This window comes from Fundulus heteroclitus, chromosome 1 (assembly GCF_011125445.2).
Source record: "Fundulus heteroclitus isolate FHET01 chromosome 1, MU-UCD_Fhet_4.1, whole genome shotgun sequence".
In the NCBI taxonomy this organism is placed as follows: domain Eukaryota; kingdom Metazoa; phylum Chordata; class Actinopteri; order Cyprinodontiformes; family Fundulidae; genus Fundulus; species Fundulus heteroclitus.
The window spans coordinates 21,092,976-21,235,215 of NC_046361.1; the positions used below are offsets into that span (position 1 = coordinate 21,092,976).

Below are 142,240 nucleotides of genomic sequence, written 5' to 3' on the forward strand. Positions count from 1 at the left end.
AAGCTCATTTCAGCCGCTTGTTGTCGGGTTCTGGATCTTTCAGTCCTGGTCCATAACTCATGACTGTTGGTGAGGGTCACAATGTAGATCCAGAGAAAATGACACACTCACCTTCTATCCATCCCCTGCTCCATCCTACCGGCACGCATGACCCAAACACCAAGGTACTTCAACTCCTCTGCCCTCTCCTGCTCCTGCTCCTGTTCTAATCTAGCATGAGTTTCAGAGCGAGAACGTCTTTTGAAGCTGTAGCTCATCTGTGTCACAGATTAAAGCATTGTGCGTTCGGATGACCTGCTGCTACTTTTCTGTCATCTGATCATTCTTTGCAAACACGACAGCTGGCTGCGCATGAAAATCCCAGCAGATCAGCAGTTTCCGAAGGATTCAGATCTCCCCCCCTTTTTATGGCACGTTCAAAGTCTCTTAAATCCTCTTCCTCCCTAATTCTGATGCCCAGCTACTGAGAAGGCGCACCCAATCAAGTGGCCTTTGAGTGCACTTTGCATAAAAAAGGCCTCATGCCCGAGCGTTGCATTCTCCACTTTGATCAGCAGGGGGCTGTCAGCTTCTCTCCAATGGAGACAAGGTGTTGCATAACAGCCTACAACTAAGTTTGGCCTTGTATCTTTTAAATATGAGGGTTAATATTTTTAATGTGACTTGTGAGGCAAAGGTCATCTATGTTGGGAATATACCTGTTAATGCAAAACGTCTCTCCTCATACGGGACGAAAGCCACAGAAACACAAAGACTGTTGATAGCACACATAGAAAGAGTAAATTTCAAAATGTGAGTTCACGTGCATTAATGGCTTAAAAAGGAAGTGTGTAACGAATAGGAAACTCCAACGGTTTAAGTGAAAAATATGTAGAGAAGCCGTCCTCGCATCACGTAAGGATCTGGACTCTGCAGTGTGCACACAGACTGCATCCGTCTTGCTATGGGAGCAATTACCACTGAGGCCCTCTGGCTGAGTAACAGTCAGGAGAGTTTTTGTTGTCGCAGCAAATGGATTTTCATCAGAAAACAGAAGCCAGATTCTTTCTCCCGTTACAACGAACAAACCTGTATTATTCTGGTAGGTGGGGGGGGGGTCTTCAGCCGTGTTTTTTTGCAGACACATAGCCTTAGTGATTCAGTCACAACACTTCTTTCTTTTTTTTCTTTTTTTTTCTTTTTTTTTGGGCAGCAAGCAAGGTTTTCTGTCACACAACAGACGGGCAGCTCAGAGCTGTGGACAGGCAGAGTCTGCGAGGGAGCCAAGAAGATGAGAGAAAGAGCAGAATAACTCAACAAACTGAGAGCAGAGGGGAGCAAGGTTGGCTTCTGTCTGTTTCTTTCTCTTAATCCGTAAATCTTCTATAATCAGGATGAGAGGGAGAGAGCACGTTGCCTGACTTAGGGCAGCAGAGTCTATGTTGGGACCGGGCTGGTGAGGCAACCTAAGTGGCCGGCAGGAGAAAAATGGAGGGAGGAGGCTGAAGCGGAGCTCAGGTTGGGGAACCTCACCGTAACCGGTCGATGCTGTGCACAAGCGGCAAGAGCAGAGAGAAGATGGTTTGACCACCATGAGGACAAAATAAAACCTTCACCAAGGAGCAGAAGAGGACTGAGCCATGGCGGGATTCTTTTGGGTGAGATCTCAAAGTTTTACTGAAGTTTCGATTTTCGCTTGGTCTAGGCAGCATTTTGCATTGGAAGAGCCACAGAGAGCGTTCGTATTTACAATGCGGGAGAAGGAGACAGGTGAGCTTTTGTTGCTCAGCGGGAAGTTCAGGCCACAGAGGAAGAGTTAAAGAAGGATGGGGATTTTTTTTATCTCCAACCTTCTGGACATAAACTGTTGAAATAAAAGCACGTCCTTGTGAGATTTTACGGACACTGAGAAGTTCTACCTAGAGTCTAGAGTCGAGGCCAGAGATGCTCTTCTTAACGCCAGCGGAGGAAATCTCTATCCTGCACAAAAGTCAGACAGACGAGTCAAAACTTTCATTCATTCGTTTGAAAAAAAAATGCCTGCTGTGTTTTCAAGTTTATCAATGAAGCACTGAGTCAGCAAGACTTTGCATGTCTTTACTTTCCATCAGAATACTCAACTGCCTTCATCGAATGCTTGTGATGTGTGTCGTTTCAGGTAGAAAACCGATGACTTGTGCAAATGAAATCAAGAATTCTCATGTCTTGTTCTGCAGAGCTGTGTGACTCTGTTAAGGAACGATGACAGATGCTGTCTCTGAACTGGCCCCCCCATTGCTTCCAGCCCCATATGGCCTTTTTTCATCCCAGTCCACCCTTTCCCGCTATGCCTTCATTCACATCGTTTTCACACATGAATTTCCTCGGGTCCACATTATTCCCTCCATTCTTGCTTCTGCTGTCGTGTTTAAGCTCAGAACTCTCTGGATCTGTACTTTGACTGGCAGGGTCCTCCTAAACTCATCAACCCCTGGGCTTGTTTACATTCAGGAAGAAATGCTTTTCATTCCCATTGCGTGGAAAATAGACAGGCACATTAGACTATATTTGGTGTAAATCAGAGCCTTACAGATCAGCCGCTGTGACAGGAGGGCTAAAGTGAGGTAAAGCTCCTCATCCTCTTTAGCCATCATATCTTCGGGTCAACAGATCTATTTAACATAGTAGGTGTGAGCCTTGCGGTGTGGGGCGCCTATTCTGGGCACAAGAGCAAATCAACACCAAATACCAGGATGCAGCGAGCAGAATGAATATTACTATTACACGATGCAGTTTGTATGGAGGCTGCAACACATTTCACATTACCTGAGATGTTCAGAAACTGCTGGCTCCTTTAAATTGGGACTAAAATTTGGTTTACTGCTCTCTATTATGTCTAACCATCCTGTTTATTGTCATTTGCATGTAAATACTTCGTCCTTTTAATGATGTAGTAGTAGTGTTGTAGTTTTACTGTCGTTCCTCTTGATTTATTTAATATTTTTTTATAGTTATTGCCTCTGTCACTGGTTCCTAATATGGCATCACATTTTTTTCTTTGGTATCACAGGGACCGATGTGTAAAAGGCCTTATAATTATAATCTCACCCAATCCTACTTTTAGGTTGCATACATATTACTTTAGCAGCCATTACATAATAGATGAAGACACAAAATCCCACATTAACAAATAATTTACTAGACATACCTGGCAGGTGTGACACTTATTGCCACCACTGCCAACTGTATAAAATAAATGTAATTGAAGCTTTTGTCTCATTTATCCTTTGACCAAAGATAGTAAGAGATTTCAGGTCACACTACAGAACTTCCTGTCATGTCTATAAGTGAATTTCTGCTGCAGGAACCTTTTCAGGAATCCTCCCCTCTGTTTCCACTGCAGGAATCAGGGTCAAATTAGAGAAAACAAAGATAGAAATCAGTCCAAAAACAGCCCTGCCAGGGAGGAAGGACGTTTTGATGGACTAAAGTTGGAGCTTCGTAGAGGGAGGATGCTAAGAATTTCATATTGGTTAAATTTCCTCTGCTGGTCATGTGTTCTGTTAGCTTTAACTGACATAATAAGAGTTTTGTTTGCAAACACAGGATTTAACCCGCTTAACGAACATCTGTGTTTTGCATTTGCATTAAGATACATTGATTAAAAAAATAAATACCACAACCATAGATAACATGTTTATTTAAAGCAACCATCAATTTCCACTTTCTGGGGAATAAATATAAAGTGATGTGGAGACCCATTTCTCCTAAACACTCCCCAGAATGGATAAGACATGTGAACATGCTAATTAAGGGATTTGGCAGGCTACTTGCCCAAACCTGTCCATATCTAAAAGTCAGAAAGACAGCCACAAAGCGAAGACGGGTTAAAAAGTTTAAATCAACTAGGACTGTGAAAAAGAAGCCAAATTAATCACAAACAGAGAGCATAAGAGAGCAGGATAATAACAACCTGTAAGTGAAACCCCAGATATTCTGCTACAGCTCTAAGAGAAAAACATCATTTAGGACTTCTTGCATGCCCTCTTCCTTTTTGTTAGATTGCTCATGTTTGATAAATGTTGTGTTTTTGTTTTAATGTAGTAAAAAAAAAGAAGAAGCTTATATAGACTTTTCTTTTAAGGTATGTGTGGTCTGTCCTGGCCCCTGACCCCCAGGTGTGAACCCCGACTGAAGGGGCCACGATGGCGGCTGCGTCCGATGACCCACACCTGGGTCCTGGCCCGTCGGATGACGAAGAGATCCTCCTCGATGATTCTGACTCGGGGAGCGTGCTCTCTGACGACTCGGTGCTCCCCGAGTACAACCGAGAAACGATCTATAAGGAGCCAGCTAAAACGCTGTACGAGGCCTGCGCAAGGAACGATCCCACATCCCTGCGCAGCATACTGGAGAGAGGGGTCACCAAGGAGGAGGCTATGGAGTTAGACATCAATGGCAGGGTGAATAAATGAGCAAATGTACTACTTTTGCAATGATATGTCAAAAGATAAATGTTTTATTCATCTTTTTTTTTGTCCTGCACCAGAACGGACTGATGCTGGCTGTGTCCAGAGGTTTTATAGACATCGTCACGCTCCTGCACAGATGTCCACTGATAGACATCAACCATCAAGACAACGATGGCAACACTGCCCTCATGATCGCCGCACAGGCCGGTACGTGTAAAATTCCCAAAACACCCGACTCTAACCCACGTCACCGGAGGGGACAAACACAATCGTCCTTTTGTCTCTCCTCGTAGGATTCATCACCATCCTCAACTACATCCTGAACTATTATTCTGGCGTGGAGACTGAGATCAGAGACCCCCGCGGCTTCACAGCCCTCATCAAGGCAGGTCTACAGGGCCGGGAGGAATGTGTGTCTGCCCTGCTGATGCACGGTAAGTTTAAAAATGTGATCAATTCAGACTGTGACCGCGAGCAACGCCTGAACTGGATGAGCAGAAAGTCCAAATTGACTTTAATTAAGCAGGCTGAATAAAAACAAAGAAATCTTCTCGCTATAATCGATAGGAGAGTCAAAATACGCACTCTATGATAAAAGACAGCTAAATTTTTAATTCTATATTTAATGGGACACATAGGTTGAACAAGTTTATCTGATCTGGGACCTAACAGCACCCTTTCTAGGCTGCAGGGATTAGATCAGTCTGATCTGTACAGACACATTTAGGATAGGACAGTAATACATTTCCATCCGCATTCTATTTTAAAATAAATACATTAATTAGAAGTTTTGCATGGGGAATAGTAATCCAAAAACTTCCTTTAAATTATAAAAAATGCACAGCAAATCCCGGACATTTTTGATCCCCCATCGTTCATGTGGAGGCTTGTTCCGGTTTTAAAAATAAGCTTAGGACTGTCTTCATGTATGATATTAAGATAAATTAACCATATGGTGGAGCTCGGATGAACTTTAGTAATGTAGATTGTTGCTTTTGTGTGCAATTTCTTGCAAAAGTATTTATCCTCTTGGACTTTTTTGCTTTTTTTCACCACAAACCTGAAGGCATTTTGTTGGTATTTATGATGACAGGCCAATGCAAAGCAACAAAGTGGACCAAAAATAGTTTAACTTTTTTTTTCTCAAGTGAAAATTTGAAAAGTGTGGCGTGCCATTCTGTTTTTATTTTTTTCCCCTTCAGTAAAATCCAGTGCAGCTATTTACCTTCAGAAGTCACATAACTGATCAGTAGAGATCATCTGTGTGATTGATGATATCGTCATGTCATTATGTGAAGGCCTCAGAGGGTTGTTAGAGAACATTAGTGGAAAAAAACAGTTTCATGAAGACCACACAGAAAGTTGTTTAAAAGCAGGTTTGGGATATAAAACAATATCCAAAGCTTCTAGCATTTTTAATGCATTGTTCAATGCATCCTCCAAAAATAGAAAAAAGCAGGACACAACTCCAAAATAATTCCAGTTTTAAGTTTGCAACAAAAAGCCACGGAGGGAACACTGCAAACATGCAGAAGACTGTGCTCTGTCAAAAAATTTTACCCTGAACACACCACGGTGAAACAAGGTGGCCCAAAGAAAAGCTTCAAACATGCAGCCAGAGCGATATTGGAATGGTTTTGGATCAAAGTCAGCGCTCACAGAAGCTCTCAATTTAATCCGACTGAGCTGAAGCTATTCTGGGAGGAAGAGAAGGCAAAAATTTCAGACTGTAGATGGGCAGAGCCTGCAGAGAAGTAGCCTTTATATGTTTTGCATCAGTAATTACACCAAAAGGTGGCTAATTATTAGCTCAAGGGGGACTGAATACAAACGGAAACTGCACCTTTCAGGGTTTTTCGTTTAAAAAAAAACACGCAAAATCATGTATCATTTTTCTTCTGCTTCACATTTATGCACTACTTTACTTTTGTGTATCACAAAGTGTTTTTATAAAGTGAAAAAAGTGGGCGTAGATGCCTCTGTATCTGAAGTTTACAACAGCCTGCACGTCAAAACCAACCACATGGTGGTGTTGTTACACTGATAAAAGCTGTCTAGTTTTAATGCATCCTCTAGACCCGTTTTCATGTTTTTTTTCCAACACCTTTCCCATGTTTTCCATCCTTTTCGCTGTACAGGTGCAGACATGCACGCTGTGGACCTGGTCCAAGGCAGAGGTCTTAAGGACTGGGTCCTTCGGACTGGACGCTTTGAGACCCTGAACAGGATACGCCGCCTGCAGGCTCACTCAGTTGCCGAGCAGTTCTGTGAAAGGTACAAGCCTGAGTGGCCTGAACTGAAGCAACTGGTAGAAAAGGCCACTGCCCCCAAAACCACCAGTCAGAAGCTGAGGCAGCGCTTGAAAGACAGCCTCACCTTCAGCTTCCCACACGACCCCCAAGACAACGGGGTCATGGACCACATGGTTCGGATAACCACGGGCATTCACAGCCCCCTGGTTGCCACCGGCACCCGGCCGCTCTGTCCCACCAGTCCCCCTGAGATCGGCAAGAGAAGGTTCGCCGTGCCGGAGCTGCTTGAAAAGCACAGCAGTAAGGAGCTGGAGGAGAGCACCGTGTCGCACAGGAACGGATCCATCGCCTCGGCGACTCCGACGGTTCTGTCCGCCACCTCTGTTTCTCTGACATCCTGCTGCCAGGAGGCAGAGCGCAGGGAGAGCGTGGTGTCAGGCAGCGTGAGAAGCTTCATCCCCCGCAGCATGGCACACAGGAACAGCATATTCCCCTCGGGCTGCATTCCTAAGATTGAAGTGACAAAGTCTGGGGAGCCCACACCAAAAAAGGAGAAAAAGAAGAAGAGGCAGAAGGGTTACCTGGAGCCGCCCGTCTGGAAGTACAAGGAGGCCAAGGAGGAGAAAAAGAGAGAGAAGAAGAGACAAGAACAGGAAAAAGAGCATGAGAAGAAATCCAAGGGGTCCAAAAAGTCCTCCAGCAAACGTTGAGTCAGGCAGATAAAATTTCACTGTGATGTGGCCATGCAGGAAATAAATAAAACAGTGGGATAACACTGACTCGGATTTCTGTAACATGACAGAAAGTCACTGCGAAACACCTCTCAGAGGGAGCATCTGACAAAACTCAGGAACGGATCCGAACTTTGGCTCCGAATGAAACTGGGACCCACTAGATATGTTTAGGGGTCGTACAAGCCTTCGTTTGGTGAAAAGCTTTATGGTATCCGAATGCAATACAAACAGCCTATAGCCTGTACTGTAAAACAGACGTATACAATCAAATGCCTTCAGAGAAAATGAATTAGTGTCACAGTTATCTAACCATTGTGTCAAGAGGACCAGAAGAGACCAAAATTATTCTTTACTGTCCCCATTTTCATTTTCCTTTGTCGTTCCTAAACTTTATGCCAATCAGACACAAAATCACGACCCCTGGCAGCTTAAGTGAACTGATTATCTTTCCGTCACGGTACCTGTTACTGGTTGGGAAATATTAGCCGAGAAGATTTTTTTTTTTTTCCAGGTCGCCGATGTCATAGAAACGTGGAAAATGGACCAGAATTAGAATCTGGGTGACTTTGACAAGGGCCAAATGGTGGTAGCTGGATTAGAGCGTCCCCAAAAAGGCAGCTCTTGAGATGTGTTACCGATCTGCAGCCACATGGGCTGGCCCATGTGGTCTGATCCAACAGACGACCTACTGTAGCTCACATTGTAGATGTTAATGCTGGTTCTGATAGAAAAGTGTCAGAATACAGAGTAAATGACAGACTGTAGAGTTTGGGGCTGCTTAGTATGGAGTCAGACCTGTCGGACCCCATGATGTCTACCATCAAAGATGATCATGTGAGCACAAGAAGTGGACCTCAGAGGAAAAGAGGAAGACAACATGTTCTTTTCCACCATGTAGATGCCTGGGTGCATGTGTGTGCTGCCTACCTGAGGAGCGCATGGAACCAGGATGCACTATGGGAGGAAGGCCAGTGAGTGGAGGCTGTGTGATGGTTTGGCCAATGTTCTGCTGGGGAACCTTGGATCCTGACGTCCATGAGGATGTCACTTTGACACCTTTTCCCAACAAGCTTGAGGTGCTGAACCTTAGAGATGTACTGGAGAAAAAAAGACCAATCCTTGTTGGGCAGAACGGATCTGCAGGGTACCACAGCACAGCTTTGTGAGTCTGGAGGAGTTCATGCCTCGATGAGCTGTATTGGCTGCCAAAGGGGGATCAGCACAACACTCAGCAGGTGACCATATTGTTACGCCTGAACGGTGTTTACTCCCTGATTTTCCCCTCTGCAGCATGTAGCATCTGCCAGATGCCTTTATAGTGTTTTCACTTGTTTCTGATGCTCCAGAAACAAAATCACAACAGAAAGGTTTAAAGCTGAAAAGTCGTATCTCTGCACGTTTGGCTTGTGGCGAAAAAGGGACTTACATACTTACTTACTTACTTACTTACATCTGCAACAGTTTATTTGTGTTTTCTTAGGCACAGTGAGGAGAACAACAGAACTTTTGAGTGCAAAATTACTTTTTGACTAAAACAAAAACCAAAGAAGGACCTTCTGTCATTCAATGGAACTACGAGAGGAACTACCTGTACCAAATGTTACTCAGGGCTATTGATTTATGGGCATTTCAAAATCAGATTGTTTCTTGGAATATAGCTTACACTGAAAAAGGGTTAATATTCTATGTTTGTATCCAGTTTGCTACCTAAAACAACACAATTATTAATGCACTGTAATGCAGTTACAGCAGACTATATTTATCTGTAACACATAAATCTGTTTAGGCAGTATCTTCTTTGAAACCAGACATTTTGGAGCTCTCGGGTTTTTGCAAGTGTAAGGTGTGTTTGTATGAAAGCTTGTAATAAAGGTACTTGATATTTGTTACAGTGAGTACAGTTTTTTGTGGCTTCATGTTTTAGGTTGCACAGGCATATTAAAATATGTTCAATCACAGTCATTTCCATAAACCGCTTAGCCTCCCAATTTATCAAACAAAATCGGCCTGAAGGAAAGATTATTGACCTTTCTATTGAATTATCTGTGTTGCACTTTTAAAGAAAGATCAGCAAATTTCTGTATATTTCTCAGGATACAGATTTATTCAGAGTCAAACCATGATAAATACTTAAACTGAAGAAAATATTCTTAATCAACAAGATCTAATCGTCAAGAAATCAGGAATTAATCAAACTACTATTTGACTGCTAAAGATTAATTTAGCAAAAAACACACAAATGACAAATATTAATGCTAACCAGCTAAGACAAACAATACAAACTTCACTGCAGATTAGTAACTAACAGGCAAAGGTTTTAAAATAAGTGCATAAAAGTGTAAGATGTTCATAAAATTGATTCAAATCTAAAATTTATTAAGAGCTTATGAGATGAAAGGGAAAAAGAAAGTATGAAAACTTTGTCAGTGTCTCAGAAGCTTTGATAAAAGAGAGACAGAGCCGAGGTTCAGAACTGGCCTTCATCCGCCATCTTCCAGCTCTACATTCTCCAACAACAGAACCGAAAAGGAGCACCGTACTCTGATGTCGCTGTTCTGCCATTTCTTTCAAAATCTTACAGGAATGTTTGACAAAAACGGGCAAACATACGACGGCAAAACAAAACAAAAACATATTTACAGCACCCGGATCTGAAATGGTTGATCGGTCCTCCTCGGCCAGTCCTGGTTGAAGGAACCCGGCGGTTGTTTTTGTGTCCCCCGCGGCAAAGCGCTGCAGAGGCGTCAATTCGTGGAGAGGAGATGCCAAGAGGGGCTGGTCAGCCAATCAGAAATTGAGTTGGAGTAACACAAGAGCTACATTTCATTTGACAATCAGATTGACTTTTTTTTCCCTAAAACTCCCTCTTTGGACTCAGAGAGATATCTCAAAGTTGTCAATAAGCTATCACTTTAGCCATAAAATCTCATGACTGAGGCGGTTTCCACATTCAGCCATTTCATTAAATAAAAGGCAGATTCACGATCAACTTCTGACACCATCAGCAATTCGTATTGAAAGTAACATTTTTTTTGCACTGATATGCAATGGCAGGCATTGACGCAAAACCTACTGATCATTACAACACAGCACGGTCACATGGTTCCCATATTTTTGAAATGCAGAGCATTTTCCCTGCAGGAATAGGACGCTGTGTTAAATGGACATACGGCTCTACGGGGACATTTTGAAGGAACCCGGAGGAAACGCTGTTCCTGAAGGTAAAAGGTTAAATCGGAGAAAGCCAGGCTTCACTACAGCGCTAACAACATAATCAAACAACATTAGAACAATATTTAGTCAAAACTAGAAATAGGATCTTTTTTTCTGCTGTACATGAGGCTGATTAGTCTGATAACCTTATTTCCTCTTTTAAAATAACGACACTTTGAGCTTCTTAAGACTCTGCAGTGGCATGGAGTGGCTTTTGAACCCTGGCTGCCAGTAATCTGTTAATCCACACAGGATTATCATTACACAACAATCACCTTTTATCAGTGATAAAATTAGATCAATCAAGGCAAGCTCCTACGTGTTTAAGCTCATATTTAAGTTGTTGTGATTAAATGAAGCTGTATTTCATCACAAAGCTTCTAATGTGAGTGGCAGATAGAAAAACAGAAGCAAAATTTGGGGTTTTTTTCTGGCATTGTGTAAAACAATGTCTTTTTTTTTTATTTTCAGCGCTGTAGCTCACTTCCTCTCATAAGAGGGGAACCTGATGACCTTTGGTCAGCCCTAAAATAAATCCCTTCAGAAGGCAACACATTGTAATTTAAGCATTTCTTCACTGGGCTACATTTCAAACCCACTTATGAAACTAAGATGGGCTTGAATTTCGCCAAGATTTTCACCTTGGTGAAAAAGGCATGTGAGGATATAAACAAATTGCCTAAGTATTGCCAAATCCAAACAGACTTTCTCTCTTTGCGTTGAATAACTGAAAGGACTCCCAAGTTATTTTATTTACCCCAAGGAATGGTGCAACAAATGGAAGCTGTCAAGATTGCGCTGCTCTTCAAATTACAGAGATTAATGTCTTAAGAAAAATAGGTCCCAAAAGTGCAAAGAACAATTTGCTCTTTTTGCAACTTGACAGCTGATGTGAGAGCTTCCAGCTGGTGTCTGCAGCCCTAGGCCAAACTGGAGAGATAACAGAGCCTGTGAACAGGGAGGGGAGTTTATATTACAGACATGAAGACATCTGTATGAGGCCTTCCTGAATAAAAATGTCCCACAGTGGGCTCTCTTTGGCATCTGTTTCTCATGGATCTACGTTAGCTGCCACAATCGCTGAACACACTCACAGATGTACGTCCAATGTCTTTCCAAAGTACTGCATGAAAAATATGTATTGCCTAACATGCATTTTTTTCCACTCTTTTGATAGCTTGTTATTTCATTAAATGAATTATTTAAAATCTACTGATGTGGAATGACGAGCATTAAATCAAAAACTCAGAAGAAGACAAGTACTGGGATTAACCAGATGTGTTTTTGTTTCACATTTACCGATCTGATACACAAGCATTCTAATATATATATATATATATATATATATATATATATATATATATATATATATATATATATATATATATATATATATATATATATTAGAGCCATAGTAATCCAGAGTTACTATGGCCGTCTTGGCTCTTCTCCTTGCTCTCCGTGCTCCACCTATCAGGCTGATCATCTCTTGCTAGGTTTGCAGCGCTGCCTTGTAGTTTTCCTTTCAGACGATGGATTGAACAAAAGCTTTGGGTCTTGGACATAAACAAACCGTTTAACTTCCCCACTATCTTATCCCTGGCCTGCTTATTGGTTTTCATTTTGTTGTTTTCGTTTATCTCTGTGATGCTTTTAGTATATTGCTCTTTAACAAACATCTAAGACCCTCAGAATGCAGAAACTCCCCCCTGAAGTGGTAGACCACATAAAATCACAGATACCAAGCAGCACTGACCATTTTCTGCAGAGTCACTAGATACCGACCCCCAGACGTCATGTGGCTTTCAGATTAGCTGAGGAACAGTGCGTAAAGATTTTTTTTTTCAGGGAATGGCTTTTGATAGCCGAGCAGCTGCATTGAAATCCTACATCACGGAGTGCAATCCAAAGCGTTGGATGTGGTGGTGCAAAGCACGGCGCAACAGGCCTTTAGAGCAACGGAGATGTGTGAAGTTTGGCGTTTGCCGAGAGAATGGCGCTTCCCTCTCTGCATTATGTCCTACGGAAATTTGGGGTCTTTTTTTTTGCAGGAGATGTGTATGGCCCCTTGGCCCCGGTGAAAAGATTCAATTTCTTCTGTAACCCCCAGTCGGTCGAGGCAGATGACCGTTCATACTGAGCCCGGTTCTGACGGAGGTTTTCCTTCCCGTTAATGGGGAGTTTTTCTTCCCACTGTCACTTCATGCTTGCTCAGTATGAGGGATTGCTGCAAAGCCATGTACAATGCAGATGACTCTTCCTGTGGCTCTACGTCTCTCCAGGAGTGAATGCTGCTTGTCGGGACTTTGATGCAATCAACTGGTTCCCTTATATAGGAAAATTTTGACCAATTTGTATAATCTGACCCAATCTGTATGATATGATTGAACTTGACTTTGTAAAGTGCCTTGAGATGACATGTTTCATGAATTGGCGCTATATAAATAAAATTGAATTGAATTGAATTGAATCAGAATACAAAGACATTTTGGACAACTTCCTGCTTCAAACTTTGCTGGAACATCTGGGAGACTGTGCCTTCCTGTCTCACCATGCCGCTGCACCAGTGCACAAAGCAAAGGCCCCTAAAGGCTTGGATAGGCGACTTGAGTAGTTCTGACACCGAAGCGACAGAACACGTTTTGGATGAATTAGAGCCAAAACTACCAGCCAGGCCTTCCAACATTAGCGTCGCACTACAAAATAGCCTTCTGAAAGAAATGTTATACATTTTTTAATTTTGTTATCCTGTAAAAACACTCCCAAGCCTTTTGGAAAGGGTTTCCAGAAGAGTTTGAGCTTTTATTAAATGCAAAGGGTGGGATCATAAGAAGGGGAGTCACTAAGTAGACAACTTGCAATCTGTACTGATTCTACTTTAAAAAATATTGACTTCTGATTAATATTTTTTACCCAAAAATCCGCTGCATTCTCCTCAGAATGGAAATAGTTTGTTTTTACGTGAATTTTGGCTGCTTGTATTGCTCGCTTGCTCTCCAGCACCTCAGCAGGTTAAGGTTCATTCAGAATAAACGCTTTAAGTGTTTCTCACAAAGCTCACATTAAGGACTGACATGTCGCCTCGCTTAAGTTTTCGGCGCAGCTCATTTTGACGTGCATTCCTCTTACTGCAGCAAAAAAACACACACACACACAAGTCCGCCGGGGGAAGAGGAAAATGAGAGGTTTAGCAAGCAACAGGAAAACCGCTAAGAGAACACATTCCAGGCGCGCAGAGTCTGGACGGAACAATAAGGGGTGGGACAAAAAAAAACTCCAATGCCTACGACTATTTAAAAATCTCTAATCTCGCCTTTTCATCGGGAACACGGACGACAGCTGAAGGGATCCTACTTAATGGGAAGCGAGCCTCTTGTGTAGCCAGTCAAAGCGGAAGGAGTCTGGGGCCGAAATCGACGTTCCTGTCGCGGCTTTTATCAGCGCAGATTTGGACCCAGATGAGATAGACCTCATCCAGCGCGCCGAGGGCTCAAGACACCCATCAGCTCCGACGTGCCTTTTTTCCCCTCTCTTTCTTTTATCCTAATTGATCTTTCCTCAACTACTTTCAGGGTTTGTTTTGGGTTGTTTTTTTTTTTGTTTTTTCGGTGTGCGCGGTGAAGTGAGCGGGTTTAAAGCAGAAGCGCTGCGGGGAAACTTTTGTTATTCTTCTGAAACTGCGGCTGGTTCGTCATCGAGGCAGCGGATAGGATGTGAGATCTCTGGCCGCCTCCTGCAGCCGGGCTTTCCCACTCTTGGCGGACAGATTTCAGTCTCAGAATGGCCCCAGATTTACCTCCAACGCTGCTTTAAAATGTCTCATTTCGAGCTGCCTGTGGTTTGGTCGACGCGTGGCCTTTTGCATCTGTCAAGTTAAAGGTGGAGCAGCAAGAAGGTAACAATTGGACTTATTTATTTATTTATTTATCTATTTTTGAATTCCTAACTTTGAACTGTTCACTAATAGCCCAAGTTGGCGCTGCCATGTGACAAAAGCCATGCAATGAACCCAAAATCGCTTTGCAGAGCGCCCCACATGTTTCCAGATGTGGACAGGTGTAAACCCTTTTCTCCAGAACTAAGTTGTTGCTTTTCCCAAGTATCAACATTGAGATTTCTACAAATATAACCTAACGTCCAGTCCTTCATATAGAAACTCTTACGTTTTTAGATAATAAAAAAAAACAATATGTAATCCAGTTAAAAATACATTTATAGGGAATGATATTGCTGCAATGTAGCAATAAGTAATTAATGGAGATATTTGCATTATTGTTAGTTCTTTCAGGCATTTTAAGGCGGATGATCAGTTAGTTTAATATTCCCAGCAAAGAGTAATTCTGATTTTCACTGATTTCTCAGTTCCAATTCTAAGCCGTTGGGCTTCATTGGGTCACAATATTATTATTAAACTTTTGAATTTTTATGAACTGGCGAGTTTTCCTTGCAGACTGAAAAGGAGGAAGCCCATTTAGTTAACACCCTAACTTTTTTCATGCATCTGGTATAAATAGCCAGTTGTAACAGCATGCCCCTTTACTTTTCCACAATCCATCATGTCACAAACTTTAATATTTTTATAGTTTTTTATTGTGATAGACCAACTCAAAGTAGTGTTTAGTTGTGAAGTTTTTTGTTTTTATACAAATAAACATCCGACAATGCTGTGCGTATTAGTATTCAGCCCTCTAGAGTCACTGCTTAGTAAAGCTAACTTGTGCTGCAGTTGCAGCTTTTGTGGTACATCTCTACAAGCTATGCACATCTTAAAACTGCATTATACGTCCGTGCAAAATGTCTCAAGCTCAGTCAGATTAGATGGAGAACATCTGCGAACAGCATTGCTCTGATCGTGCCATTGGCTGCCATGGACCACTTGATCACTTCTCTGATTTGCTCTACCTGCGGTTTAGGTGGACGTCCATGCCTTGGTAGATTAATTGTTGTGCCAACCCCTTTTCATGTTGAGAAGGCAGACTGAACAGCGCTCTGTGAAAGGCTTAAAAGTTGAAATATTGTTTTATAACCTAACCATGCTTTAAGACTCTTCGCAACTTTATCCCTGACCTGTCTGCTGTGTTCCTTGGTCTTCATGATGCTGATTGTTCTCCAATGTTCTCTAACAAGCCTCTAAAACCTTCACGGAACAGGATTGGATTTATACCGTGATTAAATTGCATGATGGTGGAATCTGTTTACTAGTCAGGGGACCTTGGAGGGCACATGGAAAACATGGACTTTATTTAGGCATGTTGGAGTTAAAGAGCTATGAGTACAAATATGTATTTCTGTTGCTACATCCAAAGGTTACCTTAACCAATCACCATAGTTACGGGTAAAACCCAATCTAGGCTCATATTTTGGGTATTTGCCCATGGATTCAGTCTGCACCTTCAAACAAGGACGTTCTGGTTTCTCCTGCTTTTCACTTCTGCCTCTCTCAGTGATCTTTTAACCTAACACAAACATGCCAGGAGCGATTTGACCTCCCAGACTGCAGGGGCATCTTTCCATGTGACCGCTGGATTGGCTTCCTCATCAGGTGCATGTTGTCCACACTCACACCCGAGACTTATGTTCATTGTCTTCTTGTCTTGCCTTTCCCTTTATTGTTGCCCTTCTTTTGTCGATACAACAGCATTTGTGCGTGCCGCGGAGTCTGAAGGATTTTCCATTTCCTTTCTCAGACAAACCTTTATTGCATGTTAATCTGTTTGGGTTGTCTGCTTTTGGACCTGAAGGGTGTTTCACACCTGTACTTGGTTGACTTGGGTCCGAAACAGTTGCGGAGTTTGTCAGCTTTTACCTTTTTCATGTGGTTCAGTTTCTTCTCACACACAGACAACTCTTAAGCAAACCAAAAACCCGTCAGTTCCAATCAGGCAAGAACATTCAGTCTGTTTATTGGTCCGATGTATCCGCGGAAGGCAAACCAAGTTTATTACCTTGTTGCATGGCATACGTGGCTATTAAAAGGCTTTTTTGGCACCACCTCTTGTAAACGTGCTCGGTACTGTTGTTTTGTTCCGCATTCCAAGTGCGACCGCTGCTTTCTCATCTACACAAATGAACCGCACCAAGAAGGGCAAAGAAGCAGAATTAAGTTTAAACCAACTCAAAATCTCAGGTTTGAAAAGCACACCAAAGCTCATTGTAAACACTTTTATTGCAGCACAGCGACCTGTATTCGCTGGAAAAACCTTTAATCCAGAGAGAGAGAGCGTCTGTGTGGGATGAGGCCCAGCGCCGGGGTGGAGAAAGACGGATATGTCGTGCCATGCCCAACACATCCCACCACTGTAACCACGCAGTCACACAGATGGAATGAGAGATCTGCCTCCCCGAGGCAGAGCCATGCAGATGAGAGGAAGAGATGACAATGGATGTTTTCCCCTGGGTCACGTGGGTGTAGCTTTGGACAGAAATGGAGACAAACAAGAGCGAGCTCGGAAAGGAAGGCCGCTAAGTATAAAGTCCTGCGATGGGGGAAGTGATTTCTCCTCTCTCCCAACCGTTTAAGGGATACGTTAGGTCTTCAAGTGGGCTCCTTATGTCCGAATAGGTCCAGCTTGTGTGTGAGAGTTGTGTTCATGCTAACCGCCAGAATCACATTTCTGGTTGACGTTAGATGACAAATAAAGCTGCGTGATTCAGGAAGTACTATCTGTTGGGTAATACAACATGCTGCTGGTTGTGATTTTAGCATGCTCCGCACATCGAGTTCATCTCCTGATCTTTAACCCGGACAGAAGCAGCGTCTTGAGAAAGGTGTTTACCAGATTGTTTGAATTTAGAACAGGTCTGACAGATGATTTCTCACTTTGCTGCACAAAAACATTACTCCTCTTATGCCTGTCTTTCTCTGAAGGACAGACTGAGCCGCAGTAGCTGCAGGAAAGATGTGCAATTTACGGGAAATAAAAGCAACTTTTTGTCTAGTTTATGTTCTGTCACATCTCACACTATCTACTGAAATGACTCATGCAACACGATGGCTTCCTGTAGTTTGCGCTTAGATGTATTTAAATAGATGTGCTTAAACTGAAGGAGGATCTTCAAAGCCTTGTGCTGTTACAGGTTTTACTGCCAGATGTTTGAAGGCTGCAGACCAATGCAATTCTTTCTTTACATTTTATGACATTTCAACAGGAATCTTCGGTGTGTGTTAACAGGATTTGATTTGACCAAAAACTCGCTGTTGTGAGGCTACTTTGTAGAAGGAAAAGGAGCCATGTTTCTTAAATGCTTTTTGTTTTTTTCAAATAAAGTCTGAAAACTGTGGCTTGAATGCATTTGTATTCAGCCTCTCAGAGTCAAAACTTTTCTGAATCACGTTTGACTATAATCACAGCTGCAAGTACTTTGGGGCATTACCCTCCAGCTTCCTTCTAGTATTTAGCAAGTACACCGCAAAGTTCAGTTTTAGTGTCATCAGATCAAAACACCTTGTGGTACGCGTTTGCTGCGTTTCCTGCATGGTTTGCAGCAAATTGTAATTGGGATCTCATATGGCTTCCTATCAACCACTGCTTCCATCTTGCCAATCCTCTGCAAAATCGATATTTTTTTAGACCGTACATCAAATAATTGTCCTATCAGCAGATTCTGCCACAAGATCTGGGGATCTGTGCAGCTCCTCCAGAGTTACCCAAGGGCCACTTGACTGCTACCCTGATTAATGCTGCTGTTCATTGTCGTGCTTGTCTGTTCTGGTGGACAGCCATGTATTAGCAGGTTTTTAGCATTACCGTGCTCTTCCCATTTATGGATGATGGAGTTAACTGTGCTTTGAGATGTGCAAAGGCAGTATGTTGTTTTTAAAACCTAACCCGGCTCTAAACTTTATTCACAACTTTACGATGAGTTGTAGAAAAGACCTAACTCGGCTGGATTGTTCAATAAAACAGCTTTGTTTATACTGAGCTTTAAATACACTCATGGTAACTTTACTTAGTAATGCCGTCGTCCTGCAAAACCCAGATTATTAGGCCACACAACTACTAGTTGCCCTATCAACAGATTCTCTCTAATGATCTGTGCATCTCTGCAGCTCCTCTAGAGTTACCAGAGAGCCTCTTGGCTGCTACTCCGATCAACGCTGTTATTGTCATGTTTGTCCAGCTCAGGTTAGTCTGGGTAAATCCATTTAAGATAAACTGCATGGGCCGGTCAACTGTGTGCTACGTTTATACCGTTCACTCATATTTTGGTTTATGGTGTTTTATTTGCTTTTCGGTGCAACAAAGTCATAGTTTCTTGCTTATTTTTGTTCTCTGTTGCATTTAGATCAGTGATGTAGGCTTATACAAGCAGCACGGACTCATGAAAAAGCATGAAATCCGTGAAAAAGATAATACTTGTAATTTTGGTTTTAAAAGCGAAATTGGCCACTGAAGTTATTTGTAATACACAAACAGCAATAACGTGTTTGATGCCAAGCTTCAGCAAATATGTTTCAAAACCTATCCCCGTCCATGTTGTTGCCCGTGCACCATATAGTGAAAAAAATCTTAAAGAAGACAGCAACTATACCCACAAAATGCTTCACAGAAAAGTTCCTTTAAAACACCGATTATCTTGACAGGACTCCAACTTTTGTTGTTAAAATTGTTTAACTTTCTTCTTGCAAATAATTAAAAAAAGAACTTGCTTGTCCTGTTTGTTTGATTTAAGCATGCTGTGTGTGTGTAGCTCCACCATTCCTCTTTCTGTACCCGCCTAATCCTGCTAAAGGTCAGCACAATGCTGCCACTCATATCCCAGTGGTCAGTGGGTCAAACAGCAGGGTGCAGCCACCCACAAACGTATCAAAGGAGTTTTTAAATTTGGCATTAAACCTAACATGCATGTTTTTGGACAGTGAGGAAACCCGCGTATGTGCACAGAAAAAAAAAAACGTGCAAACTAGAGACAGAAAGGTCCTGGAGCCCCACCTTGCTAACAAAACTACCACAAAGGTGGGTTTGTGTATCTTGGCAGGTGTTAAAATAATCTCTGTATGTGGGCCTTTATAGACTTGTGTTTGAGATTAAAAAAGGTCAAGTTCAAACACATTATTACTAAATGAATGCTACCTAAAGTGGAGGCGCCTGGAAACCAGTGAACTTTTCTTCTGTTCTCCTTTAGAGAGGTTTTTGTAACCCCCTTTTTTGCCAGATTTACAAACACAGGGTTAAACATTTAGTACATAAACATACAAATTATTCTTGTGGTTGGAGAACTCACTGATGTCGACACAAGACAGCCTGTAATGTGAGGCTTTGCAGTCAGTCGGAATGACTTATTTGTTTTGCACAAGTCCGTCTAACTTAACTCAATGGTCGGGCTTTTGGAATGTGGGAAGAAGCCGGAGTGCCACGTATGCACAACGAGAACATGCACTCCGTGCCACAGGGTGGGATTTGAACCCAGGACCTTCTTGCTGCATGGTCGCTGTGCAGCCCATGTGCAGGTGCACATGTAATTTATTCATTTATCAATCGGTCCAGTAAACCAAACCACAAACCCCTGTTTCGCTCATCAAAATGCACTTGGCCAAATATTTAAGATCACCAACCCGCTGGAAAGTGAGCCTCCACCCCAGTCTTTACAGCCTTTAACCCAGGGGGGTCCAAAGTGCGGCCGAGGGCCCATTTGAGGCCCTTGGACAGGTATTGTTGGGAATTTAATTCAAGAATGATCCAAATTTGTACATTCAGCACAAGCTGATACAGATTACGCCTTTTTTCTTTTCAACTGGGCCAAAATTAGAACTGATCTTCATATTGAAAAAAATTTCATTTATTAAAGTATGCATAATGCGTTAGGACCTTATCAGTATTTTTTATTTTTTTTCCCAGTGTCCTGTCTAGCAATGTGGCAATAAAAATTGATATCTTAATGCCAAATAGAGCTCGACAGATTTTACTTTCACAAGTGGAGCAAACAGCTTTCGCCATAATGCTTATCAGTATTTTTTAACTCAAAATGAGACTATGGTGCACTCGAATCTGCTTTTAATCAATTTATAAAAATTGGCTAAATACAGCAAACGTTTTCATATAAAAGAGTGACCTAAATCCTGTTCTTATTTCTGATAATAGATCAAATCATTTTATATTATCATCACGAAAGAATGAAAGAATTTGTACGGCAAATGTGTAAAACTATTTTTGAGTTTAGGATCTACATTCTTCTGCCTTTCTTATAAAAAATCAGACTGCTTTATATGCTTAATAAAAGTATTGGATGCTTATCATTTTGTTGAGCAGGATAAAGAAAATCACAATATAATTCTTTGGTATTCTTATTTTTTTTTAATGTTTGCATTGGACTATCACTATTCCAACTACCACTACTTTATTATTTATATAGAACACTTTAAAACAACAAAGTGCTGCCACATAATCTCTGTAAAAAAAAAAAAAAACATTGACGTTTTGCCACGTTTGCAGGTTATCACAGGTCCCAAGCAAAGAGGCAGACTGTGGCAAGAGCAGAGTTTTAATAAACAAATGACAGAATTATCTACAGGGAATTGCTGAATCCAGCAACAAACAATGAAAAACCAGGAGCTCAGATGCTGAGGCAGGGGTGGAAACTGAAAAAAGCAACCAGGCGAGCAACCCAGAGGATATATGAAACATCTGTGGCAGAATGAGAGCAGGAAAACTAATGCCTAGTCCACACGTAGCCGGATATGTGGGAAAACAAGTACATTTTTATTAGTTAGGCATTTCATCCACACGTAAATACGTGTGTGTGTGTGGTCATTCATACTTCTAATTAAATGCAACCCCATCTGTCCTCTGAACGGTTCATGACCCCGAAGCGACCCGCATGCGCAGAAGTTGTGTAGTCTGAGCCAGGGAAATGACATAATAGTCGGTTAAAACGCAATATGACAGCTAAGACTGCAGACGCTATGGAATCCATCACATACGTATCCGTTTTAGCACCACATGGAAATATTAAGCTTTTATTTAAAAAAATTTTTGCATATGGGCAAATAGATCAGATTAGGGTCCCATTTGCCTGCTGTGTGAACGCATCCTAATTAACAAAACTTAACTGAGAGTCAACAGGATAGGGAAAAAGCTTGAAACCATCATAATCTATTAAACCAAAATGCACGAGGACACGAAAACTAATACTCGTAAAATAAAAACCCAAACGAATGGACCTATATGGCAAAACCCTACTGTCAAATGTAAACAACTAAATATGGAAAGACATTTTCTAACAAAAATAACCTCCGAAAGACATTTTCTAACAAAAATAACCTCAGAAATAATTAGAAAGCTACTGACTTTTAGACTTAGACAACTTTATTTGTCATTTTGTATGCACAGAGTGCGTACAGAACGAAATTTCGTATGCATACAGCTTGAAAATTACAGTAAATTACAGGATAAAGTGCAGCAGTGATTTAACAATAAACAATTGAAATGTAAACAATGCAGGAGAAAGAGACGGTGTTCGATCACAGTGTACAGGTGAGTATTTTTTAAAAACCATTTGTATGTGCAGAAATGATTGTGCAAAGGGTATTTGTGCAAGAATGCATTTTTTAGAAACTGAGAGTTCGGCAGCATTTGTAATGCTAGATAAGGATGCAATGATGCAATGATGCGTCATGCAAAGCCCCTAAAGGGACATTGAAGAGAATTGTTTTGATTACTTTCTCCTGCGCAACTGGTTTATAGTTGGTAGAGCTCCTCTTATTATGTTAAAATACATGTTTTTTTCCCCCAGTTTTAATAAATGTTTTATTCCAAACTCTAGTGTGTGTGTGTGTGTGTGTGTGTGTGTGTGTGTGTGTGTGTGTGTGTCTCGTTTGCGTGACTCCCAGCACCGCGGCCCTAAACAATGAGCAGGCCTTGGTCTCGCCGGCCAGCCGGGTGGGGCCACTCAATGGCAGGAAGCATAGCCATCAATATTTACTCTGCCAGCAGGCTAGCTGTGGAGTCGACAGGCCTGGAGCCCGCGTAGCACAGCGCCGCAAGCAGTCCAAGAAAACACAAACACACTCAAGTGCCTTTTCTGCCCGCTTCCCCTTAAGCCCCTTTTTTCCCACCCATCGCAATTATAACACAGTCAGACAGGCTGGATCCTCTGGTTGTTGTTTTTGACCTCATAGCTTCCTTTAGGGCCCCGACTTCAGCCACAGCGCAGCTCCTCATGGACACAACTATTAAGTTACCATCTGTGAACTGAAACCAAGAAGCAGAGGAGATGTCTTGGTTTCCTGGAACTCTTTTTTTTTTTCTAAGTAAAGAAAAAAAAAACACTTCTGCTAACATTGTTTCTCTTGTATTCTCTTTCCATTTCACAGTGATGGGAAGATCAGCTCTGCTCACGGTTCTGTTAGCAGGAGTTTTTCTCTTGACTTCCACCATTCATGCAGGTGAGTTAAAGTTAAACGTCTTTTTTTTTTTTTTATCCTCCATGAATATCCAGCATTAGCTCTCTGTAATCCACTGAAACAAAACCGCCTGTGTCCAACCAACAAGCTCAGACTAGATTCATGAGCACAGTCAACCTAAATGGGGCAGAAGAAGATTTTCTCAAACCACTTCAAGAGGGAAGTGACATATATGCTAGACTGCCTGTCTTTTAGACAAAAATTGCCTCTGGCAGTTTAAACAATGTCACATTCCTGCAGAGCTTTCCTGCTGGGGGCAAGTTTTATAAAGAGGGCATTTGTGCCATTCTGTGCACTCTATAGAAGCCTTTTAATTAGAATATCATCGAGGACTTAATTTACCTCAGTAATTCAATTTGAAAACTTAAACTCATATAAAGTGCTAATTAATTCCCGAGGGATATATCTCAAATGTTTGTTCCAGTCTGTTTTCATTAGCTGTAGCAACTAATGAAAATGTACTTTTTTACCTTAAAGTGTGTAGTGTAGATTAGGGGTCTATTTGTGGTCCCTGGATCAATTGTGTGTGTGCCCTCCCAACTAATATTCAAGAATGATTTGGCCAAGCACAGGAAATTGGTCCAGGTGGAGATTTTTATTCTCACTTAAGCACTTTTTGTTATACTTTTTGGGTAAAATGGTCCTACCATGCTGACAGTGATAAATACATTATGTATTCAGAAAAAGGCGGTGAAAGATGTTATCTCTGCGAGAGCTGCAGGCCTGTATGAACTCTGACCAATTCTGTCATTCGCACCGAATGGCAGGGTTTGGTCAGAGGATTTGTCCTGCTCTCACACCCCACTGTCCATGAAGTTCCTGGGGTAATCACCTTATCTATTGGTTGTCCCACATGTCAATCATTCTGATGCACTCACATAACACCAGTGTGTGTGCACGTTTCCTTGTTTCCACTTGCTGGCTGTGCATGGGCACTTCTAGTGTTTATGTATCTGGTTAGCTTAGCGGTTAGCTTTGGTGTTAGCCGTTCATTATAGCTCCACTGCTCTCACCGTAGACTTTAAACATGGCTGAGAGTCACAAGAAGCGAACTGCATTCATGTTTATGAGAAGAAGATGAAGGCCGCAGTAGATAGTAATAAGACCAGAATGGATTTTGGAGATTTTTTTCATGCGATCCCCCTGAGGAGCGGAAGAGCAGATAAGACGGTCTTGTACATGCGCAATTATTCAAAAAGGGACATGGGGAAAATCTACCTTTAAGACAGTATTATTAAGACAAGTTAAGATCTTCTTACAACTGAAAAAGTTAGGTACAATACAAGGTATTTGTCTTTTATTACCCACACTTTTTAAAGCTTCTTCTAAGACCACATCTATCCAGTTACTTTTACTCAAATACAGACTTTGATGCACTAAAATCTCTTTAATTAATTTATTAAAATTGGCTACATATAGCAAGAGCTTTCAAAGAAATACCCAAATCCTGTTTTCATTGCTAAGAATAGACAAAAAAAATTGTTACAAATATTTTCAAAATTTAATTGAACTCAAAACTATTTTGCAAACTGGATAACCATGTTTTAAGACGACAAATTTGCAAAAAAAAAAAAAAAAACTTTTGAAATTTTGGAGCTACAATGATTTACACATCCCTATCCTACAGAAAATCTAATACTTTTAATACAATATTTTACGTGCATATCTTGTGAAGCAGGTAAGAAAATCTAAGTCATAATGTAATTTTTGGGTAATTTTAGCTTTATGTATATAAAGTATACAAAGGTTTGGACCACCTGGTGTAGATACTGTTCAGTACATACTTTTCAGTAGGCCCAGATTTATGTATTAAAAAGTTTTTTAACATATGAGAAACTTAATTTGGTGTTATAGTTGTTAGACATGATCATCAAAATAAACAGAAACAACCACTTGAAACACATCATCGGCGTGCATGAACCTTTATCATGTATCATGTAGCCCCTTTTTCCTTTTAAAGCCCCAGGATTTAAAGCCACAGCCTTTGTTTTACCCCAGTGAATGAAAGCCTGTAGCTTTTGAATTTCACTTTTAAATAGCATTACTAAAAAAAAGTTGTTTTCTTAACATATTTTCTCTCTGTTATAACCGCTCTTTTCCCCCAAAGGAAGCCATTTCCGGCTACTAGTGAAAGACTGATTTTTTTCCCCCTCCAGGTCATTAATTTTCTTACCTCACTGTTGTCTGAGAAGACTTCAGTTTTTCTTTAAGCATTGTTTTGTTCTTGTGCCTCAGAGAACCAGGATGACGGTGAAGAAGATAAGCTGCTGTGCGCCTGTGAGAACACCAAAGGCACATGCACCAACGGCACATGCCGAGGAGACTACTGCTTCTACACCTGGGTGAAGGGAAAGGAGGAACGGGGGTGTTTCTCCAGAAAACACTATAGGGAGCAGTGTTCAGGCTCCTTCCGAGGCTTTTTTGTCCAATGCTGCACAGAGGACAAGTGCAACGCCATCATCACGCCACCTCCGGATATTAGTCAGTACCCAAAAGTCATTGTTTTGCAATATTTATGTGGCATAGCCTTAAATTACTCAGCCAGTAATCTGAATGATTAGCTTGCTTAAGATAACCTCAGTCAACTTCCATGTTTTAGTGACAGGTCTTTAGCTTGGTCTTCGATTGTAGTTGGTTCCCCCTGGTGGTCACTTACTGCAAATTTGTCCTTCAAGGGATTTTTATTCACCAGTCTGATTATACAGGTGTATGCCAGTGAGTTAGAATATCATTGAAAAGTTACAATTATCTCGTTTGTAAAAGGGAAGCTCATATATACGGCACCTAGAAAGTATTCACAGCATTTCACCTTTCTTCCACATTTTGTTATGTTACAGCCTGATTCCAAATTATTTCCTTCAAAAGTCAACACACACAACAACCCAAAATGTACATGTACATGCCCTCAGTATTTGGTCAGGGCTCCTTTTGCATGGATCACTGCATCAGTGCAGTGCAGCATGAATGCGATGAGCCTGTGGCTCTGCTTCAGTGTTCAAGAAGCCCAGATTGCCGAAGTAAGTGTCCGGTTCGGCCTTTAGCTCGTCTGCATTTCTGGTTCTGGGGTCTCTTATCTTCTTCTTTATAGTAGTCCACACATTGTCTGTGGGGTTTATGTCAGGCCTGTTTGTTATCCGGTTTAACATAGTGGTACCGTGCTCATTAAAGCGGCTTTTGGTACTTTTGGCAGTGTCGACAGATTCCAAGTCCTGCTGGAAAATGAAGCCAGCGTCTTGATCAAGCTTTTCAGCTGAGGGAAGTAAGACGTGCCCTAAAATTTCCTGGTAGACAGCTGTGCTGACTTTGGACTTGATAAAACGCAGCGGACAAGCACCAGCAGATGACATGGTTGCCCAAATCATCATTGACTTTGGTAATTTCCCGCTGGACCTTAAGCAACTTGGATTCTCTCCTCCAGACTCTGGATCACTGCTTTACCAAATGATACATTCACGTGCATCTGAAAAGAGGATTTAAGAGCACCGAGTAACAGTCCGGTCCTTTTTCTTTGAGATGCTTCTGGTGTTGTCACTGGTGTCAGGAGCAGCTTTAGTCAAACAATGTAGCAGGTATTGCTGATGTGTGAAGAATCGCAGAAAGGCTGTTATTATCCCTGTCGCTTGAGCACATTTTTTATCTTTTTATCTTTTCCTTTTGACTAAACCTTGCTAGTATGTTCTTGGATACGGTATCCTGTTTGGCTTATCTGTTTTGTGGATGCTGACTGTCTGCTGGGCAACTATGAAGACAACGGACTTCTCCATGATTGTAGAGCCTGGTGGCATTCATGCCACGTGGCATCGCTGCTGAATTCATTCAAACGATAACCTTAAACACCAATATTCTGTTTATATGCGCCAACATTTCTGCATTAAAAAATCCTTCTTTATTAATCTTTTGTAATGTTCTGATTCTCAGAGAAACTCAGTTTTAAGCTGTAAGACACAGACATAAAAATCAACAGACATAAAAGCTGGAAATATGTCAGTCTGTGTGTGTAATTATGCATGAGATCAAATAACTTTTGAGTTAAATTCTATTTTACTGAGATGCACACTTATCCGGTCTAGAGTTTTTCATCGTTATTAAGAAAGAATGCAAAAAAAAACCTGTATATTAAAACACTGACATGTAGGGTAGGTGTAGGTGTAGGCCTCTCTGAATGTGTGTGTGTGTGTGTGTGTGTGTGTGTGTGATTGGGCACGACTGAATTATTTCTGTCTATTTAGACGGGGAACCAACAACAACGCCGCCCCCAGAGTCCCCGCGTCCTGAGCTGTGGATCGCCGTGTCTCTCCTGCTCGCGCTCACGTTTGTAAGCATGTGCGGCTTTCTGCTGTTCCTGCGATTTCGCCGTGCCCCCTGCAAACTGAAAGACCCCGAAGACCACGGCCTCATGGTCAAAGTCCCCGCTGGAAGTGACCCCACATACGGCGTAAGGAGCACCTGATGGTTTCTAGTCAGACGGAGGACAAACACTCGTTTTACATCCCTAAATATATCTGCGTCTCTTTCGTCTCCAGGATATCTTCGATGAGTTTTGCACATCAGGAAGTGGAACAGGACTTCCGTATCTGGTCCAAAGGACAATGGCGAGACAAATCTCACTCGTTGAGTGTGTTGGTCAGTTTTATTTCAGGGGTTGTTTTTTTTTTTTTTTTTTTTTTACCCTCGCTCCTTTGCGGTTTCACTTTTAATTGTTTTACTTATAGCTGAGTAACTCTGCCCTTCTTCGTCCAGGTAAAGGCAGATATGGCGAGGTATGGAGGGGGACATGGATGGGGGAGAGTGTGGCTGTCAAGATTTTCTCCTCCAGGGACGAGCAGTCCTGGTTCAGAGAGACGGAGATCTACAATACGGTGCAGCTGCGCCATGAGAACATCCTGGGTATGGCAGCTGAGGAGAAAATAGCTCCTGGGGGTCATGTTGTGCTTACAGGAAAACATTGTGTCGTTTTAATGACGAGTGTCTCGTTTCACTAAATTACCCAATGGACGTCTCTTCATTATTTTCATAAAACAACAACAAACGTCTGCGTGAACACATTTATTTATTTTTAATAAGTGAAATAGATATTTTTCACTTTTTTTATTTCATTTCTACACATTTTTTAAATGTATTTTCATTAAATTTTTCTTATGCATGGCACTATTTTATTCTTTGTGTTTTATATGTCTATGCATAGATAAAATAAACTAATAAATGTATTCATTTAAATATTAATTTGTTTTGTTTATTTGTTTGTATCTGTACAGTAGTTGTTTTTTTTTCACATTTTATTTTATTTCTCACTGTGATTACATTTCCTTTTTTTAATGACTAGTCGGGCTGTTTTTTTCAGTACGTTTTACAGTGAAACTGATGCAGAGCAAGCTTGGCTGCTATCAACCGTGGTTTTATTCACATTTACACATAAAATAAAGACATTTTAAATAATTATTATTTAATTTAAACATAGCGTTAAATTATTTTTATGGCCTCTTGTCTTGTTATGTTTTTTCACATCGTCTCCAGAAAGCTGGATTCTATCCCACTAAATGTGAGACTATTAAAAAGACCCACAAGTGCTTCCAGATTCCTTTTCCTTACATCTCACCTTCTGTCTTTCAGGTTTCATAGCCTCCGACATGACATCCAAAAACTCCAGCACCCAGCTGTGGCTCGTCACTCACTTCCATGAGCTGGGGTCGCTCTACGATTTCCTGCAGTACAGCAGCCTGGAGCCAGAGAGCTGTTTGAGGATGTGCCTCTCGGTGGCCTGCGGCTTGGTCCACCTCCACACCGAGATCGTCAGCTCCCAGGAGAAGCCGGCGATCGCCCACCGAGACCTCAAGAGCAGAAACATCCTGGTGAAGAGGAACGGGCAGTGCTGCATCGCTGATCTAGGTAAAATGGACACTGAAGGGACGAGACCAAGCTACAATCGTCATGCAATGAATTACGTCTGCTTTCTAGTTTGTACTGTTCGCCTTCATTCATCCAGGCCGGTGAATAAAACTATCAGGTCTGTATTTTATGTTCGTCCTCTCTTCAGGTCTGGCTGTGATCCACTGTCAGACTGAAGACTACCTGGATATGGGCAACAACCCTCGCGTGGGGACGAAGCGCTACATGGCCCCTGAAGTGCTGGATGAGACGATCCGTGTCGATGTCTTTGAGTCTTATAAGCAAACAGACATCTGGGCCCTTGGCCTGGTCTTCTGGGAAATAACCCGCAGGACTATTGTCAACGGTAAGCTGGCAGTAAGATGCAGAGCCCCGCATAGGTATTCATGCCTGTTGTATTTTTCCATATTTCATTTTCTTGTTCCATGTTACCAGTTTTATGCATTTTATTGGGGTTTTCATTTGATAGACTGGGCTGGACTTTAAAAGGGGTGAACAGGTCTGTATTTAATGGATATTTAGCTCCTGCATCAGAGGAGGTGTCTTAATTTGTTTGCTTTTGATATGTAAATATTCAAAAGTTTCGTAGCCTTTACCTCTGAACCCAGCCCCAAGAATTTAACACCTTGAAACAGCAACCTTTGAGCACTGAAAAAAGGGGAACAAAAGTAAGAAAAATTTTCTAGAAATTATTGTTTTGTCCTTTAATCTGGGCAGATAAATAAGTATTTTTACTCCTAAAATAACAGAATAAGATAAACTTCACTTGAAATAAATGATGGAGATGAGTTGTTCCTATTTTAAGTGCAAAAATCTTATTCCATTGACAGATAATCTTATTTACCTGCTCAAATCAAGGGTAAATACACTTTCAAGAAAAGTTCAACTTACTTTTAGTCCCCTTTTTGCAGCGAGCCATTGCTCAACACATCCTTCTGATTTAGTGTATTTTAACACTGCAAAAAGGGAACTAAAAGTAAGTAAAGCTTTCTTGAAATTAGTCTATTTTTCATTGATTTGAGCAGGTAAATAGGACTATTTGCCAATGGGATTAGTAATTCTAGCCCTAAAATAAGTAATTACATATTCTGTACTTGAAAAATTATGATGGAGATGAATTGTTCCTACTTTAAGTGCAAAAATCTTAATCCATTGGCAAATAATCTTATTTTCCTGCTCAAATCAAGAAAAAATGCACTCATTTCAAGAAAAATTAACTTACTTTCAGTTACCTTTATGCAGTGAATGTACTGTATGTCCCTCACTGCATTTCATCCCCACCTAGAGGCCTGACATAGTTACTGTTACATTTTGGGTATATTTATTTATTTATTTATTTCACATTTGGGTGATGATGACATTTGCAGAAATGATGGCGTTTATAAGAATCTTTTTACAAAGGGACAACAGAAAAGCTTCCTATAGAAAATCACTATTTCCTGTGGACACGGCCTAAAAATCTCCTATTCAGCACTCTTCACCCTGATGTCCCTAAATAAAACGCAATGCAGACAATTGCTTCAGAACTCATCTAAGTAGTAAAAACACACCATTTAGTGTCATTTTATATAAACTAACAAATCTTAGAGGCTTGTTCAAGAACATTAGTAAACAAAGAGCGTCATAAATATCAGGGGACACACCAGGCAGGTCAGGGATAACATGCAACGTCTATCTGTAGCAGTCATTGGGCTAGAAGCATGGATTAAACTTCCCCCACAATATTTTGTTACAGGCAACGTAAGAATGGGTGGAAGAATTTAACTAAAATTTAACCACAGCAGCTGCATCAGATCACTTCATTTTCTATACTTTTGTTCCTCCTTTCTCAGGCACACCAGTGGAATAAAAGCTTTACACCCTTTAATCGTCCTCACTGCAGAAACTACACAAATATCTCATGAATGATCTGCAGCCCGGCACCAACGTTCAGATCTAAATCAAATGGAGAATATGTGGCAAGACTTGATCATGTCTAACTGGGCGTGGGATGTTGTGCAAAGAGGAAATGTAAAAAAAAAAAAAAATCTCAGTCTCTACAGCTGCGAAGCAGGTGGAGACATACATCAAAATATGGGAGTGTTGACTTAGTGGTGCAAAAAAAAAAAATGCATGTCACACTTTTCAGATTTTTATTTGGAAAAATGACCATACTTTGTCTCAATGTATCACTTTAAACCTCATTACAATACACAGAGGCTTGTGATTGCAATGCGAAAACAACACAGGGGTGTGATTACTTTTGCAAGGCACCACAGTAAATTTGTTAGTTTTCGTTTGCAGCCAAATGTAAACAGGTTATGAATTATTTGTTTTAAAACTCTGACTCCACACACACACACACACATATTGAAAACTAAAAATCCGTCTTTTCTTTCCCTGTTTTTGTTGCGGAAGAAGAAAAAGAAAACCTGTCTCTCATCAGTTCAGTGTTTCCTTTGCCGTCTGTGTCTGTCTCTACTATCCTCTCTCATGATTAGCACTCCAGTAATTATAAACAGACTTATCTGGTGTCAGCACTCGCTTTTACATGCTCCAGACGCCCATGCACACAAGTTGCAGTCGCAAACACACTCCCACGTGCAAACGATTGAACACTCCCACACACTCCTACACACACACACACACACACACACACAAATACACACTCATATGAAAACAATGTGCAGATGAATACACATGTGGGGGGAAGGTCATCATGTAGTCACCGGGGAGCTGCTATCTCTCCTGCTGTTGTGTTTAGTCAAACATAGTTTACAAAAACTCCCAACGCAGCTTATCTTCAACTTCAAGAGTGCTATTCCAGGGCTTGTATGAGGGGGGAAATTTATGTCCTGGAAATTTATGTGGGGATAAATCGATGAGAAAGGAGATCTGACACTCGATGCTCAACTTTGGCAGGGAGAGTATTTACTCTGTCCTGGTTGTTATTTTTCACAAGTGTGACAACGTCTGTGCTGTTTATTCCTTTTCCATCTTTAAAGGGATCGTGGAAGACTACCGGCCTCCCTTCTTTGACTTGGTGCCCTCGGATCCCAGCTTTGAGGAGATGAAGAAGGTGGTGTGTGTGGACCAGCAGAGGCCCAGCTTGCACAACAGACTCCACTCCCACCCAGTAAGTCCTCCCAGCGCACACAACTTTCCACTCAGATATCTTTGAGGATCGTTTTACTGGAGCAAGATCCCCCGTGTTATGACTGGTAATCTTTTTATATAAATGGGGCTAAATTAAAAAAGGACTTTCTTGTTATTTTCATCCGGGTGGTGTGAGCAAAAAGATTATAAACGTATCTGTTCTGTGCTGGAAAAAAGGAGTCTTTTTTTTTTTTTTTTACCTGCCTGAATAAAAAGTGAAATTCACAGACTGGACTGAAAATAACATCCAATAAAAAAACGGCCTTTTAGAAAGCCTGGAGAACTATTGCAATTTCAAAATATTGCGCCCTTTCGATAATCTCTTTTGCTTAAGCGACATTCAAGAATAGCACAGATTTGGCCTACAAGCGGAGCAGTAAATGCAGATCAATGTAGAGATTTAAATTGGTAAATTGGCTTTTCTAGCTAAGCCACCACTGAAAGAGCTCCAGAGCCATTCATGCAGACTGACGGGTAGGCGATTTGGGGTTGAGTGCCTTGCCCAGGGATAAATTGACATGCAGCCACAGAGGAAATTGGAAACAAACACACAACCTTCTGATTGCAAGGCAGCTAATCTTATCAATGAGCAACGGTTGTTTCCCAAAAATGTAAATGTTAGGGGGGAAACCAAATCCATTGTATTTTTTTCAGCCACACGTTTTGCTTTAATCTTAATTTGTTAGCAAGCAGAACCAAAGACATTCAGCAGCGTTTTACTCTAAAGCAGATTTGGACGCACCCATTCATTAAACGTGGCTGAAAACAGCAGGCGCCGCTGATGAGGGAGTGACTCACGTCCTGTTCTTGTTGCTGAGAACAGACGGGGAAAAATTATAGAACAACAAAGTAGAAAAGTATGGACCCAAAAATATTTGGGAAGGTTGCTCCCTTATTTGTATAAGACAAAAATCCACGACTCCAAGATCTCTTGGATCTTTCAGATCTCTTTCTTTGTGTCATTAAAACTTTGCATTTTTTTAGTTTATTGTTCACAATAAAATACTTTTTAGTTAAAAAATATATATATTTTTGTGGCCTGAGATGACTTTCAGCTTGGCAGTTGTGGCCTACATGGATAAGATTCAGGCACCGCTTATCCGCAGTTCGTGCTGGAAGTTGAAACCTTGCCTCAGTTTCAAGTCTCCAGCCTCCTTTCCTCTTCTGAAAATCTTCGACCAACATCCCCATCCTTACTGAGAAAAGCCGTCCCAGCTGCATCGGCAGGGGAGTTTTGCATAAAAGAAGTACTATTTAAACTTTTTAGTCTCATCTGAACACTGTGTTTTCTCAGTGGCTTGCTGCAATCTGCAGTAAGGCTTTTTTTTTTTCGTGTGTGCTTTCTTGCCACTCTATTAGTTTTCCTGTAAACAGATTTTACCACCTTAGCTGTGGTTCTCTGCAGCTGCTCCAAAGTTGCCATTCGCCACTTGGCTACTTCTCTGGTTAGTGCCCCCCCCCATGTCAGTTTAGGTGGAGAGCCATCATTTAGTGGCTCTGCAGTCACTAATTAGGTGACTAGTGGAGGCACATTGTTGCATTGCAATAGAGATAGAATAGTATCCCCAATTGTGTGATTTTTAGCTGTTAAAATTTTCAAAAGTCAGGTATCAGTTTCTTTCCAGTTCCCAATTATTTGCTGCTCTGTGCTGTTGTATGACATACAATCTCAATAAAACACATTGAGGTTTGTAGTCGCAGGGTATGAACACTTTTGCAAAGCACCGTGTGTTTTACATTGTTACCAGCAAGCCTGGCTCTTTTTGAAGGAAAATGAAAACGGCTCCATACAGCATTGCTTTAATTACACCTTTGTGTGCACAGATCCTGTCAACCATCGTCAAGATCATGAAGGAGTGTTGGTACCAGAACCCGACGGCCCGCCTCACAGCCTTGCGAGTGAAAAAGACTCTCTCCAAACTGGACGTCGAAAGCGACTTCGGCGTAGAGAAGCTCAAGCGCGACATCTAAGTTAGAACGCAAAGAAATATCACGGAAAAAAAACCAACAGCAAATGTCGAACGTCACCAGCATCATAAGGAGCTCACCCCAGAACCGTATGAGTGTGTAAACATCTGCACTTAACTGCAGCCAAGTTTTTGTTTTTTTTGCAATAGCTAAACTATTACAGTTCTCCAAGCAAGAGGTGACAAGTCACAGGGGGAAGTTTTTTTACTCATCATTACAGGATGGGAAATCATTGCCTGATCACTCTTTCTGTTTTAAACCGGTTTTTCCACAATGGCTTAATCATAGACAGCACAAAAGCTTAGCTTTATCGACTATAAATTACACGGCATGTAAGAAGCCAGAAGCTCTCATCGAAGCAGATTGCCTTTTTTTGTAAACATGTTCAACTTAAGTTAAAGGTGCATTTATTACAGGCAGCAAAGACAGACTGAAGTATTTAGTTGTACATATTCTAAAGGCATTGAAGCATGTAAGGATTCAATGGCTATTTACAATATGGATAATTGTAAATATATTTCGAGAGATGTTATTTTCTATTTTAAAGCACATTTTATATCACTTTTTTATGTTTTTTTTTAGACGTAAATTGTACCACCACAATCACTATTGTCAAGAGGGCAAATCACATAATGAAATGTTCTATTGTAGATCTTGAATAAAGGTTTGTATTTTGGAAATAAACTACTGCTTGTTCTTTTTGACCAGCAGAGGGCATCAAAGAGTAACCATGCAAGCTTTTATGTTGGCTTTCCTTGGTCTAACTAAGAAACGTTTGAGGTTTAGTTGTTTATTTAAATGCGTTTCATTTGTATCACCTTATCTTGAAAATATCACACAACCTAAAACACAACAGATTTTTAAAAGCACCACAAGCACTGCAGTTAGGAACATTTATTTAGACATTCTCCTCTGCCACGAAAATTTCTCTTTTTTTATTGCAAACCTGCATGAAATTCATTACTACATTTATAAATACCGCTTTTAATTAAGAAAAAGTGTATTTTATGAAAATAATAATTAATTAATATCAAATCTGAAAATGACCAATTCGTTAGGGATGAATGAAAATGTTTAAGCCTAGGTGATGATTTCTGTTAGAAAACTGTTCCTTGATCTTACTTGAAAAAACAACTTTTAAAAGAGAAAGATTAATTTCTCTGACTCTAAGTCTAATTTGCTCTCGTAAATATATAGATATTTTCAGTTTGTATTTCTTTAAGGTTTCATCTTTATCTATAATAAGTCTACAGCTGATTGAGTCTTTGTTGTTTTTTTTTTTTTTTTGCTTAACTTTTTTTTTTATTTAAAGCAAAAAGTGGTGGCCTCTGATAGTAACTGTGCACAAAGTGGATTTACAAAAGCAACAGGTTCCAGTCGCAAAGCAGCAATCCAAATCATTGTAAAATTCTGCAGAAACTAGAGGATTTTGCATCGGATGTAATTAAGATATTGATGTTTTCTGCGTAACATCTGCAAGTCTTTGTTTCTGACCCCAGACGTACTCAAACCATTTCTCCTGTATCTTTGGGTTTTGTTGTCTGGTCGATGTTAAACAAACCTCAGTGAGATAATACTCCCAGTCTGTCTGAGGGTTATTTTTAACTCTGCAGGAGGAGGACTGTTAGATATCAGAGGGTCCATACTCTCCATGGTAATGTGCAGAAACCTGTCTCGCTCCGTTGCTATTAGGTCCACTCTTGATTTGCTGGTTTTCACACTGGGATCATTGTCAGTGATTCCGTAGAGAGCTGGGAATATCTTTATGCGCCGAAGAATTGTGGAGATAAAACCCTGAAAGGCCTGAAAATGGAGGGAGACTAGATGAGACCATTCAGACAGAATGAGGCAGAAGGACACAGTGAACAACAAAATTATTTGTACAAGTTCCTCCTCTTTTGTCATGTTACAATCTAAAAACGTCAGCTTACCTCATCTGGATTTTAGGTAATAGACCATAAAGTAATGCATGGTTATAACGTGGAAATCATCCACGGATTACATTGTTTTTACAAAAAAAAAAAAAAGTTGAAACCTGTGACCTGCATTTTTGTTTTGCCTCCCTGAGTCAATGGCTGCATCTGAAACGGTCTAATTGGTAAGTGCGTCAGCGTTCGCCATGATAAGTGCTGTCCAGACAGTGCAGTCAGTAAGGAAGGAGGTAGGTAGGAAAGGAGCCTTTATGCTTTCTATCCTTGTTCCTTTAGCATAGGGAGCTTGTGATGTCTCTTACTGGCACTAAGGAGCTATAAGGCATCCCACAATCCTTTACCTGAGATGACACATAAGCGCAGTCATGGAAATTAACGACAATGTCCAAAGAGAAAAGTTCTCTTTCTGAAAGCTGTAGGCCCAGACTTAACTAGCATCATCCAGGATCCATCGTTTCCGTCGCGTAATGTCATATGAGTCAAAGGCTGTCCGAAATCGGCACAGCAGTCCGAAGCTCCTTTACTCCCCACGATAGAGTTCTTACTTTTGACCTCATTAAAAGTCAAGAAACAGGAGCTAGGGGATATAATTACAACATTTGAGCAGCCATTGCACCGTGGAACCGTTTTTCTGCTGCAATTACACACGCAGGTCACGGAGGGAAATGTCTGTACCAAGTTTGATCAGAATTTTTTTCCCTATAGCTCAGGTTCAGTCAGATTGGATAGTGAGCTGGACTTTTAAGAGGAGACACTAAGACTTGGATGTGCTTTCGTCTGAACCATTTCATAGTAAAGATAGCGATATGTTTAGGGTAACTGCCCTATAGGAAGCTGGGCTTCCCATTATCTATTTTCGCATCAACTCTCGCTGGTTACTTTAGCTCCACAGATGAAAATAAAGCCCACAGCATGATGCTGACTCCACCATGTCGCAGCCTGGTGACCATGTGTTCATTGTGATGTGCAGTGTGCTGTTTCCCACCACACAAAGACAATAAAGGTGGTCTGATTGGATTCATTTGATGAGAGTACCCTCTGTGTGGCCTGTGTCTCTTACACAAATTGAAGGTCTCGTCTGACTGGAGCCCCTTGTCTGATTTGATGATTTCTGAAGGCAGTTGGTTGCAATGGATTTTTTCCAAGGGTATTAGAGTAAAGGAGCTGACTATAAATGCACGCCGCACTGTTAAGTTCTTTCTCCTTAAGACATTTCGGTAGCCATGTATAGTTTTCTTTCATTTAACATGTACGTGTTGCTTTGCGAAGCTCTATCACGTTACACCCCCAAAGAAATCATCGACGTCCATGGTCGTAACATGATAAAATATGGAAAGATTCCAGGAGTGTTGATACTTTTGCAAGGCGCTGTAAAGCTGCTAGGGTTGCAGCTAAAGGACAGGTAGTGAAAGAGACAAATGTGCATCCACAAAAGCACCTGCCTAACGCCTTTTCAGCGCGATGCATTCACAGACAGATGTGGATGCATGAATCTGTGGCGTGCAGGCGGGCATAGGAAGAAGAAGCCTGAATGAAACGAGGCCAAACATCTCAGGGCTATGGCTTGTGATTTCAGATTAGCTTGAAGAGAAGAAACGGAATCACTCTTTTTTGTTTCCTTATTCAAACTAAATGTGAAAAGATCAGATGGTAAGAGATTAGAACCCTGCAGAACCTCAAACAAACTGAGAGATTTCATTCATAGCTGCGCACCGGTTTGTGCATCTACTTCCAACAAGCTTATCAGCACAGGAAGACCTGCTAAATGTTACAGTTTCAGGTATTCGCCTACAGCCCTACAAATGTTACGTGAGGAAATGTTTTGCTTTCAGGGCCACTCTCACTCTCGCCTCTTTCATTTGTGTAAGACAGCTACATCATATCTCACTTGTTCACCACACCAGTGGCTTTAAATCTTTATAAATCACACCATCCTCCTAAGTTTACAATGTTTGCCCTCGGTTGTTTATAACATGCTATATAATATATATAGAATATAATATATAAAATATACAGACAATCTGGTAAAAAGGCACCTGATGACAGGAAGAATAATTTTGCACCCTGATCAAACAGTTGCTACAAAGACAACAACAAAAATTAGCATTTTATGTCTATTCAGTAATTTACTACTTTTTGTATTCCAATTTCTGGTTTACTATTAAACAAGCCGGCATTTTATTGACTGGGCCAATACATCCGAGGACGGGTGAATGTAATGGAGATAGGACGTGTCCCAGAAAAAGGGAATAAAATGTCCTAAATCTGCCAAAGGAAATAAAAAGAAATAAAAAAAAAAAAACAAGTAGCCAGAAGAATAAAACAATGCCGGCACGGAACTGATACAACGTGATGAAAAATCCCTGAAACTTGAACCTTAAGAATCAGATGTAACGTAAAATGATGTCACAGAGACAAAAAAAAAGGGAGTAATGATCTTCTAATGATAAAAGGTATTTTTCATATCTTTCATAACAGATAGACCATTTCACCCACGGTGAATAAACAAAAACATAAAAGTAAATTTGAACTGAATCTCTACAAATAATAATTCAGAATTGAAAATTTGGCAACCATAGAATAACATCAACATAAATCCTGCTATTCTGTGGCACTGAGAGGAAGATAAGACCAGTTTGAGACTGAATCATCATCCAGACAGGCAGGGATGAATGAATGAGGACTGACCAGATGAAGGTCAGCTGTAGTCTTGGAGTGGCACAACAAAGCCTGCGTCTCAGGGAGAGAATCGTGGACTTCGACTTGTCCTCTCAAACCCCCAGTCAGTGGTAGACAGCCTCTCAGACGGAGCCTGGTTCTCTTCCTGTTAAAAGGTAATGGTTACTTTCCGTTGTCGCCCTATATGAGTGCTCAGGAGCAGGAACTGCAGCAAAGTCAGGGAACTGATCCGATCTTCCTGGGGTTCCTTATATAACCTTATACAAATGTGTGGATTAGAGCTGGGATTCACATCAATTAAAAAAATAGATTAAATTCCTAATCTATATCTATCTATCTATCTATCTATCTATCTATCTATCTATCTATCTCTCTCTCTCTCTCTCTATATATATATATATATATATATATATATATATATATATATATATGTGTGTGTGTGTGTGTGTGTGTGTGTGAAGCAAAATGTATTTAGATCTGTCTATACAACTGGACAGATGTGGTTTATATATATATATATATATATATATATATATATATATATATATATATATATATATATATATATATATATATATATAGATAGATAGATAGATAGATAGATAGATAGATAGATAGATAGATAGTCTACCAAGCAAAATGCATTTAGATAAAGTCTGCTATAAATTAGTGTGACATAAATAAACTGAACTGGATTAATGTAACACTGATATTTAACTAAAAACATTGAATACAAACAATTTGACCTACCTATACCTGCAAATAATATATAATAATAATAATAATAATAATAATAATAATAATAATAATAATAATAATAATAATAATAATAATAATAATAATCATCATCATATGGGTATTATATGATAATAATCAATAATATGGCGTCAAAGATAAAAATAGGGTCTGAGTGAGTTGTTTTTTCCGTAAGGTGGAGGAAGATGTTTGCGTTGACATCTGTCTGAGGCTGAATCATAACCCAGACAGGAAAACTAAAAGTCCCTCAGAACTGTTTCGTTTTGTGTCAATTTAAAAGGAAGGCTGTGAAAATCTCACTCTCGCTTGATAATGTGAGACTGGAGGGTCTGTAATTCAGCCATCGTTGTGTTTACCTCCCCCTGCACACACAGCCGTGACCTCGGACGCAGAGTGGGGGGAGAAGAAAAAGGAGGAGGAGGAGGAGGAGGAGGAGAGGGGACGTGCAGCAGGCAGCCCTCCCCCTTTAAACGCGTCACCGGCGGGGCTGGCTGGCTGCTATCTGGCGGTGTGGTGTGTGCGGTCGGACTGTGGTTGTGTTTCAGCTCCGGCCGCCTTGATAACGACACACTTCGGTCGCCTTTCGTCGCGTAGACATGGGAATTGAGAAGACATGGCTGTAAGACAGACGGCGCTAACGCTGCTGGCCCTGCTGGGGCTGGCGGCCGTCGGTGACGGTGAGTGTCGGAACACCTCTCCGGCTTTTTGTTGTTTGTCTCTCTGCGTGTTTTTTTGTTTTTTTCCCCCCTCTGGACTGGCCGCTGCCTGTTATGTCGCTGATGATCGTCATGGCGCTCTGTGGATCTGGGGATTTAGCTAGCCGGGCTAGCCGCGTCTGGCTAGCGGCCGCCGACCTCTAAGATCAGCGGCCGTCGCGTCGCGCGGACCCGGAGCCGCGCGGCTGTCTCGCTTCCGGCCGCCTGCTGCGGCTCGCGACCACTTCTGGAGCCGAAGCGGACTGTAAGGAGCACGCGGCGGCCGGATAAACCACAACAACAACATGGTGGAGCGGTGTGTGTGTGTGTGTTGTCGAGGCGCCAGGCTAACATCAGCTAGCCCGCCGTCTGAAGTTGACAAATAATAATAATGGCAACGCTCCTCTATGGCAGACGCTTCATTAATACGCGGCTTTATCTTGTATTATGAGCATATACAGAGATAACCCGAGCATAGTTCGTGTTTAAAGCCCGAGTTAATCTCTGTCCGCTCTGATATGCGGAGTTATTTACCAAACACCTTGCAGCCGGTGGCCTATTATAGCCTCTTATCAGGGTGTTGCTCGGCTTGTTGGTTAAACACGCACGATGTGGCCAAGCAGTGGAAAGTGCACGCAAAACCTTCCGATGGGAGCGTGGGGTTGTTTTCTGCCTTAAAATATGCGACCATCGAGGGTCCCGAGTGAGTCGGTGAGGGAGGAGGGGAGGGGGGGGGGGTCCCAGACAGAAGTCAGAGTTGAAGTTGGGTTCATTGTGATGGAAATGTGGAGTCTGGGGGCCTTTTCAGACGCCGGGCTGGTTTACCCCCCCCCCCTGCAGCACAAGCTGGAGCAGCTGATGCCTGCATGCCCCTCTGGACCACATCTACACGACCCTGACGCGCAGCATTACCATTCAGCCCAGACGCCTGCATTTTTCTGCAGATAATTGGCATATCGGGTTGTTTGGGGACCCACGCTGTGGCCCTGAATAAGATGAGGTTCACACAGGAGTAGTAAAAACATTGTCACGGGATTTTATGCTGCTGCTGCTGCTGCTGAAAAATGCACTGCAGTTAGTTAGGGACATTTATTTAGACATTTTGAGTTTAGTTCCCAGTTAAATAGTCCGCATTGGCTTCAAAGTAAACATGCTTGTCGACACGCATAATCTTATGCATTATTTATTTATTTTTTAAAAGCTTTTTTTTTCTTCTTTTTTTCCCCTGTGTGTCAAAAACAAATAACTGAAAAGCAAAGATCAGATATGTGGGTAAATGTTTACGCCAGCTGCAGCATTTTAAAAAAAGGAAATTCTGAGCTGATTTTATGTCTCTCACCTGAAATCACCATTACTATCCGATTTTGCAATGAAACATTCAAGATATAAAACCAAAAAAAAACAAACATATTTGGTTAACGTTCTGCTTTTTAGTTTTGTGCGCCGAGTGAATGTCGGTCATTTTACTTGCTATAGCCCCTTTTATTCCTCCAGAAGTGTCACGTCCTTTACTCGGGAAGGACGTTTTCATTTTTTCATAAACGCCAACACGCCACTTATACCGTCTAGAGAACAAAGCGCACCTTCAGCTCTTCCAGGTAGAAGTTGTTGAATTATGAGAGTGAGATAAGAATGCTTCAATTTTTGTATGAAAACCGGTACTTTGTATTCATTTTTTTTAATGTAGATGCTTAAAAACACAAATGAGTAAACTGCTTTTTGAATGAAAAAACATCTATTAATCTTCAGATAGATTTTGGGGGGGGGGTGTTTTAGTCTGACCAAAAATTGGAGAAAAGCACCTACTAATAATGCAATTCTAGGTATGTTTGTCTTTAGAAATTCTGAAAACTGCACCTTTCAGTAGCAAATGAAATGTTTTTCCTGTTTGAAAGAGCGAGCAGCGGTGTGATCACCAATCCAGACGGCCTGGTAATCGCCGCATGCCTACAAAGCCTGCTGATGTTAGTGTGGGCAACCTTTTAGTTGGATTGGCAGTTTTAGAACAGCCTTACCTTAATTAAGAGTGCTCCTTTTACTTTATACGGCAATCCTATACTTTTAGCTGGCTAATTTTAGCTTCCATTAAAGCCTCGGGGAAAGTGTAGGAGCCTTCTTTCAGGCAGCTGACCAGGCGTGTGCAGTCGCTACCTTACTCTCCAATCCCTTTTTTTGTTTTTTGTTTTAGGCAAATGCATTTTTCTTGCAACCACTAGATAAAAATGCAGACGGGGGTTCACTTCTGAACTCAAACGCCTAGATTGCAGTTTTGGAACCAATCTTTTCTGACCGTGGCGAGCCACAATGCAGATCGATTCGGCAAAGCGGACAGAAGGAAAAATAAAAAAAAGTAACCGTCAAGAATAGTCGAGCTATGTTGTCATCGTCTTTAAAAAAGCATGTGTCAGTTGAGTCACCCTTACAAGAATCATAAAATTGTTCCTCCCCCGCTCGGATGGATGAGGGCGCAGCACAGGAAGGCTCGGCTTGAAGGTAATTATCACACCTACGTGGCCCGTTGGCCCGGCCCACTCCGACCTCTAACATGGCCGCCGGGTGAGAAGGGGGGGGGGGGTAATCAGGCAGGACGACGGTGGCTAAGTTCTGCCTTTTAAGGAAGTTGCAAAGTGTAGTTTTGCACCCTTTTTTTTGTCTTAAGTGGCTGGATTTATGCAGAAGGCCCCAAAAAACCGGCCTAACCTGAAAGTCGCTGCAGGGAGAGAGCAAATATTTCAGGCATACATGTTTTTCTCTCTGCCTCTCTCTCTCTCTCTCTCTCTCTCTCTCTCTCTCTCTTACAGGTTTGGTATATTTGTCACGTGTTGTTGACTTCTTAGGGATTACCAACCTCTGGTGTTATGGGCATTACATGGCTGCGTGTCACAGTCGGTCTGTGTGAACCGAGCGCAGCAGCAAGGCGATACGTGCCGTCAGCTGCACCGCTGTGAGGCAGGGTGCGTCCCTCCTTTTCCCTCTGCTTTTTGTCTCGTTATTTAAAAAAAAAAAAAAACAAAGAAGGCGTCCCTGTGCTTTGTCGGGGTTTTAAGCCGTACTTCTAACCGAGGTCTCGCTACCTGCTCCCTCCGGCGTGCCGACTAATGGCGACGGCAGGCGTGTTGGTTTCCCTGCCGTCGGCTGATCTTTTGCTCTCACGGTTAGCCCCGCTATGCCGGAGTCTTGGCGTCCGTCGCCGTGTTTCTGTGTAAATCGTAGCGGGAAGAGGTCGGCCCGCAAACAGGTGCTGTTAAACGGCGAGCACGGTGAGCAGGGGTTGGTGTGGTAGTCGGGTGGGAACGTGTGCACACCTGCCCGCCGGGTCAGAGCCAAGAGAGTGTGTGCAGAGAAAAGAGGGAGACGTGGTGCTTTCAAAGGTGTGCGTCTGTCAAGGGAAGAAACTTCAGATAAGAAATTTATATTACCCCCTGGCTCAAGATAAAAAAAAAAAAAAAAAAAAAAAGAAAAGAAAAAAAAAAGCAGTTTTGGTTTTTTCACCCTCTCAAAGATCCTTAGATGTGTTGCTGGCTTTTAATCAAATGAATTTTGCTCTCTGTATAACATTTTTTTCCCCCCTTTCTTGGCTCAGACACCTTCTCCTTGGTGATCTGTGTTTACCAACAGTTTTGTCTATTGTGGCTCGGAGCCAGCCGGGGTCGGTGCGGGTCTGGGGCGGTCCAGTTTTCACTCGATAATCACCAGTATTGTTAACGACCTCCACCGGGCCCCGAGGCACGGGGGCCCTAATTGCTACGGCAGACAGCGTAGCCTCTTTCTGACCCAGCTCTGCCATTATTGACGTTCAACCACAGGGGATTTGCTGCCGAGTCCGAGCACGCCCACTTCTGTAGTTTTTTTTTTTTTTTTTTTTTTTTTAAGAAGTTTGTCTTTAATGGCTGCACACATGGGTTGTAAAAAGGTATTAAACATTTACCTGGCAAGTAATCTGTCGCTGTGGGAGTACGTCCCTGTGGACTTGGTGTCCGTTTATGTTTGTGACCCGTCGGCAAAAGCTGAAACCTGGTTTTCTGTAACTCGTCTTCCTGGCCGAGGTGTTGGGTTTGTTTTTGTTTCTTCTAGCTGCTGTTGGCATAAAGATTAGATGTGCCTTTGCTGGGTAATTTTCTCTTGGAATGTGTGCTGTCTAACACCCCCCCCCCCCAACCAACCACTTCCCTGTGTAGGTCTTGCTTTGGTTGGCTAGAGCTGCTTCTAATGTAACGTTTGATATTTTCTGACACCTCAGTAACATTAGCCTAAGTGTTTTCAGTTAGGGGGAGGGGGGGTCTAGCTTTAAATGCAGAATCTTTTTTCTGTATTCTTTTATTTATTTTTTGTGTGGTAATGCCAAATCTTATGGAGTCAGATTTCACAACTGTATGGTGTAGAAGATTTATGCAAATTGTGAAACAAAAGTACATTTCTTTAGAAGAGCTTCAAGAAGCAGATTAGTTGGAGGTGGTTTTCTTTTGGTTGCTATTCATTGCTTGGATTGCGGAACTATGTTTAAAGGATAACTCGCGCCCCAAACCAACTTTTTATTTTTTTTATTTTTTTGCCAATAAACTGTTAACATGGTTGTCTTATAGTACTTTCTACATATCCTGGTCTTTCTTTATTAGTTTGTTTGTTGAAATCCTGCTTTTGTGTCTCAGTGTGGCGCCCTCCTAGGGTCAAACGGAGGTCCTGCATTGAATTTCGACTTAACGTTGCTTTCTGTAATGTAGCGTAACGCTGATGTAGTGACGTCCGTAGCTCTGCCGCTGTGGGGTATAAAAGCAGCTCCGTCTTTAAGACCTCCTTGTTGTGCCTCCACAGCGAGCACTATTGCACTTTCCAAACTCTCTGACAACTTTCTTCTTCAAAAAGGCAACTAGAAACAAATCTACCAACTTTTTTTTATGCGTTACTGTTGAATTTACGTGAAGGGAACCAGTCGTCGTGCCGTTAGTGTCTTGAGGCAGCTGTGCGACCGCGGAGAAATCGGGGGAATCCTCCGCCTCCAAAAGACCGAACCGTGGCGTAAAAGACAGTATATTATAGGGTTGCAAAATCAATCGATGCCTCGATGCTTGAGAGCAACATAAAAAGGCCAGTAAAGCTCCTGTGTGTCTGACATAAGCTAGCGCTAGCCGTTATTAGCTGTGTGCATTCCCCCCCTCACCCTATTACTACAACTAGCGCCAGGATCAGCCAGTTTTCTGGGGGAAACTGGTTTCCGTTTGTAGATTTGACTGAAAATTTGTTGATTAGATTAGATTCAACTTTATTGTCATTACACAGGTACAGGTACAAGGCAATGAAATGCAGTTTAGGTCTAACCAGAAGTGCAATAGCAGCAAGTGCAGGATAAATAATGGTTCCATATGTACAGGACATGGGTTATTACTGAATAAATATAGAGATGGATACTATTATAAACAGAATTTTACTAATAGATTTGTCCTATGAGTATAATATATAGATAACTAGTATTGTGAACTAAATTTAGCTGGATATGTACCGAACATAATATACAGGTGGATATTACTAGCTTCAAGAAGCTAGTAATTTTCAACTGAAATGCATGCCGAGGCGAGTTGATCGATTGACCCGATATCGGATTTGACCCAATATCTACAATTCCTCGTTGTCAAATTGTTGATTAGTGGGTCAAATTCTGGAAGTCTGTGTTTTTATTTTTTTCAAATGTCAATAAATGAATAACATTTTAAACTTCAGTTTTCAGTCTTTAAACCCATCGTCCAACAGCATGAACCAAGAGATTCCCTTTGATTTGATGATAATCAGGTTGCATAAATTCGTATAATTCTTTTTTTGATTCATCACTACTTCTGTCAAAGAACCTCAACCACGTTCTTTCTCTGGTGTGTTATCAACTAGTCAGATCTCAAAGTCAAACAGAAAGTCTACATCGGTCTGGAACAACCTGCTCGATACGATTCTGGCTGCTTTTTTTTTTTTTAAGTTACAGCCGAGTTAAGATTACTTTAAGCATCTCTAGTTCCGTCGAATTTTAACCAGGCTACCCTTTAAATCATCCTGTTTTTTTTCCTATTATTTTTAGGTGAATGTAACGGAGCAGCGTTGAGGTTTGCTAGACGTTTTTTTTTTGTCAGTTTTATGGTAGATGCATTGATTCAATATGCGTTGGCATTACGGTTGCAACTTTGATCAATGTGAGCGCCTGCAGACGGTCCAGAGCGAGTCTTTGATCCCATCCAGGAGGACAGACAGACAGACAGACAGACAGACAGACAGGATGGGACGTAGCCTGCGGGGTGTGGGCTGGTGGGGATGGTGGAAGCAGCTTCAGCCCCAGAGACTTCACTTTAGAGTCAGATCGGTAATCTGACCCCGAGATGCAGACAAAGGTAATGACTTTCCTCCTTCCCCTAGCATTGATTAGGACACAGTTGCGGCGTGTGCGCGCCTGTGTGTTTCACCCTGTGTGTGTGTGTGTGTGTGTGTGTGTGTGTGTGTGTGTGTGTGTGTGTGTGTGTGTGTGTGTGTGTTGCACTCGCTCTGTCTGGTGGCGTCTGCATGTCTTGATCAGCTCTCAGTCTGGTATCTGTATGGATCTAATTTCAGCCAGTGCATTTTGGTAATGGTGCTCTCCTCTCTGTACACAAGCACACGCTTTCACCCCACCCCCCCTCCCTCCCTCCAAAGAAAACGCACTGCGTTTGCGTAACCTGCTGCCAGCCGCCCAGGGAAGTTCTGTGCATCCTCGCCAGCCTCTCTGAAGTTCCCCTTCTCTCAAACTTCAGCCGCGTTTGTTGGGCTTGTTCCGCGTGAGTAACGCTGGACAACGGAGGAAGGCCGTCGGCGAGGTTAATGGGTGAAACTGCTGAGTGGAGTTTGTTTTTTTTGTGTCAGCTCCCAGAATGATGTTCATGTCAGTGATGTTTTATTAATCCCTTCCTCGCAGTGTTTGCCGTTTCCTGCCTCAACACGAACGGAATGATAGGAACTCCACACACTAGCAAGCTCAAAGGAAAAAAGGGGGGGGGGGGTTGTGCTCTGAGCTCCTTGTTTTCCTCCACGGTTCCCTTTTCCTGCTCCGTCCCGTAAGTCAAAGTCTAGACTGGGTTTTAATGACAGTCGCAGCTGGTCACTTGTGCAGACCTCAATAGCAGCTGGGGGGGGGCAAATGGGCTCCAGCCCGCCTCTGTCTGGCCGCCAAACATTGGGGTTTGTTGCTGGTAACCCCAGTCTCTCCCCTTTGCTCCGCCCCCTCCGGCCTCCTGCTGCAGGACTACAATCCCCCCCCCCCCCCCACACACACACACACCCCCACTGCACTGGGCTTTGTTCCTGCAGGGCCAGTCCAATCCCTCCTCATGTCGCCTTAATCTCCACACAAAGGACCAGTGTAAGAGACCACCAGTTATGTGGGTATGAGAGCAAGGTTGGCTGAAACCACACGTACCCGACTTTGGCTCAGATCTGCGTGTTTTCAGGTCCTGGAACGGGGCTTTCAGCTGCAGCTTTGTAACACTTTTTATGCCCACGATCACAGCGAGACACGCAGAGCACCGTGCAAACCGTGTGGCACGGCGATGGCGGCTGGTGGTCCAGACGGCGGCGTTGTTGTTGTGATCTAGAGTCTTCACTTTTGCATAGAAAATGCGCAGATCAGAGATTTTTTTTTTTTTTTTTGGTCAGTTTCTGATCAATGGTCTGGTTAAGCTTTCTTTCTGGTTGTGATTTCTACAGCTTTGCATACCAGAATCCCACTACTTCCTGGATTAATTAAAAATCTTATCAATAAAATATCAATGTGCATTTTTTTTCCCAAGAACAGCCTGAAGATATAAAACTCCCATTACCGAAACACTACAAAATACCAAAATACTGTGAAAATCTTCCAGGTTATGGCACAGATGTTTACAATATCACAAGATGTCCTCTTTTTTTTTTTTCTACATGATTTCTGAAAACAACATGGTTTCCAACTTAATACGTGAGCAGAAAAGCTCTAACTTACTGCTGCGGGCTAAATTGTTGATCCTTCTATACTTTTAGCTAGGTGCAGGACCTTTTCAGCACACCGTGAACAGGCTGTGCTGCACAGCTAAATGTAGTTAAATATGACTTCAGACATTAAAGCGCTTTTACATGGTTGCCAATGATGGCCTCCTTTAGCATCTTAAATCAGCGGTTAGCGTGCTTGGTGCGCTTTACGTGGTTCTGATTAGTAGCTGTAAACCTTTTTGTTTGCAGTCCCTGTAGATTCAGACCATTTAACCAAGTCCAGAACGTCCAGTGATCGATAGAATTGGACTTCTCAAAATGAATAAAACAAAGCAAGTTTGGTATAAAAATGTCTTGCATAGGGATCCCACAGACACGTTTTTGTTTTCTTTTGACTCGATCAATTAATCTTATTTTTAATCTAAATCATTATTCATATCTACATTCATCTGCGATGAACTTTAAAATTTTTGCATGTCACAAAACTCAATAGAAATGGCCAACTCCTGCATGGTAAAATGGATTACGCCCTTTTTATGTATCTGCAAACAGAACTTCCTGATTAATCAGAATGTGAAAAGGCTTCAGTTCAGTCATCAGTGCAATACCAGGGAAATAAGAAAATTACCTTGATTTAAAATAGACATATTCAATAAATTAGAATATGCATTTCTATGAGGCTTGTTTGTCACATTAAAAGTACCTTTTGTAAAACAAAAAAAAACATTTAAGCAGGTTTTAATGAGTCTTTTCATTAAGCCCACATTCCTGCATGAATTTTATTTATTTATTTATTGCTTTTTTTAAATTAGTCTGACAATATTTTAATCTTAAATGTTGTGTTTTTATTAGGTGGAGCTGCAGTTTTTTAATTATCAATAGAAAAGAAGGCTTTTAAACATCCTTAGTCTGTGTGAAGCTGTATAATGTTTCCCTTACTGAATTGAGTTACTGAAATAAATTAACTTTCCTGTGATGTTTTTGACTTATTGTATATGATTGTAGATTAATGAAATATGTGACATGAAAAATTACATGTCTGTTAATTCAGTGACTTGTGAGATTCAGTTGTTTTGTTTTTTTTTAAGCCTGGCTCATTTTAGATGTCAGCATTATCTGCACAGTTAAGTGATTTTTAAAATAGGGGGGAAGAACTTAAACACGCAGGCACAGAGCCGAGCACTTAACCAAGTGTCTAGCTTACATTTAAGGGGGAAAAAAGGTAGCTGGAAGAAAACTCTCCTACACTGCAAAAAGGAAACTAAAAGTAGGTAAAATCCTCTTGAAATTAGTATATTTTTCATTGATTTGAGCTGGTAAATCAGACTATTAGTCAATGGAATGAGATTTTTGCACTTAAAATAAGATAATGGAGATGAATTGTTCTCATTTTAAGTGCAATATGTCTAATCATCTTATTCTATGGGTAGAAATTCTCATTCCATTGGCAAATAGTGTTATTTAGCTGCTGAAATCAAGGAAAAATATACATGTTTTAAGACAATTTTACTTACTTTTAGTTCCCTTTTTGCAGTGTTACCTCACGGGGCATTCAGGGGCTTTTAAAAAGTCTTTACTAATTTTCCTTTTGTAACTGCTTCACCAGCAGACCCTGGATCTGTTTGTCTAGCCGCTCATACTAGTTTGGCAGTTTGAGACCGGTTCATTTGGCTGCAATCAGACGCCCGACCATGCCGCATGGAGAACGTGTGCCTGGGCAGTTTTGCTCTGTACAAAAGGATCTCTAAAGAGGATTTCTAAATCGTGTGATTGACCTCAAGAAATTAAGACTGCGGCTGGCATCAAAGTAAAAGGGTCGCATCAATAAACTGGAAACCTGTATTTATATGGCAGGAGCCTCAATTTTAAACCTTTTTAGCGATTCTCCGCAATTATTAGAAAATGGCTAACTCTTCCTGCAGCAACAGCTTTTGCACTGAAAAAGTCATCATCAGGATGCGTAGAATGCTCCATTAATTGAACTAAAAAATTTTTTACTTTCCTGCTAGCCAATCGCTGACCAGGACAGGAGTGACATCACTTGCATCTCTCCTCTTGGAGGTCGTGTCTTAGATCTGGAGAAATCTTGTCTGGAGAAATCTTGTAATTTTGTCTAGAGCTGCAATAGGTTGGTAGACTTGATAAAACTGTGGCCTTTACTGGAAAATTTGGAGAAGCATGCCTTGGATGTAGCTCTCTGCTGCGCTACATCCCTCTCCGCACAAGGAAAGCTGCCGTGCGGCTTCGATGTTTACCCTCAGGTTATTTCAGGCTCTTTTCGCTTGCTTTTCGTCATCAGTCTTCTTCTTCTTCTGTTTTACACGTCTTTGCTTTCGGGGCACCAGTTTTCCAGTAACTTTAGGTTGTTTTGCCCCATTAGCTTAGCAATCCTGAGCTTGAACGATGGTACGCGCTGTGCAGGGGAGGAGTGTGAGCAGCGTACGCCACAAAGACATTCCTCTTGGCTCTGATTGGTTGTTTCTGACCGGGAGCGGTACATTTCTATAAGTGGCTGCAAGGACACTGGGAGGAGCCAGAGGATTATCTGTCTCATATTCTACTGTGAAGACATAGTGATAGTTTTAACAAATGTGTGAGAAATAAAAAAATAGAAAAATTCTAAAAGTTGCCTACTGCAGCTTTAACATGATTTGTCAGTAACTAAGCAGTATTCATGAATTGATGCAAAAGCTACCAGCTCTTCCAGAAAGCCAAACCATAGGGCTCTTGGTGTTTTTTTTTAAATTGGAAGCAGACTGCGCATGTTGTAATCACACAGTAGGATTTAGAGGAAGGAGGGGAAAAAATGTGTAACCACAAACCAAAACCTTGGTAGGCCACAAACCATCTATGGCCTGTTCAGGAAGTAAATGTGCATGTTTTAGCCATGTTTGGTTTTCTCTCTGAGCTTCTGTCTACATGTCTGGGAACAATCTGTCTTGCCACAGTGACTCTCCAGTGAAAGACGCGCAGGCCGACTGGGTTTAGATCACCGGGTTCCTCCCAGATCGCTGCCGATGATTTACCGCCGTCCATGGATGTCGCATGTTTCATATGAGCTGCATCACTGTCAAACCGACAGCTGTTGCCTTTAATGAGTCTTTTGAGGCGAAGTATTTGCTCATAAAGCTGTTTCCTTTTTTATCAGTGCGGCTCTGGGGGGGGATGGATTGATCAAACGCATCTTTTCTGAATGCTGTAGTAAATAATTAATGTGTTCCACGGAAAACCAGTAAACAGGGGAAGAAGACCGCCAACTCCTCTTGTTTTTTTTTGTTTTTTTTAAACCCGCTGCTTATATTTCCATGGTACAATTTATTTAGCTGAATAGTTTTGCTCCATCAGTGCTGGAAATCGGAGTGACGCGACTTGTTTTTCAGCCATTATCCGCCGCGGCCTGCTTCACCTCCTGTAATCTGCAGGAAATTCCTTCTACACGCAAACTTCACCCGGTCTGGTCGCACTTCAGGCCCCGGAGTTCCTGCATCTTTCCCACATATCGCCCGATGAATAACACTCGTTCTCATTAACGCACCGATGTCTGGCAGATGGGGGGGGGGGGGATATTACGAAACCTCCCTCCAATGTTCCACATTTCCAGTCGCTATCGGTGAACAAGCAGGGACACATCAGCTCTCTGCATCAAAGAGAGAGCTCCAACTCGCAAACCTCTCCTTTTGGGAGGGTTACTATAGGGAGTTACTTAATGATGACACAATCAGGGTGTGATTGACAAACGTTCAGCCTAATGTGTTGGTCATTATATTTGCCCGTCGGATAACCTAACTTTAAAAATAAAAATAAAAAAACACTGCTTCATGGTATTGTTACACAATCATATGTAATATATCCAAATCTGGGTCCCAGTGAGGCTCATTTGTCAGATTTTAAATGTTCCTTTTGAGGCAATTATTAAACATACTTTTCATTAAGCCCCCAGTTCTGTATTTATTATTTTATTTTATGGGTTTGATGTTATATTCTTACCTTAAATGTCATGTTTTCCATTATATGTAAGCCAAAAATGATTATTAGCAGAAATAATGGTTTTTAAATATCACTGTGATAAATTAATTTATATAATAAGGTAATTGGGCTTCTGAAACAAATGGACTTTTTGATAACATTCTAATTCAGTCAATTATGACTGTATTTACACAAACAAGGGTTAATTGCACAATTTAAAGCAACAATTATTCCCCCTGCTGCTAAAATAACACGACATATTAGATATTACATTTAGTTGTATATTTCAAGGCCTTTGTTTGGAGAATGCTTTTCTCCTTCTGCTCCTCCTTTTTATAGAGCGAGGCCCGTCTAAAACGCTGACATTGGCTGGTTAACCAGTGGGGCTCAGCTGCTTAGGCCTGGTTCACACGACAACATAATTATCCCGATTTTTTATTTATTTTTTTGACCCGCTCTGTCTTTTCTGACGACCTTAAGCACGACTAGATTATCGGGATGGCTCTTAAAATAATCCTGTGAGATATTTCTGCCATGTGCGGTATGAGATAATAAACTGACTGTCCGCTCGGAGGGACGTGGGGACCGCTCCAACCTTAAATCAGGGATATTCAACATGTTGGGTTATCTTATCCTGATTCCCTAGCGCGTGTGTGTGATGTTCCCCTTTCGCCTCTCCTTTAACCAATTTATTTAAATTTATTTTGTCTGGGTTTTTTCTCTCTGTCAAAGTGGGGGGGGGGGGGGGGTGCTGCGCCCTCTGACCACTCTTTAGGATCTCATTTAAAGACGTCTAAACGTCAGAGGTTGTGAAATGTCAGGAATTTTTCTAACTGGAAACCTTCCAAGGGCAATTAAGGGGAAACAAACCTGCCATTCAAAAAGCGAAGGTTTCTCCTTTTTGAATGTGCATTGTGATTGTGGTTGAGGACAGTCCCTTATTCCTTACCTGCACATAGCTTCCTCTTTGTTTCAGGGCTGTTGAAGCCACGCCCCCCAACACGCACGGCGCAGATCATTTCCTGACTCTGGGACTATTGAAGCCACGTTTGAGTCCCTGGGCTACACACTGCGATGCAAATTTAATAGGTTATAGCTACGTTTACATGGACAAACATAAAGGGCCAATCGGGAAATTGTAATCTGTTTATGCCGATTGATGATCCGATCAACGTGCACGTAAACGCTTGTCAGGCTCAAGTTACTCCGAATGTGGCAAACTGACCCTTGTGCGCATGTGGGCCCGACGTAAACGTGACGTATTTCCGCATTGATAAACCTTTCTATTGGAATAACTAAAAGAGCTCAAAGTTGTTTCTTACTCTGTAACGTTTCAACCGTAATTAGAACATCGTGCAAGTCTAGACAGAAGAACTCTAATAATACTGCTTTGTTTACTATTTTTGGTTGTTCAGCAAAGACGGAAGTACTTCTTTTGTTTTTTTTTGTCTGTTTTTGGGGGAATTTGCTAACTGCGCATGTCAGAGTGGTTCTGTTCTGAATAAAGCTGGGTGCATATACACACATTATGATCGGATTAATTGATTGTGTGCCCATTTAAACGGCACAATCTGATTATTTCATCCGAATACATTTTAATCCGATCATGACATTTTGTGCATGTAAACATAGATATTGGTTGGTTAAATCTATTCAAAGGATGGTATTAACTATCTGGATGGATGTCTGCCTGCCCACGGAGCATTTTTCTCCATCTCCACATATGATGCAATGTTTTTTATTCTTCTACATTACCCCTAATTTCCTGTAAATCCACATAACTGGCGTGAAACGTTTGTAATCTGAAGCATTTCCTGAACTCCCCAGGCAAAACGTTACGTCAGGCGTTTCTGGAAAATAAAAAAATTCCCCTAAAACTTTTAAATGGACATTTTTTTTGCTCTAACAATTTGACTTAAAATCTGTTTTTTGTGACCTTGACTTTTCTACCTTGATAGCAGGAACCAACCTATGCCTGCTGCTGGATGATGAAGTTACTGAAAAGTAAGACAATCTTAGACTTGGTTCAAAGGGAACATCAATGAGCTCATGGAGTCAGCGTAAAACACAGGATTAGTGAAGCCTTGCCACTCTTAAACCCTCTTTTTTCTTCTTCTTCTGCTGCTGCTGGGCCAGACATTGTCAGCCAACACACTGAGGCCTGTTTTTGTTGGGAGACGAAGGATTGAAATTCCTCGGCCCTTTGTGGATTGTCCGCTGCTGTTTTTAGGGGATTGTTTTTAGTCTGCAGGGATTTTTGGGCTAAGCCTTTATTTCTTCCAAGGAGCCTTCTGGGCCTGTCGTCGTGTTGTGTTTTTTTTTTTTCTTTTTTTCTCACATTTAAAGGGAAAAGCTACTCATGCCGTCCGGTAAGCGGGTTATTTTGTGCTTCGAGGTTGCGGAATCACTCGGAGGAAGCCCTTGGGCCTGACCTTACCTAAATGAGAAGCATGTGTGCCGTGAGTCCAAATCACATTTCTCTCCAAATCTAATCAGTTTGTGGGCCCGTTAGTTGGCTGGGAACCTCGCAAAGCCACGTTCTTTGTTTTGGATGTTGCAGACTCTCTGGCCTTGAACTTGATTTGACAGCGCGGCCCACCTTTTTAAGTTTTACCGTGGCAGTAGGTCCGCTGCATTTAACAGAACCCTTATTAACCCGAACAGAGTCGGCTTTATGCGTCACGATGAGAAAGACTTTCTGCTGCGTCGGGGATTTGGCGTAGGCCCTCTTCTCTCCTGTTGGGTTTCACTTTGTGTGTCCCTCTGGGCGGGTCTGTCTCCGCTCTGCGTGTTTGGGTTCATCTGCAGTGAGAGATCCGATTTCAGGGCCGCCGGGGCCGTCTGGCTGCTGCTGCTGCTGATGAAGATGATCTACACATCATGAAATGCCCACAATTGAACGGGGGCCCACTCAAGTCGTTTGTGTTCAGACTGCGGGGCGAGCTCGCCCCCTGCTGGGTAAACGATGCAAAGGGCCTTGGTGGGGAAAAGTTACCATCGCCGCAGTTTGTCTAAAAGAAATCTCCAAAATCATGCATGCCCTTCATGGTAATCTATAAATATTAATTTTTTTCTTATATAATAAAAAAATAAAAAATCGGCTGACACCAATAAACGTTTCAAGACTCCAAACCAAGATGTTAACGTCCTCATAAACCAGAAAGTTACAGCCTTCACAATCCAAATCCTTTTTTTTATTCTTTTTGCTTCGCTGTACTTAAAATCCTTTCTAAAGGGTTTTGTAGCTCACGATGCGTTTTTATTGAGAACTGTTGAATATTTCAAAACTGCATTGCAATTGATAGTTTCAAAACTAAAAAATAAGCTATATATATATATATATATACTGGGTGCGATTTGCCGGGGGGGGATTTACCCCCCCCTCTGTTTGTGACGTCCCCCCCTCTGGTCATTCATGTTTTATCCCTGGGGGGATACATTCCACTCCTAAACAGTCTCATTCAGGGTATTAAGCTCCTGCCCAGTTGCAAGCAAAGTGTAAGACTGGAATGACCTGGAAATTTAAAACCTTTTTCCAGGCTTAAACTGTATGAATATGGATAGAAACAGCAAGCAAAAATATTGTTGTTGGTGTGAAAGCTCAGAATTAGATGTGTCAGAGAGAGAGTGAAAAAATGAACAATAAAACTTATGACTTTATTGAAATGTAAATGTTTTATTTATTTATATGTATATGCCTAATACCATGTCTATCTTTGTTTAAGAGGCAACAAAAATATATCGGCAGGTATTTATTTTCAAATTTATTTACACATTGTGTACACATCAGGGCGCCATGGTTAGTCATTTAGCCAGACAGCATGCAGGCCACATAATCTTGTTGTTATGTTCATTTATAAAACACTTGAAATGACCCCCCCCCCCCCTCTGGTTTTTTGCAAATCGCACAATAAATATATATATACACACACACACAGAAAATTAAGAAAGCACATTGTTTTCAGCCTTGTGGCGCTAGCATAAAATATCTGAATCATGAAAAACTTTCTCTCTTGTGCAGCTATCTAAAACGTATAATTTTTGATAAGTTACTCCACAACATTACTGCCAGCAGTAATGAGGAGCCGCTGTGGACAGAGCCGCAGGTATGAGAGCCCTGACCCCCGGAGCAGGCTGAGCGTTGGCCAGAATCAACCAAGAGGCTCAAAGTAGCTCTAGAGGAGCTGTAGAAATCTGCAGCTCAGGTGAGAGACTCTGTCAGATGTGCTCTCCATTAACCCGGCCTTTAATCAGACAGAAGGACTCCGCAGGTTTTCATTTGCAAAAGGAGTTTGAAAACTATGTTCAAATGCCATATGTTGAGGTTTGTGGCCGTGACAAGATGATGGTGGTGGTCTGTATCTAAATAAGTGATGTGCGTCTGTGTTTCCCTGCAGCTTTACGCTGTAACTGCACAGAGTGCGAGGAGACGGGCGAGTGCGAGACAGATGGCGTCTGCATCGTCTCGATATTCAACGACAAGAATAAGGGGATCGAACTGCTCATGCGCAACTGCATCGGCCACGACAAGATGGCGCCCCCCATCCTGTGTAAGGGCGCCGAGGGCGTCTACAACGTCCACTGCTGCGCCGTGGATTACTGCAACAGCGTCGAGCTGAAGGTTCCAGGTGAGCCCGCCGACATCAGGCATCCTTTCTCTGTGCCGTCTGCTGCCTCCGTGGTGACGGGTTTTAATTCCAGCGTTCTCCTTTCTGTCGTCCTCGCCCTTCTGTTCTCGCCGCAGCCCTACCGAAGAGCGGGAACTGGTCGACCTCGGGGAACTCCTGGGGCCCGGTGGAGCTGGTCGCGGTGATAGCGGGGCCGGTGTTCCTGCTGTGCGTGCTGCTGATGGTGGGGGTGTTCCTCTTCCAGTACCACCAGAGGGCCTACAGCCACAGACAGAGGCTGGAGGTGGAGGACCCCTCCTGCGACCACCTGTACTTGGCCAAGGACAAAACCCTGCAAGATCTCATCTACGACATGTCCACCTCAGGATCTGGTTCTGGTCAGTACGCGCAGGGCTGCACTGCCTTTTTGATTTTGGTTTTAAAGTTGTCTCACGTGAGCGTGTCCGTGCTGCGCCCTGCAGGGCTGCCCCTCTTCGTGCAGCGGACGGTGGCCAGGACGATCGTGCTGCAGGAGATTATAGGAAAGGGACGCTTCGGGGAGGTCTGGCGGGGGAAGTGGAGAGGCGGAGACGTTGCAGTGAAGATCTTCTCCTCCAGAGAGGAGCGCTCCTGGTTCAGAGAGGCGGAAATCTACCAGACAATCATGCTCCGGCACGAAAACATCCTAGGGTTCATTGCTGCGGACAATAAAGGTTGGTTCTATTCACCTTTTATTTATTTTTTAAACTCTGAGAAACTTAAAGAAGCTAAAGCGTTTAGCTGCCCAGTAAAAGGATTCATTAAGTTTTCCCATTTTGCTTTAGACAACGGCACGTGGACACAGCTGTGGCTGGTGTCGGACTATCACGAGCACGGATCTCTCTTCGACTACTTGAACCGCTACTCGGTCACCATCGAGGGCATGATCAAGCTGGCCCTCTCCGCTGCCAGCGGCCTGGCGCACCTTCACATGGAGATCCTCGGCACTCAGGGTGAGGTTAACCGTCCTCTTCGGCTCGCCGGCCGGTCCCATACAGCCCAGCGTGAACGCGACTCTTCTTATTACGTTTCTCCTGCAGGTAAGCCAGGCATTGCTCATCGGGACCTGAAGTCTAAGAACATCCTGGTTAAGAAGAACGGCACCTGTGCTATAGCTGACCTGGGGCTGGCAGTCCGCCACGAGTCCATCACAGACACCATTGATATAGCGCCGAACCAGCGCGTGGGCACTAAGAGGTAACCGTTTCCACTGCGTCCAAAATCATGTTGCCGATTGCCGTTTAAATCATAATGTTGAGAATTATGACTTGAATCAATCTGTCCACATGTTTTTTTTTTTTTCCAGGTATTATATTAAAAGCTCAGCCTCTGTTAATCTAGCTGCCATCCATTCATGGTGAATGTTTGTATTTATATATTAAGCCTTTTAAGACCTAAGCCTCAAAAGCTCCGCCTGGATTGTTTTGCTTATTTTAACGGTACAAAGGCCATTAAATGTCCCATGAGTAAATAATTTTGCCCATTTTTCCTATAACAACTGGAACTTTCAAGATCTACCACTTTTTTTTTTTTTTTTTTACAACTCAGTCTATTAATAGTTTTATCAGTTTGAAAAGAAAAAACAAAAGTTGGTTTTAGAGGTTTAGTGATAAAAGAAACACAATAGAGTTATATAATGAAATGATGTTGCCTAAACTAGATATTTAGAGGGTATTGAAAATACTTAAAACACAACATTTACAGTCCTTGTTTGGAAAGTGAAGAAACATTCAAAAAGAGGTCTCTGTCTATCTGTCTGTCAACTCCAGCGATCCTCACTGAAAGACAAAACTAAGGATATTCAGCTGGAAATGCACACATGATTTAGGCTAACGAATCCCAGATACGCATGTAATAAGCTGTCTTACTGATTGGTAGGCTAAAATCACAATTTGACATAAAAACGCTGAGTTACACATAAGATGTGATATACAAAGTAAAAAATAACACCATATAGCTTCATTCTGCTAAATGAAGCTCTCGTTTCATTGAGAGTTCAGCTTGGAGATTCAATCGCTCAAGCGTTGCCTTTCTCCACCAGAAGCTGCTCTTTCAACTTCTTATGTTGGTTTAAAAGTCCTTTCTGAACCTCTGTGTTGGTTTTCCTACCCTCTGTGACCGTCTCTCAGATATTTTCTCGTTATCTCCGCTCTGTAAAAAGGCGGAGATGAAGAGGACTGTGTGCCAGAAGTTTTCACAGGTCTCCTGCAACAGCGGGACTGAAATGACCGTAATAACTTGATTATTGGCTGTGAAGCGCAATGTCTCCCTTAGTATGACATTACGGTTCGGCAAAGATGGCTTATAAAAAAGTGTCTGTGACGACAGGTCAGGTGCTAAAGGGTTAAGAACTCTGATTCTGGGAACGTTCACAGCAAAACCTGCCAGGAATCCAGGATTTTTAAGGATAACAATCAGAATAGTTAATTCTCAACTCTTTTGCTCCCTTTGAACCCGTCCAGGTATATGGCTCCAGAAGTCTTGGACGAAACCATCAACATGAAACACTTTGATTCCTTCAAGTGTGCCGACATTTATGCGCTGGGCCTGGTGTACTGGGAGATCGCACGCCGCTGCAACACAGGAGGTAGGACCGGGCCTCTATGGGACCGGAGCAGAAACAGGAATGAAGAGACTAAGGCAGCTCTTGGCTCTGTCCTGCAGGTATTCACGAGGACTACCAGCTGCCCTACTACGACCTGGTGCCCTCCGACCCGTCCATAGAGGAGATGAGGAAGGTGGTTTGTGACCAGAAGCTGAGGCCCAATGTGCCCAACTGGTGGCAGAGCTACGAGGTATTTGATTCTGCATCTTTGAAGGTTGTCCAAAAATGGTAGCAGGCTGTTTTAGGAAGAGAGTTGGGTTTAAAGTAGGGCTGTCAATCGATTAAAAAAATTAATCTAATTAATTACATACTCTGTAATTAATTAATCTAAATTAATCGCATATAATTTTTGCTGTGAAAGTATTTACATTTTTAAATTCAAATGATTCAATGAATAATCAGCATTAGATACATTAAAGACAAACTGAACTAAACAGACACCAATGTCAAACTGAACTCACGTCAACAGGAGACATTAACTGCAATAATAATAAAAAAGATAACCTGAATTTACAGATGTCAACATATTCCATATTCCAATCTCCTTTTTAGGCTAATTATACATAATTTAGACCTAGTGCTGTTTTAACAAACAAGCATTTTATTAGTTGTTATCTCTTAATCTGATGTATTTCTGATGTTTGGCACTTTGTTTTACCTCGTGTTAAAGTGCTCTTTAAATAATGATGACAATCATGATGATTGTGATCAGAATAAACTTTTGCATCACCTCCCAGAAGCTGGAAACAAAAGAGACAAAAACATTTTTCACAGCTCACTTAGTAACTCTAATATTTTAGTCTAAATACTTTAGCCTAAATATTTTAGGCTAAAATATTACACTTTTTATTTGTTTTTCTTCAATCCCTCAGTGATGTTTAGTAATTTCTGCCAAAGGCTGTTAATTTTTTTTAAATTAATCGAAATTAACGCCCTAGTTTAAAGCTGCAGTAGGTAACTTGTATGAATGTATCTTTGTTTTGTGAAAACTAGCAATATGACCTGACAGTAAAATATGAGACGAATAATCTGTGGGGGGGGGGGGGGGAATCAAGCTCCTCTTGCTCCTCCCAGTGGTCCTAGAAGCAGAAATGGCCCGCTCCCGGTCAGAAACGACCAATCAGAGTCAGGAGGAATGCCTGGCTCTGATTGGTCGTTCAAGATTGCCGGTTGGCTGCAGTAGGTAACTTGTATAAATGTATCGTTCTTTTGTGAAAACTATCACTATGACCTGACAGTAAAATATGCTCCCGGTAAGAAACAACCAATCAGAGTCAGGAGGAATGCCTGGCTCTGATTGGTCGTTGAAGTTCAAGACAGCTGCTGGGACAAATGGTGGAGAAACAACCTGCTTTACTGGAAAACTTTTCTGAGCAGGTGCCACTCCAGAAATGGGCAAAGACGGGGGGGGGGGGGGGGGGGGGGGGTGCTAGGTCCACGGTTTTCTCAAAGCTCCCTACTGCAGTGTTAAGCCATTTGCAAAACTGGTTGGCTTTAAGGTCAATAAAATGTAGGACAAATATACGTTTTTACTGAAACTCAAAAACAGCAAAGACCACTTTTATGATCATAAAACAGTGAAAATTTAACTGCCTTATCAGCCTGACAAATCAATTAAAATGTCCTTTTTTAGTAAGGCTACTGTTGGATGTTTTCCACGTTGATGCTTAAAAGGTAACCTGTGTGTTTTTAACCTCGAGGATCCAGTTTGACGCAGATATTAAAAGTTTTTAAATTAATTTAGACGAACGGACATTTTATTCCTGGCATGAGCGCTCGGGTTACGGCGGAACGGGGGGGGGGGGGTTAAAAAAAACCTGACGTGTCTCCTCTCGCCGTGCAGTCGCTGCGTGTGATGGGGAAGATCATGCGGGAGTGCTGGTACGCCAACGGAGCGGCCCGACTGACGGCCCTGCGCATCAAGAAGACTCTGTCTCAGCTCAGCGTGGAGGAGGACGTCAAGATGTGAGGCGGCGGAGGGCGAGGCGCGCTAAGAGACGCACAACCCGACCACTTTCCCATAGGAAAACAAAACACTACAGACAGACTGCAAATGGAGACGAAACAACAAAAAAACAACAACAACAACCCTGCCAGTTTTGAAGCCACACTCCAAGTTGTGACAAGGCCTACCTCACCTTTTTAGCCAGAACTACTGAAAGTCACCCATCCCTCTTCCCCCCCCCCACCTCCTGAACCACAGGCCACACTACCACTGTTAATAGCATACACTCAACCTCCTTTCATCTACCAGGGCAGGAATTACTGTACAGTGACTTTTTAAATTTTTACCTGTTTGGTTCAGTGACGGATGTAAAAGTTTTCCGGTGGAGCTTCTTTCATGATATTTTTATTTTTTTTACGTTTCAGAAGTAACGCTCCGGTTGTTTTATTTTATTTTTTTTGCAATATCTCACCGTCGTCGTCGTGTGTGAGGGAGAGGACTGGGGGGCTGAAGTACTGTTTCTATTTATGCGTTTGTGTGTAAAAGGTGGCTGGATGTCGAGCGTGCTTCAAAGACAGCGTCCTCTACATAAAGGCCGTAGTTTTCGTTTATAGAGGAAAATCTGTCATTTTGAAACGAAGCACGAACAGCCAGATTGTTTAATTTAATCCACTTGAATATGATGCGAAAAGACATGACAGGGGAAACCAGATGTTTGCGCCCGTTGTGGGAAAAGACGTAACCGTTTAGTTTCCTCGATATCTGACGACGAGACTAAACCTTTCCTGTTTTTAGGACTTTTTTTTTTTTTTTGCAAAGTGCCAAAATATTGAGATGAATCAAGTTTTTTTTTTTTTTTTTTTTTTTTTTTTTTTTTTTTTTTTAAGCAAGCAAGCTTTTATACAAATTGAGAAAGCCCACATTACGATGATGATGATGATGAGGGGTTTGAAAGCTTCCCACAAGGCGACGCCCCAAACATGGAAAAATCCGAACGACATCGGCAAAGATCTCAGGAAGAGAGTCGTGCACCTCGGCGGTCTGAAGGTGCCGCTCTCATCTGCTCTAATAACGGTAGGCAAGTGAACCCCCTGGGTTTTCTACTCAGGGAGTAGACTGGTTCTACTTGCTGTGTTCAGGTCCAAAATATACAAATCAACCTCAGAACAAAAGTCTGTTGCCTTCTGATGATGCTGGTGAGAGAGCGTCGTCGCCCATTGGTTCAATAATGAGAGGAGCTGCCTTGCTCTCAGGTACAAAGTCCCCCCTGCAGACGGGAGGAGGAGGAATCGGCCAAAGGAATGACGCTGAAAATGTTTAACCGTTAAAGGTTATTAAAATTTTTATTTTTATTTCTCAATATTCTTGCATTTAGCAATAAGGAAGAACTGCCCTGACCCAGGAGAAGGCGAACGGTTACGTCTCAGTGCAGCAGCGTGCGTAAACATCTGGTCTAGACTGTAGTTGCACTCCACCTGCAGGTATCGCGTTGTTAATGGGATGTGGTCCAGTCCTGGATTTCTGGATTTAGTTTGAAACGTGGCAGGGATTATGTTTCGGGATGGTTTTTACCGTTTTTTTGTTTTTATTTATTTGTTTATAGCCGTTTTCTTTTCTTTTTTTTTTTTCTTTTTATTTCATGTTGATGAACACTGTGAGATGAGACGCGACGAACCCAGAGTGTGGACGTTGATCCGAACGCGCGGTGCTCAGTCTGAATATGAATGTAGCCGTTAAGCCAGACGGCGCCAGGCGGTGACTTTGTGCACTCTGAGCAAATAAGAGGTGTATGAAATGGCAATGAAACGTTTTTTTTTTTGTTTTTTTTTTATTGTGTTAAGAGGTCATAATGGCTTTTCTCCTTACTTTGACATTAGACACTACTGATTATGGGTACATGTGATTTATTTGTATATAAAACATGCATTTTTTTTTCTTCTCCTTTTTAAATGCCTCTGCTCCAGTGTGACATAAAGACGTTGAATTTTGACCGGATGGTACTCTGACAGAGCTCTTGTTTTAACCTGTCTGCATGGTTTTTAACTGTGCTAACACATATTAATTGCTGGAGTTTTTGTTTTTATTTTATCCCCCATCCCTCCCACTTGCTCCTCTCGTGGCAACTTGGTGGTACTACTGATCCTTTTTTCTCCTTGCATATACCCGTTTTCCCCGGGGGTGACATCTCCTGCTCATCTTGACACTGGAATACGTAAGAGCGTCGTGTTAATCTGCGATACTGCCACTGGCTCTTGTGCGACCAGGAACCCAGACAACCTGCTGACGGGTCGTGCGGCCAACACGTGGGTGTGGCTGCGGGGCGCCGTTGGGGGGAATCCTTCGAGGACTGGCGTGCCGCCGCGGGGAAACTGCATGTTTTCACCCCGCCGCTGCAGACGCAGGACTATGAAAGTATTACACTGATATTCGTCACCTATGGGCTCTGCACTGTTATGTCCACAAGGGCGTTAGTTAATGTTTGTCGAAGCCATCACCTGAACCACACGTCATGTTTCATGTCCGTTTTCTGCATGCCGTCTCAAACACTGGGCCCTCTGCGATGAGGTAGATGGGTTTTTTTTTTTTTTTTTTCTTCCTCCTACAAGTTGATTTCTTGTTTTAATTTCTCCCCCTCTCTCTCTCTTTCTCTGTTTGGGTCATTGGCTGTGCACCCCAGAAATGTTGCTGCTACTGTTTTTAACATGGGTAGAAGTGTAGCGGAAAAGAGAAATGGGAGCAGAAGTGGGAGAATGAGGATGATGTCAAGTTGAACCAAAATTGTGCAAAAACACTCCTGTCCATGTTTGGTGTGTTACCATGGGTATTTGATCATCATGTTCATAGGTGAAACTTCAAATTTCAGTGACAATATTGTGCTGATCTTTACTGATTTAGTTCAAAAGTGTATATAGACAATATACAATAAATTCCTCTTTTTCTTACATGGTTTCAGTTGTTTATTGAAAAAGAACAATCTCATTGTAGCGCTTGCATGACTTTTATCCTGGTTTATTGGTGAGTCTGTCAGTCGTCTGTACCGTACCTGGTTTTTATCCGTGCTGCGTCACAGGGCGCTGGTGACCATTCCCAGCGCTCCTGCATTTCTCTAGTGATGGAAAGGTGGAACTCCTGTGTAAGTTTCATACATGATTGCATGAGCAAATGGAGACAAAGTACAAAATCATTTGCCACAAGAGATTTAGTTGCATACAGCTTGTAAATTGCAGTAAAATTAAATTACAGTATAAAGTGCAGCAGTGATTTAAAAGTAAACAATTAAAATGTAGACATTGCAGGAGAAGTCAGTGTACAGGTGAGTATTTCTTTAAAAAAACATTTGTATGTGCAGAATTGATTGTGCAAAGGGCATTTGTGCAAGAATACAGCTTGTAATTTACAGTAGATTTAAAATACAGTATAAGGTGCAGCACTGATTTAAAAGTAAAACAATTGAAATGTAAACAATGCAGGAGAAAGTGTGTACAGGTGAGTATTTGAAAAAAATATATTTGTATGTACAGAATTTGACTGTGCAAAGGGCATTTGTGCAAGAATGCATTTAAAAACTAAGAGTTCGGCAGCATTTGTAATGCTAGATGGAGATGCAATGATGCAAAATGTGCAAATATACAAATGTTGTGCAGAGTTTATGGATTATAGTTCAGCAAGTATAGTAATGGGTTTCCATGGCTGAGCAGCTGCATCCAAGCATCTGACCCGGTGCGATGCAAAGGGTCGGATGCGGTGGTGTAAAGCATGTCGCCAATGGAGCAGTGGAGGTGCGTTCTCTGGAAATCTGAAGGAGTCTGGGTGTGGTGGCTGCTAGAACCTTGTCTGACTGCAAAGTGTAAAGTCTGGTGGGTAGAGGATTCTGGTGTGCGGCTGTTTTTCAGGAGCTGGACTTGATCAGTTTGCAGACGGCCCCTTTCTCTTCCAGCACGACCGTGCACCAGAGCACAAAGCAAGGTCCAGAAGACATGGATGAGAGAGTTTGTGTAGGTCATTCAAGGCCATCCTCACCAGAGTCCTGCCGTTAACCCGACAGAACACCTTTGGGATGAATTAGAGGAGCGACGGCGAGCCGGGCCTTCTGGTGTCTGACCTCATCAACATGCTTCTGAAAGAATGGTCAGAAATACTCCAGAACACTCCAGAACCTTGTGGACATCCTTCCCAGAAGAGCTGAAACTGTTACAGCTGGTGGACCAACGTCATACTGAACCCTACTGATTATAAATGCTTTTATGCAAAGTTAAGGGCAGGCGAGCAAATACGTTTGTCAATATGGCGTATTTCAGGGATCATAATGCAGTCTGGAAAGATTGAATTTGCTTTTGTAATTTTTTTTTAGGTCTGGATCAAAAGACATGCTGGTCAGGTCGGCCATTAGTGGCGGAGCACTCAAACTAACTCTCCATCTGATCAACAAAATTTAGTTATGTGTACCTTGTATGTAAATAAAGCATCTTATCTTATATAGAAAAGAAAAAAAAGTATGGAAAAAGCCACAGGATTTTCCTATTGTTCAGTGCTTTACACATTGATTTATATTAATCTGGCATGCTTCGTTCTTGAGTTTATTTTTCTCCCGTAGATGTGATCCTGCTTGAATGACTGGGTGTAGACCATGGATGGATCTTGTTTAATCAGTTATTTGTGCTTGAGAGGAAATATGGAGATTATTAAAAAAGAAATACGTCGGAAGTTAGAAATGTAACAATGCTGCCAAATAATTGCAAATATGCAAGATTAGAAGTCCTAATAGAGAATCTCCCTTTGTTTCCTTGAAGGTGTTGCAGTTATTTTTAGGATCTAATAGCTAACGAAGTAATGCAGGCCCTTCCACAGCTTTCGTTACCACGCCACGCCACGCCATGGACTCCAGCCATCTATCAGGGAGTTTTGGTCATCTTACTTTCCTCACCATCCACATTTCTGGATTTAAACTTTTTTCCATTACTGATCTGATTGTAGACGTGCGAGTTTAGGCACACAACTATATTCTGGTGGCTTTTTTCCGACGTCAGGCCATCACACAACTCCCTTAACTTTAATGGGATGTTTTCTTGTCTTTCCCATTTGATAGAAATTCTGTCTCCTCATAGCTCTACCACAAGAAGCCACTAGACACTCTTGATTCACACAAAAGGGTATAGCCCCCCCCCCCCCCCCCCCAAAAAAAAAAGACAAATTTGAATGAACAAGCTTTTATATTGTAGAAAATCATTTTAATTTTTTTCTTTCAGAGTAAAAGTACTCAAAGGATTTTTTTGATGCGATTGAATTGATTGATTCAAAGGGTTTGTTTCCCTTGTCATAGATGCCAATGAGTATTAAGTAAGTTTATAAGCAGTCAAGAGGGTTTATATTTATTCACATGCTTTAAAACATAAAATGCTGAGGTTGGGATGCAAGATCCTTGCAACACAATTCTCATCCACATAGCCTATTAAACACATTGAAATCAAATTGATTTACTTTCGGACAAAGGGAGTAAACCTTTTTCTTGTTCCGTTTTATTGCCTTTTGTAGTCTGATAAAATGTGTGTGGTCTCTTCAGAGCAGCTCAAAGGTTAAACTCTTTGTACGTAATATTGGTTATTTATTAGCATGACTTCATATAAAGCACAAGTTAGTCATTTCCAAATGCTTGACAGTTTAAGTAAATGATCACATTTTTTCCAGTCTTTTTCTGATTATTTACTGGAAAAGCTTTTGTTTTGCAAGCGGAACATGAATTATAAATAAGGATAAACCCGAGCAGGGATTTGCTCATAAGTCAGCTTTCTTATGCAGACTCTGCCCTGAATCTGATTCCCGACATCTTTTCTACAGAGAGCGGCCGTCGTTGAGAGAAAACAGACACATATTTCAAATGCATTTTATTTTTTTTTCCTTTCCAAGAAACAAAAGCAGACAAAGAAATAAGATGAGGGGTAAAGGAGGCAAGTGGGAGGGGGGAAACCAGTATATAAAGAGATGCAACCTCTGGCGTCCTAAAAAAAATATGTACATTTCCAAAGAATATCCATACAAAACATGCCACATACAATAAAAATGATCACTTTATTTAGTCATATTCCCTTAAAGTATCTCTGCTGTACAGATGCATCATCTTTTTTTTTTCTCTCTTATCTTAAAAAGGCGAGGTTAAAATAACCTTCGATTTGAGCAAACTTTATTAAATTAAAAAGATTTAGCAGAGAACTTAAATTAATTCAGAGAAGCTAAAAATTCATTCGGCTAAAATCCAGTGAGCGCCTGTCGTCTCATGGTCTTCCCTTGAAATAGAAACATACCAAAAAAATATATATATATCCATATATATATATATATTTATATATATGTATCACTGTTCGGGATACTTGATCAATATCTACCACTTTAGAGAAGTTCTCTGTTATACAATGAGAGTGCAATTCATTACCAGGTTAAGTATGGGGGTTAACTTTGAGTATTACAATAAACATACATGATGAGGGCCAAGGGACCATTTCACAAGGTTTTACCAACACATTCACTTCTATAGGGAAGATATTCAAAAAAGCAAACCACAAACAAGATTCTAGGGAGTTCAAGGTTTTTCCATTCAAGACTATACAGATCCAATTCTGACCATTAACTGGAAAGGTTTTGGTAGTCAACAAGCAGTAGCATAAATAAACAACCCCCCCCTCCCTCCCCCAAAGAAAAAGGAACAAAAAAAAAAAAAAAATAACATAAATACAAACGCTATTCACCGTTGTACTGCTTTATGAAAAAAAAAAAGTGATTTTTTTTCTTTAGCACAGCTCAGTAATCGCCTCGGCTCTCCTCGTCATGAGCAGTTCTTTCTCCTCTCCTCGCGGCCCGTCTCGCCCCAAAACTCGCCTCCAGGAGCTTATAGCAACAACAACAAAAAAAACACTAATAGAAAAACAGGTAAATGCAAAAAAAAAAAAAAAAAAAAAAGAAAGAAACACTCTGGTTCATATACATAAAGATATTAAGTTTGCAAATTTTACATATATTTATATTTATGTACAGCTTTGTTAAAATGATATCCAGTGGTTGATTTTTTTTTTTCCATTTATTTTATTTTATTACGTTCAGCACTTCTCGCCTTTATTGATTACAAAGGGGCTGGATAAAGAGCCGCTCCCCCCCCCCCCCCCTCCTCTAATGCATATGCGATATATACAGTTTGTACAGGTTTTGCATTTTTTTTTTTTTCCTTTTTTCTTTTATTTAAATCATGTGAGGTCTTAGGTTGGGGGAGGAACGAGGGATCAAAAGTCATATAGGAAGGTGGAGTTTTAGTAAAGCTCCCTTTAAAGACTTTTTTTTTCTCATTATTTTTACACAGAAATTAAAACAAATGCCCTTTTTTTTCCCCCCTCCCCACGGATAAGTCTTTCCCTGCCACCAGTCCAGCCTGGGTAGGACAGTACCAGCACTGGGAGCGAATCAGGAAAACAGAAGAAAAAAAAAAAAAAAAAAAAGGATGCACGCCATCTAGAGGGGACAGAGAAACACTGCAGGCTGTACTCAGGCAGAGGAAGACTTACTTACAGTAAAAGTTTCAAACAACAGTCTATTAAATAACACAGAGAGGAAGAGACATGATTCATAGGTTGCGTTTGTTTGTTTTTTCCTTTAAGGTTGAGGTGTGAGACGATTGTGTCGTTTGTAGGGAGTTTAAAAGGCGCTGAATGGGACAGTAGTCATGCATCCACTGGCTCCTTTTTTTAAAAAAAAAAAAAAACACCTGGAACGTCAGCGACCCGCAGGCTTACTTGGTTAATATGGATTCGGTACGTTTAGCAGTTCCTTTACGTCAGTGAGCGAGTCGAAGGGGTGGAGGTTTATTGTGCTTTCACAAAGCCGACAGCATGATTTTGAGATGCAGTTTAATCTATATATATATATATATATATATGTATATCTAAAAAATAAAAAGGGAGAGTTAACATCCCAGATGGGGGTTGGTGGCAATAATGATGCCCTTTAAGCTTCCAATTGTGATTTTTTAATGAAATCTCTTATCAAAAAACTGATATATTCCTCTGTATAAATAATCCATGATTAATAACAACGTTGGCTCCTTATTGTAAATCAACATCAGCATAGAGTAGATAGAGCAAACCTGCTGCTTTAGATTCCCTGCTTGTCCGAGAGGGCTAAGCCCGTTAAAAACACGCCCCCCCCCCTCCCCTCCCCCCCAGCCCCAGAGTAAATCCACAGTAGCAGTTAAGTTTTTTTTTTATACAAAGCAGTCATTTCCCGCTAAATCAGTGAGGTAGACTGTGTCGAACCACTTGGAGCCGCAGATGAACAGCGTCTTCTTTTCTCGTCTCTCCCCCCAGTCGACCGTTGTTGACGTGGAGATTGTCTGGCGAGCCGATAGCCGGGTTGTCGACGAGGACTTTAAGGGGAAAGTGCCATTTTTTTTTTCCTGGGAGGTGGCGGGGGGGGGGGGGGGGGGGGGGGGGGGGGGGGGGCGGGACGCGTAGGACGGGAGATAGGTCCGACTAGGAAGGTGAAAAGAACGCGTCCGTAAGTTCGCTTTTAGTATTTGGAGATGGCTTGTTGGCCGAGCTCTGCGTGTGCTCGGCTCCGCGGGGGGGTTGGGGTTGGGGTTGGGGTTGGGGGGGGTGTTGGGTTACAGAGGGTCCGACTCATCCGGCGCTGCTGAGGATTGTTTCCGGCCACTGCGAGCTTATTGAGGGTAGACAGTGTCGAAGGGTGGAGGTGAGGAGGGTCGGTGAAAGGAGGCGGGTGTGTGTGTGTGGGGGGGGGGGGGGGTGATGGGTCACTAGTCCAAACATCAGAGTTAGACCCTCCCCCCCGCCGTCAAACTGTCCTTTTTCCTGTAAAGTGATTGGTTGTTTATTCATGATTAATGCTCTTCAGACCTTTGGCTACAAGATGTCAACACTTTAGTCTTTTGACAGCGGAGGACCGCCTCCCTCCGCGTCTCTCGGGAACAGCTTATGCACTGGCGATGTAGGATTCAAAGGCTTTGGCGCAGGAGCGTCGTCGGGTGGCGACGACAGCGATGGGGCCCGTCGCCCCCCGGTTCGCTTTCTCCCCGGCTAGTTCATCCACTTGCGGCAATTCCAGGCTCCACAGTGGCAGGGGATCTTGTGCTGATCGTCTTCGAAATCGAACTGGTAGTCGTACGTCAGCTGAAACGAAGGACAAAACACAGAGAGACTGGTGAAGGCTGCCGTTTGCTACCCTAAGGAGGGAGCAGGGTAGCCTCGTGAGACCATCCTGATCTCGCGAGCTTTCAAGGTTTCACTCGCAGATCAGTCTGGCTACTTTCCGTTGAAGAAAATTTGGAGCCGTTCACCAAACGAACGTCCAATCAGCGTTGGCTTTGAGGCGGGTTGAGGTGTGACGCAACGGGAAGCGCGACAGTTCAGTCTAAAGAACATGGCGGCTTCAGCCGATGAAACTAGCGTTAGCGTGGCTATCGAGCAAGTTTTATCAGAATTACAGAGTATTTCTTTGCTGAGCTAACGAGCCTTTACCTGCAGCAGCAAGAGTAGCTTGGCTTGTGGTTGTGTTTTCGTCGTCGCTCGTAACAGAGCGACGACGAATCTGATTGGTTTATTTGGCCCGTCTATCACCAACATAGGCCAATCAGCTAACCAGTATTTTCGCCCCTTCCCAAAATTACTTCAACGGAAGGTTTCCAGATGGATATGCGGAGCAAATCTATCTGGCGGAGTCAGGTAAGGAGCAGGGTTCCTACACCTTTGGTGAACATCAAATTCAAGGACCTTTTAAGGACTTTCCAGGACCAATTTCCTCAAATTCAAGGACCACACGTGGCGGCATTTACCTACTGTGACCGCTGAATAGGTTATCATATTTTAATACAATGAATCTGCATAACATTCCTTTGCAAAGCCAAACGTCTTGGAATTTGCATTTTCCGGGCATGACATTATGCGACGACTTGCAACTCTCCTCTGACTCAACGTGAATCGTCAATGTAACCTGTTGGACGCATATAGGCCTAAACCGTAGCCTACCAACTAGCTAAGAAGAGCGAACGTACTTTTGCAAATTAAAGTCTGCGGAATCAACATAATTTTAAAAGATTGTGTGGTAGTAAAATAATGACATGAGTCGTCATCCGTGTCAACCCCACAAAAAAATTCAAGGACTTTCAAGGACAAGGTTTTTTTTATGCTGTTTTCAATAACTTTCAAGGGCCTTGAATTTATTTTTTCTGATTCACAAACTTTCAAGGATTTCAAGGACCCGTGGGAACCCTGAGGGAGGTGTGTGGGGGCTCACCTCTTCTCCTTTGGGGATCCTGCGGCTGGAGATGATGATGATCTTGTCTTCTTTGTCGAACGTCACAACCTCGGCAACGCAGTTCGGGGCACAGGAATGGTTCACGTAGCTGGGGGGCGACATGATAGCAGAATGTTAGCTGGTAGCCAGACGGGGGAGATCAGAGGGGTCTGCTGAGCCGTACTCACCGGGCCGGACCGCCTGTGAGCGTGGCATCGATCACCTGCTCGTTGTTGATGCGGAACATGTAGATGCCCCGGTTCTAGGAGGAGAAACGCAGCGTTAAACGGTCCGGCAGTCAACTACAGGGGAGTTAGTAATTCAACAACAATATGTATCGATAATAGAAATAAAGCGTCAATAAAAAGTTCAATAGAACAGTTTTCCATCCCTTTGCTTTCAACCCCACCATGTAGGTTAATATGACAGTCATTACATCATCTTAACCAATCACAACGCAGATCCAGGAATGCTCGGTCACTAAGCTCCGCCCCCTTCAAAGACTTTTTTTAAATAATTAAATAATTTTTAAATACTTGCAGTTTTGGTAAAAAGTTGGTTTAATAAAGAGTTGAGTTTAAATTCAGTTTTTGCGTCTGCATCTAAAAATATGTCATTAAGCAAAATGACATGTTTTGAATTTGTTGATAATTGTGGATATCGATCAATATGATTTCTAGTTTATCGATATGCTTTTTATCTATATCGTCCAGCCCTAAGCGGAGTAGCTTCACAGCAGCAGATGTAGCCTCAAACAAAGGAATCTAATTTGCACCAATCGGCTGGTGACCGGCTAGTTGAAAACGTAAAAATCCCATCTTTTTCTGACCCTTAAATGCCCCACATGCTTCAGGAAGCTACTGAAGGCGACCCGGTCGGCCCTTTTCAGTAACAGAGGCTCTTAGAAGGGAAACCATTTCCTGCAGAAAGAGGCTGTTCCTGCGTTCGGGGCGCTCCAAGTCAAACAAAAACAACGTTTTCATGTAACGCGTATTCTTCCTATGACACATTGGTGCTTTTATAATTGACACGTTACATAAGAACCTGCTGACGCCCCCCAGAACAATCACGATAGCAGACTATAAGCCTTTGCATACATCAGGTTTATGTTTGCAACCGCGCGCCCGCCATTCTGCATCTATCGCCTTGGATCTATCCATGTTCGTATTCTGGGGCCAGTAAATCCAGCCCGACCCGGGCCTGCAGGCATAAAGTCCGACCGACACATTTGAACTGTGAGGCCGAGCCCGAAGAAAACCTGACGTGAATAAATATTTTATTCAGGGTATTACTGCTACAAGAAGCAGTCATTTTGGGCATGGCACGGTCATTACATCTACACTCTTTTCCAGGGCCTAAGACTGGGCAACAAATCGATTTAACCGATTAATTTGAGATTACAATTTCTTAAGATTTTATTTTTTTGTAAATCTGGATTTTTATTTTGCCAATGCACTCATTGGGCTTCCATGAAGAGAACCGCAGCAATGCTGAATATATGTTTAGGGAAATATATCATCAAAATACTGCAAAGAGGAAACTTTTTTTTCCCCCACCACAATACGAGGCTCTTTAATTTACCTATTTTTTCTAAGTTAGTTTGCAGTTTCACATGTGAAATGAAGTCTGTTCTTAGCTCATTGTGTAAAACCCCTAGCAGCAAACATTTTGTTATATTCTTAATGTTTACGACGGCAGGGCCGCCATCTTGTTTTCTAAGCATGTTTCACAGCTTGTGTCTAGTTGCATTTTGTATTCAGGTCCATTCCCAGATTAAATGCTTGACGTAAAAGCATGTTTTTAAAATTATTTCTGTCATTTCTTTTTGTGAAACAAAAAGGAGGAAAAAAGTAAATAAATCGAATAATCGGATTTGGTATAATAAAACAGATTTTGTTTTTAAGCTAATTACCAAGCCTTACAGGGCCTGGTGCAGTCGTTGCGTCACGATTACGAAGATTTTCACGGGGTTTGAGTGACAGCACGTTATATGGATGCCAAGATGGCAGCAAACATGAAAAGCTCAACAAGGATAAAAAAAAATTTTGGTACAAAATTATTAGTGATAATACTCCATGCTTGCCATTATGTAATTCATGAAAAAAAGAAAATTTCCAGGGTTGTGTTTTCCTCTGAGCTGTGCATTGTTTTTTGGTCTGAAAAAGGAGCCGGCAGGCAGAACGCGCCCCATCTCATCTGACCGGGGGGCAAATGGGCGAAGTCATTTCCCACAGAGTCACGTTTACGTCGATTAATGCCAACGGAGCAATTAAACTCTCAGCACAGGTTGCAAAAGACAGCTTAAGATCTCGCTCCAGACCACCTCGGTAAAACCCTGAAAGCTCTCTCAGTCGCACACGTCGTTACTTCAACTCCGCTCCCGATGCAAGTAATTAAAAGGCTGCTGGCAGTAGAAGCAAATATTAACTCTGTTAACAGAAATTGGAAACGGCTGAAATAGGCAAAGATTTATGTAAACAAACAAGCAAAAAAAAAAAACCTGCATCAGTCAGCAAATATTGTCCAGCGAAAGCTTTGGGTACCTGCGCCTCGTAGATCTTCTCGCGGCGGTTGGCCACCTCGTTGCGTATGACCGTGCCGATGTACTCGATGACCATGGTGTGCTTCTCCAGGTCCTTGGCGGCGTACAGCCCCAGGCCCTGGATGCGAGAGCGCGCCAGGTAGACGTTGTTCTTCCACTCCGTCTTCAGGCGCCGGTACTGGGAGGACTTGGAGTGGACGAACTGCTTGCTGTACGGCGTGTTGAGCTCCCCCGTGAAGGTGCTCTGGTAGGCCTTGGACACGCTGGTGCTGTTCAGAGTGTGAGGCCTTTGTTTTCGGACGGAGAGAAAGCGATTACTGGTGTGTGTGGCTCGGGCCGTTTAGAAAAGACGCATGCAGTAACAACATCCGTTGCTGCATGCAAAGCACAAAAAGAATTTCGCTTTGCAGCAGCGACTGGAGGATTAACTTCAACGTGACCAAAAGAAAAAAAGCTATGCTGTAAAAAGAAACTGCATTTTATCCATCTCACAAATCCCTCTTTTAAAATATATACTTTAAAGTTGTTTCCTGTTTTTTTTTATGCAGCTTTACCTTTTGCACTGTGTGGCAACCTTGGGCTCAGAGCGAGCACAGCCTGTGGGGTTTATCATGAGTGGGAGCTCCATCAGCGGGTGTCGGCCGTACCGGAACTGGTAGTTCTGGCAGCTCTCGACTCCGGGCAGCTAAAGCGTCGGTGAAAGCAGCTTTTAGTCACAGCGGGTCCGACGGGAAACGTTTCTCTGAAACACGGGCGGCTCATAAACGGCCATTCTTACCGACTCGGTGATGCGCATGACGGCGTGGACCGTGAGGCCGTACATCTCCTCTCCCTTCACGTGTTCGGTGAAGAGCTTCAGCATGGACGAATCGTCTCGGAGTTTGGCGACCTGCTGGACGATGCGCTCCCAGATTCCTGGAGAACAAAGATGCTTTTTAAACTTACAGAGCAGAACCTCCGGTTGATTAATGCCGTTAATGCAGCAGAATGCGCTTGAACGCGTAACATTCAGTGCATTTTGCCGGCATTCTGCATTGTAAACCAACACAGAGCGGAGCATAATTGATAAATGGAAGGCGTATGAGATGTTTTTATTCATTTATTCCACAAATAAAACATGAAAAATGGGGCGCTTATGTTTTTACAGCCTCCTTTACTTTAAAAGAAAGTCAGCTCTAACCTTTAGATCAGGGGTGTCAAACATACGGCACAGTGTCCTGTGCAGTTCCTATATTGTCCACGAGGGGCGCTGTGTTTTAATAAGCAGATTAAGCTTCAGGTGTGGAAAAATTCAAATCATTTCTTAATTTTTATCTGTTTGATGTATTTTGTCATGCAAGACAGTGTTTTTAAGTTCCAAAAAATGTGAATAAATGTTTTTCAACATTGTACAATCACTGTGATCAGTTCTTATGCATAATGCACTTAAGTAAATGTTTAACTGAGTAAAAGTATTGTTGAAATTGCACATACTTTTCTTAAAAACGCTGAGGTTATTCATAATATATTGTGTAAAAGTGAAATTAACTTAATATAAAAATCAACAACAAGTCCACATTTATTAGTTCTACTTAATCTTGCAATGAGTTAACTCGTGTGGCCCTGTTGAGATCAGATTAAGCTGTATGCGGCCCCTAAACCAGAATGAGTTTGACACCCCTGCTTTAGACCCTGTTATACTCGCGTGTTATAACGGCCTAGTCCAAGCCCACACCTGGAGCTCATTGGAAATCGAAACATTAAATGTGATGTACTCTTAAAGAATTGTAGCTGTTATTGATTTTCATTAACATATGGACTCAGGGGGACGAGATACAAGTGCGAGCCACACTCGTCTTTCCTTACACGCTCCTCTGTGGTGGCCTTTCACACCAAATCCACACAAAACACATTCCACCTGATGGCTGTAACATTCTCAAGGCGTGTGAATACTTCTGAGCTGTCCTGAGGAGCTCTTACCCTCGGCGGTAGCTTCGCGGTAGTGCAGGTCCTCCAGGCCGTGCTCCAGGACGCGCACCTCGAACAGCGGGCGGCCGTCGTCCTCGCCGATGCGGCAGCGGTAGCGGCACCGCTTGTTGGGCACGCGCGTGCTCCAGTAGATGCGCGTGGCCTCGTAGCCCACGGGGAAGATGGCGGTGGGCGAGTGGAAGTTGGCCATCTGGGAGGGCAGCAGCTGGCCGATGGCGTGGAAGATGAGGCCGCCGACGCGGAACAGGTGGATGCGGTCGCTCCGCTGCAGGATGCTGGCGATCTGCTTCACCTCGTCGCGCTCGATGTAAACGCGGCGCAGGACGGCGAAGGTGCTGAGCTCGTCGTCGCTGGGGCCCTTCAGCTTGTGCTGGGTGCACAGCATGGTCTTGTCCTTGAAGAACATGCAGCGCGCCCTGATGGCGCAGGCGAAGTGGTAGACGTTGGGGCAGCGCAGCCGGTTGCAGCTGTTGGTGGCGCCGGTTTTCTGGCAGTAGGCGCAGAGCGTCCGCAGGCCGCGGCGCAGCGCTACCTCCACGTTGATCAGAGCGCCCCCCTGCGTCTCGTACACCTCGGTGGACCACAGAGCGCAGTTCAGGTGCACCCACAGGTCCACGTCGATGTTGAGCAGCCGCGCCGGGCCGTCCGTGGCGCCGTCGCCTTCCTCGTGGCAGAAGCAGCATTTACGTTTATCTCGGGGCAGCTTCTCGGGTCGCAGGGTGATGCGCAGCCGCTCCATCAGCTCCGACACTTCCCGGCTCGTCTCTTTCTTGGAGCCGCCCTTTCGTATCGTGATGACGATCTGGAGGCGCTTCCAGCGGATGCCCTTCCATTTCTTCACTTTGGGCAGCGCCGCCTCCTCGTCGGGCGAGAAGGGCCGGCGCTGCTTCAGGGCTTTGGGGGAAGACTCCATGGCGCTGGGGGAATCCGCGGGAGGGTGCGCTGGCTCGCTCACGCAGTCCTCCTCCTCCTTCACGACGGCACTTGTAAGAACTTCGTTCAACGCCGGGGCTTCAGACGGCTCTGGGGTCGGTTCAGAGTTTAACGGCGGAGCAGGAGCTTCAGATTCTGAGACGTTAGCCGGCTGAGGCGCATCGACAGCTGAACCCACATCCTGTTCAGGCTCGGTTTTGGTCTGCACGACGACGGGGCTGGAGGAAGGAGGAGTCGGAGATGTTGCCTTTTTGGGCGATTCGGCCTCATCGGCGGCGGCGACTGGTAGAGCTGGAGGAGGCTGAGGAGAAGGAGGCGACGGGGGTGGAGATTCCTCCACCGGTATGACGGGAAGATGGCGTACGTCTAAATCGCTGACGTTGGTTGTATAACAGTGCTGTGCCGGTTTGTCGTCGGTCTCTTGGAATTCCTGCGAGGAAAGCAAACGGATGCGATCAGCAACTTCTTTTAGAAACAAAATCCAACAAAAAGGTCAACAGGGAACAGCGGTGCCAAACCTGCTTAATGAGGGCCAAGATGTCCACTTGTTTCTTCAGCGTACAGCCGGGGAGAGAGACGTCAAACTGTCTGAGCCAGTCGTCCTGGCTGAGGGAGGCGCTGTCCTTCGTGCTCAATGCCCCTGGAAGACAGAACCAAATTACCATTAGTGTCAATTCCTCAGATTATAAACCCGATATGGCACAGCTGAAAACACCCTGAGGGTTGCTGCACCCTTCTGTTGGCTCAACGTATTACCCAACGTTGAAATGGTCCGTCATCTGCATACAGCGTGCATTTACTCAGAGCGAGTGTCTATAGTGTCTTTATGTGCAGAAGTTCACAATCAGGCCTGCAACTTTTAAAATGGTGGCACACTGAAGCAACACCAAAGCTAAAGGGTCAAGCAGATCGACAGAAAGTCCAGGGCCCGAGAACCTCCAGCTGAGGTCTGCAGTTTGACAGCATTACAGGGTCTCAATAAGTTGCCGCGACGATGCAAAAGGGAGCTTTAAGTTGGCTTGTTTAAAAGAGATAAGGTGCGTCGCCGACTCAGGTCCAGTTTAATCACTTAGTTGAATCTCTATCATCTATCTGAATGTAAGTGAAACTGGTAAAAAGACAGAAAACAAGGTTGATGGACATTTGGACTATTTTGTTGCGATGTGCCTTTTGGGCACGTCAACAGGGGGGTTGTTAAGGATTATGCGATCACGGAGGCTGGAGCCACAGAAAGCCGTTAACAGGGAAACATCAGATAACTCACAGACGCCAAGGACTTCACAGATGTGGCATATGGACAGTTATCTCGAGGCAGAATGGACACGTGGATAATATCCCTGGCTAACAACAAGGTGTAGTGCAACATCCAAACTGTCTGTAGCGTTCAAACTTGCAATCGCTAACAATTAAACAACAGCTGTAAAAACGAAAAACAAAAAAAAAATGAAGTTTTGAACAAAAGCTGAAATTAATACAAATCACCTTATAACTTATGTCCTGTCAGCATTTTAGTATCATAGTAAACCAGTTTTTGAGACGCAGTGAGAAGCTACAGCTGTCCACAGCCAATCCGCAGCCTTTGCTTTTGCCCTCACTGCTGATGGTAAAGCTAATCCATCAACAGGTTCTGAGTCCTAGAAACCATACCAGGCCAGGGGCTACAGAAGGCCTCTTCCTGTTAAAAGCAAGCAGCTGCTCTTCACTCTCGTCACACGCTTGGTTAGAAGGAGGTATTGCTGTAAAGTCAATGACCTGATCGAAACCGGCTGGGTATTCTCAGATAGAAGACATTTAAGCCAGTTTTTACATGACACCAGAGTGAGTAAATTTCAATCTGTCTGTGATTGAAGTGATTTCATTAAACGATTGCTTGGACCTCTTTTGCTTTAACGTAATTGTAAACAAAACAAAAAAAAGGCACCAAACTGAATTCAAGGCGGAGACACATGCTGGTATGTGATTGCTTACGGTTCCAACCCTGCAAAGGTAAATTTATTTAAACCAAGGGCTGCACGATGTCAATTAACCCACATTTTCCTCTCTTTCATCTTTCTCTTTTGTTCTCCTTCAGCTTTAGCATCTTAGATCCATATAAGACGTTGGCATAAAAGCCAATGGGGAACCATCCCACTGATTACTGGCAAGCAGAGCTTGAATGCACGGCACTTATAATGTAATAACCTAGCTAATATAATGCATCCAATCAGTTCTATGCCAAACGTACAATGTGATTTAATATCTGCTGGTGAAGATTCTCAGTCATCCAGGTCATGGTCATTCCAAAAAAAGTAAAAAAAAAAAAAACAAAGCAACTGTACTTGTTTTCCGTAGTTGCAGACGTTTTGCTTCCTCTCCAGGAAGCTTTCTCAATTCATTTAATATCTGGTGCAGCTCTATTTAAAGCTATACTTTAATCTCAAAGCAACTAAATAAAACTAAAATCTCCAGTAAATGCCCACCTGAGTGACCAGGTCCTTTCTCTGGCCCATCCACTCCGGGCAGCTCAGGGTTTTGGGGAGGGTATGTGACCTCGTAAGTGCCTGGCATTTTAATGCTGAGCAGCTGAGCCATCGCCATCATTACATGGTTCAGTTTCTGAAAACGGAAAACAGCAGTTTTGGGTTTCAATCTGCATTTAGGTTGGGACAAATGTAGGAAACAGAGCAGCTGAGCAAAAAAAACAACAACATTTGGTCACGAATTATTACCTTGGCAGCAGCAGACGACATTGTCAAGGTAACAGACACCTCGTTACTTTTGGACTTGTCCCAGTGGTTGGACACGGAAACCGTCTTGCCATCCGGGGCTTCGAACGGTTTGTTTTCTGAGAATGCTGCAAAATAAAAGCGTACTATCAAATTATATTCAACACGCCTGAAGCGGCGCAAACCCTCTAAACAATCAGTGAACGAGTCACGTGTGACACAGAAGATGCAGTTTCGTACCCGGGATGGCGGTGCGGGGTATCAGCGGGATGATGGGGGATATCGCTCTCTCCGTCTCCTCCTCTTTGGGCTCCAGCAGGTGAGGAAAACGTGGATTTACGTCTCCTAGGTTACTCTCGGGGGACGACGCGGGGATGATGGTTTCTGGAGTGTCGTCGTCGTCGCTTTCCATCCTGTTAGGAACGTATACACCCCGCTTTATCGGCGCTTTCAAAAGCGGCATTACTCCGCCTGACGAAGGGAGCTTAGAGCAAATGACTCAGTGTACCTGATGTCCTCGTTCTGGTTGTGCGGCGGCGTGGGCAGGGCTGCCAGGATGTCTACGCTCTTCACCTCCTCCGTTACGGAATCTGAAGACGATATCATGGTGTAAAATCCAACATGGCGGCATAAACTTTCTGAAACGTAAACAACAACAAAAAAAAAAACAACGTACCCATTGGCTCTTGTGCCGTTTCTGTGTTCTTCCGGTTCTCAGTGAGCTCCTCACCAGGGGTCACCCCGTTCAGCAGCTTGTGCTGTACAGACGGAGGTGGAGTAGGAGGGAGGGAGGAGGGCGGCGTCGGCGGGTTGCTGAGGTTACTCTGTAGATGGACAAAAACCGTTACGATCGAGGCCTTCTGCCTGATGTCATTAATTGTAACTGGGGGGGAAAATGATTTTGCTGTACCTTGGTGAGTAGCTGGGAATAATAGTCCGGGATGTTGTCCAGCACGGCGTTTCCGAACGACCCTTTCAGCTGCTCCTTCCCGCTGGCTGGACTGCTTCCAAAAGGAGCAAAGAGGTCCAAGCTGGCGTTGATCGAGGGCTCCATCAACGGGAGCAGAGACAGACCCTGCAGGGTAAATGTGCATTAATTAGGTTTCTATACGCTGCATTTAATAACTTAGGACACGCCTTTTATAAAACAAAGCTTTACCTGTTTGAGTTGTTTAATTAGGGTTTCAGCACTTTTGCCAACATCCTCCTTCTTGTTCTTCTTCCGCGAGTTAGCCGCTCTGTCTCCGGGCGGCTTATTGATGCGCTTCGGCTTCTGTACGGGAGCCCTTTTGGTTATAGACTGCAAATCCTGTGACATTTGGAAAGATAACGGATGTTTTTTTTCCCCCCCTCTAAGAAGGTGAAAACGAATAGTTTATAAAAAAAACACACTTGTACCTCCATATTCCGCGGCGTCCCTTGAAGCTTTTGCTCCAGCAGGGCCAGCTTACTGTTGATGTGGCCGTTGATCTCGCTGTGGATGCCTTCGGACGGCCTCTGGGCGTTGAGCTGCAGATTCTTGGTTTTCAGCAGCTTCTGCAGCAGCTGTTGTCCCGTCTCAGATCTCGGGCCTTGGCCGTCAGGGTCTCTGGGCACGTTGAGGAAGCTTGCGTTGCTCCCAGAAGTCACCGTTTCGCCCGACGCTTCTCTCTTCACGGCGCCTGGGTTCGCCTCGGAGGAACCGTCGCACTGAAACTCCCTCGGTTCCTGTTTGATGTTCTGGATGGGGATCCTGCACGGCTCCCCCTGCTGCGAGTACGACTCTGCCGCCTGCTTCAGCTCTTGCTGAACGCTCGTGCCTTTCTGTGGCCCGTTAGGGGTGACCGGCGTCGCCTGTGATAGCTCGCCGCTCGAGGTCTGAGTTTCTACTTTGAGGCCGGGGCAATCGAGCGGGCTCCTGGCGCCGGGCGACCTGAGCGGAGATGCCTTGACTTGGCTGAACGGACTGCCTCTGCCAGCTCTGTTGTCAGCCACAGAAGGCGAGGAGGCGTGGGAGGAGTAGGGCGAGGCCGGGTGGGCCGGGCTCATTCCAAAAGGACCTCTGGGAGAATACGCGTGCGACGGCGAGCCTGGGACTCTCCCCGCTGCCGCCGCCATCAACGCCTGCTGCTGGCTCTGGTTGGGAGTGGGCGGCCGCATGGGCTGATTGAACACGTGCCGCTGCGGATCGCCGGGAGAGTTGACGAGCGGCTGGCGCGGCGAATTCGGCCTCAGCATTCGGTTCTGCTCCATTGGGGAGTGAGGCATCTGTAGATGTCCCCTCATCATGTGCTGCTGCTGCTGCATCATCTCCCCCGTCTGTGGCTGCTGCTGGCCTGGGACCATCATCCCTTGCTGTACCTGAGAAGCAACACCGGCTTGCTGGCCAAACATGCCAGGCTGTTGCTGATTGGCCAGGGCTGCCGGTTTGCCTCCGTAAGGCGCCTGGTGGCCTTCCATCCCCATCATTTGCTGGCCGACCTGTGGCGCCGGTGCTCTCGGCGCACCTGGCTGGCCCTGGCCTCCTGACATCCTCAGCATCTGGCCCTGGTGCAGCTGCCGCTGCGCGAGCATGGCCTGGATGTGCTGGATCTGCTGATTTGGGGGAAGGTTGCGGAGCTGGGGATTCTGGGCGATGATGGCCTGGATGTTGATGGGGGCGCGGATCTGTGCGAGGGGCGCGCCGGGCCTCTGTGCGATCATGCCCTGCTGCTGGGCTCTCATCATGCCCATCATGGCCTGTTGCTTCTGCTGCTGGGCCATGAGGGCCTGCTGCTGCGCGCTCAGGCCCATCGCGGCGGGCTGCGCCTGGCCGGGATTGCTTTGACCCATCATCTGCTGCTGCATGCCGGGTTCTTGTGACTTCTGTGGGGCATTTTGAAGGGCTTGTTGTTGTTGCTGCTGTGTGAGGAAATCCACAGATTTGACCTCCTCCTTTATAGTCATCAAGCTGGGTTTGTCAGCATTGAGGGATCCTTGCCTCTGGAGACCCACTGGAAGCTGATGCTGCTGAGCAACACCGCTTTGCTGGTTCACAGCCCCACCTGCTTGTTGTTCGTGGACCGTCTGAGAATTTGAATGGTGATGCTGAGTTAAATACATCTGCTGCTGCTGCTGTCGCCCCTGGTCCAACTGGTTGTTTAGCGAGCCTTGTTGCTGATTGGGAGTAGACGGCCCGCTCTGCTGAGGCGGGGTTCTTGAATCGGGGCTTAGGATGCCGCCGTCTTTGACTCCCGGGTTCTGGCCGTCGGCGGACCCCTGCGGCTGGGGGGTGTTGCTTCCCGCTGACGGCGAGGAGCCCATCTGTGGGGTGGAGGGCTGAGAGATCCCCCCCTGGTCCTGGTTGGACTGGCTGATCATCGGCGCCGCTTGTCTCTGCTGTGGCATTTGCTGCTGGGTTGCCAGTATGCGCTGGGCGAGGAGGTTCTGCTGTTGAGCAGTCAGCTGAGCCGGGGCTCCCCTGAGTCCAGGGTGACCCAAGGTCTGCTGACCCATCATCAGCTGGGGCCTCGGTTGCTGGGCCTGCGGGTTTCCCATCAGCCCCGGCTGAGCCGCCATCATGGCCTGAGGCTGGTTGATGGGCTGACCCGCCACCAGGTTCTGCTGTGGTGCAGCTGCAGACGGGCCTCCGACCATTCCCTGCGGGACTTGCACCAGGCTCTGTTGAGTTGCCTGAGCGGCTATTATTCCCTGCTTAGTGCCGGCCTGATGCTGGGCCATCAGCTGATTTCCCATCATGCCCGGCTGTGGCTGAGGGATCAAACCGGGCTGCTGATTCTGGTGAGGCATCGACTGCTGACACATCATTGCTTGTTGCTGCTGCTGGAGCTTGGCTATCTGCATTCTGTGCTGAAGCTGTCTTTCTTGAAGAAGCCTGGGGTCTGCACCTTGGACTGCAGGACCCTGGGGGAAGAATCCAGCCGGAGCCCCAGAGGGACCTGGGGCCCTCGGGCCGGGAGCCCCGAGAGCCGCTGGGAGCTGCTGCTGTGGAGCTCCTATAAAGGCCTGCTGCCCCTGGGGCATCCGCAGCGGCATTCCCCCAGGAGGCATCATGCCGGGGTGCTGCCCCATGACCGGTGCCCCCTGCTGGCCCATCATCATCTGCCCGGGGATCTTTGGAAACATGTGCGAGGGGCCGCCTTGAGCAGGATGGCCGGCGTTGAGAAGGCCCGAGCCTTGCTGATGCTGCTGCTGCTTGCTTCTGTACTCTGCAATAAGGTTGGTGTGCTCCTTCTGCTGCTTGCGTACCTACAACACAACGTTTGGAGCATGATTACACGAACGCTCCTAGAGTCTAGACCTGTGCTACGAAATCCAGGGAATTTTCCAAACCTGGTCGAGCTGTTTCTGGATTTTGCCTTGCTCTTCGGTGACCAGCTTCAGCTTCTCGGCGTCGGCCTCCGCGAACTCCCTGCCGGCTTTCTTCGCCGTGCGCTGCTTGGCGCAGAGCGCTTTGCGGGATTTCCGATGCACCCCGATTTGCTCTTCCAAGATCTTCAGCTGCATCTGGAGGAGCTGCTGGGTGTGGAGCAGCCACTCTTCGTACTGGTGCTGCTCTGCGTCATCTGTGACAGGAGAGGAGAGCGCAGGGTCAGAGCGCTTCCAGGTTTAACAAACTCACTTCTGAAGCCAGAAGAGCTGCGTACTGATGATTCCTTGCACAAACTGCGGCGGATTGGGCCTCGGCTGGACGGGATCGCTTGCTTCTCCCTCCTGAACAAAAAGGAAGAGCTCGTCAGCGATTGGTCGGGGGAAAAGGATTTCCATTTGAATACGGCGCTCGAGAGAAGTGCGTACCTTCGGTGGTCCGGGTGCGACCTGAGCAGGATCCGTTCCCGGAGCAGAGGCCAGCCGCTGGGCAAGCAGAGACACTTGTTGCCTTAAAAACAAAGATTGCATTTTTACTAGGGCTGAACGATTTTGCAAAATAATGTAATTGCGATTTTTTTACTTAATATTGTGAATTAATGTTGTTTTTTTTTCCAGTTTAATTTATCATGTGTTTTAAAATATATACAAACAATAAATCAACTTGTTTCCTCGCTGTGCAGATTAGTTGCTAAAAGACCCGCAGCATCTAAACTCGGAGCAGAAATGATTACGATCTGCCTACAATATATTTCAACCAAAATTGCAGTTTTGACTTTTCTCTGCATTAACCACAAGCAACAAAAATGTTCTCTAAAAAAATTTGTTTGTAAAGAAGGACTATTTAAAACAAGAACTTTTAATGTTTCTATTAATCAGAATATTATTCAAGAGAACAGCTTTTAGTTGATTTGGACATCAATCCTTGTTGAACATAGATTGTAACCAGTCAATGTATTAAATTGATTGACCAGAACTTAATGCTATGTATGATTATATAAACACTAAAACAAGTAATAAAATTAGATTATCTCACTGCTGCAACTGTCTTCCCTTCCATGTGGAGGCAAACCCACTTCAAACATTTTACCAACACCTAATGGACGTGTCTAATTCCCTAATTGTTACATAGCCAAAAATTGCTGACCTCTGCGATTTGGAAATTGCGTTTTTTAAAATCGCGATTATATTGAAAATGCGATTAATTGTTCATCCCTAATTTTTACCACCTCTGACCACAGCTGTAGTCACAGATCCGTGGACATGTTTGCCGTAAAACCTTTGAGAACCATTTAAGTGACTCATAACAAAAAAAAAAAAGTATTCAAACCCCTTGAGTGGTTCCACATTGCGGCGTTACAGCCACAGACCTTCATGGATATTAAATCAGGGTCTTTGGCAGTAGACCCACAGTGTTGCATAATCGTGACGCTGCTCACCCCCTTCTACCCTGATGCCCCTCTTATTTAGTCTCAATATACATTTGCATGTTCTTCACTGCAAAAAGGGAACTAAAAGTGAAATTTTCTTGAAATCATTGTATTTTTCCTTGATTAGAGCAGGTAAATAAGACTATTTGCCAATGGATTAATATTTTTGCACCTAAAATAGGAACAATTCATCTCCATCATCTTATTTCAAGTGCAGGATATCTAATTATCTTATTTTCGAGATGAATTGCTCCTATTTTAAGTGCAAAAATCGTAATCCATTGGCAAATAGTCTTATTTACCTGCTCTAATCAAGGACAAATATACTCATTTCAAGAAATTTTTAATTTCTTTTAGTTCCCTTTTTAGGCCATTTGTAAAACTTTGTTAAAAAACAACCGTATGGGACAACACATGGCCGCCAGCTAAACTGAACCAGACAAGCAGCCAAGAGGTCCACAGCGATTTTGGAGGAGCTGCAGTGAGCCACAGCGCAGGTGGAATGATTTATTTTCAGGACACATGAGTCAGGAACTTCACAAATCTGGGCTTAATGCAGGACCGACGAGAAGAAAGCAAACATGTGAAATGCTGTTGCAAAATGACTCCAAACATACAGCCAGAGTTACAATGTAGGAGCTTGGAGCAAAGCCAGTTCATGAGTTATAATGGTCTAGTTAAAGTCCAGACCTAAAACCAGCTGGGAATCTGGATAAACAATATAAATGGGTGCACACGGATGATCTTTGGGCTAATCTGCCTGAATTTGAGGAGAAAAGTGGTTTATTTTTTTGAAGAGTGTTTAATCGATTATAGATTTTCAACACCATCGACTGAGTGAAGCTTGCGGTCGTAACGAGATGAGATATGACAAAGTGTAGGAATTACGAAGAAATATTCATACATGCAAGGGGCTGTAAGTTTGGGGGTGATATTGACTGAACTGCTCCTAAGACGAAACAGTTTTATTTAACTAAAGTACCTGTTGATCCCCGGAGGAACGACCATCGTCGGATCCTGCGCCAGCACCCTCTTAATGCCCTTAAGAGCCACCATCTTCGCTTTGGCGATAGGATCGATGATGTCATCAGCGGCAAATTTCTCCAAATCTGCAACGAGACGATAATTTTCCTGATCAAACAAACAAACAAACACAGAACATCATATAAACGCGGCGCCGCTAACCGGCCGTCCCGCTTACCTTTATCTGGGAAGAAGTTGTTGGCCAGCGGCGGTTGTTTGACGACTGGCTGCGGCGGATGACCGAGGGCCGCGTGGACGCCCGGCTGTCCCGCCCTCATCATGGCTTGCTGCTGAGCCATCGCCATGTGAGGCTGAGGCACCATTCCTGGTCCCATAATCCTCTGCTGCTGCTGCTGCATCATGTGTGGAGGACGCGGCACCATTCCCGGCTGCTCCATCATGGCCTGGGCCGGCGGACGCGGCTGATGCTGCAGGATCAGCTGCTCGGGTCCCTGTGGGTTCGGGTGTTGGCCCGAGAGGCCGGGGAAGTGCGAAGGGATGCCTCCCTGCTGAAGGGAGCTCAGCTGCTGCTGCTTCTGCAGCTCTTTCTTTTCATGCTCCAGCAGATCCTGGATGAGAAGAGGCAACTCGCCCTCCAAAGAGCTCTCCACTTTTGCCAGATCCACCGAGGGAGAGTGCTGCCCCCCAACGTCGGGCAGCCCCAGGGGATCGTCGCCGATGTCTCCGTGCGGGGCGCCGGGGGAAAACGGATCGGCCTGTCCGGACAGAGGGAACTGGAGTCGACCCATTCGCGCGGAGCCGAGGGAGGCTGGCGGGTTTTCCCTTTGCTCCGCCTTGGCTGCTGACGTGGTCCCCCCGAGGAGCATCGACACGGCCTCCCTCATTTCATCCTTGACCACAGATTGTCCCGACTGCAGCTGAGGGGTCAGACATTTGTCCTCCACTTTGACTTTGACATCGGCGCCTTCTGCGGCGGGTGGAAGCGAAGTCGCCGAGTCCTTCTGAGAAACCGCCGCCGAGGACCTCCTCTCGTCCTTAGCGCCGCCGTCTTCGACCTTGCAGCGGGCCGAGCCGGCGACGGACGAGGGCGTTTCGCTCTCCGCCTCCACCAGCCGCAGCTGGTCAGAGAAGACGTCTTTGGGGTCGCCCTGGTCCAACTCGGGGTCCGTGTACGCCAGCAGGTCGAACTCGTCGTCGTTCAGCAGGTCGTCCAGATGCGGGTCGTTGGTCTCCAGGTTGTCCAGGTTGCCCAGGTCGTCATCTCCTTTGTCAGGATCCAGGTCGAGGGTCAGGTCGTTCTCGTCCTCCACGCCGCCGTCCCCCGCGGCGTCGCCCAGGCCCTCGAGGCCGGGCTCCGGCAGGTCCTCGCAGGTCCCCACGCTGGCGGACTGGGGCTCCGTCACCAACCCCTGATGTGCGACTCGCTGCTGCTCGGTACCGTGCATGCCGGAGCCGGACGCCTGAGGCTGCAGCCGGGGCTGCTGGGAAACGGGCCCTGCCGACTGCGCAGGCAGTAAACCTGCAGCAGACATGGCGCCCTGCGGTAGCCCCAGCTGGGGAGCGCCACCTGCGTCTGCCTGCATCCCTCCAGCCTGAGCTATGGGATGCTGCTGGAAGTAGGGCGTGGCCAGATCTTGTTGCTGGACAAAGAGACGGGGTCTTGGCTGGGGGCCTCTAGGCATGAACTGCGGCCGGAGCGGCAGCCTTTGTGAGTTGTGTCTCAGCTCGATGAACTGTGGAGGGGGCCCCTGACCCAGCGCCGCCTGCATGTTGTCTCCTCCGTGACCCGGCATCATGGCGTGCGGGTTTTCCATGCCTTGCATGTTAACGCCAGCGCTGAGGTTCTGTCTGATGCCCATGGCTTCTAGGCCAGGCTGGGGTAACCTTCGCTGACCCGGACCCTGGGCTTGCCACTGAGGAGGGAACGGCGGACGGCCAAACATACCGTGAGGTCTGATGGGTCCGGGAAGCCTGATGAACAAACAGACGCCCTTAGTTGAAAGACAGACAGGTCTGGAAAAGTAAGAGGCGGGGCCAAAAATAACTCGCTGGTTTAGTTTCCTGGTCTTTCAGATCTTTGCTTGGCGAACGTTAATGATTGGATGTTTCGTTGTGATGAGAAATAATTGAAAGAATATTGGAGATGTTTAGAGATTTCTTCTGTTTATGGCCTTTTGAAAATAAACCCTAACCATTTAAACATTGTTTTTAATTCTACATAAACCCAATAATAAAAGGCTTCACTGCAAAACAACTGAAAATAAGTAAAATTTTCTTTAAATTAGTGTATTTGTCCTAGATTTGAGCAGGTAAACAAGATTATCTGCCAATGGAAAGAGTAATTTTACCCCTAAAATAAGATAATTAGATATAATGCACTTGAAATAAGTTGATGGAGATGAGTTGTTCCTATTTTAAGGGCAAAAATCTTATTCCATTGACAGATTATCTTATTTACCTGCTCACATATAGTACAAATACACTCATTTCAAGACAATTTTAGCTTTTTTTTAGTTCTGTTTTTGTAGTGTTTGGTTTCAACTAGATTTCCCTTTTTTTAATCCAGTGTGTTATTTTCGACCCTCTTCTCAGGTTGGGAATCGCTCCTTTAAAGGAGGTTAGCTATCGTCATTAACTTATCCTCCCAGTGCTTTTACGCAACAGCAACATCACAGAAAACACCACTTTCTAACACTGCTTGCCTTAGTCCACTCGCATCCATCATGGCAGCCGGTCCTGCAGGCGGTGGGCGAACCAGCTTATCATCCATGCCTCCTCCAACCACGGCCATCTTCCCAGCCACAGGAACTTGAGCCTCGGCGGAAGCAGCGGTGACGCGGTCCTAAACGGAGCAACGGCAGAATCAGCTCAACGTGCGGTTCTTCTCGTTTCTATTTGTTTGCGCCGTCACATTTCACGCCGAAAGGAAAATAATTAAGATGATGACCATCTGATATGATCCGCACACAGTGGCTGCCAGACGTCACGCTGCTGTCTCATGTCTTCACACTGTAGTGAAGCTTTTCACGCACAACTACAACAACAGCATCCAGACGTGCGGTTTCATTTTGTAACGACTGCAAACATACCTGTGGATACGGCGGCGGTGCTCTGAGGGTCTTGTCTTGTTGGAAAGCTCCCATCTCGCCTCCAGACCAGCCGGGGGAGGCGTTCCCAGCGGCGGCGGCGGCGGCGGCCTCCTTCTCCTGCTTGATTGATATTTTCTGCCTTTGCTGTCTGATTATAAAGTCCCTCAGTTTTTGTCGCTGTTAAAAAAAGAAAAAAAGAAAAAACACACAAGGATCAGTGGTTAAGAACCAAAGAGGTGCAGTGACCTGAGTTTTAAACGACAACGTCGCAGAACGCCGGTACCTGTTTGAATTTCTCCAGTTCGGACGGGCTCAGCCCAACCAGCGACGGCTCCTGCCCCGCTGAGATGTCCGGCATTTCTGCCGCGCCCTGCGCCGCCGGCTGATGAGGCAGCTCGGCGGGGTGGACGGCAGAAAGCTCCAGCGAGTCGGACGCAGGCGGCGCCCTGGAGCCCACGCCGTCCGCTCCTTGGGTCAGCTGAGGCTGCTGAGGCTGACCCTGCTGCTGGGAGCCTAGGTAAGGCCCGGCGCTCGGGCTGCGGCTGAAGCCCGGTTTACCGGAGAGCGGGTCGACTGTGGAACCGCTGTTAGGGTGGCCTGGAGGCGGCTGGTTGGGGTGAGGCGACGTTTTGTAACTCCCGGTTCCTTCTGAGGCATGAGACGGCGTGCGAGGAGGTTTGTGGATAGCAGCAAAGGGGTCTCTGGACTGTGGCCGTGAAGGTGGCCTGGAGCAAGGGTCTGGGGACTGGAAGCGAGGAGTCGCTGGAGAATGGACAGAGTAGGGATCGGAGGACAGGCCGCCGGGAGTGTGGGGGGACTGAGCGCTGCCCTGGGACTGCGGACTGGAGGGCACTCTGTGCTCCTGCTGTGCGGCGGCGTGTCTCTGCGGCCCCAGGCCACAGTTGTCACCAGACGGCGGCCTGGGAGCCATCTGTGGGTGAGAGTGAGGGTCGGAGAAACCGTGGGAGGGGGACTGGCGGTAGCCCTCGGAGGGATGGTTCGGGGAGGCTCCTGGATGAGGCGGTCCACCGTCTCCCTGGTGCATGCGAGGCGTCATGGGCGCCTTGAATAAGCCACCCCCCGCCTCCAGCATCCCAGACGGAGACCCGGTGGAGAGCTCCAGTCTTCCTGCGGCGGCAGAGCGAGGAGACGGTGCGCTGATCTCAGCTCTGTGCTGCCCTGCGCTCACGGGCGAGGAAGCCACGGCGGAGGGCGACGACGACGCCGACGAACCGAAGTCCGGCCTCCCCATCCCCGGCTGGGCTCTGAAAGGGTCTCCGTGTTGAGCATTGTGGAGCGGGGAGAAAACCGGGGACTCCACAAGCCCGGGGCCTCTTGAGTGAGGACTTCCAGAAGGCCCTAAGGCCTCCTGAGAGCCCTGCTGTGAATGCAGGGGATGACCCTGTTGCTGCTGCTGCTGCAGTAGTTGCGATCTGAAGTAAGGGTCAACGTGCTGTGCCCTTCTAGGGGTTCCAGGAGTTCCTGGTTGCATGTCAAAAACGCCGAGGCCGTCTGACCGTCCCTGAGGAGGACCCGGCGGGCCGGAAGCGGGGTAACCTGAGGAAGAGGCCTGTAAAGGGCTGGCCCCGGTGTGGGAAAACGGCGTGCCTGGGTGCGAGTGAGAAAGGGGCGACTGAGGAGGAAGTTTGGCCAGGGGATCAGTCCGGCATTCGGCCGACAGCGGGGTCTTAATGGCGCCGTCGGAGAAGAATACAGAAGACGAGCCCGAATCGGGAGGGAAGGAGAACGGGCTGTCTGCAGAGCTGGGATGGGAAGAAACGGACGTGGACCCTGAGGGGGGAGGGATCTGGAGGTGCAGAGCGGGCCGCTCGCTTTTAGGATGCACCGCCTCGGTCTTGATGGGCCGACACACCTGACTCTCTGCCTGCTGTGAGATGAAGGGCGGGAAATAACAGCAGCGGCGCGTTAAAGAAGGTAATTCAACTTACAGCAACGACAAAAGTGAGCGACGAAGCTCCAACTCACCTTCTGTGCCTTGTTGATCCTCTGAGCTGCTCGGTTGTCTTTGGCCTTTTGCTACAACAGGAAAGCATTTGAGTTATTTTTTATTTTATTTATTTTAACATTTGCTTGCAGTCAGTAAAACTCTGCTTTCCCCTCATATCTAAGCACGCTCAGATGGATTTTCACTCTCTTTCATAGCCGCAACGAGGGCTGCACGATATCTAAAAAAAATATTTTGCTCCCATATCGATCATGTTTAAGGCAAATTGTTCGGACTCTTTATTTTGCATTCAGTGCTTTGATCACAAGTCAATGAAACAATAACACTACAAATGTATGTGCCGCACTACATTTAATGGAAATATACTGCTGTAAACGGTAGTAGCTAATAGAGACGCGCTTGTCCTTTAGCACAGAATTAGCATTTTCAACAGGTACCTGGTTAATTTGGGTTTTGTGTTATTTTCCAGAGTCTCATTCAGACCAGAGAGGTGAATTAAAAAAGCTTGTTGCTGTTTTATGCTAAGTATTCTACAGTTTTAGTCATTTCTGTTTAAAGCAGTCGTCTGTTTTGGCTTTGTTCTCGTTAGCGCCACAGCTATTGAGCTTTGCGATCACCTATTAAATGGCCGATAGCTGAATGCAATCCAAACAATGTTGTGTTTTTACGCCACTCTGGACTTACCAAGTATGGAACCTTGTCGGCAGCAGACACCTTCCTCCAGATCTTCATTATCTGCTTACAGCGACTTGCCCAGTCTGAAAAAAAGGGGGGGAACATTTAGTCGCTGCTCCATGAAAGCAACAAAAAGCCTCATTTTGACACGGGACCTGAAAAGTACCCCCTCTGCCTTACGTACCTGGGTAGTCCTGTTTAAGCGAAGGGAAGTTGGTGTTGGCGTAAAGAACGGGGGAAATGGTGGAGAGCTCTCCCAGCTCCTCGTCTTTTTCCCAGCGCTGCAGACTGCGCTGGTTGTAGGACAGCCCGTCGCCTTCTGCCTCTGTGGGAGTGGGCGGGGAGGAGGGCGTCACAGGGGTCGACGGTGTGGCCCAGGGGCTCTCCTCACCCCCGTCTGGGCTGAACAGTCCTCTCTCTCTGCACGTCACGGAGAGACATGGAACATTTGTAACTTTAAGAGCTCAACTGTGTAAAACTGCAGATCTAATAAGTAGAATATGTAAATAAGCAGCTAATAGTTGTTTTTTTTTAAAGCATGATGAAGATTTCAGTAAACTAATAGGCACTGAGCAATTCAGTGTTGGTCCTACCGCATCTCAAAGAAGGGAGACTGAGAGAGGCCAGGAAAAGCCTCCATCATTCCAGCAGAGGGCAGGGGTCCTGCAAGAGAAACCGTGCTTGAATCCACACCCAGCCTCGTCTTTACTTTAAACGCATTACATTGGAGGAACGTGACAAGAACAGTTTTCAGGGTATTCAGGGAGAGCAAGACATCAAAACAGGATTAATATGAGAGAAACAACGTCTTCACAGAACAAAAACCTTCTAGATTTAGACTTAGTTTGACCAAGAATCTCCCTCCAGAGGGAAGGAGCTGAATCTCTCTGTGAAGGGGACGGAGAGCACAAAGGAAAAGGGCAAAAGCGATTTGACAACAGCCAGATAAAACAGGGTCGTTACGGTTCGGTAATTTTTTTTTATGTTTCGTCAAGCAGGAGGGGCGCAGCCGAGTCTTCCTGCGCACTGCCACACAGCTGGCTTCACAGTTCAGCTTTGGGCGTGTGGAAATCTGCTGAAAGTCTCGCTTAATGTTGACAAAAAACACCAACAACAACGTCCCTGCTGCTAACTTAGTCTGAAACGTCCCGTTTACCGATGACATTAGCACAACAGAGATGGTTCCCGACACGTTTTCTGATGTGTTTTATGATTCTCTTGTTCTGTAAATAAGGAATCTACACGCTGAGTTTGGGCTCTGGTCGAGCAGTTTAATCATTTCTTTATGAAAATCAAGTCATCTCCACTTTCAGGACGAATGAAACCAATGTCGGTCAAATTTGGACTGAATTTTCCCACCCTTTTTTTGACAACTTTGGGTTTTTTAAGCAAAGTTTCAAATATCTGAGTTTTTAATTGATTTGCTACAGTCAACCTAGTGTTTATTTAATCTATTGCCCTGTATTTTATCAATTGGGTCCTCCAAAACTTTTTTTTTTTTTTTTACACCTAAATTAATTTCAAGTTTTAAAAAAAAAAAATGTTGATACATCCTAACTTGGGGGAAGAAAAAAATCAAAATCAAATGATAAAAGCAAATTCTACACTTTTCAATGGCGTGTAGGAAGCCTGGACAGTTTCTAGAATAATCTCTGGGGTCTAGTTGACGCACCTGAGGGGAGAGCTCTCTGTGGTACAGCACCGCGATTTAGTTCTCCCTTATTGCCCTCCAAGATGGGCTTCATCCCCCCTAAAGAGGACCCATCTGACACTCCCAGAACCTTCCTGAAGAACTGCTCAGAGTCCTGACTCTCCACTCCCTGTGGAAGACCTGTCATACAAGGAAAACGGCACAGAAAAAAAACAAACAAACAAAAAAAAAGATATTAAGAGGTTTTCTGTAGCCAACCTTCTATTTTTTTGCTACATGCAAATATATAAGCGACTCTACAAAGAAAGCACGTTTCCTCTAATGGAACCTCCTACAGGAACTGGGGTCGTTTTATGGGCCCGTTCTACTGGATGCACCGGTTTATAAACTAAATATCTGTGGAAATTTACCCCAGAAAAAGGCACTGAGAGAGTTTGTAGTCATTCATTTATCAGGAACGTTTGCTGTGGCTGAATCATAATATTAAAATGCGTAAATTTCTCTTCATGAAACTCCATCCAGTCCAACACCGTCTGTTTAAAGCAGTCTGTGGCAAACCAGGGAGAAAACCCTTAATTCAAAACACCAGGTTAGGGTTTTAAATCATTTAGTTTGCGAATCACAAATAAGACCCATGGATCACTAAGAGATGTTGAGAAATGAGGCGATCCTGCTGGTGTGTGGCTAACGGTCTCTCAGGCTTTGTTAGAGCAGAATAGGAAACTTCATAGTCTGTCCCAGACGGCGATACATTTATTTATTTTTGACAGGGCTCCAACAACAGCATCCCCGCACTTAAAATACAATAAACACTTATTGTCCCCAACTGGATGCTGAGTGGCTGACAGAGAGATGACCTGGCATCTTTATCTCTGCCCCTGCAGCGCAGCTCCTTAAGTCTTTGTTAGATTCAGTTCCAAGAAATTGTCTCAATAAAAAACTTTGACCAAGATGCCGACTGCCTGTTGGTCCCGCGGCAGAGCAAAAGGAAACTGAAATTAAGTAACATTTTCTTAAAATTAGTATATTTTTCCTTGATTTGAGCAGCTAAATAAGACTATTTGCCAATGGAATGAGAATTTCTACCCCTAAAATAAGATAATTAGACACCCTGCACTTAAAATAAGATGATGGAGATGAAGTTTTCATTTTAAGTGCAAAAACCTTATTCCATTGGCAAATAGTCTGATTTACCAGCTCAAACCAATGAAAAATACACTCATTTCAAGAGGATTTTATCTACTTTGAGTTCCCTTTTTGCAGTGAGGGGCAGAGTCATTGCGTGAGCTACCAGGGTCGTGTCGGCTGCGCATTTAAAAAGTGACATCGCTTCATTGTTGCAGGAAATGCCGTTTGTATACGCGGAAAAGAGAGCGTGAGATAAAAAAAAAAGAAAAATACCACCTCGGAAAACCAGCTTTTGGTAGAACAGGAAAGGCTGGTTTGTTTAAAATCCTGATTGAATTTTAAAAGAAGTATACAGTTCAGCTGTCTTTTTTTGGAGTGACCAGAGGTTTGACAGCGTCATAGCAGGGAGATGGCTGCCTCGACTCCTCTGGATCCTCTTTCCCTTTCAGTCTGCTTCAGTTTGTGTGAGCGGAGTTCAGGAGGAGCGTCGCTGGTTTGGAGGAACCCGTGCCCCGGCTCTGGCAGAGGGAGGCTCAGCTCCTGCGGGGCGCACTATCAACTCTACCTTGCGTCATTTTTGTACGCCGTCGGTGAACGAAGACCGTTCGCAACCCCCCAGAAAAGTGATTATGCGCCCAAAGGCAGGCCAGATAAAATACTGTTGGTGCGAAAATCCTAGTCAAAACGCTCACGAATCGAACGCCAATGATTAGAGCAGTGACCGACTCTCCTCTCTGGCTGCCTCCAAAGCGAGAGAAGATGGAAACTGGCATCAGGGAAATCCCTTTCAAATTGGTCAAGAGTCACACCTTTCCACGGGGTTTCTAATGACTCGCTATAACGCAGGAAGACTCCCTCCTCCACCAGAGCCTTGCTTTGGACCAGACAGAGGAAACCCTCGCTAAACAAGCAGGCAGAGTAAATCACCTTCACTTTTTTCTGCCTCAGCGTCACGGGGCGACTGCTCCTTCACGGATGAGACGGGAGCGGGAATTCCTAAAATCGATACACATTGTTAAGCCGACGTTGAATGGCTTCGACCCGATAGTAAGACGTGTTGCATCAACATCCGTAAACGGTCTTACCTGTGCTGTCTCCCTGAGCCTGGGGTGCTTCACACACCTCTCGCTTGAGAGGAAAATTTCCATCCACCACTGGATCCACAGCTTCAGCTACGGAGAGAAGCACAAACATGCGTCTAATGAAGCTTTGACAGACCCAGTAATCCACTGAGGACTGCGTCGCTGCTCTGGTTAGGCGTCCCTACCGTCTGGCGTGGCCATTTTGACTCCTGCTGGTTTTAGCGACAGAGGCTGGACAGGGCACGTACCCGGCCTCTGGCCTGGAGCTACCATCACAGCTTTCTTACTCAAATCTATTAGTGTCTTCCCAAAGAAGGCCTCCTGCAATTCAGCAGATTTCATATATGAGTGTTACATCGTCGAATAATTTAGGTGACAGATGTTTTTAAGCACAAGAGTCAACAGAGGGTGTATGAACCTGGAGATAGGCTGGAAACATGTCCTCCAGTTTGCTCTTTTTCCTGCCCCGCCGTTTCTTGGCCTGTTCTTCACCTTCTGCCGGTTTAGGATCCATTATGTTGTCTGTGTCCGGGTGAGGTCCTGCACGTGTAAAGCCACAGCGTTCACTTTAGCAATATTTACATAAAATGCTAGGAGTCGTTCTACACTAGAGATTAAAAAAGGATCATGGGACATCTAATAAACAAAGCTTCTAGTTTACATATCAATCAATGTAAATGGCAGCCTTTGTACATCTTCATGGTGCCAGAGTTATTTAAGTAAACAAACAACGGAATACTTTCAGTCATATTTAGGTGACCATAAAGTTTTTTTTTTTTAAATGTTTACTTTTTTAAATCTTCAAGGTTATTTAAATAGTAATAAAGTTTCAGTAGAGCTGGGACAGCTTACTTCCTACCCTGACACAGACTATTGTATATCTAAAATACTTATTACCCCCTTTCATTTATTTCTACTTAATAAAAAGGTGCATAGCCACGTTATTTGACTTTTTAAATTTATAAGCGAGTAGCTCACTCTGGTTGCATACAAAGTTTTCATTATTAGTCGTTATTTTGGTGTTTTATGCTTTTTGCTCAATTTGTTAGTAAATAAAGCTGTTTGCATTTATTTTAATGCAAGTAGGTTCTGCGCATTCGCAGCAGGGGTTAAAACAAGGATGCGGCTAACGACTATTAGCATCTCCCAGTGAAACAATGAAGAAAGATCTCAGATTCAGTGAGAAAAAGCACAAACAAATATATGATTCCAATAGGAAAAAGACTGGAATGCCGCTGGGAATAGAGTTTGAACGTTGGTGTTCACTGAAGCGGACGCTATACCTGCCGAGGCTCAGATGTGACCACAGAGTTGATTGATGTGAGTAAATGTTCTGCTATAAGGCTGTTAAAATTGTTGCAGATTGGTTCATTTCATTATTAACATCTGGTCTTCGATCACGCCGAGGTGACGCTTTATTGCGAATTGTGGCAGAGTGTCAGGCTCGGTTCGCCGTTATTTAATATCCTGTTATCAATTAAGCAGACCGGCGTGATGATAGTTCTGCGATACTGTTGCTAGATGGCGCCACGTCTGTTTATATTTGTTAATCACGCCTGAGAGGGGATTATTTTAACAAAACTCTCCTATCAAGATGGAGGCTTGGTGTTTATAACCTTATTTTATCAGGATCAAACGGTTTTTGGTCTTTTTTATAAGCATATATTACGTGGCTATATACCTGTACAACATTTTTATTAACAAAACACGGCATTAACACGTCCTTATCGGAAAAACCTACCAAACGGTACAACATTCAATTAGGTGTAAAAAGGGGGGGAAAAAAGGTTTTGGCAATCAGTCGGCTCCAACCTTCTTCGATAGTTCGCTCGATCGGCTGTCCGTCTAAGGTGGTCTCTCCAGCCAGCTGGGCGAAGAACTCTTTCTTTAAACGGGTGTGACACTTCCTTTGTCGCACCATGAAGCCCCCAATCCCTAAAAAAAACAAAACAAAAATGTAATTAAAAGTGAAAGCTGGTAGTTATGTTGCAAAGTTCTTTGCAGACAAATGTACACTTTAAACTTTTTTCACACCAGATTTTATTATTTTGATCACGTGACAGATCGTCTAAACTGACAAGCTGGGAAACGCATGTAGTAACCAGAGAAGCAGCTAAGAGGGCGGCGGTGGCTGTGGAGGAGCTGCAGGGATCCACAGCTCAGGTGGGAGGCCATTAATCTGGCCCAAAATCTGGCTAGAAGAAACCCAACTCTGAAAGAATGCCATAAAATGTCGGATTCTCATTTCACCCCCAAAAAAAAACATAGGAGACACAAACAAATGGAAGAAGGAGCTCTGGTCAGACGAGACCGATGTCTCCCTGGATACTGAATCTGGACAGAAATTTGGTGATGGGAGCATCGTGCTGTGTGGGGCTCAGAAAAGCCTGTAAAAGACTTGAGGTTCACCTTCTAGCAGGACTGCCACTTTAACCAGAGCCACAATGCTAGTTCAGATTAAATCAGAGTATTGGGTTAGAAAGCTTCAGTCAAACTCCAGACCTAAATCCAACTGTGAATCACTCAAACATTGATGCTCAGAGATGCTCTCCATCCAAAGTGATTGGACAGAGTTTGGGTTGAGAGGAGAAACATCTGCCAGAAACTAGAGGAGTACAGTTGCCTTCTATTAAAGCTCCTATGTTTGCCACAAAGAACCGGCGAAGGTTTTCGGCCTCTAGGCGTGTGAACCTGGTGGAGAGATGCCGCCACAACACTTGCAGCTTTAATGGCGGTTCTAGAAAGTCTAGAAAAATCCAGGGCAAACTTTTCAGATTTCTATTCAAGAGACTTGACCACCACCATAAAACTTTCCTTCCACTTCACAATCATCCAGTACTTCATGTTGGTCTATTGAATAAAATCCCCAAAAGATACAAACATTTCTTTTGCTGTAGGTGTTAAAAGGCGTGACATCCTAGCAGGCTCACCGGGTCTGTAGGGCTTTCTCTTCCTCTTTTTACTGTCCTCCGTCTCGTCCGCTCCGCCTTTAAGACCCTCACAGTCGCCCAGGCCTTCAGCGCTCGCGTCCCTCTCGCCACCCTCTCTGTCAGGACTCCCCGGCGGCTCCATTTTGGATTCACAATCCATCGGTTCCCCACAACCTGATATTTCAAAGTAAAATTTAAAGAACCAACCCGTCACATGTGGCGACACTAAGCTAACCTTTGCCATCCTCACCGTCTCCTTCGACCTCCCTCATGTCCATGCCGTCGGGGCCGCCGTCGCAGCACAGCGTGCCGAGACGAGAGCGCCGCTGCCGTCTCTTGTGCAAAGGAGACATGGAGATGCTGCGGAGCAGGGACATACCCGACTCCGTCAACCACACCCCCTCCAGACGGTAGAACTGGGGTTCTGGAAATAACATTGTTTTTATTTCTTTTACATTCCAGTGGCTTAGAATGAAGACAACAGACAGAAAACTGAAAACTGGACTGTGCTAGTGCAGGTGCATTTCAATAAGCAGGAACAACATTGAAATATTAACTGAAGTGACTAAACTACAGTATTCATTACAGACAGAGTGATAGATTTTTGATATTGTTGGCCGCTAATGCAAACCAAAAACTATGTTTCCCAGAAATGATTGAATAATAAATAAGCCCAATTAAGAGATTCTTAATACAGAAATGTCAGCCTCTGGAGAAGAACGTCCATGTGCTGCACATTATATGTACTCCACATTAGATGGGGGCTCCTTTTGCATGAGTTGGAACGGAGGCGAACGGCCTGTGGCGCTGCTGAGGTGCCCAGGAGGCCCAGGAGGCTTTATTCAGCCTTCAGTGTGCCTGTATCGTTGGCTTTGGTGGTCAATAAAGCCGGTATTGGTCATTTGCGGCAGTTTTGTACGGCACCAAGTTCTGCTGGACATTATTATGTCTACAGCTCTTAAAGCGCTGTATTGAAACCTCCTCTCAAACTCTTTAAACAATATTACTTTCCGACCCTTTAAACACTGCAGTTATCGTTGCCTGTACACCAATTCCTACCACACTTTTTCCCTCCGCTTAACTTTCCATCAACATTCTTGGACTTCTTCAGGAATGGTATTTTACAAAGGCCTTGTGGAGGAACAGATATCCTATCACCTCCGGATCAGAAAAATGCAACTTTTGAGTGAATTTGGGTTTCATTGGCTTTGAGGCATAACCTTAATTATCTAACAGATATAAACACCTGAAATATATTTCACTCTGTGCGTAACGAATCTCAACACTGTAAGAGTTTCACCCTTTTTTTTTATTAAACTGAATTCCCAAAACAAGCCAAATTTGTGATTTTCCAAATAACCGAGATGCACCTGGACATAATCAGAGGCGATCCACTAACCTGGCTCTTTGATCTTTATCGTCGCCATGATGGTCGACTCTACTGCAAGGAGCGGCAGCAACGGGAGGGAAAGGGAAAAGCGGCAGTAAGTCATGACGTCGGCGCGTTGGGACGGAAATCTCGAGGCCACAAACTTTTTTTTTTTTTTTTTTTGCTTTCGGTTCGCCGGCTCTGTCGCCGCGGGAGACTCACCCACAGGTTTGGGAACATATGGCGTGCAGGACGTGCACGCGAAGCCCTCGTCAGAAGCTTGCTCCACCTCGTCCTCCGTGTACAGGCTCTCGCAAACGGCATGGACCCATCTGCACAGGCACGCGTGAACACACACACACACTTCTTAACAAATGCCAACAAATCAAAGATGTTATGGAATAATTTATGACGAGGAAACTCCATAAATAATCTATTCCCCGCTTGTCGTCATTAGCTGCATCCCCCCTCCACCCCACTCAGAGTTTGTCTTTGGGTCTGCGGCTCTGTGAAGCCCGGCACGCACCGGTCGCAGTATTGACACTGCAGCAGCAGCTCCTCCTCCATGAAGTTCTCCCTGCACACGGGACAGGTGACGAGGCTGGCGCAGGGCCCGCAGTGCGTGTAGTTGTTCTGCCACTCGCAGTGGAAGCCCGGCGAGCTGGAGCCACACTGGACGCAGCACACACACCTGCGCAGAGGAAGTTAGCCAAAAAGGGGCACGGCTATTATAGAAACGCTACAATAAAGAGATGAGCTGGATTTTTTTTTTTTTTTTTGCTCCCCCTCAACGACACGGGAGAAAAAGAAAGGCAAAGCGAGGAGACTTTAAATTGCTAATGCAGAGCCGAGATACTGTGTTTCAGTGTTTTACATAATATGCAAATGTGCATGCGCTCATTTCCATTTGACCTAGTTCAAAAGGAACCAAACTGAAGACTACTGCACACCAAGACACTCTTTTCTTTTTTTTTTTTTTTTTTTTTTACCATTTGCACTTCCAGCCTCCCTTTGGTACAGTGTGCAGCGGAGGGTCCAAGCAGTAGGTGTGATAGCTGACGTCGCAGTCGTCGCAGAGCAGCAGGCGCGACGGGTCCGAGGCCTTCCCGCACACCTCGCACACGATGCACTCCAAACACCGCCAGCCCTTGCGCAGCTTCGTCTTGGTGATCTGGGGAGGAGACGCGATCAAAGCTCCCGCTGTAACACAGTGAGGGTCGTTCGCGGCACGCCGGAGCGGCTCCTACTTTGCTGTTGACGCAGAACGGGTGGTAGCACTGGGCGCACTGGGCGCAGGCGAGCAGCTGGCCCTCCACGCCCTTCCCAAAACTGCCGCACACGACGCACATGTCCTGGAAGAGACGAAGGTACGGGGGGAGTCAAACACACGGCCGTGCTGCCGGGAGGCTCTTGTGGTGCGACAAGCGGCGGAAATGAAATGAAATGGCGCACCTGGAGCAGGACGAACTTGTCGGTGTTGGAGAAGAGAACCACCGTGTTCTGCATGGTGTCGTCCTCCTCCTCCTCTTCCTCCTTGTTCAGGCCGGTGTCTGAGGTCATGCTTAGCTGCAAAGGCGGGAGAGGCCAGACGGGGCCACAGCTTTAACTACATGGACAACTCCAACGAGCGTTAAAACTATTTCAGACTGGGTTTGAACAACACAAGTATGAGCCGTTCACAGGGTAGCTTCACATATCACCGTGTTAAAATTAGGGCTGAGCAATTAATCGCATTTTCAATATAATCGCGATTTAAAAAAACGCAATTCCCAAATCGCAGAGTCTGCAATTTTTGGCTATGTAACAATTAGTGAATTAGACACGTCCATTAGGTGTTGGTAAAATGTTTGAAGTGGGTTTGCTCCTAATGAAAGGGAAGACAGTTGTAGCCGTGAGATAATCTAATTTTATTACTTGTTTTAGAGTTTGTATAATCATACATAGCATTAAGTACAGGTCAATCAGTTTAATACATAGACTTGCTTGTTGGTTGCACTTTATGTTCAACAAGGATTGATGTCCAAATCAACTAAAAGCTGTTCTCTTGAATGATATTCTGATTAATAGAATGATTAAAAGTTCTTGTTTTAAATAGTCGTTGTTTACAAACATCTTTATTTAGAGGCCATTTTTGTTGCTTGTGGTTAATGCGGAGAAAAGTCAAAATTGCAATTTTGGTTGAAATATATCGTAGGCAGAACACAATCATTTCTGCACCGAGTTTATATGCTGCGGGTCTTTTAGCAACTAATCTGCACAGCGAGGAAACAAAATGATTTGTTGTTTGTATATGTTTAAAAAGACATGATAAATTAAACAGGAAAAAAAATATAAAAAAAATCGCATTAAATCGCAATATTAAGAAAAAAAAAAAATCGCAATTAGATTATTTTCCAAAATCGTTCAGCCCTAGTTAAAATTCCACTTTTCCAGACAGAAGTTGTCATTTCTATCCTTTTTTTAATGCTAACATACAAATGGTTCCTAGAAAGGAACAGATATTAAGACGTTTTTCAACGATGAAGCCTTTTTACACTCAATTCTAAACCAGTTTATAAACTAGAGAAAAATTGTGTAAAATTACAGCTCCTGCGCATTTTCCATTCCCTCCCAGACTGAGGTTTCGTCCACACCAGCGCAGATATTTAGCTGAACCAATAATCTCTGCCGCAGTTGTTGTTGGTCTGCTTTTTGTTTTTTTGCGAGGAAAAACACAATTTTAATAAGTGGAGATTCTAACAAGCTCCAAAGCTCTCCATGTGGACTGGATAAAAAGAATATTAGAAATGCACAGAGAAGCAGAAAGAGCTGTAATAAGCCCCAAGGACATGCATCTGGTTTTTTACACACGTGCCTCATTGTGTCCCGACTACGTTAACGTTAAAATTCAAGCTTTTAGACGTACGTTACAGAGAGAAATCGCTAGCGTGGGTCAAGGTCAGCATTAGCCCTGACTGCTTTTATCTTTTATCTCTGAATGCTTTTCCTTGGACACCTGACGCTGCTAATGCAGACTTTGTTGCCTCCATTAGTGGCACAGCGGCTCCAGTGTTTCAAAATGCAGATATTTGTGAATGCAAATATTTCAAATATATATCTTCTGTCATTTCCTCGGTTAATCTTTGGGCTCGTTTGGATTTCTGAGTCAAAGTATTTACTGCAACGTTTTTCCTGAATGTGTGCACGATTCTAATGTTTGCTCTTTATTCATGTTTAAAAGACCCGTGGAGACAAAACCCAGAAAATTCTCTTTATTTCTCTTTATTGAGCTACAATCTGGTTTTATCACAGGTCGTAGTTGGAGATGAACCGATCGGGCTTAGCTAACCGAGACTGACTTCTGTATTCCTTTGAGCTCTGAACCTCTAATTCTGACTATGTTGAACTTTTCCTAAGAACTATAGGTAAATAAAGAGAAAAAAATGCCCTGCAGGTTATTTACAGAGGCACTGGTTTTAATCCAACATGAAAAATACAAAAATAAAAAATATCACATTATTTCCATTTATGTATCAAAGCACCTTTATCTGATTTTTACCAAAGTGAAAAAAGCACAATAAAGTATGCGCCGTTTTGACGGATTTATACACGAAGACGGGTGTTAGTTCTCAGTTTGATGCGACGATCAACAATTAAAATCTTCTAGTTTTCGGCCCGAAAAATGACTGAACTGAGGTAAGGATCGTATTCAATGGAGATGCGGTGCTAGATAAAATCTTACAAGGTTATCCAAAGTTAATTTCGCTTATACTAGCAATTTAAGCTTGTTTTTTTTTATCATATTTAAATTCCATAATTTATCAAAACAATACCAAAGAAAAGTACCTATAACGAGAAATAAACTGACTGCTATGGTTATGCGTTGTTTGTTTACTAATTATAAACAGGCATCTCATAAAGCAGCACATGGGCAAACTGATACGACGTTAACTAAACACGAGCTTCTTCCCTTTCTCTGACTCAAACTCTGGTTGTCTGAGGAGCTTGTTTTTAGAAATCTGTATTTTTAGCTTCTAGCAAATGAAGTCTGGGAACACAGATGCATTTTAATAGCTCCGTAGACCTGATAAACGGCAAAAGGAAGCTCGGGACATTTCAGTACCGGTCAGGAACTCTGCAGGCCGGGCTTTGTAAAGCTCACCAAAAAGGCATCGATGCAGGAAGCCATGGCTTTGAGGCGTGACCTCCCACCACGCCCTCTTCCTCCGCCACCGCCTCGAGGCCGACGCTTTCCAGGAAAGCTGCTGCTTCGCCCCTACGAGTTAAAATAATGGAAAAAAAAATAAACAATATAAAAAGGTATGTCGCCATTAAGGCACTTTAACCCCACAAGGTATTAAAATCACGGCGAGCTCACCTGTTTGACCCGTGACCGGCCTGGGGACCCTCTACGTTTCACCTTGTCTCTGTCGCTCCTGAGAGCCTCGAAAGAAAGCGAGTCGTCGGTCTCCGTCAGGTTATCGCCGTGGGAGCGGCCAGCGGGAACGAGTCCGAGCTCCATGGACAGCTGAGGGTCCGGCTCCCCGGGGGAGCCCAGGAAGCCGCTGCTGCTGGACATCTCATCCAGCAGCAGCTCGGGCTTCACCGTTTGCAGCTGCCGCTTTATGTCCAAGCCATGTCCCTTCAGCTGCTCGTCGTCCTCGTCTTCGTCTTCCTCCTCGGACTGAGGGAGCAGCCTCGTCTCCGCGTCCATGGCCGACAGCGTCTCCTGCGTGTCTGTTGACAGAGAGAGGGTGGAGGGAGACGCGGGGTCCTGGTATCGACCTCTCTCCGGTTTCTCGTCCACGGGCGACGGCTCGGCGTTGCTGCCCCCGCACACGGAGAAGGACGATGGTTTGTCAGCATCCTCACTGAATGGCTCCACGACACACGGCTCCTCCGAAGGCTCTTTGTCAGAGAGGCCGGGCTCCTGCTTCACGTCTTCGCTCCCCAGCTCCATGCTTTCGGGGGCCCGGTGCGATGCCGCTGCGGGCTCCGTGTTACCCAGAGGCTCTTCTGATCCCTTTTCACCTGCAGGAAGACCAGCGGCTCCTTGCTGCGTCGTGGCAGATGCTGGAGTTAAGATTTGAAAACATGCCGTTATTAGTGATGAACACGTCGAAATACTGGAGTAAATAGTTTGTTACAGATGTTTTTAGTTTGAAAAGGGAAAACCATGTAGGGTTTATTACAAAGTGATATATATCAAATGTTTCTTTTTTTTTTTTAAAGGCGCCTTTCATAACGTTCAAGGACACTGTACAGAACAAGCAGAACAATAGAGATAACCGAACAAATTTTGGGTTTTGATTCCAGACTGGAATCGGTCGAGTCTGTGGCGCCGAGGCGAGGAGGAGGAACGGCGAAGTGAACGCAAGAGGGGAGCGAGGAGCTAGAACGTGTACGAAAGGATTTTGATTTGTACTCCGAATCTACCGGGGAGCCGGTGGAGCTGCTGTGGGACTGAGGTGATGTGATAAAATGACGGGTTTTGGTATGGATGCGATCAGCTGATTTCTGAACGCCTTGTGGCGTATGGAGGAGTTTCTGAGGAGGTTTCAGGGAGTGATGCCAACTGAACATAATCTGTAGAGAAGGAGGGAGTGAGGAATTGGCTTGAAGGCCGCACTCAGATCCAGAAGAGAAAGAATAGAGAGTAGACCTGAGTCCTCTGCCATCAGAAGATCATTGGTGATTTTTATTTCAGTAATGTATAACAACAGTCTATGTTCTGCCGGTTTATTTGATGATTATAGCAAATGACTAATGAAAACACGTTACTCTCGGTGTAATTCATTTTAAAATTGAATACCTGATATAAAAACTTAATAAATTATTCTGATTTCAGTGTTTCACAGTTTGTAATTCACCTGTAGACACGGTTGGAGCTGATAACTCGTCACCAGCGGATCCTTCAGCTGCTACCTGCGGCTCGGTCTTAATTTCCTTCCCCTTAACGTCTGCCGTCTCCGCCACTAAACCAAATGAATACAAGTTTATTAAAGAGTCAGAACTTTTATTCCCTAAGCTTAGCTCGATGTTCTGTGAAATTCTGATATACCTAAATCCGTGGGGATGTCTTTCTGAGGTCCACCTTTCACCGTATCCATCTCAGGAGCGCCTTTCTGTCCAGGAGTCCCGTCCGATCCCTCTGCCGGCTTTTCTGTGACCGCGTCAGCTTCTGCTTGGATCGTCGTCTCTTCTCTTGACTGCGTGTCTTCCACGCATGTTTGGCCAACAGGTTGCTGCTGATCCTCGTTACAAAGAAGGCAGACGTCCTTGGCTTCTGAAAGCTCCCCTAGTGAAGCGCACTCACTGTGCATCCACCTAAGTGAATCAAGAAAAGAAAAAATTGCATTACAGGAACATTAACTTGGAGAAACATCAAAGATGCACCGGCCGAAGGACCAGAGACCGAAATCTGCTCATTTTCGCTTGATCTGCTGCCAACATACAGAAATCTGTTTTCCGTGCTATTCGTTAAATGCATCAAAACTACAAACTTACACTGGGCTTACAGTGGGCCTACACTTGTAAAGCCGGCATTTACTTTTAGGTTTATAAATACAAAATCAATAAAAATGAATAAATAATAAAAAAAAAACAAGCAGCAGAGTCTAAATTTTATGTGTCAGATTCTTCAGTGATAAATCTGAATGAACATACCAGACCTCAAAGGAAAGGGGGAACCGGTACAGGTCAGGAAAAGCCCGGTCGGCGCGTCAGACTAACCTGTGGCATATGCCGCAACACTGAAGCCCAACGGACGGGTTGGCAGCTTTGCTGCAAACACAACACACCGAGCTGCGGTGCTGCTGGCACCCTTCGCACATGTTGTAGTTTTCGAACCACTGGGCCGAACCCGGCAGCATCAACCCACGGACACCACACTCCATACACACGCGGCATCTCTGTGGAAACAAGTTTACGATGACGATAACGATCAGATCTTCAAATTGGAGGACATGTTCATCTCTACCAAGCCCACTTGGTTTTATAGCAGGTATTTGTCTTTAGAAACAGGTTTTTAAATAACTTAGACTTTGACGATATTAGTCTTGTTTATGTGTATACTTAATCTCTAATATTGCTGCAAGCTTAGGGGAATGTTTGCAGAAGCATTTCATGTTTTTTTTTTATGCACAGAAGTATTGTTCAACAAAATGGTCTTTCATAAAGAGCAACAGACAGCATTCAGTTTACTAAAGTATTTCCTGTTAATACGAGATGAGAAACAAAACGTGACCCACTCTGCATTTCCAAGGATCAGAGGGAAGAGAATCCATGGCTGGTTGGAGACAGAAGGTATGGTATCCCTTATCACAAGCATCGCACACCAACATTTTAGAGTCTTCTCCTGGTTGTCTAAAAGCAAAATAAGTGAATTGTTGTTTACTCAGCAATAATTTATGTTTAAAACAACTCAAATGCCATTCCAAATGTTCTAGCGACGGCGCCCAAATCTTACGTGTGGGTGCAGCTCGTGTAGAGGCTGGACTTACCTGCACGTCTGGCACACTTTACACTCTGGGCACTGCCATCCTGCCCGCTGGATGGGCGTGGCACCGATTTCCAGGCAGGATGCATGATAATGTAGACCACAACCCGTGCAGAAAAGGAGCTCTGTCAGCTCCCCGGCTGAATCGCACACAGCACACCAAGCCTCCTCGCCAGCTGCAAACGAAAAAGGATGATGGCATTAGAAGCATAGTTTTGTTTAAATCCTTTTTTTTTTAAATCAATATCTAATATGCAGAGGATTGAATACTATAACCCACCACACAAAGACAACCTTAGGTGTATTTATGAAAATTGAATACATAAAAGCTGAATTGATAAAACAGGCATTTGAGGGTCAAACCCTCTAAAAATCATGAATATGGGTTTAGGTATGGGCGAGGACGGAAGTTAAGAATCAATAAACGTTATTGCCGTCATACGTTAGCATAATGAATGTTTTAGTGAGGCAGACACCAGCTCAGAATACACACAGTTACACACAACACCGCGTGTTTTTGGTTTTTTAAACAAGCTGATTGCACTGGTCAACCACATCACTCCCTAAGGGGCTTCAGCGTTCATATAGTCTTAAGCAGCTAATGGACTCATTGTAAAGCAAGTCAACAAAAAAAAAAAAAAAAATAAAAGAACCGGACAGCAGACTATAATACTGTGCAATAAATTTAGTTGCAGAATTGTGCAACTTGCATGGATGTCTAACCCGACAGTCCCTGAGAGATTGAAGTGTGCAGATACACATTTGTAAGTAAGAGGCAGCATAAATGATTTCCATCAGATCAGAAACCTGTGGTGTGTTTCTAACATGCAGCAGATTATGAGCTGGGCTCATGGTTAGATTTTTCCTGAAGGGGCGACAGCACTTCCAGCTTTGGGAAAGAACACTGCAAAAACAGAACTAAAAATAAGTACAATTTTCTTTAAATTAGTGTATTTGTCCTTGATTTGAGCTGTAAATAAGATGATTTGCCAATGGAATAAGATTTTTCCACTTAAAATAGAAACAGTTCATCTCCACCATCTTATTTCAAGTGCGGGATGTCTAATTATCTTATTTTAGGGGCAAAGATACTCATTCCATTGGCAGATAATCTTATTTACTGGCTCAAATCAAGAACGAATAGACTAACTTTAAGAACATTTTACTTGTTTTTAGATCCGTTTTTGCAGTGAAGTCTGTTAGCTTTTGATTCCCAATTCATAAAACCATAAACATTTCAGACACTAAGGAAAAAAAAAAATAAAGTTTTCTTTCGATAAGCCTCGTCACTGGAAATGTCAGCAAAACTTCGGAAAGAGTTGGCAAAACAAAAAAAATGTCACCTGAAATCAAATTTAAATGATACTAAGGTCAAACTTGTAGGTAACAAAAGTCACCTACAGCGTTTCAAAAGCCAAAGTTCTGGAGCAGAAATCACCAACCCCTTTAAAACTGAGAGCTACTTCAGCGGTACTGTGTCACACGAAGGGCTACCAGCACTGACCTTTGAATTAGAAGAGTCAGTGCTCACCAATAAACATATTTGCAATATAAATGCAAATATGATCAGAAAAGTAGAGTAACAGTCATTTTAGATGTAGCTCACTGGAGGGTTGTGCTAGCTTTAGAACAGGCTTGAGGGCACATCATGTGGTCCTTGGGTGCTACCTGCTGCCTGCAGGCACCGTGTCGGTGGCCCCTGTTCTGGAGCAATTTATGCTCCTCAACTTACACTTTAACCCTTGAAATGTTGTGACTCAAAAAGTCACGGAAAAAAAAGATACATCTCTCTTTGTTTACTCAAGATATTGCCCTCAAACATCCAACTAACATGCTCTTATTATTACACCATTTGTTTGTTATTAGAATCAATGTCTGTTAACCGATCTGTAAATTGACTCAGCTAGGAGGTAATATTTGTCAAAGTGGAACAAGACATTTTTCTACGGTGGCATTCTGGCTTGAGACAAAAAGTCATTCCGCTTGTGTTGCTCGTTTTAAAATGGAAAATTATTGTACAAATCCTCAAATTAACCTAAGAATATTTAACATTGACATGCTGTGTGTTAACTGGGGTCACACATCATTGGCTTCTCACCTTATATGCATTTGAAAAACAATAACGGACAGTCAGTAACATCCTTACTAATCAAGCAACATACTTGATACTAACATACATACTTCTACTACAAGCAGTCAAAGTCAGAAGGGCATCACGATTATGGCCTACGGTGCTCTTACCCAACTCCTCAGCCTTGTCTATATGCTCTGGACAGAGGAGGACCACCTGCTTCATGGACTGGAAGGATCCACTGGCCGCCGAGCACGGGAAGTGGTAGAAACGTGTGCAGCCCTCTACGTGGCATTGTATGGTTGCACCCAGTCTTTTGCAATATTCACAAAGCTGAAACAAGCCAATGGCAGAAAGCAGTAGTGAACTTCCTGAACAAAGTGCTTTTTAAAAATTTTATACATTTCTGTTACGTTATTATATCTAATTCAAGTCAACGGAAAGTAAAGTCACCCTTTGAGTCCCTGAGATAACAGCTTTATCCACGTTCTCCAGCTCCTCGTCTTCCGTCTGCTTCACCCCGTCTGACCACACCGCACACCAGTGGTGAACCCAAAACCCCCCTGCTCGTGACAAGAATAAACAGAAAATACCTCACAAATCTCAATAAAATAAACTTGTCTTATGTAGCTGGCTACTAGAAGGGGACAAAAAAAGGAAGACAATAAAAAAATACGACTTCCTCGTGATGCAGCAATAACATAGTAGCATATTCTGAGTTTTACCTGAGTCATCAAAGAGTGCTGTCAGACAAGAAGCGTCAGAAAAGCCAATGGAAGACAGATCATCATTTCCAGGCTGTGGCAGTGGGAAAGCTGATGGCTTATGAGTTGGCCGCCCCGACGACGACCTGAAGTGTCGCAGTTCCCGCTGTCCAAGCAAGCTCCGTTCCACGCAATTACAAAGGGCACAGGCACGAACGTTTTCTCTGTTCGCACATAAATAATAAAAGAGAACATAGTCAGAGCTGTAGCACGTGAACGCAAACGACGAACATGGTCTCGCAGTAAAGCAAACTTACACAGGTGTGCTGGAAGAGGCTGCGTTTATTCCAGACTCATCTGCAGCAGCGGGGGAAACTTTGGACGACTCCTGGAGAGAGGTGGGCTGGTGTGCAGAGGTGCTATCATCAGCTGGCGAACAGAAATAAAAGAAACAGAGAGAAATTATATATTTTGACATTTGATCCTTAAAATTCCTGTCAACATTAAATTAGAGCTGAATCTCCACACAACAATAATAAAAATAAAATGTACAGACTAAAGGAGCCCCAATTAATTGGCATGTCAAATAAACAAAATACCTATTTAGTAAGTGCATCAACTTCAAGAACATCCAAAAATATTTGGTCTATAAATTAATCAACCAACAGTATGTATTTTGATGCAGTTTCTTTGGTTATTAAAAGTGAAACAAAGGCTAGAGAAAAGTTTTTGATGCATCGATAAGCAACATTATTGTTGGAATGCCATAATTTTCCTGCAGGATTCAAAGCCATTGCCTCCATCTATCCACCATCCTCTTGTATTTGTTATAATCCTTGGAATAAAAGTAAACAGCTAATCAAAAGAAAGACAGTGGGAAATCGGTATCCACTGGAAAAAGCCTGATCAGAGCTGCAGTAAAATGGAAACCATGAAAACGTTACCTGTTGGCTCAGAGTCATTCTCGTCGCAGTTCGATTTCTGCTCGTCCATTCCAGGTACAAATTTTGACCTCCTTACCAGAGATCTAGAAGTACAAAAAAATAAAATAAAATGAATAATCATGCAAAAATGTAGCGCAAAAGCCCAGGATAGGTAGTAGAAAAAACTGTTGTAACAAATAATCTAAATAGGCTTCCTTTAAACTGGCAATTGGCAAAGTCTTTAACATTTATCACATTATTTGACAGTGAAAAATCTGAACACTTAGACAAAAACACATTAAAGACAGTAAAGAACTACCTATTTCAATAAATAAATAAATAAATAAATAAAAACATACAAGGAAGCGATGACAATCCAAAAACTAATACTCGTAAAAATCAACACCATCGGTGGCTGTACAACATAGCATAAGAACAATCTACCAATCTGTGCACAAAGTCCTTTCAACTTAAAAAAACCCACATGGGCGACACAAATAATTTCATAGGAAAGTCGCATCCGGACTCTCCCGCGATTTCTTCGCTTTCGTGTCATAGTTTTAATAATAACGTAACCGAGATTTAACGCCAACTCACGAAAATGCCGCGAAGGTTACGTACGAGCGATCAATCAGAAGCAGCTTTGACGACGCAACTTATTTACCGAGCAATGCATAATCCACGTCGATGAAGTCTCCGTGGACAAAAGGCACCCGATCCCACAACTAAACTGCGTTTTGTTAAATTAAACAACCACAAAACGGGATACACAAAGAAAACACAACTTCCTTGTAAAGAGCTTCCGGTTGCAGCGGAGCCCTTTTCGTGCAGAACCTCGTAGCCGAGAAACAATAGTTCCGCCATCGGATTGAAGCGCTCAAAAAAAAAAAAAAAAAAAAGAGGAAAAAAAAGCCATAAAACAAACAATGAGAGCGATTTGGTTTAATACGCATGAATGATGAGAAATTAGAGAACAATAAGTTCAGATCTGACCGACTCGTGTGAATGTAAATGCAATGATTATTTTTAAAGCGCTGATCCAACTCGATTCCATGTGTTTTTTTGTGTTTTTTTCCACGAATTACAAAACAATTATTGTGCCACAAGCCTTGAGTACAAGCATTTTGTAATGTTTCCTGTTCTTTGTGTAAAAGGTAAATGGAGGTATAGATAGATAGATAGATAGATAGATAGATAGATAGATAGATAGATAGATAGATAGATAGATAGATAGATAGATAGATAGATAGATAGATAGATAATCTTTAAGAGTTTGGAGGAAGTCGAAGTCAACAAAAGGATCAGCTTAAAAAAATTATAATACGTGCGAATCAACACCAATAACAGCGGGGATTAAGTACAGATTTAGGCACATCTAAACGAATGATCGTGCATATATTACAAACATGTCCTCATTTTCATGGAGGAAATATAAACAGGGGGGAAGTGACCTGAAGCGTCAGAATATAGTAGTGGGTCTACAAAAAAAAAGAAGAAAAAAAAACGAGACTCGAATTAAGGAAATATATTTTTCCAATGCATGATAATTAAATGGTCCTAAAGCAGTGTTGTAATTGCAACTACAGCCAGAACTCCAACAATAACACTCTGTAGGCGTGTGCGGTCGAAATGACCGACTTTATTCTGCAAGCTGCATCGAAATGAGTGTGAACGCAGCTGAGCTAATGGACACAATCTCTTTAGCGACAGTGGCAACATCGCGTCGCTGTTCGCAGTCGGAGGCAGAAACACTCCGAAAAACGCACTCCAAAACAAACCCCCCTCCCCGAAAAAAAATATTTACAAACGTCAAAAAATCTGGTGCCCCCACACCTAACACGTGTTAAGATGACATGATAACCAAGACACACCGTGCGCGTTGCTGAAAACAGTGTTGATCGAAGCAAAAGTAACAACACCATGCCAGGGTCTTCATATAAATACACTAGTTAGTGTTGTAAACTAACTGCGAACATTGTTCATTTTGGGGCTATCAAAGAGTCAATAATCAGAAACTAGTGCGTTTAGCAAAGCCACGGTGAATGCAATAAGGAGTTTATAGCTGAATAATAGCAGAGCCAAGCACTTTCTCAATGTAAACACCGACTTCAAAGGGTTGGTTCTGACCAGCAATTAGACGAATCCATCTCAGTATCGAGAAATTCTACAAAGCTAACATTTACCTACTGTGGCGCAGCTACAAACTCCCCCCCACGAGAAATCGCCCGAACCGAAACAACATTGCGCTCCGGGACGTGTAGTTTTAAAAATACGTCAACCGGGTTTTCCGTGGCTTCCCCCCCAGTGCGGACACAGGCAAGTGTGGAGCAGCCAAAAGGAGAGAGCACGTCGGGTACCGCGGCTAGCTTCCCAGCAATTAGATTGATTCATCTGGCAGCTAAATGCTACTGATAGCGGCGCTAACGCCGGTCTAAGGTCAGGGTTAGTGCGTTTAGACGCGTTTGCTGCACGGAAACAAAGCATGCCGCGCTCGTCTCGGCCTTACCTCGGGATAAGAACGTCCTCTTCTCATGCATCAGCGAGATCCAAAGAGCCACAAAGCCTCCAAAAACGCTGATGCTCGCTTCATTTTATGTGCCCGGACTAACGCTTCGGCTAGCCCCGGCTGCTGTGAGAGTGGGGGAAGTGCAAGTCGGCGGAAGGCAAGACAGTCAGCGGGGCAGGCGTTGCTCGCCGTTTAACTGCGCGGGTATCACCGTGGTCCTCCTCCTCCTCCTCCAACCCCCCCTTCCTCCCCAGCTAACCGGCGGCCAGAGTCTCGTTTTGACCAGCCGGGGAACTTTTGTGTCCGAACGCGACTCTCGGGCCAGTCCTGAACGGCGTTTCCCGGCGGCTCCGCGAAGCGACGGCGAACGTAGCTCGGGGGGCTAACATTAGCGAGCTTCAGTTATGCTCTGGAATCTCACTCGAAGAGGTCGAACGTTGCAGCAAGTTTGCATAAATTGACTGTATCCGGGGGGAGAGAGAAAGAAAAAAAAAAGTGGTGCGCTGAACTTTTCTTTTTCTCGTTGTTTCCTCGCAGACCCGCCAGAGAATAGGTTTCCTTTTGGAAGTTTTGTCTTTCTTTTTTTTGTTTTCTGTTTCTGCCGAGCGCCGACTTTCCATCTAACTGGGTTTGCGGTTCAACTTCGCCCGGGTCCCCCCTTGTCCCCCTGTGTGTCGGGTCACTGGCGTCTCTTCCTTCCCTTCGCCGAACTGCGTCGCGTCTCTCCAAACGGCCGTTGCTGCTCCGCCAGCCCGTGCCGCGCGCTAGCTTGCTGCGCGAGCTTACCAACGGCTACGTCGAAAACTGATTCGAACCGACGACTCGTAGTCGGCGCTCGTGCGAGCATAGTCGCGAGTGCGTTTCAACCGTTTTAAGGAGGTTATACCGAGGAGATAAAACGTTTTTTTTTTATTGTTGTTGTTGTTGTTTTTTTTGGAGGCCGACAGTTCAAGCACGCGACGTTGGGTTTTAGTTTGGAGAACGCGGCAAGTGAAACATGGTGGATGATAGATATTAGGTCATTAGGTTTTCGATCCAGGGAAGCCATTTTTTTCCCCCCATTAGATTGTCATGATGGTAACAGCAGAGCTACAGTGAGATCCATGTTGATGAGTGGCCTGGCTGGGATCCACCGTAAAAAACAACAACAACAACTAAAAACCAACCCGTATAGTTGGTGAACTTCATTCCCTTATTATGCAAATTCATTTTTTTTTTTTTTGGTAAACAAACATGTCTGTCGTGCATTTTTTTATTGTATTTTTTATTATTATTATTCTCTTTTAGTAGAAGAACTGACCACTTCTTGTTCTAAAAATAACTGAATTATTTCAATCCGGTTCCAAGCAAAACTTTATTTTTTTTGCCTAATAATTAAGATGAACTTAGGTGAAATGAGGGGGAAATAATTCCACATCTGGGTTTTACTGTGTTTAAAGATTTACTGCAATCTACTTGCTTTTTATTTAACACAGAAAAAGACAATCGACCCTTTGCTGTTAAGACAATATAACAAATGGCTTATTAAAGCAGGGGTTCCCAAAGTGGGGGTCGGGACCCCCTGGGGGGGTCCCAAGATGCGTTCTGGGGGTCGTGAGATGATTTGATACTGATGTGCGAAAAGATTTAGTGTCTCTTTATTTGTGAAACTGATACCAAAGTATTAATTTGCAAGTTGTTCACTTCATTGTGAGCGTTTTTATAGAAATAAAAACTCCCCCACCCAAAAGGGGTCAGCGATCTGTGGCACTGTTACTTTGGGGGTCGCAGGCTGAAACGTTTGGGCACCCTTGTATTAAAGTAATAGTGTTTTCCTCTACATCTATTTATAGTTACTTTTATACAAGGGCTTTCTATATTGTGGTAAAATGTCAAGAGCAAACAGTGGAATGAAAAAGAGAGAGGAGAAAACAACAACTCACAGCAACCACATATTCAGATATGCGAAGTGAAAGTTGCCTTGTTTTATATTGCATTGTCTAGTGAGAGCATGTACGTGTGTGGCAAAAATAAAGAAAATGAAGAACAACTGATAACAATCCATCGAGCCATTCGTTGTCTCTGATTATCCTCGCAGGGGGTTTGAGGGGTGAGGCCGGGGCACAAAGGTGGAAGACACCCTGGACAAGTCCCTGGTCCATCATAGAGTGACACAGAGACACCCAGGACAAACAACTGAACACTTACATGGCAATTTAGGGCAACCGCTTTACCTAACACACGTTTTCGGGCTGTGGGAGGAGCAACCGTTGAAGTGCACAGGGGGAAAACAAACAAACTATGAATAAAAATTGGAAGCCAGGATTCAAACCCGCTGCACCAAAGCAACAGTGATTGCTGCGCCACAGTCCAGCCTTACGGTGCCACTCAGGCTGTTTCCAAGAACGTAGCACTTCCCTGACTGCAAGGAATCAGAGTGGGATTCTTACTATGAGAACGCTACTTGCCCAACTGCATTATTGTCAAGTATGACGTTTCTTGCCGAGGGGATTGTGTAATTTGGGGCTGTTTATCAGAAATCGGGCCCCGCCCCCTTCAGTTCCAGGAAAAGCTAGGTCGCTCCTGATGCTTCAGAAAGACATTTTGGACAATTTCCTGTTTCTAACTTTGGAGGTGGTCATTTCTCTTCCAGCATGACAGCATACCAGGTCACAAAGCACTGCCCCAAAAAATGGAGGAGCTCGACTAGCATTCACAGAGTCTTGACCTAAGCTTGATACGACTAACCTGACTCTAGCCATATGGATTTCGCTCCGCCTAGCTCCACTTACATCCATCTGGGACCTCTCCCATAGAGAGGGATTTCTCCAACCAATTTTATTGTCCAGCCAATCAGGACGCAGGGCTGGAGTTTCATAGATGTTACGTAGTGGAGAAGCGACCGTGACGTGAGACTGTTTTGATTCAGACAACAATGGCGGCTCGCATCGAGGAAGCGAGCGTTAACATTGATGCTGCTATTTCTTCCTTGTTGTCCAATCTACCTAATATTGTTTCATTAGAGAACGGCTCTGAAGGCTTTTGTTGGTGGAAACGATGTTTTCGCCCTTCTCCCAACCGGATTTGGTAAGTTTTGTTTTCTGGGGCGCTTCCCTGGTGGACGCGGTTAGCGCGAACCATGTTAGGAGGCCTTTAGTCCTCGACGCGGTCGGCCTGGGATCGACTCCGACCCGCGGCGCTTTGCTGCCTGTCTTCCCCCCTCTTCCTGTCAGCTCACTGTCAATAATACGCGTGCCACTAGAGCTGCAAACACATAAAAAAAAGTTTGGTTTTTTTCCTGCGTCGCTCTCATCAGCGTCACTGGTTAGCTTCGGTGTGAGTGGTTTAAATGTCGATAAAGATGACAGACAAGTGGCTTATCCAATCATATGCAAGGAGTTTTGATAAGGCCCAGCCTTCAATAAAGCCAATTCCTATGTAGAGGTCCCAGATTGATGTGAGTGGAGCTAGGCGGAGCGACATCCGTCTGGCTAGGGTCAGGTTATAATACGACGCCTTTGAGACGAAAGTAAGAGCAGAGGCTCTTCTTGTCCAACATCAGTGTCTGACCTAACAAATAAAATAACAGTGAAAAGGCTTTCATAAAAAAAAAAAAAAAAAACATTCCTGAACCCGATGGAAAGCTTTTCAAGGGGAGCTGAAGCTGTTGGAGCTTATGTTGAAACCCTATAAGAATAGGATGTTACTCTGGTGCATTTTCTTAAAACAGAAAATAAACGATTACTTCAGCAATACAGTGCATCATCAATACCGGTGAAGTTTTGCAGTAGTTTTCCAGCGGGTATTCCTCAAACTAGTATCATTTTGGTCATTCTGTTCTTGGCAGATTATAGTGCTGGGAATCCAAGAAACTGATACTAGCTGGTTACCTCGTCAGGGTAGCTGTTTATGCATTCAGCTGCTTGTTAGAACAGTGTTAATAAAAGTGACGGGTGGACCCGTTCAGATGGGCAAATTTAAGTTTCTCGCGTGTGAGGGGGGAAAATAGCCGAGCTCAGCCAATAAGCCAGCTGACCGGCCGTGCACAGCAACAGCCAGCAGAAAACTCCAGTCACTCTGCCACTTTCTCTGGTGTCTCATTAGCAGGAGTTGACACTGTAGGGAGGGTGTGACGGAAAGTTTTAGCAGGCTTGAAAGTCTATCTATTATTTAAAAACCTTGTTATACTTTGATACCAGTAACCAGACCATGTCAATTAATAATATAGCACGGCTTTAAATAATCCATATCCATCCGATTGACAGCTTAGTATCCTCATGTTTTCATAATGATTGTGCGTGGAATAGATTTAACTTTTTTTTTTTTTTTAAAGCAGGTAGTCATTTACAAGCCGTGTCATGCACGTGTAAATATGAGCTGCGGACAAGGTTCCTTAGGCGTGGGGGGTCACAAATAGAGGTGGCGTGAGTTCTGAGTTGTTGCCTTTCCTTTATCTGGAAACTGCCTTATCACCGTGTGAAAATTACACAGAAACAAGAAGAAGTTCAAGAGAGCAGCTCAGAGAGTTGCTCCGTCTCTCGTTTTGACCGATACATCCCGCTGGCTGTCCCACTGACACACTGAATCACGGCATGTTAAGATCCAAGAAAAATCTGCCTACAAGGCTGTTGGATTTTGCAGGAGGCCGTAGACGTTTTTTTTATTTTTTATTTTTTATTCCCCCCAAGCCCTAAAATCTGCGCATGTGTAAACGGATAGAGAACAAGGTTAGTTCTTGCTTTTACCGTCGCAGAGACCTTTCATCAATGCACCGACCTCCTCCCAGCCCTAGTTTCTTGATCCCCCTTGTGAGAAGGCCCAGGGCAGCAGCACACACACACACACACACACACACACACACACACACACACACTAAAGCTCTAATGCCATTTGGGATGACCCTGTGAACTTACAGAAAATGGAGCCTGAGTAACAGCCTGTCTCCACTGGGAGAGGGTCACAGGTTTAATCCACACCGGCTCCCGAAATGTCTCGGTGAAGAACGTACAAAGAAGATCTGGAAGTGGCTGGTGATAAAGAGCCACAGCACAAGTGGGCGTTTTATTTATCGAATGTTTTAGATGCATTTGCTATGGATGATGACGCAATAGATTATGTCCAGGAATGTTTCACCGCTGCAGGAGCGTTGTCTGCAGTTGTCCTCATATTAAATATTTTTTTTTTGCAGTAACTTGCAGAGTTATCTAAATTCTCAGGGTTTAAAAGGAGGCGACCGAAGGGATGAATAAAATCACACAAATTCTGGTCGGTTTTGAGAGCAGCGTGCAGGACATCATGTACGCCGTTCTGCTTTAGGTTAAGCGTTGCATTTATCGTTACTCTAATACCAATTTTTCAGCACAAAAACCAAACCAGTGGGATCTAAAGTTACAGCGAACTACACAGTTATTTTCACACACGGTCAGGACATGTAAAAAAATAACAAAACCATTGGCACCACAATTAGTGGCATCCTTAATAACCCTTATAAACTAAACACCACTCTAGTGTTTTATAATCTTTCCTTTTATACGTTGATCAAGGGGCAAAGAAAACGTTAAATTATAAATTCACATATTTCTTTTCCCCTCGTCTTTTCTTAAGGACACAGGTGCCCGTTTCTCTCAGCTTCCTTTTACCTTTTTATGTTGATCAGAGTGTCAAGAAACACATTTTTAATCCATGACTTTATGTGGTATAAACACCATTTCTCTCAGTCTTCAAATTGGGAAAGACATGAGAACCTGAAATTCAAGTAAGGGGATGTGTGTTGCTCTTCATAGTTCATGAAATGGCTACCAGAAAAGGAAAAAAAAAAAGACAAAAAAAACACCTTTTCCCTGATCATCTGCAGTAAAAGTAATACATTCAAAACAATCAGAACATTAACAAGATCGGGCAGAGACTGGTGTTTATCTTGCCACCATGCACAGTGAGCGGAATGATAAGGAGCTGCAGTTTTATCAGTACAAGATTATGCTTCTGGAATAAAACCACATTTTTTTTCGATGCATCTAAATTTAACAGGCCGTTTAATCAGGAGACTGATGTATGGACACAGCTGGTGCATTAACGCCAGGACGCTTCCTTTGGAGGTTCTTAAAAGACAGGAAACTAAGAGCATAACACAAGGACAGCCCCCGGGATTTGCTTGAAGGATCTCGCATCTCTTGTGACCCAATAACTGGTTTAGCCCCCCCAGGAACATCCTGAGTAACTTTTGCTACAACGCCGATAAGCGGAGGCAAAAAGGGAATGAAATGATAAAAGAATCAGGGATTTGTCACTTAGTTCTATTACTAACTTTTATTTGCTATTATCACCTGTTTGTGATAATATGCAACAGCATCACCATGTGGATACTTTGTAGATTATGTGATATATTTGAGCTATTTTTTCTCTCCATTTTTACATCTATGGACAATCATGATGTGTATTTTTTAGCCTGAAGTAATGGTGCCTGTAACGTTTTAAGATCTCCGTATTCCTCTGTTGTTCTTCTTGTCACTATTCTGTGTTGTTTTGTGTAGCTGGGTTTGCCTGCCCAGGGACTGCAGAGGGAAATTAGCTCTGGCTAGAACCTCACATATTTACATTGTATTAATTAATGCACACTGTCTCTTTTACTAATGAATAAAGGCAAGAGCTGGTTGCAGAAGCAGAAGTCTGAGGAGAATAAAAACAGGTCCGCTTGTGTGGGTTCCGTTGCATGTCTCTGCCTGATAGGAAAGGTAGAAAAATGTGCCATTCCTTCATCCCCCCGCCATTTGAAAACCCCTCATGTGCCACTTGTGACTCTTTCAGAGCACTGTTTCAAGTATGGTAATTCACAGCTTTGACTGTTGCTGGAGATGTGCGCCAGCAGTTTCTCTCGATAGCGTTTGGTCAGCTAATGTCTGAGTTCCTCTTTGACTGAGGTGAGCATGTTTTCATTTTGAAAATAAGGCATTACTGGTCCCAGTGACAGGATTACTTAACTCCCCATTCAGCTTTAAGACAATTAGATCAGATTTTGGAGGGAGCCGAGGCTGGTCCGAATGTGGCGACTGATTGGTCGACAGATCTAAGCAGAGGTGGTATTAGAGGGCCGAGCTGCTCCCATTGGCCAGGGCAGAGAAGCCCAATGCGTTCCCATCTGGCTCCTGTGCTTCAAGGATAATCCCCTGGAATACCTCCACAGATGTTTACAACAGCACATAAACTATGAGAGCAGAATGCATTTTTCTCTTGGATTTTATCAAATTGTTTTTATTTTTTTTATAGTTATAAAGCTCAAAAACGTTGAAAAAAAGAAGAAGTAGCTTTTAAAGAAGCCAGCCAGCAAAAGCCTCTTTTATAGCAGAGTTTTGTCCATCTGTGGTTTATCCTCTTAATATTTTATTATTGAGGTCATTGGGCGTTGGTTCGAACTCATGCGTCTGATGTACATTCAGGGGGTCTAACAAGGCACTTTTAAGAAAATTAGTAAATTAAATCTGCACTCTAAAAACATATTTAATCAAATTATAGTTATTTGCTCTGGAAAAAAAAGAAGGCTGTCCCATCTTTTGAAGCCTGGATCACAACACTGACAGGTATCCTGCAGTGGGAGAGGATTTGTTACATCTTTCTTGACAGACTGGAGGATCTGGAAGGAATCTGGAAACTGGTGATCTTATTTATAGGAGAGGAGGACAGTTAGAATATACAACACATGCTTTAGTCTCAGTAAACCTAGGTAGCATCTATTGGGATGGGGGCATTTATCAAATGTTAAAGGCAGTCATTTTACGTACATTTTTGTCCTGCTATATTATTGCTTTACAATAACACTGTAAGTAGTTTTCTAATGTTTGAGAAACACTTGATGTGAAATCTGAAATCTCACCACAAGGGGGTGCTCGTTTCCTGTTTCTGTTCACATCGCAAAGCGTGTCTCTTAGGAACAATTAAACGGTTTTGGATAAAGTCTTTGACTCCCGTGTTGGCACCATGACTCCTTATGTGAAAATGTGGAGGGCCAAATGTGCCACACATATTTCTAAATGTTAAAAATAAATAGAAATGTATGCACATGTCCTTCCACACGAGAATGAATAGAGTGTGACAATTAAAATCTGAATTCATCATACACAAAAACATAAAACGTTATTATGACTATGAGATGTAATTATTCCATAGTTCCTGATGGGTCACACAGCGGAGTGGTTAGGTAGCATTGTTGCTCTTGCAGCAAGGAGGCCTCTTGGGTTTGAATCCCACTGGGATCTCCCCTCCCACAGTCCAATAACATGACCGTTTGGTTAATTGGTTACTCTAAATTGCCAGTAGGCATGTATGAGAATGTATGAGCATGGTTGTGTGTCTGTGACAGAATGAAGACCTATTCGCAGTGTATCTCATCTTTTTCCCAATAAACGCTGTAGATAGGAAGCTGCGACTGTGGAAGGACAAGTGGGTTTAGAGAAGACGGACGTATGGATGGCTCCTAGTTTAAAGTGCATCATGAACTAATTTAAGCTGTCACTCTGGTTTTATGAATATTTGATTTGGTTAATTTAACCTTCATCTACGGCACCGTTACCCTCATCATTCACACCGAAAGGGACCAAAAGTACTACTATTAAATAACTAAAAAGATCAGTTAAAAAGTGATCTACCGTATATGTCAACCATGTAAAACTAAATAGTTTATTACATGTATAGCTCAAAATGTCAGTTATTATCAATGAAAAGTTGTATTTCAGAGTCCTGTTCTGTAGCAAACACTGGAGTTTACTTTATCGGTCAGGTTTACTCAAAGTGTATACATTTGTTTCACAAAAATGTGTTTATGGTTTACTTCTTACAGGAGGTGCAACATTTTTTTATCCACAACTTCAGCCTGCAGGCAAAAAGGAAATTCTGTTCTCCCGTTAGTACTACAACCATGTACAGATACACAAAGAAGTATATAAAAAAAAAAAAAACATTAAAAAAAAATGCATGTTAAACCATGCATGCAACCTCACAGTTATTGACTCCTCCATGTTGGTCAATTACACCAAGTCCCATCGTCTACTGTGCCAGATTCAGCTTTCTAATTTCTGAGTTATGGACATTTAGTCAAAAGCAAGTGGAAATTGTTTCACTTCTTATTCATTTAGTGACATATAAAACATTTAATGACATGATTTTGGCACTTTTTTTCCCCCAAGAAGCAAAAATAGCGCATATACTGTATATACTGCATTATTGTGTTATTGTATAAGTAGGGATAGAGTCAAATTCCTCATATGTGTGCACATATCCAGCAAATAAAGCTGATTCTGATTTAAAAGAACAGAAACCAAAATAAAACCTCTTGCAGCCTAAGAACCATAAAGGTTACGTATTTCAGACCCAAACTAGACTAAACCCTGTTCTCTAATATTCTGCGGGACCTCAAGGTAATAAAGTCAAGGAGCGGCACAGCATGGGGGAATATTAACTAGGCCTGGGCTTTTCATTAAACTTCTTAACCTTGCAGAAACCGTTTTCCCTCCTTAACAGGTAAAAGAGGAATCACTTTGATAGCCAAACGAGCTGAAGAAAAGCCCAAATGTTGCTTTATAGAATAACATTTTTATTTGTTTGGTGATATGATACCAAGTCAGTGCTTACAATACAAGTTGTGGAATTATTATTACAATAATAAAATGCAACCTCTATATATTATGATTCACGAAGTACAAAAATAAAGATTCTGTTTTACAGGAAACTCATTCCTATCCCATTAGATTTTTACATTTCTTTCACCGTAAAACGACAGCGGCTGTACAGATACCGGCTGATATACAGTCATATTTGTCATTAACCTTCTCTGACCAATAATTGTATTATTCAACGTATCTCACATACTGCTTATGTTAAGCGTTACAGTAGATTAGCATACAAACAGTAGTGTATAAAGCCAGCCAGCTATGCCAGTGTCTCTTTTTTTTTTCTTATTTGAAGAGAAAAAACAGCCAGTTTACATGAGGTATGGCCTGCAGTATAAGTCTGCAGGTTCTAACTTCTTAAGGATGGAAAATGTCCGAGTCTAAAAAGACGCACGCAAATCTGTAGAGTAATCTAGCATACCAGTGTACGTCGGACATCTTCAAGAAGCAATGCTCCTCGTCTTTCACCGCGAGAGGCTCGCTGAGATTGCCTCGTCTGCGGATACCTGCTCGGTCCATTGGTGCCAAAGTGCCAACGTGTGTTCCAGTCTTAGTGCAAGCTTTTTGCTCTTCCTTCGCCGTTTCACCCCGAAATAACCGGCCCAGGGAGTGGAGAAGTCGCAAAGGTCCAAAGGCCCAGTGTGCAAGTTTGTGGTCCTCCAGCAGCGCGTAGCTGGACACCAGCACCCCGTCCACAAACAGAGTTCCAGCTTCAGTCAGAGGCGCAAACACTCCCACGCTTTCAGTGAGAGAAACAGACACGATTCGGGAGGTTTCCGCTCGACCCCCCGCCGCCGTGATGAGGACGCAGTCCCCGACCTTGGCTCTGCCGGCAAACCGAGCCTGATACTCGCTGCTTCTACAGTCAGGGTCTAAAAACATTAAATGATGTGGAGTCAGGACCAGCCGGCGGCCGCCGTCCGTCTCCAGAGACACAAAGGTGGACCGTCTCTCCCGGTCCCGGTGCAGAAACAGCAGGACCTGGCTGTACTCGAGCCGGCCTGTTCCAGACAGAGCCAGGACGCTGTCGCCAGGGGCCAGCGATGACAGAGTCTTCTGCCTCCCTCCAGGAACGGTCACCCGGGCCCAGCCTGGGAAACAGCCGCCTCTCTCCACGGCTTCAGACTTATCTGCAGAGAGGATCAGACAGAAAAAAAAAAAAGGTTTAACATCTAAAAGCTGGTTTATCTTAACCCTCACATAGAGGGGACATCTTAACAGACTAGAACAATGAAATGTTTGCTTCAGTTTTTCAGTTCAAAAAGTGATGCTCATTAGGTAAAATTCCACACAAAATGACAAGTTTCAAGCATTTATTTCTGTAAATTTCAATTAACATGCCTTAAAGCTGGTAAAAACCTCTCTTGGTTCTGTTTCTCAGAAAGCAGACCAATAAGGGGGGGAAAAAAACTGCAGAAATGCTATGCTTCGACCTACACCATCATATGGAAGACTGCTGACTTGACAGCTGTCCAACACAGTCAGCGACATCCTCACCAGGGAGGGACGAAACCAAAAGGTCACTGCTAAAGAAGCCTGTGCAAATCCTCAGTCATCCGGGTCGTGGCGACAGCAAACCGGCTTGAGTCGCCTGTTCAAGCCCGAGCCACCTGATCGGACATAACGTCCTCAGAAAGAACTGAGCGAAAGTCCGGCTTCCTTCGATTTAGGCCCGTTTGCAAAGAAGCTGCCCGTTCACGGAGTGCTGTGTCCAAGCATGTTAATGGAAAGTTTAGTGGAAAGAAAAAGTGCACAGAGTAAGCAATGGGGACAACAGCAGTCCTGAGATTTACAAGTCAGAGCGCTAAGATGCATCACTCCAAGCATAGAGCATCAGCTGTTGCATTAACTGTGGTAGACCTCTCTTCAACAAGAGACAGCCTTGTGAAAATGTTGATTTCTATTTTCTAATAGAACCTGGCCTGAAGATCCGGCGCCTGCTTTTTAATAACCAGTGTGCATTATAGGGCAGACAACGTGGCTTACCCGAACCCCACAGAGTATCTATGGTGTATTATCAAGACGAAGATGAGCGACTCCAAACCAATATTCAGATGAGCTGAAGCTCGTTATCAATGCAACCAGGGGGTACCAAGCACATCAGCAGAGCCTCAGGTGGATTGCTTCCACGCCATGCTGCACATTTGCAGTTATTCATGCTAAGGAGCCCGAACCAATTACTGATTACACTGATTTTTCAAGTAGCCAAATTTCCTTTTCATGTTGTTTTTATGCAAAATCTAAAATTTCCTAAGCGAATAAGTGTTTTTTTTTTCATCATGCTCTAAGCTAGAATCGTCTAAAATAACAGAAATAAACACTTGTAACGGATAACTGTGTGGCATTAACTCCACGTGATACGAGATTCACTTTTTGAAGTGAATTACTGAAATAAATGAACATCTTGCTGATGTTCCAATTTACCGAGACGCACTTGTAATCGCGAATAAAAAAAACTTACCAGCTTTTACCGAACAGTGGACGTGATACCTGGACTCATAGTGGACCCAGTCAAAGCCCGCTTCCACAGCCAGCTGAGCCAGGATACCGTACTTCTTCGTTTCTCTGTCGTCCGTGGTGATATCCACGGCCCGGCCTTCGTAGTGCAGGGAGCCTGGAGGGTGGTGACCGTCCTCGTCCCACGCCTCGGTCACGCGCAGGTGTACCCCTGGCCACTGGTTCATCACGGCAATGGCCAGCCTGTTCAAACAGTCCTTACATCGCTGCAAGACAAGAAAACATGGGAGGTGTAAGATTAGAGGGGATACCCAGGCAGACGGAGCCCAATCCCTGGTGCTCCTCCATGTTTTAGATGTTCCCTTTGTTAAACTAATGGGTCAGAACGGGCATGCTGAGGGGCAACAATGTTTAGGATAAGGTGTGATGGAGCAGGGAAACACAGAGGTAAGTGGCTTTAAGGAACACGGTTGGGTACCGCTGACACAGATGACATTAAGGGCTATCCCCATCAGCATATACTGTGCATCACTCCAGTTTTGCATTAGTTTAACTGGCAGAAATTCAGGACTCCTCACTCTAAATTATCACGTCCTTTAAGACCTACAGTATGTTTTTCTCTTTCAAAAATATCTCGTTCAGTAAACACCATTTAAAGTAATATTTAAACTAAACAGAATCAGGAGCTGATATGATTTTGGCTCAGTTTCTGTGGTTTTAAAAACTAGTGCAGCACAATATAGCGAATCCTAAACATTATCCCAACATTGACATCTGCAAAAAAAAAATAAGGAAAGGACTGCTTTCACATAATATTTAAGGTAAATGCTCATAAATTCATGCTTTGCATCCTATAATATGTAGCTGGTTGCGTGAGTTTTCACACGATACAGTTCTAACTGATGAGGTTGTTAAAGAGCACAGAGGTTGATGGGATTATCGCATTGATGGAAAACAGGACAAAATTGAGGGAAATGTAGCTTAATTGCACTTAATTATTTTCCTGATATCTAGCAGTTCTAGTAAAAGCCACATACTTTTCAGGAAAAGAAAAAAAGAAACATTTTTAAATGTAAATTCCAACTCTTTATTTGAAGTCAGGTGCTGTTTGATACTTTTTAATAGATATTTCAAATCACACCTATTGATGGTGATCAATAGAGTTGACTTGCACCAGAAAACAAGAACGAATAAAAAGGGCGATGTGAGGCTGTTGCAGAGGGAACTAGCGCATTTGACATCTAATCCTTAAATGCTCAACGTGTTCAACAAAAAGAGAAAAGAAATCAGATCTTTTTTATTTTATTTCTGTAAATAATTGTCGTTTCAGAGATGCACTCATCAGGCTTTTAAACGGCGATGCCGATTTCTGGTTTTGTGTAAGATCTGATCAGCGGTCCAGATTGACTGACTGACACCGACTAGAGACTCTTTTCAAGCCAACCCTCACTTGTATGATTAATGTTAGGGATACATTGATTAGACTTGTTGTGGTCGTTGGCAATTTCCACTTTTTTTTTTTTTTTTTTTAAGTCTGACCTGACTTTACTGATTTTGACCTATTCAGATTTACTTTCATTCTAGGGATCATAAGAATGATTGTACTGCTGGTTCTTGGACTGAGGTAGTAGTTTTCAATTCAAGATGCACCAGTCAGCCTTTTTCTGGCTCATAGAGATGTCTTAGACAAGAAAATGTAAAGATTATCCACATGTAGACACACACACACAGTTCATTTTCATTAAATTAAAGAGTAAAAGTACCCACTGTTGATTGATGTTTTTATTGAGTAAATATTGATGGGAATTCTTAGTTTTGATGCATTTGAAAAGGCGAAAGGGACAATCTGAATATTCCAGTCAGAGTCTGATCCATTGGTCCATCTTTTCTTTTTTTTGTGAAATATTGACTTTGGTTTCTTAGGAAGTAAACCTCTGCACATTCATATTTCCGTTTGCTTAGAGACGCAAGTCATTGGAGAGTTTTCCGTGAGAGACAAACCTCTCCTCTCCCACTCTGAACATGCTTCTTACCGTGTCCAGGATGAACTCTGGTTCCAATGACCGACATTTGCAGTCTTTCATGAACAGCCAGGCCACCGCTACAATGACCAGCGCCTTGTATCCGAGTCTACACCTAAGTATAGAGACCGATAAAACACGGTTCCTCCCTCGCTCCGCTAAAGGCCATCTCAGCTTTTTTGCAAACAATCAGACTTGCAACCTACTGTAGCCAGTTTAGCACATTCTTTGGCCTTTTCAACAGGGTGACAGAATAATCAAGGCCATTCTCTGCCTTCCCAGATTGTTCCAGGCTCCAGTTAGACACTTTCACCCCTGAGACATTTGATCAAATGTGTGCACAGTGACTCTTAACACCCCCATGGGCCATAATGTAGCAGACTGTGTCAGCATTGTCGCAAAATAGTGTTGGGGGGGAGAGTGGAACAAAAGGATGACGACGACAGCAGCAGCAGCAGCAGCAGCAGCGGCGTCTGAGCTGATACACTCATTATTTCCTCTGCGCATGATCATTTTAGTCATTTTCTGGCCTTTGCAAAGTATTTTTGTCAAATACATTTATGCAGCAAAATGAAAAGAGGCGCAAAAAAAAAAAAAAAAAAAAAAGAAAGTAGGATGGGAGCGAGATGAGGACCTCGGCGAGAAGAAAGCCATGCAGAGGAGGGTCGAGGTTGAGGCGAACAAGGAGGCCAGGGGGAAGAATGTATGGGCACAGGCTTGGGAATGTGACAGAAAGAGTGAGAAAGAGTGAGGGGCAGAAAACAAACTGGGTACATTTCTCTCCCAATGCCATAGAGGAGAGGCGTTTCATTGTCACAACTACAATAGTCGCTTTTCCGACGGTGCCATTACTTCAGCAGGCGGGAATTTTAGTATAGGCGACCTCTGCGGAGTTCTCAAAGTGACGCACAAAGAGCGTCTTTCACGTGTAGGGGTGTTCATACGCGCACATACACACGGCCTAAACGGGTACACAGAGGGTATGCACATACAATTAGAGATTTTCATCACATAAAAAAAATCACTCCGGGAGAGGGGGAAGGAACACAGACCCACATCCCAAACATTTACAGAGACCCCTCAGCATCCAGGACGTAGCTGCATCCCCTTCAGGAGGTGTTTGGCTCCCATCTTTGCTAACAAGCTAAACACGTTTGGGGGTAGCGTCGCCGGTAAACGAAAACAAATGCAAGAAATTCATCGGCATGCAAGCACAAATGGATATTTTCGCCTTGAAGGAAACAAAGTTTGCAACTTTAAATCATTTTTTTTGTTTCCACTGACAAACCCTCTGGTTAAAGATTATGAAGGAACTGCTTCCCGGGGGAGCTTGGTTGCAGAATTACATCCTGATCTTGTTATCTACAAAAGCGCCGGCCGGTAGCACAGAGTTTCAGCAAACAAAGAACGAGGCCCTTTTATGTGATGTCAAGGTAACATATTAGCACGGTAAAGAGCATGTGAGCTGGAAATGCCAGCCTGAACGGATCCGATTGACAACAACGCGCCAATCAGTCGCCCCGCAGGTCCTAGTCGACTAACGTGTCGTTGATCGGTGAGCCCAACCATTCGTTAACTGGATTCAAATGAAGAACTCCCAAAATTTTAGGTTTGTAAACATTAGCAGATTCGCTCCAGTTTACATCTTTTTTTTTTAGATTGAGAAATAGGTTAAAAGGTTAGAGAGACATGCTTCACTGCATAATTGGAGATAATCTAGTTTGTTCATTTTTTTTTGTTCTCCATTTTTAAAAGGAGGATGCAGCCCATTTTTTTTTCAACCATTCTGTCATAGTCCTTAGAAAGGAAGCAAATTTTTCTCTTTTTTTGTGTTATGGTCCTTAGAATAAAACCATTTGAAACTATCTGAAAGTGGAATAGACAAGTCGGACCTTGGCCGGACCACAATGGCGGATTCAGGCAGGGGCGCGGGTGGCGCGCGCACCCCCTTTTGGAGACGAAAATGATTTTTTTAGAGCGGACGGGCATTGGGCGGAAGCTGTACTTTTTTTTTTTTTTTACCTCAGAGTGGCCATCGCTCTGGTCGTACTATCTTTGATGTGTCAATCAAACAATTCAACCAATCAAATCAACGACTGAAGACAACATGCTAGCCAATTACAGCTGGAGAGGGGCGGGTCACTTGGTCATACAAATAGCTTTCAGAGCGATGCCGGCGGCGTGGCTCGGCTGTGGTCACCGTCGGTGTAGGTAGAGCGGGATGGATATTCGGTGTGATTACCAAACAATTAGAAGAAGAGACAAAGAAGCAAGCGAGAACGAGCTGGAAGCAGCGCTATTAATTTCTGTTTGAAACGTCTGTTTGAAGTCAACACTGGAGTAAACATTGATGCTAGGAGGGTTAGCTAGACAGCTAGCAGCACAAGGAGCAAAACTCAGGAGTAAAACTGCTAAACTGAAGAAACTTGGGTTACTTCAGGTAGAAGGCAACTCTGCTTTGTTCTTATTCTTGTGCTCCTAGCTGCTGTAATTACAGAACCTCTTCTAGTATGAATTTTTATTTCAGTCAGTGTTCAGCCTGACACCATTGCTCATGTTTATGTATGCTAATGCTTGACTTTTGAGTCAAGACAGCTCTACAGGTTGCTGTATCTCACTGTTAGGTTCCATCTCAAACCAGCATAAAACCTGCCCAACTAAAAAGAAAAAAACAAGCCCAAATCTCAAGCTCTCTTATGTTAAAAGCGCAGAAGTATGAAACACATGAGAACATGCCACTATGTACACAAAATGTACAATCAGTCAACCAAATAACACACAAAATCACTTTAACAACCATGATATATCAACCGGGAAAAAAAAACCTTACCTTAATATAAACTTAATTTGTCTTATAGAGCTCAATAAAACATTTTTCTTTTAGTAGAACTCAACCCCTCTAGGGGGATTTACAGAGACCAATACAATTTCATAGTGACACTTGATTAACCATTATTATTTTCTTGTTTTATTATAACAATCAATATTATTCATAATATCTATTATTCATTGATGATGTCAGATTCGACTCATTTAAAAAATAAATTGACCAGTAAAATGAGTTCAATGAGATGGCATTTTATTAAAATGGTTTTAGTTTTTTTCCAGACATGGACAACCATTGTGATATATATTTTGTTAGTAATTCTTTCTAAAAGCCCAACAAATGTAAAAAGCTTCCCAAATTTTTACAACCAGCCCATAACCTATTTTAGCTCATTGTGTTCAAAAGAAGCTTAATTGGGTGGAAAGCTGCCTAATTTGGTAACACTGAATAAACTATATCTTTTTGTTTGATTTTTTTAGATTTTGGGATTTTATTGAGAGTTTGTTTCTTAACACTGTAGGAGATGTCACAGAGCCACTGTTCAGCCTAAAGCATGTAAAATGCTTTTTTTTTTTTTTTTTTTTTTTTTTTAAGGTGTGCCCCCCTGAAAAGTGTAATGCCCTCCTGTAATTTGTTTCTGCAGCCAGGTCTGTCCGAGCATGAATTTGAATTGCTCACAGCTCAGGTCTCGCGTTATTACAACGCGATTAAAACTATTTCAAAGCAACTTGCATATGATGAACGATGAGAGTGAGAAATAGATCTTTACATCATATAAAGATGATCTACCATCATGATCAACATTCAGGCAGGAAATGAAGTTGTGGCACACAAAGTGGTCATCATCAGTGGAAAAACGCAGCTCTCTCCCTGAAATTCTAAGGATAACAAATATGAAGTGCTACCCAAACATTTCTATGATTCTTCACCTTCTGTCAGTTATACCTGTTACGAGGTACAGCTACGTCCATTTTACTAAAAAAATATAATTTCTGGAAATAAAGAAAATCTTTGTTTGATTAATTGTTGATAAGAATATTTTTTTAAGGATAATTCTTTCTTCAAACTACTTTTTAACCTTGTGCATGCTGTAAAAACCAAGAAATTTTGTCTTAAAAATTCTTTTTCAATTAAAATAATATAATCATGCTAATTCCACTTATGTTCATCCATTAAAATGATTATCAATTCAAAAACCCATAGATGAATAATTAGGGTAGTGTGGAAGAGTAAAGATGGCATTCTATGGTCATTTAGCCTCACATTGTCTTGACATGACCCTTACGTGCGCACCCCCCTTTGAAAAATCCTGGATCCGCCCCTGGACCAGGAGAAGCCTTATTGGTCGACCTGTAATTCAAAGCTACCGCCTCATGAAAGAACAAGCAGCTACATTTCTGACTTGTGTGTTCCAGTCCTTAGAACGGAAATATCTTAAAGTCAGTGGGGTGGTGCGCGGTGTGATGGTGTTGCTGGGGCCCCCATTTACAGAGGCCATCTGTCCTCAATGCTGTCGTCTGGGGTTTAATTCCCAATCTCAAGATCTTTGCTGAACGTTGTCTGCACCGTCTCCCTGCATGTCTATTTGCTGTCGGATTAATGTCAATGAAGGCCATAAGCATCAGAGATGCCAAAAATTAGCCAAAACCTTAAGCGGTAGTAAAATAATAATAAAAAGAAAAATCTAAAAGAAAATTGGTATCAAGGGAAAGTAGTCAGCATCCATCAGTCAGTCTGACTGTTTGCTCTGGTCGACCTCCTGCTTTAGAACAATAAACTGGCTGAGATTAAATTGAAAATCTAAAACCACAACACACCAGCCTCACCTTGGTCATGACCCGGTCTGCGCTGGTGTTCTCCTCATCCTTGAAGACGATGTCTGGGTTGTAGTTGCACACCAGCTGATTGAAGCGCTCAGAGTTGCGGGAGATCTTGCCCTCGGCCCTGCCGCTGGCCCCGAGGGTGTTCTCCGAGAAGTTGGGGAAGAACTGCTTGTAGCGCATGGGCGTGAGCTTCCTGGGCCTGGAGCGTATGCCGTACCCGGGACCCGGTCCGCATCCCTGTACCACGCCAAGGCAGGTGCAGGCAACGAGCAGGCCGAGCGGTGCCAGGCGGGCCCACCAGAACTGCTTCATTGGGGAGGGTGGGAGCTCAGAGGCTCAGCAGGGTGACGGCCCAGTTCCAGGTGTATGACAGCAGCTGAATGAGGGTCAGATCTTGGTCCATTCCAGATCATGGATTGCTGGTGCTGAGATTTGAAAATGAACCGACAGTGCACAAACCTGAGGTGTTTAGATCGTTTTTTTGGATTAATAAATATTGGATCAAAAGTGAATTTTAAACCACAAAGTGGACACTCCTATAGTAAAAAAAAAAAGCTTTTTTTCTGCCACTCTGACTGGTTGAAGTATTTCTAAAGTTTGGCATCAGTTATTCGAAGCAAAGCAGCATGAGGTTTCTGGAGAAGGGTCTCAGCAGACGCGCTGCTCGCCTCTGGTCTCGGTTCCTCTGCAGGAACCTGTCTTGACGCAGGTGTTTTGAAGGGTTTCTCGCTCACTTACCGCGTCCCTCTCCTCTCCGGCTTCCCTTAAAGGAAGCACACACCTAAAGTCCGACGCTCTCCCTGACCATGAAACCCTCCTCTGGCGCAGTCATCCTCTTTTTCTCTCTCTCTCTTTCTCTTTTTGCGTCCTAATTTCTCGCTTCTTTTAAGAGCTTCCCTCTCCTTCGTGCACCCTCCTCGGTCGCGTCTCGGCGCTCCTGGCCACCTTGCGCCAGCCATTGGGTCTTATTAGCATCCGGACAAGATTGCCCTCCCTTCCTCTGCGCGCACAGCACACGCCTCCAATTCAGCCATACAAAGAACATATGATGTTAACACAATGACCCCAAAGCCCCTTCCGCATCAATTACCGTCCCAGGATGGTTAACTCTTTCACGGATGAGTTATGATGGCCCCACTCAGGATTTGTGGGTTCAAATCATCTTTTTTTTTTTGTGTGTGTGTGACCAGGATAATATTTTTAATATGAGCTTTCCAAATGTTTTTTTTAGGCTTAAAAAGATGTACAGCTGCAGCTCAGTTAATCAGAATATCATTCAAAGGTTACTTTATTTCAGTAGTTCCACTGAAAGTCTGAAACTCGCACATTGTTTAGATTTATCACTCAGAGAGCGATACATTTTAAAAATTTGTTTCCGTCAACTTTGATGATTATGGTTCACAGCTAATGAAAACTCTAAATTCAGTTTCCCTGAAAAGAAGAAAATGACATAGGATCCATAAACAAAATATGTCTTAAAACAAAAAATTTTATGTCATATTTACGGCATGTCATCATGGGAAGTCCGCTGACTCGACAACTATCCATTAGAAAGTCATTGAGATGCTCTATAAGGACGGTAAGCCACAAAAAGCTCTTTGCTGAAGGAGCTGGCTGTATCCAAGCATATTGTTGGAAAGTTGAGTGGAAGGAAAAAAGTGTGGAGAGGTGCAAAAGCTACAGCCTTGAGGGGATTGTGAAGCAAACCACATTTGAATGTGAGGTTGAGAGTCACAAGGCTAGGACTGCTGCTGGAGGTTAAAAAGTCATGGCATGCAGACGAATCTCACACATGGGCTACAACTTTCACTTTCCTTTGGTCAAGCCACTGCTGAGCCAGAGATGACACCAGAAGCACCTTACCTGGGCTGACAAGGAAAGGTTTCCTGGTGGTCCAACGTCCTCTTTCCCAATGAAAGTAAATGTACTATTTGGAAATCAAGGTATCAGGGGGTTGAAGAAAGTGGAGAAGTATAGAAGTTTCTTGTTTCTTAGAGCCAATGATGATTTGAAGTCCACTTTAACAGACGGACTAAAGTGCCATGAGATGACATGTGCTGTGAATTGGCGCCTTATGAATAAAATTGAATTCATTAATTGCAAACATAGAATCAGGATCTCAAAATGTTAAAAAGAACACAAGTTGTTAATTGTTAAAATGTTAATTTTTTTTTAATATTACCTAAAAGAATGCTAGTCAAGTGGATGTAAAAAAACAAAATAAAACAAAACTGGAAACTTGTTATGCCTGGCCAGTAGGTGGCAGTGTATTAGACCACAGATCAGTGGCTTGATGTGCAAATTCACCTACCATCAACACCCACACACATAAAGAAAAAGGCTTTTAAATATATTTTCACCTTTGTAGTCATCGCTGGCCAGGAAAGCATTAAAACGCTAAAGATAAAAAACTAAAAAACACCTGAAACTGCAAAGTTAAACCAGATAGACTCAACGGTTTACGTTCCAGCATTGCATTATCATTTTTGAGAGACATCCAGAAGAGACAAGCCCTTAAAAACATTTGAGCTTACATGTCCTTGCTTTTCTTTGCTCATCCCACCCACTGGGGTAATTTATTAATAGACTGAGGTGAAGGTGAGACGACCGAAGAAGGAGCACGAGTGTCCTGCCTTCATACCCCTGACCATGACTTACAGCGTTGCCTTCCTGTGTTCGGGGAGCGGGCTTGACCCCATCTGATACCCAGTAACCCCCCCCGGGCCTCATCACCGGAACGCCCCGTGGACAGATTGCCAACTTATTATTTTTATCCTCAAGACAATAGGTGGGAGCCTCATAAAATCTGTCTGATAATGGCCAACGAGAGAGCAAACATTGTGTCCCAAGGGTGTGACATCTGCTGTTACACGAGGAAGCTGAAATTAATGGCAGATTAAAGGTCAGAGTTTCTCAAAGCGCTATCTCTGGTTTCCTGAGACACACATGGCCCCATTTTAAAACAAACAAAAAAAAATAATAATTAATCTCTTTTTGTGCAGTATAACCTGGTCATGTGCAATTGCTCGGGATGGTATTCACACCCCTTTGGACGCTTTCACATTATACTGTGATAGTAAATGCTAGATCAACACAAAGTAGCCCAGAATAAAACTTATTCTGGGGTCCAAGAAAAACGGTCTCAAAGTATTTTAGAAATAACAAATAAAAAGTTATGACAGATTCTCAGCAGAATAGATCTGGAGTCTTTTGCAGGCTCCAACTCTTCTTTTTTATTCAGGACTGATATGTTTCAATACGTTTATTTTATACCAAAGGAAAACACTCCCATGGCATGATGCTGCCACCATGAGGATGCTTTAACCACAGGAGTGCTCTGCGTCCCCCCTTAATTTCCTCTGGCAAACCTTAAATGCAGCCTCTCGTGGATTTCTTTGGATAGCGCCTTTCTTCTTGCCACTTTTTGAACGAAGATCACATCTGAGGGGGGCTCAATAAATAGCAGGGCTGCTGACAGATATTCCTACCCGAGTTGTGGGTCTGTGCAGCTCCTCCAGAGTAACAATGGACCTCCTGCTTGCATTCCTGAAAAACGCTCTTCCAGACAGCAGTGCACTGCAAAAATGGATCTAAAAATAAGTAAAATGTTCCTAAAGTTTGTGTATTTGTCCTTGATTTGAGCAGGTAAATAAGATTATCTGCCAATGGAATGAGTATGTTAACCCCTAAAATAAGATAATTAGACATCCTGCACTTGAAATAAGATGATGGAGATGAGTTGTTCCTATGTTAAGTGCAAAAATCTCATTCCATTGGCAAATCATCTTTTTTACCTGCTCAAATCAAGGACAAATACACTAACTTTAAGAAAATGTTACTTATTTTTAGATCCATTTTTGCAGTGTGTCAGCATAAGTTAGCAGCCGTGGCCTTTATGACGCTGTTTGTTCACTAACATTTTTTCACCAAACCTCTGAGGCCTCCACTGAACAGCTGTGTTCACACAGAGATCAAACCAATCGGTCCGTCTTGACTTTATTATAGGGTGTCAGAGTAAAGGGGACCGAACGCAAATGCATACCACAGCATCATTTTCTTTCCACTTCATAAGAATGCACTACTTCATGTTGGCTTATTACACAATTCCCCCCCCCCCCAAAGAAAAAAAAAAAACATAGAAGTTTGTGGTTGTTATAACATGCGACAAGTGTGAACAGATTTAATGGGTGTGATTTTGCAAGCCGCCTTTATCTCTCAGCACTTAATTATGACTGAAAATGAGGGTCAAATATCCAAGAAAGGCCCTTAAAATAACTGATTGAAAGAACATCTTTTTTTTTTTTTTTTTATTTCTTCTTTTGCGGTCACTGAGATCCAGGAAAGGCATCCTCCGCGGGAGCAGTTTCCAGATGATCCCAGGATGTTGTGGGGAGGGGTGCCAAAAGGCGAAGCTGCATCTTCCTGCTCTTACAGTAAACACGGAGGAAGCCTGAAGTCTGGCCTGAGCGACGCAGATGAGAGATCTCACCCTCTGTAACGAATGCAGAGAATGACTCAATCAATAAAAGCAACAAACACTTGGTATCTACAATCGCCCACAGCAACGTTTCTCTTCAAAGCCGTTCGAGGAGGTGTGGGGGGTGGTGGTGGTGGTGGTGGGGGGGGACGATTTCCATCAGGCATGAAAGGGAAAGGAAGGAAGCAAACATCTGTGGGCTCGAGATGGAAATAAAGTCATTATTATTATGAGTTTTTATTTTGCCTCCTGCCTCCCTCTGCCTCTCTTTGGCTCGTAGTGTCTCACTCCCAGATTTCAGGATGGGAGTGAATGGCTGGGTGTATAGATTTGTTTCCTGCCAAGCCGTGGCAGAGAAAACGAGATCTTTCCTGCTTGGGTTTTGCTTTCCCTGCTTTGTTCTTTCCAAATGCGTTCACCTGAACCGGTCGGCGTTTGGGCTTTTCAGCGACTTGGAAGGGGGAATGAAACCAGGTGGCCACGACTTCCATTCGACGCGTCCGCTTCAAGTTTCCAACCGTGAAGCATTTATGACCAAAAAAAAAAAAAAAAAAAAAGTAACTTATATTTGCTAAATCTGCTGGCTGTTACATTTCAAGTGTTTTGTCTTTGTCTCGGAGATGAATGGACAATCCTGCAGGAGCTACTTCCTCCGATGGAGGCCGTTCTATGGGTTGTGGAAGAGGACAGTCAAGGAGCTGCCATATTCCACACGTCTCCCCTCACTCACACACACACACACACACACACACACACACACACACACACACATCCTTGCTCTCAGCTCACGGCCACACCACCCTCCTCTCCACTGTCTCTCACCGTGTTATCAGTGCAGGAAGAGGCAGGGTGGTGCATTCTGATGTGGCTGCACACGCTGGGTGATTCATGGCTTCTGTACTGCGGTTTTGCATTGGGTGTCACATCAATAAAGACGGGGTATTTTTGGTAACGTGCTATGTTGCGTTTTGCATTGTAAAGTGATCTTTAACAAAAAAAACTAACAAAAAAAAAAAGAGTGCAAATAAACACTGTCCGGCTGTCGTCCTGTTAAGGCCATGTTCTTCTCGGCTTTGATGAAAACTAGCACCGTTGAGCTGAAGTGGATACGATAACCCGCACTTACAAGGAGAATAATATATATATATGGAACTACCTTCCTGCAGAGATGCGGGTCAAAGTTTGGATAAGACGTACAGTTGTGCGTAAACCTTAGCCATAAATCGATTGAAGCTGCTTTTTGGCCTCCTCTGAGATGAATTACAGTAAATTGGGACATTGTCTCCGCCACCCTTCGTGTCACGGCAGAGTTTTTCTGGCAAAACAAACAAAAAAACAAAACAAAACAAAACAAAAAAGCGCCGCTGCACCGTCTGATCGTGTGAAGCGAGTGTGCCGCGAGCGTGCACACAGGATGGCGGGCGGCTGTGGCAAATGGACAGTGTGGCCCATTATCTGTTGATTAGCAAGCAAGTCTCGCCTTTTCCTGGACCGTTTTTTTGTGTTAGCAAGTGCAGAAAAGAGGGAATAACAGCCGCTAATGCACTCTGGCACAAACTTCAAAAGGGCGAGTGTCAGGAAAGCTAATCTGTGCCTCTTTTCCCCCTTCATTCCCGTGTTTTGACAATAAAGATAGCCTATCTCATCCCATTACAAGCTGCCAGTTTCCCGCCTTGTTCCCGATACGCCTGACATCAGGTCCTGTGGACTGAACTGTGTGTAACCTTTATATTGTACGGAGAGGTGATCTGGTAGTGGTGCACAGTTTAAGTTTTTAGTTATCAGGATGGGACCAACTCCCAGTTTTGGTCCGTGAGGCAGACACCCTGTCTACTTTTAAGACTAGGCTTAAAACTTTCCTTTTTTACAAAGCTTATAGTTAGAGTCGCTCATGTTACCCTGAGCTACCTCTATAGTTGTGCTGCTATAGGCTCAGGCTAGTGGTGGACATCAGGGTCTATTTTTTTCACTCTGCTGAGTTCTACTACTGTTCTCCAATTTGCATTTATTTGTTATTTCAGCTTTTAACTTTTTGTTCTCTTTGTCCTTTTTTCCTCATAGTAGGTACACCTGGTCTGGTGTTGTTAGCTGTAACATCATCCAAGGGAGACATATCATCCGCTATTACCACATAACATAGAAAGGATTCCTGGATCAATGTGTGTTTCTGTGCTTTTTTGTCTGTCTTGTTGTGTCTCTGCTCTGTCTTCTGTAACCCCCAGTCAGTCGAGGCAGATGACCGTTTACTCTGAGCCTGGTTCTGATGGAGGTTTTCCTCTCCACTGTCACTTTATGCTTGCTCAGTATGATAGATTTCTGCAAAGCCATCAGACAATGCAGACGACTGTCCACTGTGGCTCTACGCTCTTTCAGGAATGAATCCTGCTTGTTAAGACTTGATGTAATCTGTTAGGTTTCCTTAAGTAGGAAACTTTTTGACCAATCTGTGTGTATGATCTGATTCAATTTGACTTTGTAAAGTGCCTTGAGATGCCATGTGTTGTGACTTGGCGCTAAATAAATAACATTTTATTGAAAAATCCAAGGTTTAGATTTGTGTTAGGTTGCACACACTGCAGCCACCACATGCCTCTGTTATAAACCTCATTAAAATATTTCTGTGTGAGAAAGTTTAGATCGTCTGTTATTTTCTTTTTCCTGACTCGTAAAGTTCAACACAAATCTGCCATGTTTGGATGACATGTCCTCTTGTCTTTCCCATTTTGAAGAGTAGCTAAGGGTAGTGAGCGTCTGGGTCACATCAGAGCTAAACTGCATGGAAACATGTTTCACTCTGCTGCAGTCAGACTCATCTGCTTTTGAAGGAACGCAAATGATGTGGTTTACAGACATTTTTATTTGCTATTTATTTTATTTTGACATGCTAAATTGCGGCGGCTCTCATGAGTGCCCACAGCCCTGTAAAAAGTCCGGCTTTTTGAGACATAAAAAAAATGTAGACTATGATAAATCATTTCCAAACTTTATTCACCTTTAGAGTATCATGTAACACTGAAACTGACAAGGGTTGAATTTTTTTTTTTAATGGTGCAACAACGTTGCCACATACGTGTGCACAACCTTAAACCATTACTTTATTGAAACACCTTGGGTTTATGTTAGCTTTGTTTAGCTTTGTTGCGTTCGCTCCTACCTTCAATTATATGAAAATTTGATCAATTTAAAGTAAGGTTCAGCTGTCCAAAAAAGATGTGCTCATTTGTTTCATTAAGCCTAAGTGATAGTTAGCGGAGACTCGTTATGAATCGGTGTTTATGTTATGTTATTTGCAGCTGTTATATAAATGAACAACAGGTGCACTAAAGGGACAACAATGAGACAACCCCAACGACAGCAATGGTTGTGCAGGTGGAGCCTACAGACATTTTTCCATCATTTTCTTTGACCAGAGTCAGTGTCAAAGCTGGTTGCATGAGGCGATACCTGGACCCTACAGAGGTCGCACAGGCAGTCCAATCCCATGAGGATGGCACATCGATACGGGCCGTTGCCAGAAGGTTTGGTGGGTCTGATCTCCCAGCAGAGTCTTGAGCATGGAGGAGATTCTAGGACACAGGTAGTTACATTGGGAGAGCTAGACAGGGCTGTCAGAGGTCCTTGACCCATCAGCTGGACAGTATTTGCTTCTTTGTACAAGGAGGAACAGGATGATTCAAAGTGACCTCCAGAGAGCCGCTGGTACAAAAGTATCTGGCTGTGTGGTCACTGCCCAATCCTGTGGAGCTGGACTGGCCTTTTCCAGAGAACAGCAGAATTGGCAGGTTCGGCACTGGCGCCCTGTTCTTCCCACAGATGAGAGCAGGTCCACTCTGAGCTCATGTGACAGACATGAAAATGTCTGTAGAAGGTACGGTGAACGTTATGCTGCCTGCAACACTGTTCAGCATGATCAGTTTGGTGGTGGGGAGGCAGAGCCGCGGAGGAACACACAGGCCTGAACAGGATAAATGATGGCACCACTATTAGGTATTGTCATATCCTTAGACCCATTGTTAGTCGCTTTGCTGGTGCAGTGGGTCCTGGGTTCCTCCTGGCATGATAATACCAAACTTCATGTGGCAAGAGCATGCAGGCAGTTCCTGGAGGCTGAACAAATTTATACCATTGGCTGGACTCCGTGTTCCTTTGGCCTAAATCAAACAGAACATCTCAGGGACATCAGGTTTAGGTCCGTCAGACAGCGACAGGTTGCACATCGGACTGTCCTGGAGCTCAGTGATGCCCTGGTCAGGATCTGGGAGGAGATATTCCTGGGCATGGTCCATCTTCTCATAAGACGCCACCCCTGATGTTGTCAGGCATGCATGCAAACACATATGTAGGGCCAAAACAATCAGAGTACCACTTCAGGTTGCTGCAATGACATTTCAGCCAGTAGTACTACCCTGCCGCATTATTTTTTTTGTTTCAATTTGTTCATCAGATTAAGCCCTCAGTGGGTTGATCAGTCTCACCAAATGATGTGGCATCCCTTTGTTTCTGAAAAATCAACCATTTCATGTTAGCATGGATACCCAGCAGGATTTGTATTTATCTTTTCCCCAATAGAGATCTGATGTGTTTTCAAAGCATATACATACTCAGCTAAATGCCTGTGAAAGTAGAATTCAAATTAAATAAGATGAAAAATTAGAAATTTACATAGGGGATTTTTATAGATTATGAAAAACTAATTATGCATCACACTAAACAACGAGGACATAGATGGGCAAGAACACAACTAGGCATAACCAAAAATTCAACTCCAAGAGCTGCCAAGGCAGCAAATCTGGGGGCAAAACAGATGTGATGATCCACAAAGTAGGAGAAAATCTGACACACTAAAAAAAAAAACACGAGCAAATCACGGAAATCAAAGTTCTTCTTTTTAAAACTCGCAAACAGGACCACATTATACAAAATCATGAAATTGTGGGAAACGGTAATGAACACACCCAAAAGATTCACGAAACCTACGTAACGTAAAGGTCCAATTTGGAAATCCCTGCTGA

The 142,240-nt window shown here is 43.6% G+C and overlaps 5 protein-coding genes across 8 annotated transcripts; 3 read left to right on the forward strand and 2 right to left on the reverse strand.

Moving 5' to 3' along the window:
* Positions 1-1,213: 1,213 nt before the first annotated feature.
* On the forward strand, positions 1,214-8,832 carry ankrd33aa (ankyrin repeat domain 33Aa). 2 transcript variants are annotated; one of them, XM_036137715.1, is made up of 5 exons: positions 1,214-1,637; positions 4,103-4,421; positions 4,508-4,637; positions 4,724-4,864; positions 6,569-8,832. In XM_036137715.1, the coding sequence occupies exons 2-5, from the start codon at positions 4,164-4,166 to the stop codon at positions 7,390-7,392; spliced, it is 1,353 nt and encodes a 450-aa protein (XP_035993608.1). In that variant the 5' UTR covers positions 1,214-1,637; positions 4,103-4,163; the 3' UTR covers positions 7,393-8,832. The 2 variants fall into 2 exon arrangements, with proteins under 2 accessions (XP_035993608.1, XP_012722006.3); XM_012866552.3 differs by having other exon boundaries at positions 4,137-4,421.
* Positions 8,833-13,788: 4,956 nt separating this feature from the next.
* acvrl1 (activin A receptor like type 1) lies at positions 13,789-34,705 on the forward strand. The gene is made up of 10 exons (XM_012866559.3): positions 13,789-14,524; positions 22,943-23,014; positions 25,268-25,513; positions 27,262-27,467; positions 27,556-27,655; positions 27,773-27,919; positions 28,643-28,918; positions 29,067-29,264; positions 31,903-32,033; positions 33,878-34,705. The coding sequence occupies exons 2-10, from the start codon at positions 22,945-22,947 to the stop codon at positions 34,022-34,024; spliced, it is 1,521 nt and encodes a 506-aa protein (XP_012722013.2). The 5' UTR covers positions 13,789-14,524; positions 22,943-22,944; the 3' UTR covers positions 34,025-34,705.
* Positions 34,706-39,824: 5,119 nt separating this feature from the next.
* On the forward strand, positions 39,825-61,901 carry acvr1ba (activin A receptor type 1Ba). 2 transcript variants are annotated; one of them, XM_012866557.3, is made up of 9 exons: positions 39,830-40,064; positions 56,417-56,647; positions 56,764-57,024; positions 57,109-57,339; positions 57,451-57,618; positions 57,706-57,862; positions 59,128-59,252; positions 59,330-59,460; positions 61,114-61,901. In XM_012866557.3, exons 1-9 carry the CDS (start codon positions 40,001-40,003, stop codon positions 61,237-61,239), a joined length of 1,494 nt encoding a protein of 497 aa, XP_012722011.1. In that variant the 5' UTR covers positions 39,830-40,000; the 3' UTR covers positions 61,240-61,901. The 2 variants fall into 2 exon arrangements, with proteins under 2 accessions (XP_035993622.1, XP_012722011.1); XM_036137729.1 differs by having other exon boundaries at positions 39,825-40,064; positions 57,109-57,618.
* A 7,785-nt stretch (positions 61,902-69,686) lies between these two features.
* Positions 69,687-112,310, reverse strand: kmt2d (lysine (K)-specific methyltransferase 2D). Its single transcript, XM_036137731.1, has 55 exons — positions 112,144-112,310; positions 111,501-111,583; positions 110,874-110,985; positions 110,578-110,780; positions 110,306-110,415; positions 110,023-110,185; positions 107,786-107,957; positions 107,534-107,648; positions 107,016-107,194; positions 106,345-106,610; positions 106,154-106,258; positions 104,662-105,356; positions 104,446-104,559; positions 101,757-101,870; positions 101,552-101,656; positions 101,294-101,475; positions 100,831-100,995; positions 100,527-100,636; positions 100,335-100,376; positions 99,186-99,359; positions 98,936-99,109; positions 97,818-97,940; positions 96,424-96,545; positions 96,191-96,326; positions 96,009-96,095; positions 95,851-95,919; positions 93,817-93,975; positions 92,738-92,807; positions 92,329-92,564; positions 92,154-92,227; positions 91,490-91,540; positions 89,787-91,391; positions 89,504-89,680; positions 89,117-89,256; positions 86,632-88,385; positions 86,413-86,539; positions 84,430-84,511; positions 84,279-84,345; positions 83,965-84,197; positions 81,052-83,880; positions 80,813-80,962; positions 80,564-80,728; positions 80,330-80,477; positions 80,162-80,243; positions 79,894-80,066; positions 79,657-79,781; positions 79,408-79,543; positions 77,467-77,588; positions 76,007-77,378; positions 74,826-74,962; positions 74,602-74,732; positions 74,049-74,334; positions 71,694-71,767; positions 71,506-71,614; positions 69,687-70,382 (listed from the first exon to the last, which is right to left on the reverse strand). Exons 2-55 carry the CDS (start codon positions 111,547-111,549, stop codon positions 70,290-70,292), a joined length of 14,793 nt encoding a protein of 4,930 aa, XP_035993624.1. The 5' UTR covers positions 111,550-111,583; positions 112,144-112,310; the 3' UTR covers positions 69,687-70,289.
* Positions 112,311-123,535: 11,225 nt separating this feature from the next.
* Positions 123,536-133,746, reverse strand: dhh (desert hedgehog signaling molecule). Of its 2 annotated transcripts, none has more exons than XM_021318509.2 (4): positions 133,490-133,746; positions 132,755-133,176; positions 126,085-126,346; positions 123,536-124,753 (listed from the first exon to the last, which is right to left on the reverse strand). In XM_021318509.2, the coding sequence occupies exons 2-4, from the start codon at positions 133,061-133,063 to the stop codon at positions 123,981-123,983; spliced, it is 1,344 nt and encodes a 447-aa protein (XP_021174184.2). In that variant the 5' UTR covers positions 133,064-133,176; positions 133,490-133,746; the 3' UTR covers positions 123,536-123,980. The 2 variants fall into 2 exon arrangements, with proteins under 2 accessions (XP_021174184.2, XP_021174182.2); XM_021318507.2 differs by having other exon boundaries at positions 132,755-133,210.
* Between the last annotated feature and the right edge of the window lie 8,494 nt (positions 133,747-142,240).

Coding starts and splice junctions, on each gene's coding strand:
- acvr1ba (XM_036137729.1), top strand. CDS start 40,001: ATGGCTGTAAGACAGACGGCGCTAACGCTGCTGGCCCTGCTGGGGCTG. Junction 56,648..56,763: donor CGTCGAGCTGAAGGTTCCAG/GTGAGCCCGCCG, acceptor TTCTCGCCGCAG/CCCTACCGAAGAGCGGGAAC. Junction 57,619..57,705: donor GGAGATCCTCGGCACTCAGG/GTGAGGTTAACC, acceptor TTTCTCCTGCAG/GTAAGCCAGGCATTGCTCAT.
- dhh (XM_021318509.2), bottom strand. CDS start 133,063: ATGAAGCAGTTCTGGTGGGCCCGCCTGGCACCGCTCGGCCTGCTCGTT. Junction 126,347..132,754: donor CAGACCGGGTCATGACCAAG/GTGAGGCTGGTG, acceptor CTTGTCTTGCAG/CGATGTAAGGACTGTTTGAA. Junction 124,754..126,084: donor CCACTGTTCGGTAAAAGCTG/GTAAGTTTTTTT, acceptor TCCTCTCTGCAG/ATAAGTCTGAAGCCGTGGAG.
- kmt2d (XM_036137731.1), bottom strand. CDS start 111,549: ATGGACGAGCAGAAATCGAACTGCGACGAGAATGACTCTGAGCCAACA. Junction 89,681..89,786: donor AACTGGAGAAATTCAAACAG/GTACCGGCGTTC, acceptor TTTTTTTAACAG/CGACAAAAACTGAGGGACTT. Junction 79,544..79,656: donor TGTCGTCTGCTGCTGCCAAG/GTAATAATTCGT, acceptor TTCCGTTTTCAG/AAACTGAACCATGTAATGAT.
- ankrd33aa (XM_036137715.1), top strand. CDS start 4,164: ATGGCGGCTGCGTCCGATGACCCACACCTGGGTCCTGGCCCGTCGGAT. Junction 4,422..4,507: donor AGTTAGACATCAATGGCAGG/GTGAATAAATGA, acceptor GTCCTGCACCAG/AACGGACTGATGCTGGCTGT. Junction 4,865..6,568: donor GTCTGCCCTGCTGATGCACG/GTAAGTTTAAAA, acceptor TTCGCTGTACAG/GTGCAGACATGCACGCTGTG.
- acvrl1 (XM_012866559.3), top strand. CDS start 22,945: ATGGGAAGATCAGCTCTGCTCACGGTTCTGTTAGCAGGAGTTTTTCTC. Junction 27,468..27,555: donor GAAGTGACCCCACATACGGC/GTAAGGAGCACC, acceptor TTTCGTCTCCAG/GATATCTTCGATGAGTTTTG. Junction 27,920..28,642: donor GCGCCATGAGAACATCCTGG/GTATGGCAGCTG, acceptor TCTGTCTTTCAG/GTTTCATAGCCTCCGACATG.